Source organism: Glossina fuscipes, unplaced genomic scaffold (genome assembly GCF_014805625.2).
Source record: "Glossina fuscipes isolate IAEA_lab_2018 unplaced genomic scaffold, Yale_Gfus_2 2, whole genome shotgun sequence".
Classification (NCBI taxonomy): domain Eukaryota; kingdom Metazoa; phylum Arthropoda; class Insecta; order Diptera; family Glossinidae; genus Glossina; species Glossina fuscipes.
Window position 1 is genome coordinate 1,429,021 of NW_023998416.1, and position 120,089 is coordinate 1,549,109.

At 34.2% G+C, this 120,089-nt stretch overlaps 5 protein-coding genes across 5 annotated transcripts; 3 read left to right on the top strand and 2 right to left on the bottom strand.

The window, feature by feature from the left end:
• Window positions 1-18,294: 18,294 nt before the first annotated feature.
• On the top strand, window positions 18,295-19,409 carry LOC119634044. The gene is made up of 2 exons (XM_038027955.1): window positions 18,295-18,563; window positions 18,637-19,409. The coding sequence occupies exons 1-2, from the start codon at window positions 18,401-18,403 to the stop codon at window positions 19,239-19,241; spliced, it is 768 nt and encodes a 255-aa protein (XP_037883883.1). The 5' UTR covers window positions 18,295-18,400; the 3' UTR covers window positions 19,242-19,409.
• Window positions 19,410-24,166: 4,757 nt separating this feature from the next.
• Window positions 24,167-43,670, top strand: LOC119632875 (WD repeat and FYVE domain-containing protein 3). Its single transcript, XM_038026019.1, has 26 exons — window positions 24,167-24,198; window positions 29,617-29,997; window positions 30,194-30,439; window positions 31,425-31,767; window positions 31,838-32,024; window positions 32,086-33,474; window positions 33,546-34,558; window positions 34,623-34,777; window positions 34,838-35,262; window positions 35,317-36,515; window positions 36,580-37,808; window positions 37,874-38,265; window positions 38,323-39,295; window positions 39,391-39,540; window positions 39,608-39,826; window positions 39,882-40,161; window positions 40,223-40,353; window positions 40,414-40,517; window positions 40,599-40,899; window positions 40,958-41,569; window positions 41,639-41,828; window positions 41,896-42,102; window positions 42,182-42,289; window positions 42,358-42,492; window positions 43,168-43,282; window positions 43,374-43,670. Exons 2-26 carry the CDS (start codon window positions 29,746-29,748, stop codon window positions 43,537-43,539), a joined length of 10,521 nt encoding a protein of 3,506 aa, XP_037881947.1. The 5' UTR covers window positions 24,167-24,198; window positions 29,617-29,745; the 3' UTR covers window positions 43,540-43,670.
• Window positions 43,671-47,667: 3,997 nt separating this feature from the next.
• LOC119633816 (trimethyllysine dioxygenase, mitochondrial) lies at window positions 47,668-48,912 on the top strand. Its single transcript, XM_038027581.1, has 2 exons — window positions 47,668-47,863; window positions 47,921-48,912. Exons 1-2 carry the CDS (start codon window positions 47,668-47,670, stop codon window positions 48,817-48,819), a joined length of 1,095 nt encoding a protein of 364 aa, XP_037883509.1. The 3' UTR covers window positions 48,820-48,912.
• An 11,853-nt stretch (window positions 48,913-60,765) lies between these two features.
• LOC119632808 (photoreceptor-specific nuclear receptor) lies at window positions 60,766-99,885 on the bottom strand. The gene is made up of 6 exons (XM_038025923.1): window positions 99,831-99,885; window positions 93,316-93,396; window positions 90,815-90,976; window positions 64,190-64,696; window positions 63,360-64,093; window positions 60,766-61,284 (listed from the first exon to the last, which is right to left on the bottom strand). The coding sequence occupies exons 1-6, from the start codon at window positions 99,844-99,846 to the stop codon at window positions 60,766-60,768; spliced, it is 2,019 nt and encodes a 672-aa protein (XP_037881851.1). The 5' UTR covers window positions 99,847-99,885.
• Window positions 99,886-108,896: 9,011 nt separating this feature from the next.
• Window positions 108,897-117,324, bottom strand: LOC119634099 (collagen alpha-1(V) chain-like). Its single transcript, XM_038028040.1, has 10 exons — window positions 117,250-117,324; window positions 113,570-114,732; window positions 113,439-113,513; window positions 113,275-113,385; window positions 112,946-113,206; window positions 111,972-112,889; window positions 111,338-111,913; window positions 111,007-111,277; window positions 109,272-110,953; window positions 108,897-109,208 (listed from the first exon to the last, which is right to left on the bottom strand). The coding sequence occupies exons 1-10, from the start codon at window positions 117,317-117,319 to the stop codon at window positions 109,065-109,067; spliced, it is 5,271 nt and encodes a 1,756-aa protein (XP_037883968.1). The 5' UTR covers window positions 117,320-117,324; the 3' UTR covers window positions 108,897-109,064.
• Window positions 117,325-120,089: the final 2,765 nt, after the last annotated feature.

The following is a 120,089-nucleotide window of genomic DNA, read 5'->3' on the forward strand; positions in this document are numbered from 1 at the left end:
GAAATATTGCATACTTGCGAAGGTCAATAGCAGAGTGATGGTGAGGGCTGTCTAAAAACATTTTGTCACTAAAACTTATCAAAAGCTTATAGAGTAGCATGCTTTTGAACTTTGCAAATGATCCGACTAAGATTACACAGTATTCAGCATTTTTTTTTATGAGCCTTTTTAAGTATTCGTAAAAAATTCCTCTTTATAGATTGTTTTCCTTTTCTTTTAGTTTTCGAAGTTGAAAATAACTAAAGAAAAGTTATATTCAGTTCGTACGAAATTTTTGGTATTGACTAAGATACAACGATACCTACCTAAATGAATGTAAATAAATATGCTAAAGATAAAAAAAGAAGCTTAATTAATCGATATTGTGATTTATATATATTTGTTTTTTAATCAAAATCGTAAAGAACCTTGTGAATAATAATTTGAGTTACATTTGAGTTTTCTTCTTTTTTAAACTATGCCAACAAAATTTTATAGTGTGTTATAGAGTTTTGATTTAAAACCTTAATATTTCCTTAATTTAATCCTCTTATCAAGGTTGAAGATGAAAAAAAGTCCGAAAGCGTGCATATTGTTATCGAATAACTATAAGTTTTCCGAGTGTAAAACTCGTGTAAATTGCTGCAAATAGTATGAATATAAAATCTTAAGTACCTACGGAAAATAAGCGGTCGTACGTATATCTAGTTGGTGGTAAGCGTTAAAATATTCGATTTAAATAGAATTTAATATCTTTGTTATTATAAATTTCGAGGGTTCATGTATACGAACACTTTCTTCAATATGTGTAGCCTGACTTCATGTAAGGCTTTTGCATTTATGGACGATAAGAGAGTTTTATTTATACGTAATGTAAATATTTTCCATTGACTTCAAACCGAAATTGACTTCCAGGTGGATTATATCTCTCGTGGGATGCTCAAGAACGATGTAGAGGTGAGATGCACACACGCCATAACATTTCGATCCCTCAATATACATTTATACCAAGCTACAAAATAGTAGATGCTCCCAATATTGATTTTGGACTGTTAGGCTTTGGCTCAATTGTAAACTCATTTAGCTCCCGTATTATTTTCTTTCCTTGGAAAATTCTGTTTCCTAAATGCCAACAAAAAGGAAAATTTAGTGCGTTCAAAAACTTAATAATGCCTCCAACACAATACGCCTTAGCAATCTTCAGATCCACGACAATGCCAAATTTGAAAAATTATATAACTATTTACTCGGGTAATCAGATATACTTTACAGGCTACAAATTATAGGAAATTTTTCTAGACTTTTTGGTCTTGTAATTGCTCAATGTCCCTGTTCCTCGCAGTTTTTATGATATTATTCAAAAGGACGTAAGGACTTACTTAACTTCTTTTACTATAGTAGAGGTATCCGCAATAATTAGTTGTTGATTATTCGAGTCAGAGAAGTATGATCCAGGCCATTTCAGGTAAGGGTTATTAGAGCTTCTAGTTCTCGCCAGGACACCCTTCGCGCGCCAGGACACCCAATGCGATATTTTGTACTGACACGAACTCGTGCGTATCAGTCCTATGCCCATATTTTTTATGAACACTCATTATGTGAGTGGTCTACTTTATTTTGGTCCTTTTTTTCTTTATTTTGTTGTTAAATCTTTCGCAAATATTCTCATAATCGTACCAGCGACAATTAAATGACAGGGTGGCACAACATTTTCTTCAAAATTAAAACTAGGAGATTATTACGGGCTCTTCGTGTTTCTGTTATTAATAAGAGTAGTAACACTGTTAGTTCGCAGGAATTTGATAGCTTGCTCTTTTATTGCGAGGGCACAGAATCTTCTTGATGTATATACCGTAGCACATATCCACTTGAATTTTTAAACATTTTAGAGAAGGCGATATCGTATTAAGAAACCATTAACAGACTCCTTCCCAATAGAAACAACGATCATCAAGCACCAAGCTGTCAAATTAATAGCATTACTGTTTTTATTCATAACAGAAACACAAAACTCTGTAATAATCTCCTAATTTGAATTTTTCATTGCCTCTCTTACTACACTTTATTCGCTTGACATCTAGTAAGAGCCTTGCAGCCATAGCTCTTAGAAGCCTTAGTAATATGACTTCAAGATTACTTATGTTTTGCTGGAGATCCCAACAGTCGCAAAAATTGAAAGTTGAGACAGCAGAGTTGTACCCTTAGATTAAGTTAAAATGGATATTCGTACAAAAAGTAAAATATATCTCGTAATCAATAAGAAGCGGAGATGCATAACCAAAATTCATTTCAGTACGAACACAACCTCCATATATTAGTTTTCCGTTTTCTTTTTTGTACTTCCCTTGACACCGAATGCATTTAAAATATTTAATTATGCAAATTTGTCATTTCTTTCGTACTGTACACCAATTGTGTTGCAGGCTATATTAAGTCAGTGCAGATGCATGTAACCCCTAGGAAGGTTTAAGATAGATCAAGCTTTTATTATGCCGATCGATTCAGAATAATTTTCTAAATCAATCTAAGCCTGTCTGTCCGTCTGCCGTGTGTCCAACTGCAGATCGCAAACTTTTGAGATATTTTTAATATTTCTCGACAAAACTCGCTGGGTAATAGCATTTCGATGTTCTAAATTCGTATAAAAAATTTGGATCGGCTTGGGCAATTGTCTGAACTCATTCCCATACAACAGTTCATGCGAAAACTGAATCTTTATATGAAAAAATGTAAAATTTTCAATTCATTGCAAAAGTTGGCTCACAATAGTAAAATGACAAAAAAATTTACCTAAGCGAATTTGAACCACATAGGTATATTTTTTGGATACTATTGCATGTAAATGCTTAAAAGCCTTTTGGCCGAAATTTTAAGTTTTTTGTGATGAAAATTTGTTCATGATATTAATTAAATAAAAAAATTAAATAAACCTAATTTCAATCACATGGATCTACTTCTTGGCCCCACTTCATGTAAATTATCCTTAATGAGTAGTAAGTTCTTCGGAAAAATGCTTAATTGTTAATATTTTATAATAAAATTAAATCATAGTAGCGTTTCAGAGAAGATAATTATTAATGGCAGGGAGGTTAGATCACATAGGTCTTCTATATTGTTTATAGGCGCTATCATGAAACGCAAACTCTTATATAGAGAGCAAATCTAACCTTCCAATATAATGTGTACTCGTTGGTGCATTATTATCGAAACGAGTGAATAGGCGAAGCGGTGTAGGGTATGTAATACTCGTCGTTGCCCGACTATAATGTTCTTACTTGTTTTTACTTTATCAAATGTCTGCATAGAAGAGATTTAACTGCAAGAAAACGTCATGGCCTTCAACTAAAAAATTATTTAAATATTTATTAAGTGAATTAGGAACCAAAAAACAAAACTCACAAAAAATTGAATTCACTTAAGCTTCAAAAAAAAAAAAAAAAAAAGAACAATTTAAGCAATATATCTTCTCAACACTGATTTCCAAGGGAAAACCTTTTGTTACTTACATTATTATTACAACACTTTTTCTGCATACTGCGAGCTTAAAGACCTCAAACGTACGTATATGTGGGTACGATTCACTACATTAAGCCATCGTGCAATAACAACGTGCTTACTATGGCCGTCAATTAATAAGTGAATCTCATGTGGTGTTTAGTTTTTTGATCAAAGTAAGACTATTTCTGTCGAATACGCCTTTACTGAGTTGTTTTTATTAAAATCTAAAATAAAAATTTAAAGCATATTCCAGTATATACTATAGGTCAGCATCGCACAGCGAAAAACTATGAAACTTTTTATTATCCATTTTCACCAATAATGAAAAGAAGCGACCATATAATCGTGAATTTTGCCCAAAATAATTATTTGGACCATTTGAAAATTCCAAATGAGGGTCATCGCCATAAGCATATTATATATGTATATGAAAACAAAAAAAATTTATTTCCAAAACGATTTGCTCGAATACATTTTTTTTTTTCATATCGTTGCATATATTTACTGCGCAGAATGTTTTGTGGTCGTTCGTTTACGAGAAAACCTCTTTGCTCTGCACATGTTATTACCGCATTTTGTTTTCAGTATGACTGTCGGTGTGTCCATGATTTACGATTTTTTTCCGGCAAAATTTTTAGTTTGTTTGCGAGGGTGATTCTATTTACTTGTGATTACTTTTTGTATATTCTGTATGCGTATCACTTTTTATCACCATTAACAACCACAAACGTTGACATTATGAAAACATCAACATCATCGTCATCATCACCTCGAGCAGCAGTCATCACCACTGATTTGTTTTAACATCAAATAGCCAGCGTCATTTAGTTTAGTTGCTGTTGTAATAGCTTTTTCCTTTTTCTATTCGTTGTAAATTGCGGGCCCTCTAAACGCACACTCGCACACACCAACACACACAAAATATTGCTCTGAGACAACAGTCGGTCCAGCAATTGCAAGATGCGCATTTAAATGAGCAATTTTTTTAAAAAATAAGTGCACGAGGATTTTATTTAAATTCGGATCGGACAATGAAAATTTTGAATCGACAACTATATTTAGAAAGATTTTCAAGGGAAGACATAACTACTCTTATATGATTTTTGATAATGGTAAAATATTATCTGTATATATTGTTGTGTATGGTTTCACAGTCCACATAGGCTTGCGGGCATTACGTACGTCAAATTCCGTGCCAACTACATACCATTTATTACGTCAATGGGAACGCGAAAGTACTGGAAAGCGTTCTAAAATCATTGAATATGCAGAATTGGAGCCATTACTCGATAGTGACATGGATCGCTTGCTTTCTGCTATCCGTGAAGTATAAGGAAGCAACTAATTGCTAAGTTTTAAACGTAAGGCAAGTTATTCAAAAGGCGGGAACTAGACGATCGCACGACTTAAGGCAGAGACGCGTTAGCCAGTCTATTTTACGAAATTCTTCAATAACTAAATTGAACGGTTAGAGATATAGTCAAGTTTTTGCTCTGCGTTTAGTTTGATGAGGAGGACGTGAAATGCTTAAGGTTTCGTAGTCCTACAACTATGAGTAAAGAACGGCAGCCAACGAGTGGATAACGAATACAAACGACAGCTAATGAAGCAAATGCATAGAAACGCCTCGATGCGCTAACGGTTAGAAGCATTAAAAATATGCAGCTTCATCAGCCAGACATTGCTCCCTCCAATTACAACTTGTTTCGATCAATGATTCATAATATCCTTAAGAGGTATTTAATTTTTATGACAACAGCCTCAAAAAATGCTCTCTCGAAGAGAAACGCAGGAGGAAGCGTGGCGCACAACGAACAACGCTGTCAACATATTGCATACCTTTTATTTTATTTTAAGGTTTTTAGTGCTTCGGTTTCGAATTTGTTTTCATTTTTCCAACTCGTCTAGTGGGAATATATCAATTCTAATAGTTTGTCTATAAAGAGACGAGAGTACAGCCTTACGCTAAAGTAACAGAAGGGATGACAGGCAAATACAAAACAAAAACATTTTATAACAGCTGAACGATAACAAAGTCAGAATAGGACTGTGAATGTAGGTTTTACTACTTCTGAAATCCGTTTGTGAGTATTACAAAAGTAACAACGCATTTAACATAAATCAAGGATTGCGAAAAACGAGTTCAGTAAAAGCAAAAACCTTCCGTTCAAAGTTTTCTCTCCCCCCAATACATATCTTAATATATTTATTGACACATATATAAAATTCAGTTATGATAAAGCATCGGCTGAATTTAGTTAGCTTAAAATCATAGCTTTAACTATAACGTTATAGGTAAAGGTTAAAAAAAAATAAAAAATAAAAAAATTAAAAAAACTGTATATAAATGAATGAATCAGAGCCAAAATATATTAGGCATCTGGCCAAGGAATATACTCGCAAGTTGTATTGCACTGAGCTGAAAGTGTATCGCTAGAGTGACAAAAACATGTAAAAACTTGGCAACGGATCATAACAACAACATAATTTGGTACATAGAGGGAGATTGTAACGCGACTTTATTAATTAATACCTTTAGAAATCCGATAAAGAGATTACGTAATAAGCATCAATTAGATTTTTGCAAAGCGAATTAAATAATTCATAGTTGAATTTAGATAGGACAAGTTTTATGGAAAGAAAACTTTTGGAAAATTGGATGAGAACAATGGAGTACATGTCATTTGACAAATCCCCAGAGTCAACTATGCAAAGAAAGAAACACTTAAGAAAAATCAACGTTCTTCATGTCAAGATGTAAGCAATGGTCCGTTTTCATTGGTGACAATAAAACCAACTGTTCGCAAGGGCAGATTCCTCAACACAATAACCAAAAATTATTCGTAAACAAATTCGATTGATTCCTTCTTGGAAATGATAGTTTCTCACAATTCTTGAACGAGTACCCTGTAAAAATTTATTTTAAATCAAACTTGATAACGCTGAGGGAGAGAGTTAAGGAGGAGAACAGTTTTACAGAAGTCGCCTGAATATATCCCGTTACAGGTTGATTTAATCCGGGACGGAAGATCATTAACGTCTCGCACAGATTGGATAATAAAACTCGAAATCCCTAAAAGGCCCTGCCCTAAATTGAAGTGCAAGAGAATGCTATAAATGTTAACCATTGTTAGATTAATTCTGCAAAACAAAGCATGCTGTTACTCAATTAAAGTCAATTCTAGTTTGGTTCTAAGCGACTTAGTTCTCCCTCCATTCGCAACAATAAGCCAACATCATCCTGTATCAAGGAAACGCGTACTAAGAATTTATCATTTTTCCGAAATTATTCCCATCTGCGATACTCTACAAATAGTCCAGGGAACAATTTCCGAATAAAGAACGTGATCAATAAGTTCCGATCATTATCAATGCAAAAGAATGGCGATTATCAAGTATGTGTCCGCGAGTTCAAGTCTCAATGCGGTAGAATTTACCTTGATCGTGGCTATTCTATCGGCAAAGCCGTAACACCTACTGAACTACGGCCAGTTCCCTATCTTTTTCTCTTTCCTCACTTCTTCACGACCGTCACTGTATTACAGGAATTGCGGACATCCCATGAGTGATTGATTATGGAACAAATATTATTATGTACATTCTCTTCCCTTTGTAGAACTTATATTTAATTAGTACCGGAATATCATGCAGTGCAGAAGCCAGATCCAGTTTATTCAATTACACTAATGTTGCTGTCTGGGAGTAAGAAATCGAAAATGCATAAATACGGAAAATTTGATGAAAAGGTGGGAATCATCTACAGCAAGAAACACAGAGCCTTGTTATGGCAAAGTACAATCTGACAGCTAGAAACAGGGCAAGAAGCTAGGAATAGGGTCATGACAGACTTGCATACGAACTTGTAGGTGAAAACAAGGTTGCCACATAAAAGAAATCTTGCAACGAATTTATCATATGTTTTTTCAAACTTTCAAGCTAAGAGAGTGGCGATGGAAAAGTCGAATACGTTAGTAAAAATAATACCGATTAATAAATTTTATATGTACATACATTTAAGCGCGAGCGCGAGCATATTTCAATATTTAATTTATGTTTAGCTGTGGCTGTAAAAATCATGAAAAATAAAACCGATTTTTATTTCCATTATAAGAGGTTTCACTGTACTTATCTGCATATGTTTGCATACAAGCCCATCTGAATTTTTTTTGATAAATGTGATTAACGCTTTGACGCGTCCATCGCGCAGTCACTTTGTACAGCACCGCATTTCTCACTTTAGGCATCGCATGCCTATGTTGCTATGTGTGTATCGGTTATTGCAAATTTGTTTTCTTTTTGCATTTTGTAATTTGCAAATTTGCAAATACGAGATATCAACCAATTCAAACAGTTTTTCGATTATTAAGGACATACGACTAGATCGATTGAAACGATATTGAATATGAACAGTTAGTTGTTTTGATACAATTAACAAACAAACTTCACTCATCTACTGTTAACTATAATTCGAAAAGTTCTTGCTAAAAACGAAGATTTGATATCAAGAGAGTTTATGCAAGCAATTATTAGGCCTTTGTCGTTTGCAGGGTTCGTTTTCTTTATACAAAATTAACAAAAATATGAATTTGTTCGTTTCTTTCTAAAAGTATTTTAGTTCTGTAGGTGTCATGTGTCGTGTACGCATAATGACTCTTTTTCAAAATTGAAATTTGTAGTGGAATTAGTTAAAAAATATTCGATGCCAGGTCGCTAGCTAAACAACGATAGACAGAAATACTAATAGAGAACGGGATAGAAAGTCTTTAAAATATATTTAAATTAATAGCGCAACAGACTGATTTTTTCATGAGCTGTGGGGCAGGTAGCACTATATTGCTAAAAGCAAACAACATTCATGTTTATAGCATCAATGTCATATCAAAACAAATAAAGTTATTACAGTGGACCACGGGCCGTCATTAAATACCCTACACGACTTTGCTTAATCCAATTATTGATATAACGATTTTGCAAAATAAAGCGTTATACTGGAAGTGGCCGATCTGAATCATTTTCAATGGCGCTCGTCCTTGAGCCCAAATATTTCAAAATTTACGACCTATAGATTGAACACAAGAGTACAAGACGTACCGATATACAGGCGTACAGATAAGGTTCGATCGATTCAGAAAATGAGTGTGAATCACTTCTATATCACTAGAATATAAAAAGTCAATCAACAGCGATTGGCAAACCGTTCGTTCACTGCAACACTCTAGCCAATGGCATCTTCAAAAATATATGACCATCATCGGCCCATAACCCGCACCCAACCGTCGCTCGTTGTGAGCAGCGAAGTAATTCAACTAATTTTCTTGGCTCAGGTACGAAAATTTCCCCTTGTTTATATATCCAAAGAAAAATTTTATTTAAAATATCGCTCTCTTGCTTATGCTGATGTATCTGAAAATCTCGTTCCCCTTATTTATCAATGCGGCAATTGAATATTGGCAGTTCAAATATGTTACGTTATATAAGGAGACACATTTTCTTGAATGGCCCTGAACGAATCAGAAAACACAAATTTGAAGAAGCGAAGGGGTATAGGCAACCAATCGAACCTGGCGTAACCGATCAGGTTGAACAAACTTTTAGATGCAGCTTGTGTCACAAAAGAAATGACGAAACAAATGTACCCAATTTTTTTGACATTCCAAGTAATAATATTTTAATTATAGCTGAATTTGCTTTTTGCTTCTTCAAATAGCTACTTTAAGAAAACAAAAAAAAACAAAAGAAAAAAACTGATACTTTAAATACATAAATTAAAAGACATAATATTTAAAAATATAAAAAAAAAAACTTTCTTTTTTTAATAATTTCTATATACATATCGACTAAAGAGCGTCGCATAAGACATAAACACAAAGATATAAACAAAATCTCATCTACTGGAGCCGCAGCCTGAAGCAGTATACTGTCGCAAATGACTGACATATGTCATGGAAAGAGAGGTAAAACAAAAAGACACACGAATATTGAAACACTTTTCTTTGAATCCCTGCCACACATGTGTACATACATACACACACACACACACTGTGCGAGTGTATATCTTCAGAAGGTAAAACAACATAAGTTATTATACAATTTTATTTTAAATTATTAAAGGCGCCTTGAATGAATGTAAATTTTTTTTTTGTTTTTTGAAATAACATAGAAAGAAATAATAAATCTCAAGTTCAAATAAATTTATTTACAAGCCGCTAAACATAACACTCTGAGAAAGATATGTAATGTAATCAAAAGATTTCATTGAAATATCCGCAGGTGAAAAATAACTGTTAATATGCGATACCTATGTTACTTAGTAATATCAACTTGGAATTTATTCAGAATAAGTTGAAGGCGTAAGTAAGCATTTCTAGCGAATCCAAGTATGAAATTTATGAAACTTTGTCAAGAAACGTTCGTTTGCCTTTTCATTATAGAACCCTACAATATTCATAAAGATTTTCGTTTATAAGAAACTTGAAAACTTAGTTAATATGTGTTTTACAATACATCTGCATATATGTGTCGCTTATCTTGAAAGTAGAGCAATCCATACTTTTTTGAAACAAATAAACACAATGATAATTTTATGCTTATAGCTTATCCTTCAAGATCCTACATGATCCAAATTCTATAAGGTTAAATGCAATGTCAAATTAAAGTTAGGGGCTAATCTGCACTACGAAATATTCAAAGTTAGACCATTTTACCATATGAACGTTTGTTTACGTTTATCGTAAAAGCGTTTATAAAGGAAAGGATTCAAGAAATTACCGAATTCGATCTAAATTCGCATTGGTTTAGTAGGGTCAAATACTATTAACCAGCGATTATTGCCGAGAAAGTTTGAAAATTGCAATCTTTTTTCATATAACGAGTGTTTCAGGAAAGATGTTTAATGGGGAGTGGTCAGATGTCTTTGGTGGTTTAACGTGGGCACGCTACCTTGATGGTTTAACTTCACAATGTCCGATGACACCCCGGTTAACTTTGCGTTACCGGCGCCTACCAGAAAGTCAGACAACTCCTACAAGCTAGGGGCGTAAACGGCACTGGAGAAACCAGATGTGTGTGTGTGTGGCTCAATAAACCCACTCTGGGAAGTGTTGAGGCATATCATAACTTCTAATCATTTGCTTTAGGAATGATAGAAATCACAACCGCTACGATACCCCAGAAGGACCGTACCCAGCAGTCAGGACTCATACATTGGTTAACCGATGCGTTCAAAGTGGGGGCTGGACATACTAGCTTCCTCCGCGGTTTCCACAGGTATGGAAATATGCAGGTTTTCCTCTGCCCGCAGGTACTCGTGACATAGTGAGTGGGTTCCTGACCCCGTGGAGTTAAAAGTTAGACAAAATAGCCTATAGCCTTACTTTACGCGACATAGTCTCTCTTGACTTCGGATTAATCATACAATCCCGGCTAAGCAACACCAGACTACCTATCTTCTAGGTATATTAGCGTCGGATGCTATATCTGACGTGGCGGCCACCACCATTCTCTCGACTGTATCAACGCATTTTACGTAACCAGTTACCAGCTGGTTGGTTAGTATTTCCTTCGTAGTCATAGTCTATGAGAAAAGAGTGCTTCTTCCAGTGTACCCCTAAACAATCTTTCAAAAAACTTGTCGCCAAGTTATAGATATTACAAGGCTTAAACTTTTCTTCGCCGGTCAAGACCGTTTCCAGGGATTACCACGAGGAGGTTAGAGTTTCAGCACATCTATGCTCCCCAAAAGCATAGTTTATCTCACCAAAAACGATCCACTCAAATTAGTTATCAATAACGTACGTTGTGTTAAGAGTTTGCAATCTGGAGCTTCAGGCCAAAAATACGTAGGCAGACATCAAAAGGGGCAGACAGACAGACGGACATAATTGTTTTATTCGATTCAGAGAATCATATCGAATCGATCGATATAATGAAATGTGCGGCTTTTGCTTAAGAACCAACTGAACTGGTTTAAAATACATCCGAACTCACCTCGAACTCGAGCTAACGTCTCTATAGTTTTCTTACTAATTTTATTGTTATGTTTCATTAAATTGGAAAATATGAAACATTTATGAAAGTTTATCATTTACACATAAAAGTTTTGTATCAAAAATATTTTTATTACCACTGGAATAAAACAGGTAAGAACATTCTAAGCGAGCAAACCCGACTATTAGATACTCTACACCATTTCGCATAGTACAGTTATTCACCCATTTTGATAATAACACACCAAATGCAAAGGCACATTGGAACATGCGTAAAATATCACCCGGCGCTATCCAAATTTAGCAAACCTAATTTACTTCCCATACGTTTTATTATTTTTCAGTTTCTGTCACAAAAAATTACAAATTAGGCTATTGCTGTTTATAAGCGCTTGCCTTTCATCATCACTCGTATATTTGTTAAGGCCTAATCCAAATTCCCTACCGTTAATATTTTTAGTAAATTGGCTACTATAGATCAATTTTCCCCATAAAAGTAATTAGAAAGAATTAAACCTTTTCCTGAAGGCCTTACTATTCACGAGAAATCTTATAAGGAATGGGATCCAAGAAATAGACTTATGCGGTACAAATTTCGTCTACTTAATTTTTACGTCAAATTTCTATAATGAGCAAATGTTCATCGCAAAACTTTAATGCAAAAGTCTAGATTTCCTGAGAATCCTTATATGCGGTGCTATCCCAAAAACAAAACTACGCAGTCCAAATCCGGCAAAATTGACTTCTTTCCCATGAAATATTGATAATCATACCTTTCTATCATATAAAGATTCAGTTTTCGTATGAACTGCTATATGGAAGTGGGTTCAGAAAATTGCCCCAGCCGAATCAAATTTTTGATACTAATTTAGAACTTCGAAATGCTATTACACAGCGAGTTTTGTCGAAAAGTATTAAAAATTCCAATTTTTTTTTTAATATATCGACTTTTCAAAATAAGGCGTTGTACGGGGAGTAGTCGAAAAGGCGGACGCATTCGAACTATGTCCAGTAGCATTCGTCTTTGGGTCAAAACATTTTGATGCCAAATTTAATCAAAATATCTCATAAACTGCGATCTGTGTGATGAACACAAAAATACATGGAGAGACATCAGACGAACACGCGAACAGACGGACAGACACGCTTAGTGTGATCAGAAAATAATTTTAAAGCGATCCGTATAATAAAAGGAGGGGTCTACCTTTAGCTCTTCTGGGCGTTGTGTATGTCTGTGCATAATTAAAACACCCTACACCACCTATGGTGCGAGGTATAGTATATAGTAAAACATATTAAGAATTTTTTGCAAACATTCATTGCTTTCCTCGTAGAACTTTTGCTATAAATTAATAAAAATACTTCTCTAAGGTAAATGCGTCTGTAACAATTATTTGATTATTTTACTTTATTTTGTTGTTGCATATTTTCCTCTCAGTACACGCACATACGGTTTAACAACGAATTCCTGTATTCCTCAAGTAATGTAATTTTTTCAAAACCCACCACATTTTTATCTTAATAAAAATCTCAAAAAGAACAAATATTGATTCTCTACAGCATTGGGTGGGTAAGCAATTTTTTCTTCTAGAGCATTTTTGAAATCTTTTTTTTTTTTTGATGAGTAATCAGCGAAAAAAATGGAATTCGTTTGCTTTTGAAAACAGAAGTGTCCTAAGCTTTCGTTATGCTGCTGTTGTGCCATATTCCATGGCCGATTAAGCTTCTTTTCAATATCAAACGGCACGCAGGACCTTGCAATATTTTTTGCCAAATTTGAAGCCTGTATTTTCATTTTTTTGTTACCGGCACAATGACTATCGTAGGCAGACAAACAGAAGGACAGACGCACGAATGAGCTGCAAGGCCTGCCTGTCTTGATCCACAGCATTATCTTGAGCGGGAAGTATTTGCAATTAATGGAAGATCTAAGGTTCACTTTATGGCGTTACAAATATTTTGATAATATCAATATACCTCTCAACTTTCACTAGTGGGTACAAAAGTAGAGAGAATCCCCATCGCAAATAAACATCAACACTAGTTTGGTTTGCTTTACTAACAATAACAAAAACAATGAAAATGCAGTAGCATGGAAAGAGTTGAGTTAATTTGGAAACTCTTCAGAGCAAAATGAAAAATAAATAAAAGAATGACTTATTTCAAATGTAAGTGTGTGAATGTGTTTAGTTAAACGTACGTACATATACATAAATTACATTCCATCAAATAGTTTGTTTTCCACGAAATACACAGTCATATGTATCTGTTGTTTACAAAACAAAACAAAAAAATAAAAAAAAAAGACGCGATTACGGAGACAGCAAACAGTAGAGCATGAAAATAAAATACGCAATACCACCGCAAAAAAAAGTAATAGAAGAAAATTAAATTCACTTTAAAGCGAATATTAAGTTCTTAACACTTGGTTTTTTTTAATCGTCGGCTAGCTAAAGTAATTATTTTTTAAAAATTCACTCGTGTACGCTTGAAAAATGTCGATGTAAACTATAAGAAATGATTTCGGGTTTGCATTCCCACCCAGATCGAGAAGTCATGCGGGGGTAGTGTTCTATGTCCGTCCATCTTACCACTATTTTCATTTCATCGCTACTTCTCCGAGTATCTCTTGCATACACAGTAACTTAATGAGCGAAAAAATTTCGCGTCTCTGTAACTATGTTCGCCTAAACCTTTGCGATATATGTATATGTGAACTTATATATACATGGATAATATACATATGCATACATATAGATATGTATTGAAAAGAAATCAAAATGTTACGTATCACGTACATATATACACTTGGTCCTTATGTTCACACTCTCGAAATCTTTTCATATCGTATAGATACTCATCGGAAAACTTATGGCGTACGCCTTAACTTCATTGAAATAAACTTTCACATCTTCTTAGCAGTTTACGTCTAAAAGACGGCATTTTTGTCGCCTGAAAGGTTATAGAACTTGAAAGAGAAAACGGAAACTTGGTCCACACACATATTTTTGATTCACTTTTCCCGATTAAGATATCTAATCCTAAGCAAAATGCAAAATATCAAACCATTTAACCTACACTTAGGCAAAAGAGCAAGTGATCAATAATGTGCTCGACAATCAGAAATGCGCCAAAAAGTCATCAATACTAACATCTCAGAAGATGTCTGCCGAAATAATGAATTTCGCATAGACAGACAAACTTTTGGAACTCAGGTATGGCTTGGTTACCCCACATACAAAAAAGTAATTTTTTAAAAATAATTCAACCGATTTGTAGATCAGTAGGTAACTAGAAATGGAGCATGGATTTCCCACTGAAGTTGCGAAGTGAAACCTTACTCTAGATTAAGATAAGTGAAGCTTGGTTCATTAACTGTTAAGGTTATAGTCGTTGATTATCCAACAAAGATTAATGTAAAAGTTGGCGAATACTACGCTAACAGTCTGAGCGTATGGAGATGAAAACATATACTTATAAGAATAAGTTTCGCAGGACGAAAGATTTGCAAAATGAATTGCATTATGGTAAAGTTGGCCACCTAATGAGATATAAGCGAATAAATTACCTTTTATATATGTATATGTTAGCGGTGATATATACTATATACAGACTAAGAACTTTTCCAAGTCGATATATTATCACTTAGCTGGATCTGAAAAGTTGGTAAAATTCAATTTCGTCAACCGTACGAATTGTTCAATTTTTCTATTTGTTCATTAGGTGAACCTTTAATGCATCACAAACGTTATGAAAAATTTTACATAATTTCAACCTAAAGTAACTGAGTAAAAGGAAATCACAAGCAGAAAGTTAAGCCGCCGTTTCTGGAAATGAAACGGCAAGACTTTGGATATACATAAGTTATTGTATATATGCGTATGTAAATACGCGAATCAGTAGCTCGCAAAAATGTATGCAAATACGTGTACGAGTATACATGCGTTTATAAGTGAGTCTGCTTGTGCGGTTTACATTTGTCAGCGGAAGACACAGAATTATATGCATAAAGCCGTTTAAGGTTAAATTAAATTCTTTCTTCTTCATACACCGCATAAGTTTCGAATAAAAAAAAAAAAAAAAAAAAAAAAAGTTTGTTTTAAAAACCTTTAAAGTTTTGTAATAAAAATCAAGGAGACATACGTGTACGCATTCAACCACGAAGACTGAGGCGGAAAACTAACCTTTGAAAGAAAACATCAAAACTAGATAAAATCTTTAGACACTTCTTGCCGCACAAGTGAAAAATCTATTCATTCAGATATAGGGATGCTTCACTTGTCAAATCGATTAACTCCATTTTTGGAATTTTATTAATTTTTAATATCAAAGCACTTCATTAACTCCTAACTGTACATATTCCACTAAATGATAAGATCGTTTTGACGACTGAATAATAAATAATTTATTTATAATATTTTATCATTTTTCTCAACCTCTTGTTTTAGGGCAAGTCTTGTTTAGGGCAACTCTCTGAGATCTAAAAATGTCTAATCGTTGTATTCACCTTTCTATACAAATTGCAGTAAAGTATATTCACATATATTATTGTATATTAGCTCAATAGTATTGAAAATAATCAACGTAATTTATATGTTGTAACATAAGCAATTTCCCATCAGAGATATCTTGAACTGTGTGAACAGATGTTCATGATCAGCGCGAGATTCCACCTTAATTTCCTTATATGTAATTGAGGAGCTTTCAAAGTCACACAGAGGGAGACTTGACATCATTGTTCTTAACCTAATTCCTAATTTAAAAATTATGTTTATAAAATCCCCTCTAATAAGCAGAAAGCAAAAAAAAAAATAAATAAATAAAAGCATAAGGAAATCGCTGAACCGCAGTTAGGATGGCTCAAGATTTCGCTTTAAATAGCAGATATACAAAATTCTCGCGTTTGCAAAGCCCAGACGGATGCCTCAGAGAGCCCACAAAGTGCACACATGTCTCATCATTTTTAAATTCTGAATCTATTTAAGTATGTCCGTCTGTCCGTCTGTCCGTCTGTGCAATGTTTGTTGTAGACATTGTCCTAGTGGCAACAATGAAGCCACCGAGTTCAAATTCAGCAGAATTGCACGCAGGTTGTAATTAAAAAGGGCGCATATCGGTCAAAGCATACGACCATAGTACTATGTAAACTGAGAATACCTTTGTCTTTGGAAAGGAATAAAAAATTGATATCTTGCTCTTTACTCACAGACTACACCACTTAACCGTACAAAGACGGCATCGTATATTCGATTGGCGATGCAGTAGCACTTGTACAAAAATGAAACATTTGCCACGCCTACGCAATTTTATAGCGCATCAAAATTCAATCTTTTTTTTCAATTCCTTCATTATTCGCAGAAATAAGCTTCAAAAACTCCATAATGTATCTAAACACTTGGTCAGTTTCAAGTTCGAAATGCACATAAGTATGTCTGTCTGTCCGTCTGCCTAATTGTGTAGTATCTATGGTAAACATATTCCCTTTAAGGAAAATGAAGCTATAGCCTACAAATTTACAAAAGAATTTGGAAGATCTTCAAAGGATACGCCTACAAAGTCCACACGCGCCTTTGCGACAAAAACTTTTATTTTTAAAATTAAAAATAAATAAGCCGCGCCTACTCCATATTAGAGAGCATGAAAATTTAGTTCTCTTACTTTTTTTACCTTTGGTGGTGGGTATCAAAAGACCGGTCTTTGCGATAAACGGGCTTATTTATCATCGCGCCGCAGCAATTTATTGGTCAGGTTACGTTTCATCTCCGTGTACGTTATATATATAGCGACCCAACAGCTTAATTTGATCAACTTTGGCGAAGACAATAGACAAAAGACCGACTGTGACGTAAGTAGTGCAGATCGAAACAGAAGTAGAAATAGAAGCAGCAGAGGAAATACAAGTAGAAGTAGAGGTAGAAGTAAAAATAGAAGCAGCAGAGGAAATACAAGTGCAAGTAGAGGTAGACGTAGAGGTAGAAGTAGAAGTGGAAATAGAAGTAGAAGTAGAAATAGGAGTACAGATAAAAGTAAGTATAGAAATAGAAGCAGGAGAAGAAATATAAACCGAAATAGGAGTACAGATAGAAAAAGGATTGGAAACAGAAATAGGAGAAGAAATAGAAACAAAAATGGGAAAATATACGTTGCAGGGAGAAAAATGCTTCTGCAATGCCTGCCGAATTGCGACCGTTTATGCTGATATCGAATAGAAATGGCGTCCCATTCGGGTCTTCAGTTATTAGGTAACATGATTAGGATCAAATGAAGCACGAAGCAGGTCGAGTTCGAATGCGAAAAAACTACAGCGTCAGGTGTGACGTCTTCTGGTCAATATTTTGATTGAGTGTTTCAATCAATGATTTACAGTCTGTTCAAAGAAGACAAGAGAATTCATATTTTTGTGATTGACGAAAACGCTTTTTACAATTTTCTTAAACAAAATATTTTTTTTTTGCATAAAAAACAAAAAAAAGGAACGATAAAAATTATTTGCATACCTCAGATTACCGAATCTCTTGACTGTAAGTGACTTATGTGTATATTTCGAAAGTTTACTAAAATTTGCTGAAAAAAAAAATTCTAAAAAAGGAAAAATTGTGTTTATAAATTAATACAAATTAAATGTATTTTAAAGAAAGATTTATTTTTGTAATAATAAAAAGTAAGTAAGTGATTGCGAAAAATACTGCAAAAGTACAAGCAATGCTTTATTTACATCTTACGGCACATGACTTACGCTCAAAAATTCTTAAATAAATACATAAAACAATGTAAATACGGCAGCGCACAGATAACCCAAATTAAAAGACACTTAACTGCTATAAAAGGGCATGAAAGCCTTAACGTGGCCATCATTAGCAGATACAATCGTTACAAGCAATTTAAGTCAAATTTGAATTCACACCGAGCGAAAAAAAAAAGAAAGAAAAGAAACGGAAATGTTAAGTTTAATTACTTTGTTGGTTCTTATCTCTGCGGTGCGTATTCATGGCCAGAGAGAAACATCAAACCAGGAGGTAACTTATAAAATTAATTGGTTACCCGTGTGGGATGATATTGGAGGGAACGGTGGAGGCCTTGGCAGACATCATTCAGAGAAGGGTAATTTCTGGATTTCCTTCAAGTATAAGTAAATTTTGTTTTAAAATTTTTTTGAACTTTTTCTTCGACACAGATATATGCGCCTCATCCATAGACGGAGGTTTGAAAAAGCACATACAACAAGCTAAGGCTTTATTGCCTTTGGATAAAATCAAAGAATTAATCGATGGAGCAGCTAATGATCCTGAAATGATCGCCTTACAAAAACTACGTAAGTCGCCTGAGTTTCGTAACAAATTGCAAGCGTTACGATCCTCCCAGGAATATCAACGTATTAAGGATTACATCTGTCAAATCTTACATCTTGATTTGATTTATTACAAGCAATTTTTGTCAATATTCTTATTGCCTTCTGCTGCTAACGTGGTCAAAGCTGATGGAGAGCAATCCTCCAAAGGGGGTATATATGATGTCATCACGAAAATCTATAACATACTTCCACGTCAAGAGTTAATTGATTTATATCAGAGACTTTTGAAAACAGATCCCGAATTCGCTAAATCAATCGATAACATAAAATCTTCCGAATTCCTTCAATTAATAGAAAATCTAAAGATTAATGTTAAGGAGTATAAGGAATTGCGTCAGCAGTTAACGAACATCGGTGTACCAATAGACACAGTCCAAAGATTTATACGTACAATTTTGGGATGGGACCTGGACTCGATCATATTTTAAAGGCGAACAAGGAAAGAATTATAATAAATACGTATGTGAAAGTATTTGAAGGAAATTTTTTTATATGTTTTTCTACCCTCTGGCTTATGCAAAGTTATTATAAAAAATACGCTAAGTTACTTAGAGCTAAGACACTGGACATACAATAAAGAAGATACAAGCATTTAATTACATTGATCTATTCATTCAAATCTTTGTGCATCTGTCTGCATGATAAATACTTTTTTAATCCTTAAAAGCCAATTTGTTGCCAATAATTTGAATTTTAAATTTAAAACAAACAAGTGAGAACATTACAGTCGGGCAAGGCCGACTATTAAATACCCTAAACCATATTGTCTAACACAATTCTTATTTGTATTATAGAACACAAAAATTACATCTTGTTTCTATATAAAGGCACATTTTCCATGCGCGTATTAATGTAGAATAAGTTCAACCCTTACGTAGAATGGTATCCCAAAATGAAATCAATAGTGTGAGTCAATTTCCATCAAAGCATATTAAAACTTAAACTTTTCCCGCTCTACAAAGGACCAATTTTCGTGAAAATCCCTGTTCGAATAAGATCCAATTATACGTTTTTGTCGCACGATCTTCAGTTTTCGTTATTGAGAGGGGTTTCAAAAATTGCCCCTTCCTTCCCAAAGGACGGACAGGCTTAGATCAATTGAGATTATGATTCTGAATCGATTCATATAATAAAAACTGGTCCTATCTGAAACCCTCCTGCATGTTCCATACGACCGCACTAACTTAATATATCCCGTATCACAAGTCGTGTAGGGTATAAAAATGACAACAATATTCATTAAAGAATTTGAAAATTTCTTTCATAATTCTCCACATCGCCTGAAATCTGAAAAATAACTGACTCCCCCACCCTTCACGGAGTTAGGTTATCTGCAGCATATTTCTAAGTAAACAATGCTGATATACGTTCAATGTTAAAGTTGCATTGTATGTATTTGAAATAAAAACACGCCAAAGAGTAGCAATTTCATATGAACACATTTTTATCACTCATCATCCAAGACAAGTGGTATATTATAATAGTTACATCGTTTTACGCACAATAGCCAGAAACGGGTATAGTAGAGTCGGAAAAGTACACAAATGAAAATAGTTCGAAGCCAATAAAACCATGTCCGCTTAACTCATGTCTTTGCTTGCAGAGATCCTACATATGTCCATAGACCAAGAGAAACTTAAAATCTAAAATTAATCGAAATGGTTTTGAAAATTTGTTAACAAAAAATTCCTTCGATATTTAACGCAAGTAAAGTTAAGCATCTAACTTTCTTAGAGATTTAGTTACAAAGTGATTTACTGCCGACAACGGGTGGGGTGTGAAAAGTTTCGATTTAAGCCGCAAATAATTTCTCTTTTAATTCTTGTTAACGGAGAAAGACGAGCTGCGCCACGTGCTAACATTTTAAACTGTGTTTAAGTTTAAAGCTGTAATATTATCTTTCAGGGTTTATTTAAGCAAAAAAAAAAAAGTTATTTATAAATATCCGCTTTTACAAATATGCTCAGTTTTTTTTTTTTTTTTTTCTTTTTACAATATCCTTGTAATGTATGCAGCACAACCGTTCAATTGTATATAACATAATATGAAATAAGATATTTTTATAAGCTATAAATTCATAAAAGAAAAAACACAAAGCAACTTAACAGAGGAGAAAAAGAAAAAAAAAAAAAAAGAAATATGTTTCAGAGTTTTTAAACAAGTGAATCTATTCAAAGGCACGGAGATCGGAAGGATAAATACTAAAGTACTTAAACGTATGTAGCAACACACAGGTGTTTCATGCGGCATAAATGAATGACATGCGGTTAAAGGATTTCTTTTCTTACCTACACTACGAACTTCCGAACATCTGGATAACTACGAGCTCATCTTATTCCCCAACTGTATTGCAGAAGAAACTACTATTCCTCTTACCGTTGCTCTTTTAATTATATTTCATTTTTTTTTTCTTTTTTTTTTTTTTTTGCTTTTTCCATACACTTATTTTGCAACTGCTAACCCTTTGTTGATGTTGATTTGTTGATACTAAAAATCAACGCTTTTAACGCTAAGGTCAATAAAAAGCGATCAACTTAAAAATAATAATAAACTTTAAATGCTACTGGCAGGAAGTGTAAACACGTGTCCTTTATGCATATGGTTGGAAACTGCGAAACGCCGGCTGAATTTGCGAAAGTAAGTAAAATATGTTCACAATTTCATTAAAGTTTCCCCAAAACAGGTGATGGTACAAATTAAATCTTAAAACCACGAATTATATTTAAAACACGTAAACATTGAAAAATTATTGCAGTTAAAAGAAATGCTTTTATTTAAAATAATAAATTTCAAGAAAATTTTATAAATTTACATCATTGATGAAAAAGTTAAATTAACAATTTCAAGTCGAAAACGATTTTTATTTTTCCATTATGAGGTTTAAGCCTTTGCTTACATACATACATTATTGTAGCGTTGCAATAAACCTTTAGTTGTCTTATAGCAAAGACACAGAAATCTGCTTTATCTTTGTCGACATCCTTTTATTTCGATTCCATTGCATTATCAACATAAATGATATTTTCAGTAGGATAAGGTTTGAGGCAAATTGCATTTTGCATACACTATCAATCAATGACAATTTCAATCTATAAGCACATTAACGACTGCTTTGCCACTTTAACAGTGTTTGTTACCACTGCTTTCCCAATAACAGAGTTTGTTACGACTGCTTTGCCACTTTAACAGAGTTGTTTGAGTTCAGTTGTGTGGGCCTTAGTATAAATGCTTATATATTTTGATGACATGATTTAAAAAAGGGAAAGATTGCGACGTGAGTTGTTAGATTGTGAGAATGCAAAGAATGCTGTTATTCTTTACGCACAATCATATTGAGCTTTATATATTTAAAATATTTATTTTAATATCATATGTATATGCTATTGCATATTTTTATATACTATATATATTTTATCTGCAAGGTTATAAAATTCATAAAACTAATAATTTAATATTTCCCCCAGAGATCGAAACTTAGTCCCGCCGTCATTGTATCATCCCTTATATGCTATCCGCTGTTGGAAATCTCATGTCCGTAAAAATTGAAATTCTTTACTTCGTGCCCACAGATCCGCACCCAAAATTAACTTGATCATTCAATAAACAAGCCCGTAGAAACCTTAAATTGATGCTCGTATGTGCTTAGATATCGTAAAATGTAAGTCTGAGAATGCTTTCATTTCAAGAAAAAATTTTGCAAATTTTTATGTTGATTTAAGATAGTAACTATCAAAAAGTCAAAAGAAAGCAAATTTAAATTTCTTATTTGTTTTTCTATAATAAAAAAAAAGAATTTTGGGGAAAAACTTATTATCACCATAAGCATCATTGATAAATATAAAAATCTTTTTCAGTAGACTCCACAAAATGTACCTATTCCGAATTTCCGTAAGATTTCAAAGCGATTTAGAGCTTCCTAATTTCGCGCAAATCAATCTTAATTCAATGGACTACTTGAATTCGAATCTCCTATTCTACTTAATAAAAATATATATCACAAAATATCTTCATATTTGTAAAAATACATTCGGACTTTTCAAAACCAAACCAATCAACCGGCGGTTTTTTATAGCTACCGAGCAAAAAGAAATTTCGTTAACCAAGTTCTTGACATAGGAATGAAGAAAATGTATTTTTAAACAGATATTTGACGCTCCAATTAGTTTACTAGCGTTGTTCTGAGAACCTTCTCCTTACCTTTCAGCCTTTCGCGTAATTTTTCAGTGTATACATCTCAGAAATCTGTGTTTCATATGTACACACATATACATACAAAACAAAAATAGGAAAAAAATATGTTAATGAATTAATCATTTTCAGATAAAAGGTGTAGGCTATTTAACTCTTTAGACTCTGACCGACGATAACGATTTAATTTATTATTAATTATTTTTTATACTTTCAAACAATATTTGTTAACCAATATTTTGTTTTTTCTCAGCAAAAGCTTATTTAGTACGTCAGACATTACGCATCATTAACGGTTTACGTGTTTTATCACTTCACAAATTTTTAAATTAAATAAATGCTTTTTAGTATGTATAGAGAATATTACCGCCAAAATTTACAGTTTGAACGAATTGGCGACAAAAAGTGAGAAACTATAGAAATTCTTTCTTTTATTTCTCTCTTTTTTATCTAACAGCGGCTTTTGTTTTCATTCTTCGTTTATCGCAACCATAAATTTAATTATCTGCTCAAATAGAAAAATATATATTTTTTTAATTTAAGTTAAAAATGGCCGGACAGTGTAGCAGAAAAAATTTACATAAATCAATTTTATTTGTTTACTATATTTTAAATTAATATAAGTGAAATTTTCGTGCGAAAATAAACGTTTGCCCATGAAAATATTAAAAAGCCCACAATTCTAATTTCCAACTTGTAGTTAAACTTCAAAACTAAAATTTTGTTCCTATCTCAAAGTGAGAAATTCGAAGAGCAAAAATGTTAAAAGAGAATTTCTTTGTACAACAGTAATGCCAACTAACTAGCTAAGTAGCATATGATTAACTTAAAAAAAAGAAAGAAAAATAAATTGTGGTTTAAATATTGAATTAATAAAAAAAATAATGTTTTTCACTTTTATGCTTCAAGATAAACGTAAATTTTCGATTAAAAAAAATAATACATCTAAGTTAATATAAAGATGCGTTAAAATAAAGGCGATTTTTTTAAATCTCTAATTTATTTAAGAAAACACTAAATTGTTGTTACCTCGCAGAGGTCTAATAAAGAAAAAGAAAAATGCAGTCAGTGGAGAGAATTTATAAGGTATCAAGTAAAAATGTGAAAAATTAAGTGAAAATTAATTTTAGAAAGACAAATTATAAAAAAAAGATTGTGTGATTTAAATAATTAACACAATAAAGAAATTTAACACAAGTAAGTGTAAAATATGTTGAAATTATTAACGAAAAGTGAAATAAATGAAATTTTCTCTTTTAAAAAGAAAAAATTTTATGTGTATATAAAAAAAAGGGGGTGTATAGGTGCTACCTGGCAAATAATATAATATAAGTGCGTGTATTCCTGTATGAACCCTTTTGCGGTGTAAATTTTAAAGCTGTTATGAGTATTTTACCGTTTGTAAAAACAATATGTTTATATATATACTTATATACTTACATATATATATATATATATATATATATGCAATTTCCTCTACTAAACATTTTACAGAAGGGCAGGTTAACTAAGTTTATTGAAAACAGCAACAACTGCATGCATAAGTGTGTTTAAAACGCGAAAAATCAATACAAATTGTCACAGCAGTTAAAAATCAGTGTACAAACTAGTCAATCGTTGTTGTTGGAGCTGCTGCCAAAGATGTGCTTTAATAGGATACAAAATCCTTTGTAATTACAAGGAATAGAATATTCGTTCTTAATGGCTTTCAAGTGCAAATAAAATGAAACCAGAGAAAATTAAATTGCAATTGCAATAAATGACATATATATTATTGATAAAGTGTGCTACAACAACAGCAAATTTATACTTTTCCAACTTATTTCTTAAAAAAATTTTACTATGTAGATCGTAATCATCATCATCATAAACATCATCATTAATGCAAGAGATACTTTCTCTCCACCTCTCATTATTCTCATTTTGCAACGTAACATAATTATGTGATAGTATATTAAAAAACGACACAAATACATAATGCATCAACAAAAATCTGCTGGAACAGCACATCAGATAACAATTTAAACACCGGATTCAATTACAATATTACTTACGTGACATTTGAAAGGATTCTCTTTCACTGCGTTTGCCAAATAAAGGGAGGCAATAAACTGATGTATATAAAAAACGTAAAGCGCTATTGACCGACTTACTGGTGGCATCTGTTATTATCAACTTAATTGCAATTCAATTTGGATGATAATGAGCGAACGAACACATAAACACAAGTATAATGTAAAAATATGTGTACCATATCAAATATGCAAATTGAGACAACATCATTGGTTTATCTGAAATCTTGGGCATTCACAACGCTTGGTTCTTAAATACGTCTGCCTATAATCTTTAAATCATAGAATCATTCATTTACGGGAATTGGAAAAAGAAATGCATTTGCAAAATTTCAATTAAGTATATTTGCTGAGCTAAATTACTAAAGAAAACATTGAAATGTTAAAGCATTCGCCAAGTGATTTTTTGTGGGGAAAAGTATCACGCTATTATTATTACAAAATCATATTCTATATATTCTATATTTTATTCTGTTTTTTTATTCATTTATTTATTTATGCAAAAACCTAGAATTAAAGTTTAACTAAAAGTTATAATTAAAGTTAAAATTAAGATTAGTAATAAACCAGAAACAAAGCTAAGAGTGTCTTACATTCCACTATTTGGTTAGGATGTTAATTTAATATTACAAAGAATTACATTACTAAGTTTAAGGTTTAGACAATAACCCATGATCCGCACGAAAACTCTTTTAGCACAATACATCTCATAAGAACGAGGTACTAGTGCTTAACAAAAGTAATAATATTTCTACGAATTGCAAACGAGGTCATATCTCCATTTTAGTCATAATAAAAGAACAATTATAGTCAAATGAGTTTAAATCTGGTGTTTATGAATTATAATACTAAAAAAAAAAATGTTTTTTTTTGCCTTATTGCGTCGTGTGTTTTATAATCTGAGGGTATTATGAGGAAAATTCAACGACAGAGTTAGCATAGCCCTACTCTACGGATGCGTACATAAAAATATAGTGGAACAACTTGTAATATTAGTTACTTCAATAAAAGAATAAGACCTCTTTTTCAACTACCCCACTTAGGTTTTACGAGGTCTTAAACTTAAATAGCGAAACCATGTACCATTCCCTTCTTTTTCAAGTCAGATGAAACAATAAATTTTTAAAAATCTCTAAAGTCTAAACGCACTTTATACAGCATAGATTGCCTTTTCATAAAATTGAAAACCAATACTGCTGCAATAAACAAATAGTGATTGAAAAATTTCTCCAATATAAAAGCCAAACGCTATTTAACTCTTTTAATGATTGCTTTTCGTTTTGTTTGTTGCAAATTGTTCATCAAAACGAAGTCGGAAAAGAAAAAACTTACTCTTAAGTTTGTTTTGAGAATTGTTTAACTTCTCAGTAAACAAACAGTTCATTTTTATATTCATGTGTATGATGAAAATAGCGGAACCGTGCGATGTGCAATTAGCTTGAGTGCAAGCAACTGTGACGCTCGCTAACTGAATCTGCTAATTTCAAGAATGACAAGTGTTCATAGCGTGTTAGGTGCAAAGGTATGATTCTGTTGCATAGAAAAAATGCTATGAGTAAGAGAATGATTTTGTTATCCACAGAATCTGCATTTCTGCTTATAAAACGCAAAATATGTTTCAGATATCGCAGAAATCGTTAAATGGCAATAGTTACTTACAGCGCTTAATAGATATTGATCTGAAGTTTGTCTCACTTGTTTGCCTACTAACATTCTTAAATAAAATTTGATCCAAAATGAATAAGACTTTTCTCATTGCCCCAGATGTCCTTACCTTCATATTCACTGATGTTGATATATCGTTATAGTAGTCAAGGTCATATCGGGTACGCGCCAAAGAATTGTGCGAAGAATTTCTGAAATTCAGAGAGAACTCACGTAGCGGACATTTGCTTCTAGTATAACCAAACTTTAGCAATGGTACTGGGTAATAAATTAAAAAAATACTTTCAGCAATGCGCGCTTTATTAATTTAGTCATATAGCATGTAACTGCTTTAACATAATCAAAAAAAAATTCAAGCAGACAAAGGCGACTTTTAAATGCTCTACACTTTTTCCCCGTTTGTAAAATGGCGTTTGGAAAACGTGCTCGATTCAAACTAATTTTGTTAGCATTCATTGTTAAGCCAAAACATGTCAGGATACCGGATGTCTTTGAAATATCCCGAAAATTGTGATATGAAAGTTAAAATCCACATGCATGGACAAACATAAGACTCCCAAACGGACAAATAAGCGAAAATCGACCGAAAAAATTATCTATATTGATGGATCTAACAAATGATGGATCTATCTTAAATTGCTTTTAATGCTGTGCGCGCTCGCAAAAATCTTAATCTATTCTTACCACAAATGGTGTACGGCATGAAAAAGTGTATTTGTATATGCAAACATAAAACATGAGTTTATTAAAAGATCGCAATTGGTGTCAGGTGTCGCTTATATAGTAGTTGCACACAATTCATTTATAAAAACGCTAAGTGTGACTCATTAACTTTTTTATCATCTCAACATCAAAACTGATTTATATATGCACATATATCTAGACACAAAGCAAGCAAGCATTTAACCAATTGAAGAAACAATTGCCTTCAAAAACCGCATACATGTTAAGGCAATAAAGCACGCAATTTATTTATGCATATTAATATTTATAATAAGCAAACCAAACCAAACCAAACAAAGCTGCTGCCTATCTCCCATGAAAATTGTTAGTTCAACGGGAATATATTAGGTTTGTCAAATGCTTATAAGATTCCATAACATATTTGTTTATTTATTCAACATGATTGCTAGACTTAATCGGTTTATACTGTGATCATTATTGTATTGAATATACGCTTACGATATGAAAATTTTCTCTGAAACAACGAATCTTCCTTGGTTATGCATTTTTGCCATATTTCACGCTAGGCATACTATACATCGTATCGATCATTGTGCAAGCGCACTTTTTAGTAAGAATGCAAACACCATCGTGTGGTAGGTAAGATCAAATTCGCTTCATACCGAATATAGTTTTTTGTCGTTGTTAGATTGCAATTAAATGGGTGTTTAGCCACCGGAATTATTAGACGTTGACCCCATTGCACCGTTAATCGAACTGGCATATAAAAAACATTATTTTTTTCCTTTTATGAAATCATGAATTTGCCTAAGTTGTTAATCTGTAGACAAAGACAACTATCTCTCCACTTAATTAAAAGATTAACGCAACGATTAGTAACCGAATTTTCTTCTCAAGCTACTCACAAACGATTCATAATGTGGTTTAGCTCATAACAAGAACGTATATTTATATATAATATATGCATATATATATGTAGGTGCGATTCAGTTATACATACGTATATATATATATATATATATTCGTAACGGAGATTCGGCTGATATTGTCACAGTCCAATTTTGCAATACAAAAGAAAGCTTTTTCTTACATAGTCTGCTAAATTCGCGATGAACGTATTGTACACCTACACACACACACACACACACACCTGCACCTATATATATGCCTACATATATATATATATATCCTACCTATACATACATCTACTTATATATATCTACCTATAAATATACGCTATATGCATATACGCGATTACTTTTACATATATTTGAATACTTTTTGAACACAACGATTCCTATATTATCTAGAGCCTGAAAAACGCGCTTCAATTTCAAAATTCAGCAATTCTAACCTTAATTCATGCAATTTGTGACCGTAGGTAATACTGGGTACCCATTGGAAAAATAACTTTCGCACGCCTACATTTATCTATGAGATGAAAAGTGCCTGCATAATGTTGGCTAAAAGCATTTCCTATAACTAGTTATTGTCCGAAACTCATAGATACTCTAACGGCTCTCTAAATGTTGATCCGTTGCCAATGAAATTTGGGTGGAACCTAAATTAATGTTTAAGGACGCAATTTACATTGTCCGTAAGTAATTTAACGAAGATTGGAATCGCGGGACAAGTGACAAGTTCTTCTTCTCAATTTTTGTTTCAATGTCTACTAACTTGTGGTATCATCAATCAATTTGATTTTTAAGCTCTTAATCAGTTGTGACCACACAAACGAATTTCTCCCCTAGTTCCATTTCTTTTAAAAGAGTTTGCCTTTTTTCCTCTTAGATGGATGGATGGGAAAGCAGGCTTCACGTTTTCACTTAAGACTCGTCTTATTGAATATTCGAAGGGATTAGTTGCTTTTTGAGTTTAATTTCTTATTTTTAGTTATTTCTTAGTTTTCGCGGCACTCCTGACAATATGGACACACACACAATATGGATATAACAACGGTAAGAGTTATTTTGTTATAGAGCCATCTATGTATCTGTCCCGGGATTTAATGACCGATAAACCTATTCAGCACTTTACCTTAATTCTGAATTTAAAAACAATGTACAATTTTCTGTAGCCAGTAGCGCTCTTCTTGCAAATTAAATTAACACGTAATTTAAAAAAAAATATATATATATATTTATGGCGTGAGTTATTGATTTCTAAATCGAATTTTTTTTTAATATGTTTGTAGATTTCATAAATGGTAAATCAAAGCAACTATAGACGATTCTAGACAAAAAAGGAAGAAAAATTAAAAGCTTATCAAAGTCCGGAAGGGTTCAAATAACTGCTTGCTGCTAAATTATTCCCGAAGTGAAGAATGAATGTAATGCGTAAACTAAGAGGAACGACAGGAAGTAATGCTAGCAGTACTCAAACATCCATCGCCAACAATGCCGACAGTTTGGCCTCCACGACCGGCACTAATGAAGACGTTTCATTGGATGATCGGTTGCAGACAAGTTTGCATACCCTAAAAAAACTCTTCAGCGAGTATACACATCCGCGGGATCCTCTAACTGAACAGGAACGTGATATGAAACTCTATCAAATGTTGCCCATATTTTGCAGGGTACGTGTTTACCTACAATAACTTGCCATTATGTTTATTGCCATATTTAGAGCTTGAGACAAATTGGTCAATAATGTTTTGCAAGCCGTTGAAGAAGAGATAAATTTAATACGCAATTTTCAATATAGAAACCCTTGTATATATATATGTACGCATATATGTTTATTCATTTTTTATTTCTTTGTTTACATTTCAGGTTTTTAGTACTTGTCCTGCTGCTGATATGAGCGAAAAATTTTGGGATGTAGTCGCCTTCTGCCAACAGGTTTCACGTCTAATGGTTAACGAGATACGTAAACGAGCCAGCAATCAAAGCACCGAAGCTGCATCAATAGCTATCGTCAAATTCTTAGAAATAGAGACAACAGAGGAGACGAGCAGTGGCTGGATGCTTCTCTCTACTCTTAATTTATTAGCAAACAGCGATGTTTCTCTCATTCAGGTCAGCGAGTTTAACAAAATTAATGTTTAAGATAAATCCCTTACGTATTATAAGAAGAGCTCTCCTTTGAAAACCTTGAAGGAAGTCTGCCGCTATTTCTATCAGATGTGGAAAGTCTTCTTCTCTCAAAGTCGGTTCCTCTAGAGCGTCTTCCAAAACTTCCAGTATTTCGTTGACCGGAGATTCGTGAAATCATTGCTTTCAAACGTGCTTTATCACCAACACTATCGTGTTCGCGGTATTGAATGAGATTCAATTGGGCGGAGTCACGATACACTGATGGTCTGGCGCAGAATTCACGGAACCAGGAATATTTTCTTTCTAATAACTGATGAACCTCATGGGAAATGAAATATAATTGCAATGGCTGCGTAGCCTCGTAATTTTCATTATCTTCATCCGCGACCTCAGGTCCGTGCACCAAGACCATATCGAACGCAAAAAATGCATGTAGCATATAAATGAAACCGGCAATCAAAGCACAAACGCTTTGCTTCTTGCAACTGGCGAAGAATGGGTGCAATGGTTCCTCAAAGTCAGATAAATACATTAGATGATAATCCTTCTCCGCAAAATGCATTCCTAAAATGGATGCAATGAAATTCATGAGAGCTCCTGTCAAGCTCACATAACATTCGTTAAGCGAATTTGTGCCGCGATTAAAGAAGACCACCAGACACCCAAACCCTGATACTAACATAAATCCGAAGAATGTACCGCAGAAGATGATCACATGAGGCATTGGTTGCGTCTGATCCAAGCTTTGAATATGAATTACCAAACACAAAACACTCAAGCCAGCTTCGACTGCTTTAAATAAACACCAAACCAATTGCATAACGTTATGAACAAAAAAAAATAAAAATGTATATATATATATAAAGTATAAATTTTTTCGTGAAAAAATTTTTTAACGAACAATTACAGAAAATTAAGTTTTATTGTCTATTTCTTAAAATTTTCTTTTTTTATTTTTTATTTTTAGGTAATGACAGCTGCTGCTGTGCCTTCTACTTTGGTGAAATGTTTGTATTTATTCTTCGACTTGCCATCAGTAGAGACTGATCCATATATCGGGACCAGCGAGTTTAGTGCCTACGAAAGACGTACTTTATTGCAGAAGGTATTTGTACAGTTGCTCGTCAGGCTCTGTTCGTATCCATATCCTGCCGAAGAATTAGCTCGTATGGATGATTTGACTTTGCTATTCTCAGCGATAACGTCACCCTGTCCGAACCACAATATAGTTTGGCGAAAAAATGCTGCCGAAATTTTAACTACAATTTCCCGGCATGGGTTAACGGACGCTGTAGTCAGTTATATACATTGTAAGTAATCATATGAGTAACTTTAAAAAGCTTTTCTCATGTTTGTGTTTGTCTTTCTATATATATTTAGCAAAAGGTTGCATGGCCTTGTGCGTGGATAATATGCAACGTTTAACATTTGGAAATCCTTTAGAAATCGTAGAAATGTTCGTTACTGTCTTTTGTTTCCTCAAAGATTCTAGTCAAGTGTCCCAAATATTATTAGATGATTTCAAAGCCTCTCAAGGTTACATATTCTTAGGGGATTTTTTGCTTAAGTAAGTGTTAACGTCCAATACAATCCTATTACTGTTACTTAATATAATATTCGCATTCCAGATTCGATACATCACGTTCTCATTCCCTTGAAGTGCAGGCAGCGATACGGAACTTAGTCTTGATGATCTCCTCATTATGTATGTGCGGTTTCAATGAGTTGCGTCCCCCTCCGACGCAAATAAATGCTCTCTTTAAAATGCAAAATTTTCAAATGCCTCAAGCCTCATCTCGGGAAACATGTGTCCGCAACATTTACGCTTTCCAAGTGTTGCAAAGTGTGTTTCTTAAATCTACTTCTCCCATATTGTGCTGTACCATTTTGGACGCCATATCGCGTATCTATCACTCAGAAAATGCCAATTATTTCATATTGGAATCCGAGAATACTTTAAGTCAATTCACGGAACGTATTCACCTGAAAGGTTCTCAGATACAGGAGAAATTTTTCGATTTGTTGGAATTTATTGTTTTCCAGCTGAATTTTGTACCTTGCAAAGAATTGATATCGTTATCACTTTTGCTCAAAAATAATCACTCTCCGAGTTGTAGCATTTTGTGTCTTAAGACATTGCTTAACGTATTGAGGCACAATAATGTTTTCAAGGACGTTTACCGTGAAGTGGGTATATTGGAAGTGCTTGTGACCTGTTTAAATCGTTATGCCGACTACGTGTGCAAGATAACCAAAGATAATGAAAATGCGATCATCTGCGAGGACGGAGCGGAAAATTTGCCCGATATTTTGGGCAAACATGTTTTAGAAGCTTTGACTATTTTGCTGGCGGGCAATAACAATAATGCTAACGTTTTTCGGGACTGCGGTGGCGCTAAATGCGTACATGAATTGGTCAAGTTTAGGCACTGTCGCCCACAAGCTTTGGGCATAATAAGAGAATTAATTTTATCGGCAGGTGGTGACGATGATATGCTTTTCATATTATCGGTAATGCATTCAGTGTCTCCCCATCAAGTGGATTTTAAAATACAAATTCTCAATATGCTCTTGGGATGTCTAAAGGATTCTCATCGTACGCGTACCGTATTTCGTAAAGTAGGTGGATTCGTTTATTTAACCAGTATTTTTGTTTCACTGGACGGTAAATTGTGTGACGACTTAGCAGACAATAAGAAAGAGGAAGAAAAGAAAGATGGCGATCTAGAAGAAGAAGAAGAAGAAGAAGAAGAGAAAAAGGCTATACCACAGGATGATTTAATTCTTCTGCTGCAAATGGTGTCTCAAACATTGGCCACAGCCATGCGTTTCGAGCCGGCCAATGCAAAATTTTTCCATCAAGAGATTTGCGTAGCATCGTTGTGTGATACTTTACGTCTATTAGGATGTTTTGGCAATGAAATTGAATTGCCTCATTTTAAGGGTGTTTTCAAAACTGATACCTTGACTCAGAAATACTTTCACGAGATTTTTACTGGCGATATATTAAATTGCAGGTAAATGTTTGCAAAAAGATTGGAAAAGTTATAAAAAGTTTTATCTTTGTTCTTTTATTATTTATTTGCAGTTTCAACTCTAGCGTACCCCTTTCGCTATCGTACGTTAGCATAATATATCGTCTATTGTATAGCATTGCTCTAGACAATTTTGAAGCACCAAATCTTCATAATGTCATAACATTGTTCAACGATCAACATAACCGGTCGCCCACCAAAGAGCTATGCCTAGCTTCTCCACATCCTAATCAGTTAATGTTTTCTCAGCCATTACCAGAGCCACGCATTGTACATCCTGGGGTGGTGTTATGTATGCTACAGTTGCTCCCCAGCATTAGCCATCCACGACAAAGCACATTAGCCTTGAATTTGCAAGTTTATCAAAGTGAGATTATTAAGTCGCTGGTGCGCAGTGAGCGGAATCAACAAATTATGTGCGAATACGGTTTGGCCGGACTATTACTAAAAATCGCCCGTCGAGCACTCTCTGAAGAAATTAGCCCCTTGCATGTCCCCATGCAATACATATTGGAGCGTTTAGCAGCTCAAGCTTTGCAACCCACAGAATTAAGAGAATTTTTGCGGCTGGGGGAACCTTTATCATGTACTGACATTGATCTAAGGAAACCCTACCGTATAGGAAGCCCAGTTCCATTAACGCGCATTAAAACGTTGGTCTCAATGACTACACCTAGAGATTTTCGAGCTCATGGTTCCAACATTTTGCCGCCTTTTGTGGAAATGGATATGTCGGCTGAGGGATTTGGTTGTTTATATTTGCCAACGTTATCTCCGCAAACTACAACAACGACTGGTGGCACAATTGATGCAAATACTATAGGTGGCATAGGATCTGGAGATCGTATATTTCCTCCTCAAACGGGCTTAACTTACTCCACTTGGTTTTGTGTAGAAAAATTTTCTGATCCGAAAACCGATCCACATTGTGTACGCTTATTAACTTTAATCCGAACCATACATAATCCACGTGAAGAAAATTTGGTCTGCTTGTCTATATTATTGTCAGCTCGTGACAAAGCCATAGTGGTATCGACTCAAGAAACCTTAGTTGCACCTAGTAAAAGTAAGTTTCATTTCAGCATATAATTTCATTCGATCTTCTTAGTTTCTTCTTTTCTTCTTCTAAGGTCTTGGTGACTGGGAGCCAGAAGGCGCTGATGATAACAATGCGCGTATTTGGTGTCCCGATTTGCTTCATGAAGGCCAATGGCATAATTTAGTGGTAGTTCTAAATCGTGCTGTTCTAAAAAATTCTAGTCTCTCTCTCTATTTAGATGGAATGGTAACTAGAAAATATTCTGTTGTATTTATGTATATATATATATATATTTCATTTTTTTAGCCTATGCATACACAAAAGTTACATTATATATCCCAAAATGCTGGAGCAGGCTCAGCTAATGTGGTAATGACCAGCCAAGTATTCGGATATATAGGCACACCTCCTATTTGGCGTCGTTACTCGCGCCTGTGCTGGAAACAGGGAGTTTGTCACTTATTGGAGGATGTTCTAAATCAACAGACTGTTCACACCATCTACAACTTGGGCCCTCATTATATGGGATCATTACAAGCACCACAATTAGGAAAACAAAATGAACCTTTAAATCCGTTAGTAGCCGAAGAAAAAGTGTTGTTAGGACTTAATGCTAAAGCTGTTTCCCAGCTTACTTTAGTAAAAATCAGAAAAGTTTATAGCAGAGCTGATAATAAATCAATAGCTAAACAATTAGGCATGAATTCCCATGAAAATGCCACTCCCATTAAGTATGCAATAATATTAAATATAGCGGCTTTGTATCTAATCATGTTTTCTTTTAGAATTCTCCATAATTCTGCAGGTCACCTGGCAGGTGCTGGACGTTCATTGGGCGGTGTAGTAGTAGGTTATTTAGGTGTACGTGTCTTTAGTCCTCATCCTGTATCTGCAATGATTGATACCGTAGGCGGCTGCAATGTTTTATTAGGAATAATAGCGATGGCTCAGGATGTTGAATCTTTGTACGCCGGTGTTAAAGCTTTAACGTGTGTAGTGCGGAGCAATCGTGCTGCGCAAAGTGAGATGGACCGGAGACGTTGTTATCAAACCTTAGGAATGTTTTTCAAAAAGAAACGGAATCTTTTAAACTCGCACATCTTACATCTAACCTTTGGTTTAGTGGGCACAGTTAACAGTGGTCAAGACATGACCGCCATACCAAATATAACAGCTTTTCAAGATCTACTCTGTGATCTGGAAATATGGCATCACGCTCCCAACGGCCTGCTGCGTTCACTCTTGGAACATTTGCTGGAATTAGCCGTCGAGTCCAATGAAAAGAAACAGAACGTGAAAATTATGCGTGATTTGCAATTGTTGAATAAACTTTTGCTCATTATTGTAGACATACAAGACCATTCGACTCGAGAAATATTGTTCAATTTAGTAGAAGCCCTTCTGGGTGGTCAACCAAGGCACTCAGATCTTTTACTCTTCGGCCAATACTGCGCTTCTAAGCTACCAAAATCTGATCAAGTAGAAAGATCATTAATTCTGCCTTCAATGAAGCCTTCAGCCAATCCTTCAGCTGCAACTGCAGAACATGATAGCATAGCTCAAAATATCTACTTACGCAACCGTTGTTTGTCACTTCTACATGGCTTACTTTTCACCTCACGCAACACCGTCAATTACATTATATGCGATGATATATCAAAAACGCTGGGAATGGATTGGCTTTTATTATTTATGCAAACTCACGTACACTTTACCACAGTCATTATTGCAGTACGCATTTTGGTAGTGATATGCGCTAATGAAAGCTTTCTGGTACGTTTTCGCGATTCCACGCATAACGGTGGTTATTTACGCTTCACCGAAATGGTATCGCAGAAGAAAATTATCGGTATCGGAGCTAAACAGTTGAATGCCAGATCCAGCGGTAATCCAAGCACTGTGATAGTATCGACAGCTAACGTCTTACAACATTTGCCCACCCAAATAGCGGGAGAAGTAAGAACAGCTGCTTTAAACATACCAGGCACATAAAGAACGATTTTTTTTTTTTTTGTGCACGCAATACTGATTTTCTTCTTAACTTTTAGGTTTTCAAATGTTAGAATGGCTTCTCACTTATCATTTGGATGTACCGGAATTATATTTTCTCATCACCGCTCTTATTATGGGTCAACCGGTCAAATTGTTGGCTACCGAACATACCAAATTCGATTTGGATCGTGTATGGTCGTTTCTTTGGGGTGCACCCATCTCATCAACACCCAATGTATCTAAAATGAATATATGCCCTGAAGCGGTTTGCGTATTGCTTGGCATGGTGCGTGCGATAGTGCACGACATGAATTGTGCTAATTGGTTAAAAAGTCATCCAGAGACTATTATTCAACTGCTCTTTAGTCTCTACCAAAATTTGAATGACTTTATGCCGGTTATGATGTCCGGTGATGTTATCTCTTCATTGGTGGCTGTGTTATTTCCTAACAATGCTGAAGAAGCGGGTGATTCAGAGTCTAATAGCGGCACTTCCACACCCACTGAAGGGATGGATTGCTTTATATTAAATACAAGCGTAAATAGTATAGGAAATCCAAAGTCAAAATTAACTTCGCATACCGTTCGAAAATGTATCATTGATTTTCTGCGTGTTATAGTAGTGGATTCCTTGAGTCTAAGCATGCATGGAAAAACTACGCCGGTTATCGATTTAGTATTGGACGCTTCACCTGACAACGCAGAAGTTCTTTTACAAGTGGAATACCAAACTGAAATTATAACTGCCTTAATGGATCATTTATTGGCTGCCGATATTTTGGTGGGCGAGCAGGCGGCTTTATCCATAGTACCGTTATTACAAAGTCACACTCAGCATATAGCTCCAAACGTATTCTACTTTACCGCTCGCGTCGTGGATAAGATGTGGCAATGTTGCTTAACACGCAATCCCCATGAAATATTTGACTTTATAATAAAATTAATAAGTCAAGCGAAACGTCGAACGTGTTCATTAAGCTTAGAACAACTGCATCATTCTTTAAACCGTACAATTTTGTATTTATTATCACGACCTACTGAAACGATAGCCGAGCAAATGAGTGTTTTGGAAGCTCTTCATAAAATTATAAATGAACGTTTATTGATATTCGGAGCCGGGAATCATGAACTGGAATTCATCGGTTGCTTAACGTATTGTTTGCTGCAACTCACATCGAATATGAAGATCATTTTGGAACCGTCAACAGGACGCAATACCACCTGGCATGTAAATCCTCAAACGAATACTAATGAGCCGAAGGATGAAGATTTAAATCAGTTACAGGTGAAACGACGAAATGGCGAAATCTAAGAAATTTAAATTAATCTTAAGTACTTTTTTTCTATCAGGGGCGAAATCTGATTAAGGGGGCTGCAAATCGCGTTTGGGAAGAGCTGTATGTCTGCAAGAAACCTGCTATTGAAGAAGTTTTTAAAGTTAGTTTAACATCACCCCTAGCTAATTCCAAGGCTCCGGATTTGCAACTGTCAACCCGTGAACAAGTTATGGAATTGGCTTCGAAACTCTGGTTTAATTATGTAGAAAATGAACGGAAGGCGTCCTATCGTATACCTTGGGAGATACACAATCAAATACAGTCGAAAATTCAAAAAGTAACCGGTGGTCTTACACGCCTAGCCAGCCGCAGTAAAGTGAAAAAAGATGATTTTGTCCGCGTGCGCTCACCAATGAGCAAAGAGAATGCTTTCGAATGTACCGTTGTGCACGTACAATTAATTAAGTGAGTAAGAGATAAAACGATGACATCTTACTGTACTTAATCGATTTACATTTTCAGAGACCTATGGGATCTACGGTGCAAACAATATATGCAAATGTTACAGCACACCCAACGCTATGTCTATCAAGATTGGATACAATCGGAAACCGAACTGACACGTGAAAGAGGTCTTTGGGGCCCCGAAGGTAATTCAAGCTTAGATAAGTGGATTCTAGATACCACTGAAGGTCCTCATCGTATGCGAAAAAAGACCATGAGAAACGATATGTTTTATTTGCACTATCCGTATCGGCCTGAAATTGATTTAACCGATAATCGTCAATTAAAGTATAAAGTGGCTTCAAGTTTTGACAGCAAACTCTATTATATGCATGGTCAACAAACACCACGAATACTTTGTGAGCCGGAAACGCAACAATTCTTACAACACCAACACTCCATAGATACTAGTCAAAAGCATTTGATCCAGAATCAGCACCAGCAACATCCTCCTCTTCAGAATTCGAAAAGTGAACCAGGCGTACTCACGGTCACCCCTCCTCAATCACCGACGGAACAACGTGCTCGTCTGGGTCAAGAGTCCCTGGACAGCAGTAACCAAGACGACGGAGATGATGAGGATGACGATATGTCTATGATGTCGGATAACGAAACATTTCTGCGTTTATTGGAAGAACAAGAGAAAATCTCGTTTATGTTTCGCTGTGCGCGCATACAAGGTTTGGATACTTTTGAAGGCTTGCTACTCTTCGGCAAAGAGCATTGTTATATTGTTGATGGTTTTACTTTGCTGAAGAATCGTGAAATTCGAGATATCGATACGTTGCCAAGCGGAGCTTATGAGCCGATCATACCAAATTCAAGCAGTTCGACACGTTCACAAAAGATACGCCAATGTTCTAAATTCGCCTACGAAGAAATACGCGAAGTCCATAAAAGACGTTATTTATTGCAACCGATTGCTTTGGAGGTCTTTTCCGAAGATGGGCGTAATTATCTATTGAGTTTTCCTCGAAAAGTGCGCAATAAAGTAAGAAATCTCTCTCTCTCTCTCTCTCTCTCTCTCTCTCTCTACGCTTACGTGAATGGGAAAGATGTATTTATTTTTGCATTTTTCATTGCCAGGTTTACCAACGATTTATGACTCATGCAACGGCTATTAATGACAATGCTCAACAGTCGGTAGCTGGCCAAAAACGGACCGCCAGCGTTGAACAAACTTCCGGAATATTTAGCAGTCTTATTGGCGAGACTTCAGTGACGCAAAGATGGGTGGTAAGTTAGTGGTACGAATGGGAAAATGTGTTATCGTTTCCAATAAATCGTATTAATATTTTGATAGCGCGGCGAAATTTCAAATTTCCAGTATTTAATGCATTTAAATACTTTAGCTGGCCGATCTTATAATGATCTTATGCAATATCCAGTATTTCCTTGGATACTGGCCGATTATGATTCCGAAGAGTTAGATTTGACAAATTCAAAGACATTCCGCGACTTCTCCAAACCTATGGGCGCGCAATCTGACGAACGTTTAGAGCAGTTCCAGAAGCGTTTTAAGGTGAGTTTACTAGAAAAGCTTTGTTATATCCGCTGATTACTTTGTAATAATTTAGGAGTGGGATGATCCTCACGGCGAGACACCGCCCTATCATTACGGTACGCATTATAGCTCGGCAATGATTGTATGCTCGTATTTGGTGCGTTTAGAACCTTTTACACAACATTTTCTACGCTTGCAAGGCGGCCATTTTGATTTGGCTGACCGTATGTTTCACAGTATTAAAGAAGCCTGGCTTTCTGCTTCCAAATTTAACATGGCTGATGTTAAGGAATTAATACCGGAATTCTTCTATCTACCTGAGTTTATAACGAACGCAAATAATTTTGATTTAGGTATATTTGCAAAATTTATGATAACACGACAATTTTCAAAAAAAATTTGTTAACACTTTAGGTACGAAACAAAATGGCGAAACATTAAATCATGTAATTTTGCCACCTTGGGCTAAACAAGACCCAAGAGAGTTCATAAGAGTGCATCGGAGTGCCTTAGAGTGTGATTATGTTAGCCAAAATTTACATTTGGTGAGAGCTCTACGCACCGAAACTCTTCCGATTTAAAGCTAACTTCATTTATATTTTCAGTGGATCGATTTGATTTTTGGTTATAAACAGCAAGGTGTGGCTGCTATGGAAGCTGTTAATGTATTTCATCATTTATTCTATGAGGGCAACGTTGATATTTACAAGTAAGTTTTTTTAGCGCTTGTTGTTATAAAAAAGTTGCTTGGGAAATCAAAAAGAAAATTTTCCATATGTTTTCTTTAAAGCATTGATGATCCTTTAAAAAAGAACGCCACTATAGGTTTCATTAATAACTTTGGCCAAATACCCAAGCAGTTATTTAAAAAACCTCATCCTGCCAAGAAAATGTCCACATCTAGACATTCTACTTTAATAGATCCCAGTGCTTTAATTCAAGGCAATACTACAGTCTTGCAATCGGATCGATTGTTCTTCCATAATTTAGATAACTTAAAACCGAGCCTGCAGCCCATTAAAGAACTAAAGGGACCAGTAGGGCAAATATTGCAACCCGACAAGACAGTCTTCGCTGTGGAGCAGAATAAGGTAAGCTGTTAATTTACGATATATAAAATTGACAAAATTGAAAAGCAACCATTTTTAGGTAATGATGCCTCCTTCTTATACCAAATACATTGCTTGGGGCTTCGCTGACCATTCGTTGCGTGTGGGTCTTTACGATACTGATCGAGCCTCGTTTGTTTCTGAAGCGGCTGGTCAAAATTCCGGAGAAATTCTAGCATGCGCCTGTCCAAATTCAAAAACCATTATTACCGCTGGCACTAGTTCAGTGATAACCATTTGGAAATTTGACGCCAATCGGAAAAACTTAACCGTGCGTCATTCTTTACATGGGCATACTGATGCGGTCACATCTTTGACCGCTAGTGCGGCATATAACGTTATAGTCTCGGGATCACGCGATGGCACGGCTATAGTTTGGGATATGGCACGTTTCACTTTTGTTAGACAGCTGAGAGATCATGCCGGTGTGGTTGCGGCCGTAGCTATCAATGAATTAACTGGTGATGTGGCTACTTGCTCAGCAACTTGGCTGCATGTGTGGTCCATAAATGGTGACGCCTTGGCAACAGTCAACACTTCCGTGGGTAGTGCCGATCGCATGCAACAAATCTTATGTGTAGCTTTCTCGCAAATACGAGAATGGGATGGTCAAAACGTTATTTTAACAGGATCAACAGATGGTGTGGTTAGGGTAAATACTTTTGTACTTGTTTTGAAGCTGATGATGAAAGATTCGTAAATATCTTCACATATATTTTAGATGTGGTCTTTAGAATATGCTCAAGTCCCTGCAGAACGCAAATTAAAGCGAAGCCCTGAAGTTAAATCTCAAGAAAAATTCGATAGCAAAAGTTTCGATAAAGCCGAAGAAGAGCATGAATCGAATAAACTGGATGGTAAAAAAATTTGTAAACAAATGCCAACAAACATATCATCACCTCATGAAAGTGGTAAAAGCAAATTGTTCTAAATCCGTCGGTTTAGAAAGTCTTTAAGTGCTTTTTCTGCTCATCTTAGATATTCAGAAATCTGCTTCAGAAAGTAGCGTATCGGAAACTTCAAATCATACAAACACTTCTACCCAATCCGAAAAGCCTATAAAGGATAGCGAATACTTAATAACAAATTCGGAGAGACGAAAGAGTTCATTTTCCGGCGCCAAATCATTGCTTGAGATTAAATCTTCGACTGTTGAGGAAACAGCGCATATTAAGCCAAATGAAGGTTTGTCTTTGTTTTCAGATAATTTATAATGATAACAGAAAATGAATAATTCTTTCGATATGTTGATATACGGATATAGAAGAAGAGCGCGCTACTATACGTCCCAGTAAATCGGATACTAGCCTTACCGATAGCTTTGTCATGATTGAAAATGATAAAATCAAAAGCGATCACATGCTAAAAAAAGGTTTAATCCGCTTCTTGATTATTGATAATTATTGAAAAATATGAAAATATGAATCTGTTTTAATTTAGGTTTTAAATGGCAACGTCAGCTACTGTTTAGATCCAAGCTTACGATGCATACTGCTTACGATCGTAAAGATAATGCTGAGCCTGCTAGTATAACCGCTCTAACCGTATCGCGAGACCATAAGATACTATATGTCGGTAAGTATAAGACATATAATGTATTCAAGTGTGGCAGGCAAATAATGAAAGAAATTTTGTAATGAGAGCAGAGTGTTTTCAACAGATACTTATTGAAAGTGAATGGTCATTGTTAGTTGTATGTTTTTGCTGGTTTCCAGCTAGGTCATCCTGACGTAGCTTCTTTAAAGTCCCACCTCTTCACTTTTTCTTTTATACTACGCTTACTAAAGAAACGGGAGTTATTTCCTATCGATTGAATCGATTGAAGCAAAAGGAAGGAAAAAATTAACATACATAATAGAACAGAATATTCTATTACAAGATGATAAACCGATTTTTTTAAATGATTTTTTCGTTTTCTTATTTCCTTGGGGATGGTCAAAAACTCGATTTGGTTTAAAATCAAAATTTTCTGTAACTTGATTATTTGACTAATAATACTTGTATCATGTTAAGCTTTTTACATACTAAACCGTTACACTTTCTTATGACCGATTTGGCAAAGTTGACCTGATTGTCTGCATTCGATATTATCGGTAGCGTAATATAAAATCATAAATTCGATAAAAATTATGTATTGAAAATCTGCTGGCAATAATGAATTGAAATTTCGCGTAGTCTTATGCTATGCTATGCTATGTTAATTGCCACACCAAATATGTGCAAATGTGCTTAACATTGATTTACTGAAAGGTGATGCTCGTGGACGCATTTATTCTTGGTGTGTTACGGAACAGCCTGGTCGAGGTGTTGCCGATCATTGGCTTAAAGATGAAGGAGCCGACCAATGCGTTAAATGTCACGTCAAGTGAGTTAAATCTCTATTAAACTGGAATACAACTTTTTAAATTATTTTTTCCCTCTCATTGTCTTTCACTGTTTTTCAATTTCTTTTAAAGATTTAGCCTCTATGAACGTAAACATCATTGTCGTAACTGCGGTCAAGTGTTTTGCAATAAATGCAGTCGTTTCGAGTCAGAAATATCACGTTTACGTATTCTTAAACCTGTACGTGTATGTCAGGCTTGCTTCAGTCAATTGCGAGCAAAATCTTTGGACAATTAGTAAACTACCATAAATTTAGCAAAACAAATTAGCAAAAGTACCTTTAAATGCAAGCAAAACCAAAAAAATTTAAATGAAAAAGAAAAATTCTATACATAAGGAAAAGTCATTTATTAGCAACAAAAGGAACTCAAAAAAAAAACAAAAAAAAAAAACAATAATAATTCATAATTAATAGAAAAAATTAGAAAAAAACAGAAATTCTTTAAATATAGTTAAAAAAAAAATAAATGACAGAATTTTTAAAATAAGTTATGTATATTTCTTAAGAAATAACTAACAAAAGCAACTAAGACACAGTTGTATTCTACTTTCAATAATATTTATTTTGTATATTCTACTATCTTAGGAAAATCATTTAACTCCATCTCTATCCATTTCACTTTATATGTTTTAAATTTAAAAAAAAAAAAAAGAAAAAAGAAAGGAAATATGGCTGTCAAATTTATTTGCTACACATATATATTTAATTTATTTTATTTTTTATTAAATAATATTTAGTAAATTTTTTTTTAATTATCTACTCAAGTCAATATTATTACTTATATGAGTGACTTGGTTTGTTAGCTTTTAAGCTTTTTACATAAATTTTTTTAATTAAAATTTTTTATTATTATTATTATTATTGTTTCTATTTTTTTACTGTTTCTTGTTTAATCTAAACTGACTTAAAGTCTATTTAATATATAAAAATGTATTAATTTATACAATAATTATATATATATATATATACATATATATATATATATTCTCAGACAAATTATAAATATCTATATACATGGAGATATATACACCTACAATAACACATATACATAATTGTGAAATATTCATTGGTCAAAAAAAAAAAAAAAAAGAAAAAAAAGAAACTAAAGTCAAACGGAAAAGTTAAGCATGAGAAACAACAAAAAAACTTTAAATAAATTATGTATAAAGTGCAAAACAAAAACAACATTGTCTATAATTTACTCAGACTTGAAAAATAGAAATATAGACGAACGTGCATGTTAGCTTCGCAAAGTTCTTGCCATCCAGCCAAAGGCATGTTTAGTCAAATGATGCCAGAGAAATGAAGAAGAAAATCACGTAGAGTGAGACAGATTCGAGTCGTATTCGCTGCTTATTCATTTCATAGGTATATTAATTAGTCTCTCGAATAAGGTAAATAATGTTGTAAATGATGAAACGTTTATTAGCGTGGACAAGCGATTGTTATCAACCTCGCGACCTCTCTTTTCGAAAACCAATATATTCTGACAATATTTTCGAATGCTTAACGTATGCAATTCAATACATAATTGGATTTTCTATATAAGAATTATTGCAACAAGTATGCTTCAGCAATTAATGCAGAACGACAAGGGAATGGATGGATAACCCAAAATGATTAAACAGCTGAGAATGGAAATCTGATCAAAAGAAGATGTAGATATGTACTTATAATGTACAAGTTTGCAAGAATAACTTAAAATCTGATTAGAAGATGATTACATCAAAATTTCAAATATTTATACGTATGTATGGCAAAATATGTCACATTTGTAAGATCATTTTCGATTTTATTTCGCCTTGTTTCTCAATATACATCAGTATATATTTATAAAAGGAGTATGCACATCCACACGAAAGCAGATGCATCAGCCGCATATTAACTTTTAATAAAAGAAATTCGAATGCCGAAAATTCGACATTTCGAGTAAATGATTTCCGATACTTCTTTCGAAAAAAAGATTTTTTAAAATATATTTTGACAATATGCGTTCTCGTAAAATCCCAATTTAAGTTCTTATTATCAATTAAAAGTTAAGGAAAATGAAAAAAATGAAATCTCGTTTCTCTTTAACATTGGTTGGCCAATTTGTTCCATATCTGTGCAGTTATCCATAGCATGTAAATGGAAATTTTGGTTTTTCTATCTATTGTAGTTTACGAGTAGTAGTGCATAGAAACGCTAATGTGTGCGTTGCTAGTCAAAAAAGAATGTGTTCTCCGTTTATGTTGCTTTCCTGTTAAATTTCAAGCCTCACGGCATCTTCACTTTTGCAGCCAGGAGACACGGACGGTTTACACGGATCGACGAACGTGTTTAAACGAATTCAGACTTTAATGCTAATCAAAATTACATATATATAATATATATAATCTCTCTCTCTCTCTCTCTCTCTCTCTCTCTCTCTCTCTCTCTCTGATTTCTTTTGACTGGTGTAAAGATTTCCACAGAACGAACCCATCCTTATTCTTTACGGATTGGTATAAAAAGATTATTTATATATAGAATACTACAGAGATGCGCAAACAAACAGATGGACAAGTAAACAATTGCAACACCCAGACGGAAGCATCAAAGACACCGCAAAGTACATATATTCTTAATCCGCCTCAAATTCTAAATCGATTTAAGCATGTCTGTCTGTCCGTCTTTGTAATGTGTGTTTTAAACATTCTCTTGGCCGTCGTCAAATATTGCAGAAATATGCGAAATTCTTGCACGCAGGTTGATGTTGAAAATGAGCCACATCGGTCGAAGGATACGTTCACAGGACCACGTAAACTGCGAACACCTATGTTTTCCAAAAGGAATAAATAATTGATTTTTTGCTCATTACCCGTAAACAATAGCAGAGGAATGTATAAAAATCTAAACGCATATTCTATGTATTCTGTATTCTGTAACAACTGTGATTTTTTCTTTTTTAAGATAACGGTGATGGGTAAAAAAGAATCGGTCACCGAATCGAATATAATTTTCTTAAATGTTTAATTTTGACATACATTTTATGCTTTTTTTTTATTTCGCGATAAGGGAAAGACATTTTTAGCAAAGACATAACCCTTCAAAGATGTGGGCTATCCTGGTGGGCCATCATCTTCAGCTATTAGTTTGGGGAAAAAGAAATCCATTATTTTTATATGAACTTCAGGACTTTATTTAACATGCTTCGGACTGTCCGATTTGGGTCAAATATGCACCGTTTTGTTGTACGATTTGTTGCCATTTTAAAGGTAACTTCAAAATGCCTCTCTCATAGAAGTCCTGGTCTCTATTTGCAAAAAACTCTAGTAGTCGATTTTCACAATCCTCCCTAGATTCCAATTTTTTATCATTAAAGAAATTTTGCAATGCAAGAAAAAGATGATAATCGCTTGGTGCCAAGTCGGGACTGTACGGCGAATGCATTAAAAATTCCCAACCAAGCTCCCGAAGTTTCTGGCGAGTCACTGCAGGTGTGTGTGGCCTAGCGTTATCCTGGTGGAACACGACACCTCTCCTGTTGGCCAATTCTGGCGGTTTCTGGTCAATCGCTATCTTCAAACGGTCCAGTTGTTGACAGTAGAGATCAGAATTTAGCGTTTGGCCATATGGAGCTTCGATCATTTCTCCGATTTTCGACGACCGGCCTACCTGTGCGAGGTGCATCTTTAACATCAAAAATTCCTGAACGGAATCTACGAAACCAAAATTGCGCATAATTGGCTGTTACAGTATCGAAACCATAAACACCATTCACAATTTTAGCCGCCTGGCTTGCATTTTCGCCTTTGTCAAAGAAAAACTGTAAAATGTACCGAATTTTCTCTTTGTTCACTTCCATTTTTAACACGCTGTAACTCACAACTGAATGCACCAAACAAAAAACAGCAAAAGAATTTTTTTTACTGCGAAATGTCACCTTTCCAACGAGCATAAATCTGAAATTGTTTGATCGATACTTTACAAGAAATCTATCAGTGCAGCCATCTACCGAAAAAATAATGGATTACTTTTTCCCCAAACTAATATATTAGTAAACATTACTACTAAACTAGAAAGAAAAATATATATTTTTCATTGAGACTTATATGTACACATATGATAATTTTTCATTAAACAGAGAATTCTCTGTCTGTATTTATATTTGTGTTGTTATCAATAATGCAACTATAAATAAATTCATATACATACGCATAATGCATAAAGGAGAGAAAACAAGTACATGCGATAAGTTATTATTATATGATTCTTATCATAATATTAAGCGTTTGAGCCTATCTTGCCTGCCTTGTGGGACTGAAAGAGCAATAAAAGTCAGTTGTGTTTCTAAGATTGAGATTCGAACATATTACGGAAAATTTTTAAGAAAGAATATACAAATGTTGGAACTTAAATATGAATACACCGGCGAAAGATTAAAATTCAATCAATTTTGGTTAAGAGATCATTGCCGCTGCTCAGAATGCTATAACGAAGTGACAAAGCAAAGGAAATATAATTTATTAGACTTGCCAGATGATATTGCGGTTAAAGATTGGCATAGCACAGAAGATGGAAAATTACTAAAAGTGAAATGTAGAAAAAAAGAAAAGTTTAAGATAGATTTTATATTTTAATTCTATTCATTTTAAGGGAATGATGGCCATTGCTCAGAATACGAGCTAGATTTTCTATACAATTCGCAAGTGGATAAGATTGTATTGCTTAACGATTTAAGAACCCCTTGGAGATTATCGGAAATTTTAGCGAAAGAAAACGATTTGAAGTTTAAATTCACCCATGTCGTGTCTTCGGACGTTTGCGTTAAAAATTTAGTTAAAGTTTTGGTGCAATATGGCATTGTATTTATACAACAGGTGCCGGCCAATACCACTATGACTGAAATGGCTGTACGTCGTATATTTCCGATAATGAAAACCTTTTTTGGAGAAATGTTTACCTTTAGTGATGCTCCCGATCATTCAGATACCGCTTATTCAAAAGATTATTTAGGCTCTCATACAGATAATACTTATTTTTGTGATGCGGCCGGCTTACAAGTTTTGCATTGTCTGCAACATTTAAACGGTACGGGAGGAGAAAATTTCTTTGTTGACGGTTTGAATGCGGCTTACGAATTGAAACGTTCGCATCCTGGATATTTCGATATATTAACCAAAGTTCTTGTACCAGCTGAATATATAGAAGCGGGGCAACATCATAAGCACTCAGCTCCATTAATATGCACAGATCCTGTGAGGGGTGATATTGTTCAGTTACGTTTAAATGTTTACGATCGCGCTGTTTTCAATACTTTGCCACAACGCGAAATGCCAAAATTTTATGAGAGTTTTCGCAAATTTTTGCAAATTGTTCAAGATCCTGTAAATAAATGGTGTCTGAAACTTCAACCGGGCACTATAGTTATATTCGACAATTGGCGCATTTATCATGGAAGGCATTCTTACACCGGTCATCGTACCATGACTGGCTGTTACATACAAAGAACTGATTTCATGAGTAAGGCACGTGTTTTGGGAATAATTGATTAATTTTACATCAATAGCTGAAATGAAACAATTACCTTTCGTTCACTTATTCATTGTATTATATGCAAAAAAGCAAAAAAAAAGTAAAACAATTCAAGTCAATACAAGTAAAATATTAGTTAAATTCATGTAAAGATGGTATAGAGTTTAAAATGAGAATGCGCAAGAAGAAGAATCAGTTCAATGGAAGCTTTCATTTAACAAAGTTATCAGAAATACTTTCGTTGGCGTCAACAGATGGAAATCGAAGATTTATTGATGCAGACGTGTACAGCAGGTTAGGATGTGTACAGTACGTAAGTCCGGTCCCTTGAAATTGCGAGCCTCGTACAGCTCACACGATGCGTTTAATTTTTCCGAAATTTTGGTTATAAGTAATCGGGACATTGATGCTTACACGGTATAAATTTTACCTTTTTATAACCCGTCATTTAGTGTATCACTTACGACGTCCAAAGATGGATATCATTTGCGGCACGGAGTTTTTTTGAAATAACTTAAGCGGGATCTACGGAAATAATTAAGTTGGCTTGCCGTGAAAACGCAGTAAACTATCAAATAATTAGAAAGTGATTTGCGAGATTTCATGGGAGAAATTGTAGCCTTGAAAACGATGAAAATTCGCAGATGTCCGTCCGTCCACGTACAGCAAAAGCAATTTAAGAAGTCATCTTCATCTCTATCCGGAGTCATGTTACGATCGCATCGTATTCTCTGTGAGCGCGTTTCCTTCTCGTTAGCGATGATGTCGTATTTAGCAGTTCAATCAGCCTGCAAGGTTAAAGATTTGCGAATGTGGGTCGATGAGTATTTTGACTAGGAATCACGAAGTTCCCACCGAGCGGCTATTCACAAGCTATCTGCTTAGAGACAAAAGACCACCGATCACGATAGTGAATATATTGCTTACACAAAGTTACAAATGATTAAATTTTCTATTTTTCAGTTATTTGAGGTCTTATGTTTATTAACGATAAGGTCAATGTTCGAAACTATTTTGTTCGTTCCTTAAATGAAGATCGTGTTAATTCTGAAATAAATATGGTGAACACCACGGCATGGTAGATTAATTTTTTCTTAATAATGCCACTATTTTGTGGGTATAAAATAAGAGGACTTGGAGACAAGAAATTAGTTTTGATGGATGTTACGAGATGGTTAATAAGTTTTTTTATTTTAGTGAAAGATAATTTTTATTCCATTCACTTTTTCATAACTATACATAAAAGCATGAGCCGATAAAGATTTTAATGGCGGTGGTTATGCCGGATTCGGCACCAGTCGAATGTAACTTTGTTGCTTATTATATTTGTGCGTTAATCAAATCTTCCCTTCAATTTGGTTCACGATAGATTCCTCTTTTGAAGAATGAAAGAAAAACTAAACCGACGGTTAGCGATAGTTTAGACTAGGTTAGGAAAGAGTGTGCGAAAGCGGTTTATTATAAAATATTTATTCTTTTATTCCCTAAATCTCGTTTTGATTCGCGTATCCTATATCACAATATTGCATAAGATGTTTGGGCTTCTTTTGGTTCGGCGATCATCGATATATTTTCGTGGTTAAGCCCCACTAAAACACATTCTAAATTTCCTAGACATTTTATTGAAATTTTATATTTTGACTTCCTTTGTTTTGATTATACAAAATTCTTATCGCTACGCAGCTTTTCCCTAAGTATTGCTTTTCTTATCCTTCAATTTTCCTGTAATGTCTTGGTCCTGCACATGCATAGTCTTAAACTTAAACTTATGTTGGCTGATAAATTTATTTAAATTCTTGTGCAATTTCTTAATAACAGCTTTTGTAACAGATGAAGACGTCATTGGTGCAGTGCGGATAGCTTGATTTCTTTCCTTTTATTCCTTCTTCACCGTATTGTTGGTTGATCCCTACTAAAATGAATAAAAAAGTAACATACTTTTCGACCGAGTTATTGCGAATGATACTACGTTATGATTCTATTGAAACAAGAGTATTCTATTCGTTTATTGCTTTTAAGTAACAAGGCTAAACTTTCGCTTTCTATAATATAGCGCAGGCGTAGCTAATTTTTTCTACTTTTCTAGGATATAAATGGAAATTTCTATCGGGTGTATGCGGTGCGGTTTATGAGTAATAAGCAAAAAGCCCAGCAATCACAGGTGTACTTAGCTCATGTGTCACTATGGACGCGCCCTTTGACCGATCTGGCCTAGGTATTAACCTGGCTTGGAAGAATTGCTAATGTTTTCGCCAAATTTGAACTCGATATCCGAATTTTTGGGAACAGGAGCACCTTTATCACAAACATTGCATATTTGGACAGACGAACATATGGACTTGCTTCTGTCGGTTCAGAATTTGATGCTGGTGAAGAATATATGTACTTTGTAAAGACTTCGAAGATCTCTTTTCGCGGTGTTGTAAACGCTTTGCAAAACATATACACCCTCTTCTTTTGATGGTGAATATATTATTATTGTTATTATTAATTTAGCCTTAGAATAAATTCTAAAACCAAAGCTTTAAAGCATTATCATCTAAGGCTATCGGCTTTACTGAAAACTTCACCGCACCCGAGACTCTTTGCCTACACGCCCATTCGAACGCATAATAAAAAATTGTTTAGCGGTTAGATAAACATTCTATATCTTATTATACCCTACACTACTTGTGGTGGAAGAGGGTAGCAAGTTTGTGCGAACATGAGCATAACCTAGAAGAATTTGATTTATTAGTATACCGATCAGAATCAATTTCTACATCGACCTAAATTTGTCTGTCTGGCTTGTGCTTTTGCGCTCAAATTACAGGTCACAAAATTTGCGATAATTTTTGTGCAGAAGAGATTGAATCAAATGAAATCCTTAAGAAACCTATGCTTATATGAACTATTTAGAAACTTTGCATAACTTGAGTTTAACTTAAAAGTTGCGTAAAGCGCGCTTGTTGGGTATTTACTACAACTGCTTCCATTAACTAGGCAATGCAATACTTTTAAAATCGGAAATTATTGAACTGTTTTAAAATAAATCGTACAGAGGTTGTTGCTCTGTTAAAGTGAAAATAACTCTGGCAAGCATTTTGTTAACAATAAGACTAAAAAAATTCCTTCAGTATTTTTTTCATAAAAAATTTGCATATTTAAAACAAATAAATATAAAGTGTGTTTAAAACTTAAAAAATCCATAAGAAAAATATTAATCGCATATGTAAACATTTCAAAGTGGTGTATAGTGAAAAATTAAAGATTTTTCTTAGTAAAGACAAGCCAATATATATATATACACATATATATATATATGTACATATTCAGAGAAAATAAAATTACTGCAAAAAAAAAAATAAAAGAATACCATTCCATCAAATCGTACCCGGCTAACTGCGATGTCAAATGACAAAGATAGAAAGTAAAACCGCAGTTGCGTGTTTTAATGCATTTACAGTTAAGAGTGAAGCATGTACGTGTGCAATAACATTACTTTGTTACATGAAAAACTGTGAAACTGTGTAGTAGTATTGGAGAGAAGGTGGCGTGCATGCTAAAATTCTACTGGTCTCACTAGCCATTATTCGCGCTGGCCAAAGACATCAAATTTAATCATGCATCCGATGTTACACGTTAATACCTTCATGTGATCGAGACCACGTGTTCACACAGAAATCTACTTACATTCAAACGCATACACGCACAACGATCCAAAAAAACCTCTTATCCTTACCATTACTGAGTCAGTCAGTCAGCCATCAAGCAGCCAGCCAAACGGTTATACATTCGCGTCTGAACAAAGTCGTCGCTGTTGATGTAGTCATAAAAATTCTTTCACTTACATTACATCTGATTTCGTGGTATTGCGTTTATTCTTGTTGTTATAAAGTTAGGGTTCAAATGATTAATGCTGGCCATAGATAGATTCTTCAACCCTCTGAATTTGTAACGTGAGCCGCTTTACAGTCGCATGATAAAATGGTTTAAAGCAAAATTTAATTGCACAAAATGAACATTTTTTCGAAAAATTTAAAATTAAATCATTTAATGAGTAGACAATTTTTAAACAATCTTTATGCTTGACATTCTTGCTTGAAATTCGGCAAATTCAACAAGTATTATTAAAATATTTCATTTTGCTTAAGGGAAATTGTAGAAACCCGCCATGCCTATCCTTGCTTCATTTCATAGCCTTCAATACTATTTAAATTAAAATTTATTGAGGTAATTTTGCTTACCAGCTCACTGCTAATTGGGAATATCCGTTTAATTGGTAGCTGGTAGTTTCCTGAAAAATTCACTCTAAGCTTAATTTTAGGTTCATATCTAATATTTTGAAAAAAAGAGTAAACAAAGCAAAATTTTATTTTTTTGATTTGCTGCCGTAGTACTACTCCGGATAGTGGCCGCAGCGAATTGTTACGGACCATATTTCTACTACCGAAAACTGATATTTATACCTCACAGCACTTGTAGTATAGTAAAGTATATTAACACCCATAGACCTTATATTATGCCGATCGATTCGGAATCGCTTTCTGAATCGATCTAAGTTTGTCTGTCCATCTGTCCGCCTGATGTGTATGCTTGTATATGTGTGTTCCACCTAAACGTCGCCATTTTTGAGAAATTTTTATGAAATTTGATACACTGATGCCCTTTCGCCGAAGGACAAACGCCCTTGAAAACGGCTCGAATCGGTTGACTTTTTCGATTACTGCCCATACAAGGATTTCTCCAAATTTTTCGACAAAACTCTTCAAGTAGCAGTATTTCGACATTGTAAATTGGAATGAAAATTTATATTCGACTAGGGCAATTTCTTGATCCCGATCTTCTATAACTGTTCCGACAAAATCTGAATCTTTATATAGCAAAAAGGCCTAATCTTCAGTATTTCAAAGCGAAAATTGGTTCGTAATAGTAAATTGATAAAGAAATCAACCTTACTGAATTTGGATCACGTAGCTCTTTACCTCGCGTACCAGCGCGTATGAGGGCTCTCAGGAAAGGTAAACCTTTATACGCTAATATTTAATGATGAAAATTTCTTCACGATAGTAATTTACCATAAAAATTAAATGGACCTAATTTGAACCACGTGAGTATGAACGATAAGGCCTTCAGCAAAAGGTTTCATTTTTAATATATTATGATGAAAATTGATCCTTAGCAGCCATTTAGAAGAAACAATAACGGAAACTGACATATAATAAAATTGTTGGGAAGTAAATTAGGTTTACTAAATTTGAGGCATGCGCTAATATGCAAGCATGTCTTTGCATGAAAATCACGTGTAATTTTTGGCAAACGAGTGAATAACTGTAATAGGCGAAGCGTAAAGTATGTTGCCCAACCATATTCTTTCCTGCTTTTTTTTTTGCGAAGACAGAAATATTGCAACTTCTTTATTATATCCACCACTTAAGGATGAGGGGTATATTCATTTTGTCAAAACGTTTGCAATACCCAAAAGGAATCTTCAGAGACTATATAGACTATAGAGAAAGTATATAAGTATATTCTTGATCAGCCTGAAAGCCAAAGACTTCAACGTTGCTGAGTAAGCGAGATTCGGCCGCAGCCTAATATAACTTTCCTATTTGTTTTTTATTTTATTTTATATAAAAAAAAGAATGGTACTTTAACGCCTTAAAAACCTAAAATTGCTTAAAAGGCAATGTTAGATTTTCTACTTTACTAAGTCTTCCAGGGGCATGGGTATAGACTTGCAATATAGGTACGTATTATATATATATGTATGTTGAATGCATAAAAACTTCCTAGCCGCGCTTCCAAATTTTCGCGAATCGTTAAAGAACTGGCATTGTTAGGCTAACAAGCACCGCCTAGGCTATCCATTGAGTCTGGCTGGCAGCTTTAATTGTGTGAGCGTCTGAGAGTAAGAAGTGTATTCAGTCAGGTTAGGGCAATCCACATTGCCACCAAACACAAAGCCATCCAACGTAAAATGCGGCTCTTGTCACCGTTTTTGCAGCTGTGCCCTTCTTAAGTCATGACCTTGTTGGCCATGCGCGACGCTCTTCTGCTCTTCCTTTATAGATCTTTGCAAAAAAGTTTCATTTCATTTCACTGTTAATTCGCGTGATACACAAACATCGATTATTACATCGAGTCCAACGATAGGTTGCCTGGAGCGCGGTGTATCTTCAATGCCAAAATTTTTGAAGCAGATTAGAAGAAACCGTTTGCATGCTGCCGATATTGACACAGCATACAAAGATGGTACAGGAAATTTCGTTCAAATTGTCGCAATGACTGATGAGATTATTTTTATTATTTTAATTATCTACGCATCGATATCGATTACATATGCTATAACATGATATGATAGGCTTAGTTCTACCAAAGTTAGCTTGCTGTAAATCCATCTGACCACAAACGGCTTTCCTTGACTCAGCATATTCTCCTCTTAAGGTAGTGAAGATGTAGAAATTATTTGAATACAGTAATTAAATCTTTAGCTCTCCAATTGTAAAAAAAAAGAAAAAAATAACAATAAATGTTAAAATTATTTTACAGACTTAGTCTACTTATTATCCTTAAATGAAGTAAATACTAATGCAAAGGAAAAGATATTATTATGATAAGGCGATAATAACATTTGTTTTCATTCGGTTTTCACTATAAAAATTTCTATTGTAACGTATTGTACAAATGCTTAAGACGTTGGCCAAGGGCCGTTTCCATTTACATCTCTGAATGCATGTATGTGTGTAATATACTTGTATGTGTAGAATTTTATTTTATCTTAAACACAAAGAAAAATGTACAAAACATCTTTAATTTGCTAAAAAGAATACGTACATACAAGTGCGAGTACATATAATACATAAATATCTGGTTATATTAAATATTCGAAGACGTAGTGTGATTCTGTCATTTTAAAATAGTTAAATCTAACTTTCTCATCGAAATCTTCTCAGATTTGTCTCCAGATCAATTCGTTGCAATAAATTAATTTTTTTTCTCTATTCACTCGTATTTTAATTTTCTTTACTTTGACTCCTAGACACCTGTAGTCTTAATATCTAAATATTAATTAAAGAATTCGTAGCAAAATCTATCAAAATTTGTAGAGCAAATGCAAATGTCTTCTTGTTCTAATTTCGCCAGAACTATTCAAAAGATGATAATAAAGAATTCGTCTTAAATCGTTTATAAGTTTTGCTTTGTTAACAATTTTCATAAGGTATTCTATTAGTTTGCCAAAGGTATTCTTGTGTATATAGTAAAATATGAATGTCAATCATGTCTATATTATATGAAGATATCTATTCTAAAATTATTTCCTTTCCTTCAATACATTTGAAATTATAGTACAGTATAGCAGGATATGATATCAAATATTGTTCAGCAAGCAATCCTTTCTACACATTTGATATTCATCTCATGTGTTTATGGTAAGTAAAACATGATTTTATTTCTTTTTTTTTTGCTTCTTATTTTAGCATCTTGAACAAAAATATGGTTATCTTAGTTACAATTTTCTTGATTTGTCAAAAAGGATTCCGTTTATTAAAAGATATTCTTCGTCCGTTATTTGTATTTTTTTTTTTTTTTCATTTTTTTTTTTTTTTTGGTTTAAGTCGTACAAGTAACCATATGTCCATTTTGTATTTGGTTCACATGATTTGCGGCATGGTTACAGAATAACCTCAATACATAGAAATAAATCCTTTAAATATTAAATCATTACTAGACGAAAGGATATAAAACACAATGCAGATATGAATTTATGTCTAAAATAAGAGAATGAAAAATGTTTATATTTTTCGCTTTCAAATTGAAAATAAAAATTAATGACTCGCTTACAGTCAAATGAAGACAATAAATATATGGATATAGTTTTTTGTAAAAAGGAATCAAACAAGAACCTTAAGAACCTTAATAGTATGACCCTTCCAGCGGAGGAGATCAATAAATACTAGCTACGATCACCAAGCGACTCGGATTTCAACTCTCTCAAAACTTAGATGCTTCAGATGAAAGTGTTATTAATACAAATTCTCATTGCTTTCTATTCCGCTCCTTCAGCTAACCATTTGCCGAAGGTAAAGTGAACCACATTAATTGCATCACCGTGGAGCATGAAATCTTGTAACGAATACTTACCCTGGTCAATAGCATTTTTGTCACGGAGGGTAGCAACAGCTTTTTTAGATAAGTAGTGGCTACGAAATTGAAGACTGAAATCAGTTTCTGCCTATTGGGCTTAAGTTCCTTATGAAAAACGGGCCTTTATTGCAAACACTTCACACACAGTAATTTACCTGCTATGGCTTAAATCAATTGTTCGGCAGAAGTAATTGTTGAGAAACCATTGAAATATTTACAACTGCAGTGCAGAGCCCTACACTAGGATATGGTGTTTTGGCAATAATGTCAACAATTCATTCTCGATCAAATGGCTTCCCATCGTCCCATCTTTCTGCCAGTTGTCTTTTTAATATCGAAAATTCCGAGTGAGTGGAAAATGACTTGTGCTGCCAATACTAATTTGTTTATGTATTTATTTATTGATTTTTAAAAACATTGTTAAATAGTTACACAACATTTTAATTAGAATTATAAATATTACGTGGAAAAATTACTTCATTATAGAAGAGTACGCATTAAATTCTTTTCCCCTTCAAGCTAACGCATTACATATTAAAACAACATTCATTTAGTGTAATTGTTCTTAAGTTTGGGCTATGGATTTAATAGTTTTTTTATTACATTGTAGAAATCCGAAAAACGAGTAAGATGTAGTTCTCGTTTACCATTTACCACATAAGACTCGAACTGGATTATACTAAAGAGATTTATAGATAATTTGCATATCTCAAAGTAACTAAGAACGCTAGACGGAATATTCAAAGAAGAGTGATCCAACACAACCGGATCAGAAATATAAGTCTTCATAAGTTTAGCCATAAATACCATGTCCAACATTTCTCTCTCTGAAACTACGTTAAAGCATGGAGGCGCAACCTGTTTTCGTAAGCGGACAGCGCGACCAAAAGTAGACATTGCCGTTGAATCGACTCAATAAGATCTACATATTCTCCACATCTTGGCTCCCACCCCACAGCTGTATATTCAAGAATTGCTCTAAGCCCGGACGTATATAGGCCTTTCGCGAGATAAGGATCGTCGAACTCCTTAAGCCAGCTTTAATCCAGAAGAGATTTAGCTTTATTGATCGAAGTCTTAATATGAATGTTAAACCTGGGTTTATAGTTAAGGATGATTCTTAAGTCGTTAACTCTCGAAACTTGTAGAACTAGAATATGACTATCCGCCTGAGTGGCCGAGTAGGCAAGAGTCTCGACTAGTAACTCAATGGTCGTGGGTTCAAATCTCAAGTGCGGTAGAGTTTTTAATAAAAGCCGAAAGCCTTAGATGCTAGTGCCTTAAGACTTTAGTCTTAGAATTTATTTTCTGACTAAATTTATAATAATAATAATAATAGTAATAGAATATAACTATTAAGTATATACAAAGTGGGCGGCAAGTTTACGTCAATGTCTGTTTAACAGTGACATCGATAATATTCAAGCATTGAGAAAAGTAAATTTAACGGTATATAAGGAATAAATTGGAATTCTACTGATGACTCTAACTAGTTCGAATACTTCACGATTCCTATTTGCCAAGAATATTATTTATTAGCCATAAGAAATGCTTTGTCTATTGCGCAGCGACGAAGGATTAAAACACATCACCAAACAAATTAAAAATATTGTTTAAAAAAAAATTATTTTCTTTTCCTTTTTCTTGTTGTTATCATTATCTCCTATCAATTTTTCTCTAATTCTTTAAGCAAAAGAGAATGAAATTTCAATAAAAAAATAATCTGTGGATGATTTGGCTGAAAAGAAAAGACGACCAATTAGAACAATATTTTCGCATAATACTTAAAAAACGTATGGAGAGAGAAACATTATTAAGTTTTCTTGCGAAATTTCTATACTTCCTCCATTATTAATCAATCCAATTACATATATATGAAAAAGGGTAACTGATGACTTCCAAGTTTTGGGTTTTATATCTTAAATGTTAACTTTGGACATAGTAATATATTACTTAGGTATAAGAGGACCGCTTGTCGTATAAAATATATTAAGTAAGCAACACCCGAAAGAATTTGAGATTAACTTACCTTTTATTATATTCATCTATTCAGAATCACTTTCTGAATTTATTCAATTCGGTCTGTCCGTCTGATATCTATCCATGAATTTTTACTGTCAGTTTAAAGTTCGCCACCTTTTAAGATATATTGACGAAAGGTGATAAGCTGATGTGCTTAGGCCAAGACTATTTTTACATTCATCCCCCATAGAGTATCCAAAGCGATTGCATGAAAAAGGCCTTTCAAGAATATTCTTATTGCGCACTAGATGACTATGCGGAATTTGTATGGGATAAAACCACTATTTAAGCCCCCTTCTTTTACAAACAAAAAAACCTCGTACGGAAAAAAGTTTCCATTTTTAAGATTTTCTAAAGTCGACTTATAAGGTGATTGTCCAAAATTTGGATCACATAGACATATTTTTTGGAGCGTACCCCAGAAGCAAAACACCATTTCCTTGTCAACAATGTTTAATTTTTGGTATTTTAAAGTAAAGATAAATCAAGGATTCCAATTAGTCAACATGGCCCAATGGTCCTCGCCTGGCTCGACTACAACGTTTTAAGTTCTCTTTGTTTAAATTTAATTATAATAAGCAAGGTTAAGTTCCATCGATAATTCGCGCAAATGTTCTTGATTCCAAAAGAGGTTTTCCTTGGATATGATATTTCGAATAAAATATTTGTAAACAAAAGCTATAGTATAAACCTGTAAGTAATGGTAGCAGATATCAATCCAAAATAAAAATAAAATCCTTTTTATCGTATTCACCTCAACGATAAGTATTCAAAGTCCTTCTAAGGTGAATGTAGAATTTATATTGCTTATGTCGCGTATAGGCATAAAGCATAGCATTTGAGTTAATTAAAAAGTCGAATGTGCAACTTTACTAAATATGATTATTTTTTATTAATTATGCTACAGATTTAACAGATTTTATTTATGTGTTGCTTGTTTTTCTTTCATTTTTCTTTTATTTTTTTTTTTTTTTTTTTGTTCTGTCTGTTTTATGTTTATAATGATGAGATCTATTTGAGTTATTGATTGATTGATTAATTGCGCCGAAGCTCCTTTATAACTTTTTGATAAATATTAATAAAATATATGTTATTTTTTAATATATAATGCTTATTAAATGCTTTTATTTTAACAATTTCCATTTCTCAAAAAAAAAAGTATTTTTCGTGATTTCTTTCTTTCTTTTTTAATCATTCATATATATATACATATATATATATATATATATATATGTGCAATTGTGTTGAAAGAATGATGCTGGAAGCAAAGTTATTTTTTCATTATTTCTAAACATAGTCTTTTAAAAAAAAAAAAGGAAAAAAAAAAATACATAAAGAAAAAATTCACGTAAAACGCTACAAAAATAAAACTCGATTGAATATATGTTAAGGTAGAAAATAAAAATTGCGCGGTTGAAAAAAATTGATTTAAACGCCCCATGTGAACGACATGAGAGCTAAACGCATATACGCGTATGACATATACGCGTTCAGTTAAATACGTGAGCAGACATAAAAAAGATTGAGCACAAATAGCCACAAGGATAACATTGACTGGCTGCAGCTCTGGTAATTTCGCGTGAAAACGTTGAACGTTTTTGAAATTTAAAAAAAAAATATGAAAAAAATTAAAAACTTTTACGAAAAGCTAAACGTTATGCCATCGCATAATAAAAAGAAGAAATTCTTAAAATAACAGTCAAATCTATTTTAAGTGAACTTATGCAAAAATTAAAAATAAACAATCAAACAAAAATGCGAACAGTAAAGTTTTTAAAGCTTTCTATTTGTGTTATCAGGATTCAATTAATAAATTTCTATTTCTCTGCTTGCTGTGCCGTTTGACCGGTCGCTACAGTTGCAGTTGCTGGTTCCATGATATACATATCTTTCAATAAACGAGAGATGGGCACATTGCCAATCGTCTCTTTGAAAAACAAACTCTCTATAGTACTGGTGCGTATTGAACGTAACGTCGGCAATAACCACAACAATCGGCCATATCTGGTGGCCTGTTGTCTAGGATAACGTAAGCGTACATGATCCGAAAGTATGCATTGTGCCTGATCTTGTAACATTTCCACCGGTTGGATATCGCTAAGACCTTGTATATCTGGCGTAAAGAGAACAATTGCTTTCATGCAGCCAACTTCACTGCCGTCCGGTATTAGCTGACGAAAACGTAGTAATATCTCCTGTATTGTCTTTATTTCATTATCAGTAGTGCCATCCTGAGGTAAACGTTCCTTAATTAAAGTTGAATCGAAAATCGGTGTTAAGTCCAAAGGCGTAATCCATTGAGCTAAATTTAGCAGAAATAGTTCCTTCCAAGAACCCTGAGAATTAAAAAAAGAGACAAGACACTATTATTAGAAATAGATTTGAAATATTCTTATTCCCTCTAACCGTGCTAAGTTTTATCAGAAATTAAAATAACGATAGTAGAGAGGTTAGGAAAACAAGCGTCTCCGAGAAGTATCAATGGATATCGTTTAGGATTTTCATATTTATTCTCGTACTGCTTTTGAACCTATCAGGCATCATAGAAATATGCCTGTACATGCACGATGTGTGTACAGACTTTATTAATTTCTAACCGGAATTTGATTTGTCCATCTATCCGCTAATAGAAGACTAAAGCCCTTCCAACTAAGCACGCAAGTGCTTCCGCTCCTTCCCGCTCTTAGAAGTGCAAGTAAATTGACGAAAAAATAAAAGGAACTAAAATAGGCCCAACTTTCATTATCCCGATCAATTCAATATCATATTGTCATTATATTGTCTAGCCATCAGCTCGCCTGCTCATCTAATTTCCATCTATGTATTTTTGTGCTCCAGCTATATGCAATCATCATAACGGATTGAATTAGCTCATTTTTACGATCACTCGCCGCATAACATATATGGGGGATCAATATGATTCCTTTTGGTAGAAATAGATATATACAAAATCTCATTTTTCTAATCTTAGGAAGGCCGACAGGCAAGCAGACACACATATCGAAATCGGTTCTAATGTAATCCTCATGCCATTGTAATTTATAAATATAACTTACGAGTTCTACGATTTCATTGCATTTTCGAAATGTATTATACAACATATATATATTGAAAATTGATTAATATACGATGTAACAAACGCGATTACATAAAACAAGTAAAAAAATTATATTCGGTCGTGAGCCAATCTTTTATATCCGTCACCGTCACCCTAAAGAGATTAATAATAAGGAAAAGAACTAAATTTTCATATTCTATAATATTGGATCGGCATGGCTGATTTTTTCTATTTTCAGTATAAAAATGGAGAAATTTATACGATATACATGATGTACGTTATGATTAATAAGCAAAAAACGTGAACAGCAAAAGTTTTCACAGTCTCTGCTGTGTACGCGTATCCTGTGACCGGCTTAGGCTTTTTTTGCACGTTTGCAGACGTTACTTTCAATTTTGCAAACGGGAGAATGTTTACCACAGATATATACACGGTTGGTTAGGTGGGCAAATAGACAGACGCACAGGCGCTCAGGTGCATTTCGCATTTGAAACTGGGCAAGAATTTTTATACTTTACGGGGTTTTTTAAGCTTGTTTCTGGGTATAAAGGTAATGAAAAAAAAATTTAAATATTGATACACTATTATATTCGGTAGGTGTGGTCAATTTTTCGCATTTCTGTGGAGGCACTGAAGCCACGTCCACAGAAATACGTTCAAATTTTCATAAATTTATCTGCTATAGTTTATGAGTAATGAACAAAAAATCGAACCTTTGTTCCTTTTGAAAAGCAGATGTGTTCTTAGTTTGCGTGGCACTGGTGGCGCTTGAGCCCTTTGACTAACTTAGCTTTCAATATTAAACTGCTTGCAGGAACTTCCAATGTTTTTGCCGCATTTAAAACCGAAAGCTTTATTTTTGCGGCCAATCGAATATTTGTAACAGACATTATAGAGACGGACAGACGGACATTCTTAAATCGATTTAGATTTTCATGTTTCGTGGAGTCTTTGAAACTTCCTTCTGGCAGTTGCCAATGTTTTGACGACGTGAATGTACCGCTCATTCTTCACTGATGAGCGCAATGAAATAAATAAGAAATTTACTCAAATTCTTGCGGATATGTTAGTGTCTGAAATTAAATGATCACAAAATTTTGTTATAAAACAAAGTCAATAAAAAGGACCGATCAACTAATAAATAACCGCGTTATTCTAAGTTGGGCAGTCCAAAAATATTGAGTCCCTATCGTTCACTAGATTTCACCTCTCTATCCGACTTAAAATGCATATAAATTTTCATTTATTCAAATACGTTTACTTAGATACTTATTGTATATATATATATATATATATTTTTTTTTTTTATATAGAATAAGAACTTTTTTTAATGTTCAAGAATTTCGAACCTACCTGCAGTAGAAGAACTTGATCGTTGCGAGACAAAGTTTGAAAAGGCATTAGGCATTTAACCCAACGAACCGCCATGAATAAGAGTCGAGCGGTTGTTTCTTGCAACATTTCCCACGATATTAAACGTGAATCCAAACCAATAAGTTGTTGCGGTAGCGGTGGAAACATTATTGAATTGTGCATCTGATACTGTAAGATTTCCTGGCATTTGTCGGGACTTAAAAGCAACTCGATAAAGCCGTTTTGTCGAGCAGCGTACAAAGCACCAGCAGCAGCGGCCGCTTGAGCTGATGATGGCGTAAACGATGTAGTAGTTGTTGGTGAAGACGAAGTGTGTGTTGTTAAATTGGTAGCCGTGACCGAAGATGTAACGGGCGCTTGATTCGATGATGCATTTGACGCTAAAGAAAATGCTGACAGATGCATGCCTGGAGTAGTAGGTGATATGGAAACTGGTGGCGTAGGAGAAGAGGAGGAAGTATTTATAGAACTTTTTACACTAAAATTGCGATTTAAAAGACTTTTATCATTATTATTTGGCGACTCTGAGTCGTTGGTGTCAGTAGGCGATAAAGGTTCTTGTGCTAAAGGCGAGCTAACGGGTGTGAAAGGAGGCGAAGGCGTTTCAGTTTCTACATTTAAACGTGGTGACTCGCAACCCCGCGACGAACGTCCTCCTACCGACGAAATCGACTGTATCGAATCAGACGGGGAAGGTGAAGAATAGTTGTGCGGTAAAGTGGATTTATTATAAAATTCTAAACTGGTAGTGCTTCCAGCCCCCGAAGAACTATCGCCACGACTAGTAGTTAAATCATAAGTTGGCAAATTGGTGCTTGATATAGGATGTGCAGGTGCTGCGTTCCCCACCATAGTAGCAGCTGTCGTAGCAGTAGCCGCAGCCGCTATAACAGGCAATTTGCTTGTGGCTTCAGCTATAAGATTATGATGCATTTGAGGAAGCAAATGAGGCGGAAAAGATAAATGCGCTGTGCTATGGGGTACACCACCTGGTACACCATTATTCACATGGCCGGGATGATGGAAGGCAGTTGGATGAGGAGGACCATGAAAACCAGCTGCTGCTGCGGCCGCCGCCGCCGCATGATGCGTTGAAATATGTGAAGTATAATTAAAAGAAGCGGAGACATTCGTTACCAAAGAAACTGGTAAGTGGGCAGCATGATGATGATGATAAGCCGCCGGATGACCAGATAAACCATTCACATGATGTCCCGCATGATGATGATGATGATGATGATGGGCTTGATGATGATGATGTTGATGTAACTGCGGATGAATTTTCGGCTTACGAGGGCCACGTTCATGTTGTACAGCTGAAATAGCAAACAAAAAAGAGAAAAGTTTCCATTTCTTTTAAAATGATTTTGTCACAATTCTTTTCTAACAACAATAAAAACTGCCACGAAAGCAAATCAGATTAACGCAATTATCCACTTGAATAGATTTGTTATACTTAAGCGTCATTAAGACATTTAAACTGAAACTTTACCAGCGGGGAATAAAAGCATCATATAAAAGTCTTTTAAAGAAAACCATAAAATGGCGCTGAGGTTTGAGATTTTGATTTTCATTCTTTCTGTGCGTGCGTATGTATGTTTATATATGCGAACGAATGTTTACACTTGAGAGGTTAAAGTTGAACATATAAGAACATTTGCATACGGGTTTCTTTTCAAGCAAAAAGAAACTTTTTGGTTTTCCCAAGTTATGATGAAAAGTTTTCCAAATTCTTTTTAGGCAGACAGAATTCGTTAAGATACTTAGATATAAAAGATAGAGTGAAATTGTTTACTGTTTAAGAAATATATAATTTTTATTATTCCTTTAATAATAAAGAGAGGAATATTACAGAGCAGTACTTTCCACTGCGGACTATTGTTCGTAAATTTTTTCTAATAAGGGTTTCATTAAGTAGAACGCCCACTTTATTTTTATATCCGCCTAAAACGAATTGCTGAAAGAAAAATATATACATGTTTTTTTTTTTTTTTTTTGAACGAGGTAGGACCATAAATGTTCAAAAGCATTGAATAGAATTCTGTGCCGTTTCTGTCAGATCCTTCATGCAACATTGTTCAGCGTGAATTTCTTAATCGATTATCCTGTGATATATTATTAGAACTTTTATCTTTGCATGAATTGAAGCAGGGTTAGAACGTTACAGCTTGGCACATAATACTGTGATTAACTTTTTCTATTTAAATCATGCTATGATAATTAACCAAAGTCAAATAAGCATCAGTTTAGATTTATGTTCAATTCATGCGCATTTTCTGATTTGAGTTTTTCTTTGCAATCGAGTCACAGGTTTGAGGTTTTCCAAATTTCGAAAATGGTCAGAAGAATGAGGAAATTATGTAAGGCAAATTGGATGGTTTGGTAAAGTAAAAGGAAAAGATGACTGACTATATTTACTTCGAATAGCTTCAAAGTAATGATGAAGGACTCTGTCTTTTTACCGATTTAACCCAGCGAAGAGAATTCCAAATGTACGACGCGAACTACATATGATTTGCTGCTTCAAGATGGCAGTGATGAGAAACCAAGCTGAACAGTAGACGTGATTTGTTAGCAAACACTTATTCAATTTAAGAAGGAAAGGTAAGCAAATTTTCATTGGTTTACGGCGAAATATTTCAACAGACGCCTAAGTCAAATTTGCTAAAAGTATCCTTAAATCTTTAAAGATTCATTGTTGAATTGCCCTGAACGATCATTTAACACGCGGATGATTGGTAGTTAATTTTGCCATTAATATAACTAGTAGCCATAACTTGAACAATATGTATATACATATATATATATACTACTTGTTTATTTTAAAGGAAACAATGTTTTTTTGTTTTAAATTTTTGATATAATTAAAATCCAGTATCGGCAAAGATGGATGAATACTGAGAAGAGATTCATTAAAGATAATGAAGTTTATCCTGCTTTACTTCTATTATATGTCGTAATTTAATTTAAAAATTCTCTCTCCCTCTTCCTGTTAAATAGAATTTTAATCTCTATTTACATTAGAGCATTATGTTAAAATGTTAAAATGCCATCAAATGTATTTGTGTTTATTTTGACTAAATTTAGGGAGCACTCTTTCTTCATATGCTCCGTGTAGTATACATTAAGGCTTGTCATTTATTCATTAAACATTAAGTAAATTTTTTGGCCTAAAAACAAAATATTCAAGTAATTCCAAAAGAACTTATATTGAAATAAGCCCAAAAGCAAGATTTTGTGGTCTTTGGTGTCAGATTAACAACAAATTGTGGGAAAACATAATTTTTCTCTTTTTTTAAGCAAAGTGCAAATAAAGAAGTGATTGATGACTACCAGATGCTAATAAGTAAATGTGTAAAATTTATATTACTTTGTGAAATTTCCACAGTTAATTAATGTTATTTTATTCTATTAATTTCTACAGAATTTTTTTGGTTTTAATGAACTTTCATTTCGTTTTGCTTTTCCTGGATTTAACAACCAACGAGGGCGATGGCTTTTTGCTATCGCCTTTCCTAAGCCATTTCAAGATTTTTTTTCTGGAATTTCTTTCCGCATAAAAGAGAGTGTGCTTAAGAAAAATAATTAAAAAGTTCTTCTTTATTTTAACACTTTCGGTAGATCACATCTTTCTTTTGTTTTCAATGAGAAGAAGAAGAAAAAAATTTCTTCAGCCTTTTTCATAGTATTTCTTACACAAAGTATTTCGAGACATCATTCTTTATGCTATTCTTTACATTCTACGTCATCACTTGTGGCACAAGAGTACATTGAATTTGTGAAAGTGTATGCAATATCCGGAATGGACTTGAGATAAATCCATTTATTATATCGATCGATTCAGAATCACTTTATGAGCCAATCCAAACTTGTCCGTCCCTCTGTCCATTTTACTTTTTTGTGCTCAACCTGCAGGCCACAATTTCCGAGATAATTTGATGAAATTTGGTGTGCGGACATGTTTTGGCCCAAAGACGAACGCTGTTGTAAATTGTCTGGACCATTTTTTGGACCACTTGCCATATACTGTCTCACTTTGGAAAGTCATTATATGAATAATGCCAGGGTGGTGTAGGTGAGACATGGCTCTCTATGGTGTTTTACCCGCTTTGTCTCAATGCGATTTAAAAAGAAAAACTTTTAAAAGAATCTTAAAGGATTACCTTACAAATTTAGGACCTTAAACGGAAGCGAAAAGGTTTTAAACCTATTCTTTTACCAAAACTCATATGAAAGTCACTTTTCCGCTTCTATGCCTTCCTCTCAATACGCAGGTGGCGAAAATATTCATATTGCACTATCACCTTCTTTTTGAGCTTTATTTTCATTTGTAAGACTTGGAAGACTTGTAAGCCTAGCGGTAAAGAAAAGTGCTAAATATTTTCGACCTTGCCCTCTCAATTTGTAGGTTAATATTGTTTTAGCCAAGAGCAACACTTTTTCGAATCTCTTTCCATAATCTGGGCTCTTGTTTTTGTTGGATTTGATCACAACAGCACTTTGCGAAAACTACAGTTTAAGTGAATCTATCTTAGACGGCTTTGTATCTATAATTACGAAGTATACAATTAAAATTTGTTACATTGCTTTTAAAGCAGTTTGTTAAGCACTTTTCTTAAATCACTTTCGCTGCCTATAGCAGTCTTTGTTGATTTTCTGCTAAAGTGTTTTTACACTTTTTCTTACTTTATTTGGTTTTATGGTTTTCGCCTTTTTATCACGCTTTTTAAGCAACTTTTTCTCGCCTGTCAGGCACTTTGATATTAAACATTTTTTATACGAGTCAACATTTTCCTATAAATTTTTAATTTTTCCTTCTCAACTCGTAATCAACTTTTATTTCTTATTGGATTTTTTGTTGCTTCTCGGTTAATTGAAATGTTTGATCTCTTTAGAAAGGCTTTGGGGCTTTTTAAAGTACTTATAAGGAACACAGCTCATTTACTTGTTCTTTGAATGCTGTGGTTTTCTTCTACTTTAGCCAAAAAGAAGTTGAGTGTAATTCAGAGAGTTGTGCGAAATCAAAAATTAAACTTTTAAACTTTTTGATTACTTAAAACAAAAAGAACTGAACACAGTCGAGTATATTGCAGCTGAACGTTGCTACTGTTCGTGCCATTAATTCAATTCAATGATAAGATTTTACCTTGAGCTTAATTTGTGCATTACTTTTAACCTCTGCCCCTTACATGAAATGTATAAACAAATAAAAATCATACCCACAGCTCTGCGCTATAGCATTTATCACGCGTGTCAATAAGTGGAGGCGTCAGCTATTAATAAGGTCATAAAGCGATTTTCAGTTTTATTATAAAAGTCTTTACGCGATACCATAGGATCCATGGACTTAAAATACGTGTCAAGGGTGATGAGCTTCCTTGTTCCGTACGGATGAACATATATATACATATATATGAATAATATTTTTGAATTCTTCTGATGCACATTTCTGAGTACTACCAAGAAAGTGAAGTGTTGATATACCTTTAGAAAAGTAGATTTTTATTTGGCAAAAAAGAATAATTTTATTCATCATTATATTATTATCTCTTCGAAGGTAACATTGCAACTTTTTATGACAATCAAATAGTTTTAGTATATAAGAAACGTTATAGATGAGCAGGTCCGACCATCAAGTAATTTATATAAATAATAAAAAGCGGCTTCTCCTCCTCAAACCCAGACATTGCATATTCTGGCACCGGTGTGAAACTAAACATTAACCGAAACGTAGTAGCGAACCATTCGCATAAGGCTGGACGCAAAAGAAAGCTCGATATTGCAATTGGTCAAAGCGTTCGCTCTCTTTTTTTTTTAGATGAAAAGAAATTTTAATAATTTCTACTGTGCGGTGTGTACTGTGTGTCTTCGCTTTTTTCTTTGTTGAAATATTAACGCAAATTACGTCAATGTTAAATAACGGTTCTTGGAACAATATCTCTCTCAGATGAATCCAATAAAGTAATTAATAATAACTATTTTATTTTTGTTCACTTTAATTTACTTGGATCATTGGAAGACTTCCTAATTTTGCCGTAACATTCACTTATTACCTTTTTGAATACATTGATGAAAATGATATATATAATATATTGGTCTGTGTGCCCGAGTAGGCAAATAGTCTCGGCCAACAACGCAATGATCCGGGATTCAGATCTTAATGGTAGAGCTTTCAATAAAGCCGATAGCTTTCGATGTTAGCGCCTTAAGGCTTTAGTCTTAGAATTTGTTCTCCGGCTAAATTAATAACAACAATAATAAAAATATAATATGCAAATAATAAATATATAATATACATGAGCAATAATGATTCTTGTGTGATTTGATCACATATCTAAATATTTTTTCGCTAAACAAAGGTTCAATACTTTAAGACAAATTATTACTAAGCGTTCATTTAAATTAGCTTAAATATAATTATATAGGTAGAAACATTCTAAAATTATGTAAACGATGCTAACAAGTACGTCGACACTCTGACAAAAAATAATAATAAGCAGCGATTTTTATACGGAATATCGATATATCGAGGCTTCGTATCCTAATAAAAGGCCTTCATGAAAACTATATTATGATCATTATTATCATAACAACAAAAGGTGTGAATAACGTCAAGTGTTTGTTGTTTTGTTATTTATTTGCTATCAATTTCTCATTCCCCTTCTATCATCCTTTCAAACTAAAGCCTTTACTTCAGTCATTTACTCATAAAAAATAAATAACATCGAAAAACCCTTCAACACAATCATTGCATATTCACTTTTCACAAGTGTGCATATAAGAGGGCATATACATACACACAGAAAATGGATGGATAATTTTTTATGTGTATATGCGAATGTGTGCTTTAGCTTGCTCCACTGTCTACATATGCGATTAGTGTTGGATTAAAATGTCACCCTTTCAATTTTCGTTTACTCATGTTCAGCGAACTTCACCTTTAACCTAAGCAAGTCCTAGAGAGAGAAAGAACGAGAGAGCTAGTGAGAGGTAGTGAGAGAGGGAAAAGAAGAATTTGGAGTTACAATCTCTTTGTAATTACGCACAAATAAAAGTCACGGCATCTCTATTCGATCAATGTGTGTATCATTTCTCACATGTTTATTTATTTTTTGAATGCTTTCGCTTTAATCATATGCATGCATATGTGTGGGTTGAATATTGCTTACTAACTATAAAATACCATGTGTTGCAATTCTCAGAATTTTAGCTCTACAAAAAAAAAAAAAACATTAAATGCAAAAAAGCTCTTCTTAAGAAACTATGCATTATGAAAATCCTTATTTCATACACGCATACATTGTATAAGCTCTCAAAGCAATTATTATTATTATATGTGTGTGTGTGGAGTAATTAAAGTTATAAGCTAAAAAGAAAACCTAAATAAAATTTTTTTTATTCTTTTTATTGCTTCAAGAAAATCTTTATTAAAGCAGTAGTGATAATATCTCTGAAAAACTTTTCCAGTAATTAGACAACAAGTAGTAGAGGATAAGTCAGTTCAATATTATTTGATATTTTCATAAGCAAAGCTATTTTTATTATTAAATCTCTTATATATTCATAATTAAACTAAACGAAGAAACGAAGAACATTCAACTATGGCATCAAAATTGATGTGCAAATGTTATTTTCTGTCGAAATAGCTTATGCTTTGACTCAGTAGTCTTTTGAATACGAAAACTACAAATATAGGTATTTAACGTTGAAGTTTTAATGAAATTTTTGAAAAAAATGTTAAACTTTAGGAGGTTTCAATGGCTTCTAATTATAAGAAAAGACCTTAAAAAATTTAAATCAAAGTCGATTTAGTTTTTACCTGATTTATTTGTCACATAACGATGAAAGAAAATTTTTTTTTTTCAAAATGCGATTTCGTTTATCTACCTGTTATCATCCTTAAAGAGTATTACTAGCAATCCAATAATTCTTTAACATTTCAATACGTTTTTATAGAAAGATCTCAGTCTCCGCAATAACACTGTCATTACATCTTTTTATGCAACTATACCGTTGCAGTCATCGCATTGTCAAGCCGTGTTTCCTTGCATGCAATGCCCATTGAGCAAATGCTCTTTTATATGTAAAGTGTCGTGCAATATAATGAATAAACTGCCTTTGGATATCTTTAGAATGTTATATTTAGCTGGGGTCGACAGCGGCATATATATCACGACTAAAATCTTTAACGCCTCATGATTTTATTTAAGGTCGTAAGAGGCGATTGGGACAAAATTTATGTTTCACCTTTCAGTTCACTAAAAGGAAAATCCATCTTGTCGCGACATCCACCGTAAAAAGTTAACACACATAGCTTGTCGCATTCTACTCTCCAAGTCCTTTTATTTGATAGATATGGTTATTAGTATTATAAAAAAAAAAAAAAAAACATTGTGTGGGCGTGGACGATTTGTGCAGGGAATTTTAGCCTTCGATCGTTCATAATTTGTGAGTAATGAGCAAAAACCCATCAATTTTTACTTAGAAAAACGGAGTTGCTTTCAGTTTTCGCTTACTTGCGGACATGTGCTCCGACCAATTTGGCCCATTTTCAATGCAAACCTGCGTGCAAAAACTTCCAGTGTCTCTTCATTTCTGCGATCAGGATAGTGTCAACAATAGACGCACCGACTGACAGATATGACTTCAACGATTGTATATATTTTATAGCATCGCTGAAGCTCCCCTTTGCGTGTGGCAAACCTTAAAACAAAATGAGTGTACTCCCATTCTGCTGTGGTGGCCGTAAAGTTCAACTGTCCTCTTCTTGTAAAATAGATGTCTAATAACACTTAATTATCATTAACCAACAGAAAATGAAGGGAATAACAGTAAAATTGATCTCTTCGCGCAAAGACAAGACATTGTGGTAATTTCTACCATCTGCCTTCCCTTGCAACAGCGCTTCATTCATTTTAATCGTATTTGGGTGTATGAGCACAATCGTGAAGGATATCTTAAAGTTAAAAAAAACAATTTTATCTGGCGAATTTAGCAATAAATGCATAAAATATTGACAATGCACTGACTAATTACCTTATATACAATATGCTTGCCAGTCTAAACTAATTGAAAATCTCTCACCCTCTCTTATCGGCAATCTCCTTGAACTACATACACATTATCGTGCAAACATTTTCCGCTAGAAAAGGAACAAACGAACACAACGCAACCACAACGAATCACTACAAGTGTTTTTATAATTTCACGCTATTATAATTATAAATTCTTTCCCTCTTTTCTTTCATTTCAATATTTTTTTTTTTTTATTTTAATTTGATAAATAATCTTCTTTACAGCGTATACAGAAGTGAAGGACAGACAAACTTTCAATTTAATACAAAATAATTTTCTATTTACAACATAAAGAGATATGTAATCAATTTTTATAATTATCCATCAACGTTTAAGAAAGTAAGGGAGATAAAAAAAAAAAAAAAAAAAAAATTATTACAGCTACACATATAAAGGTGAGACACGCACATTATTCTACATTCACTTATCACTCTTGCACAGCCTGAGTGTATCTACCAATTTTATCATACTCTTCGCTATGCTTGTGAATCTCCTGTTGCGGAGATTTATTATGTTAAAGACTCAAGGCCTATCTATTTATCTTCTCGTTTATTACATTCACAATTTTGATAAATATCATCCTTCGTGTCTCAAAACTTCATACAGATACTGATTTTCATTGCATTCAGATTTAGAAATTATGAAAAAGAAAATATTTTAGGTCTTTTCATGAGCTTTAAAGACTTACATTTCTAGCCTGCAACGGCCACTAGCTTGTAGGCTTAGTGGCTCTATTTACGAACCAATCTGGAAGATTTCTCATTCTTTATAGAGTTTCGAGAAGCATTTCCATTTTAGAGTCTTACTATGATCAAAATCTATTTACCAGTTAAGGTCTGCAAAATTTCACCGTTCGTACCAGTTTTCAGATATAGATCAGATAGATTGTTATGGAGAAGTTGTATGGATATATATATATATATATATACGACATTCAGCAAAGAACACATATATAGACAATGACTGAGACTTAGTACTTGATTGCTTGATTAAATGTTTTTCTTTTATTGCTTTTCAACTGGAAGTGGGAATCTTCGAAAGATAGTATTAGCCAGCACCCTGCGCCATTTACGACATTCAACTGTAATGTTGTGCGGCTGTGCGTCTAGTCGCCTACTGTACTGGTTTGTGTACCAAGGGATAGCCCTACTCCTATCTACGCAGGTGCTTATCCACATTTTTACCTGTCCTACCTAAACTACTACACAAGGACCCTATATTTAACTCGGAAGTGTAACAAAAGTTCGCCATAAGCTTGCTTTTTTTTTTTTTTTTTTTTTTTTTTTTTTGAAAAGCAAAAGCAACGAGTTAACGGTGTGAAATTGTCAGCTGTGTATTGGCCACTTTTTCGTGTGTGGGTTGCTTTTGTGGCTATACTGACAGACAATAAGGATGGCCTTCCCCGAAACCACATTTAGTTTATCTAGCTGTTAAACATTAATTTTAGTGCTTTTTCATCTACTTTTTGCAACCATTTTATTCATTGCTCACCTTTTGTGTATGAATGTTTTTGTGGCCTTCTGATGTTTACTTTTTTCTTTCTTTCTTTCTTTCCTTTTTTTTTTATGCGTATGTTTCATTTATAATATAATTTTTGTTTTCGGCAAGCGAAGCAGAGAATTGCGTGTTTTGTATTATTAACAACGTTCGGGATAACAGCTTCTGGCTTCTTGTATATGCGTGTGTATGTGTACATGCTTGAACGGTTAATTAATTGATTAGCTTTACTAAATCGTTTTATGTGTATAGAAAAATTTCATTTATATTAGTTCTCTTTTTGCTCTGTGCCCTCGTCAAACAGAACAAGAAGAAGAAGAAGAAGAAGAAGAATTTGTTAATGAACTGCTAATTAGTTTTAATGAATATTTTTTCTTGTTCTTTATTTTTGTAAAATATGTAAGTGATGCAAAGTAAAGTAAAGATTTTTTTGTTTTTTTTATTTTTTTTTTAAATCCACAATCAAAGACATTAACTTGAGATAAATAGTCATTAGTTAAAAATAACAATAACAAATCAACACATTACGAATGTATAAATAATTTGATAAACCAGAAATACCGTTAAAATAAGCCGCGAAAAGCTCAAGAGCAATACGAGAACATTTCGTATATACATACATGCTATATATATATATATACTCGCATCTATACATAGTAATGAAACCGAAGTGAATGAAATGAATGGAGACTTACTTAACTAAGCGATAGTCTCGTTGCTTGGCAAAAAGATAAGTGAAAAAGAGATGGAGAGAAGAAGGGAAAACGTTTATGGGGCTGTGCCATGAAAACTGAACTGAACATTAATAGCTTGGGTATGCGTGGTTGTGCGTTCTGGATGTTAAAAAATGGCGTATAAACCGCATGATGATGTCGTTGCGCTTTGTATTTCCTTACACTTTATATAATATTGGCTTGCGTTGACATGTAAAGCAAATAAGTTATTATGGGAATTTGTGACAAGATGAACATATTTTTTCTCGAGTTCTTCTTTCATTCATTCTTTCGCTGTTTGTTGTGTTTGCTTGATTCACTTAATACACTTTATACAAATTTTAAATCATATTCTTTTGAGCTTTTGATAAATGATAAACATTCAAGAATTTTGTATGCGTTTGGTATTCAAGTGGTTTTTCTTTTCATGCTAATGATGGTAAATAATATAAAGAGAAAGGCAAACAGCAAATTTGTTACAATGACTAAATTAACATTGAATAATATTAAGATTTGACATTTTACTTATGACAACGAACGCTACAGCCACGATATGATAAGAAAATTTATTTAATAAGTTTCTAACCTCTTCTAGAAGAAGAGGTTTTAAAAAGAATTGTCATTTACTTAACACATATATATCTGTTTACACATTTGTAGATTACATTCAATAAGTGCGAACGATTGTTTATTTATCCTGTCTCCTGTATCTAATTAAGCCTTGAAAGAGAGTATTTTTATACACCACATTATTTGTTGTTTGCCGGTAGGGCTATATTAAGTTTGTAAAGATATATGATTCGTGATAGATCCTTCTGTCTGTCCATGCATTCTTATCTGATCTGACAAGCATTCGACACAGTGACATGTTTTAGCTCAATCGCGGACACGATCTAAAATGGATTTTCCCGGATCTTATTTAGGGTCATTCATCTTACGAAGCACTACTTTAAATGAAATCGTTACTCAAAGAAAGTTTTCGTTTTTTTGATATTCAACCGAAACTCTTCAAACTAATATTTTCATTTAGTAAATGAATTTTATACAACTTGAATATGATACGACCATGTTTTGAATTCTTTTCAATATAAGCGTCCTTGCAAATATTAATTTTTCGTATTTTATTATGGCAATTAATATGAATAAGTTACTTGGTATGTAGTTTTATTGTGATAATTCTATATAACTCCTATGCTGCATAGGAGTTCGGAATTTTCTTTATATGAAGGGCCTTATGAAACCCTTATATATTCAATATAAGGTTTTATATGATCGGAACCACTTTTAAATGCGTTTATTGTGGAACTAAAACAGATCGCTATATTAAATTTATCGAAAAGTTTCGGTCTCTGCGACTGAACCCAAGAAAACGAGAGTAGTAGAGGGTCAGAGAAGCTCGGACTGATTTAGAAAGTGATTTTGAAACGCTCGGCGTAACACGAGATGGGCCTGCCCTCAAGTCGCCCTGGATATTCTAGATACATCCGCACAAACTTAACACGCCCTTTTATTGCAAACGTGGTAGAACTAATAAATGGTGCCTGTTGGGTTGTATGTAGAAATCGATTTTTTTTTAAATTTGCTAATGTATATTGATAACGAACGACGTCTCAAATATAATGGCCCCAGTAATAGATACAAAAAATATCCCAATTTGTTAAAAAAAAAATTTATTTTATCATAGAAAGTCGCCTCTGTCGCTTTACATTTGCTCAAGGTGTGATCTTTAGCGTCCTCATGTCTCTATCATTTCCTTTTTAAACGTGATTTCAAACGCATCTTTAGCGAAGTCCTCGGATGTAAAAATATCTTTCCCGGATAACTTTTACTGATCGATCATAAAGCAAGAAAACCTTTTGCAAGGAGCATCACAATGATGACTGGTTTATTAAACGCGCATAAATGTTTAAGTAAACTATTAAACTGCTACCGTCATCACGGTCTTGATTGGGCAACTTAATGCCGCCAAATGTTAATTATCTTTTCAATATGACGACAAGAAAGATTTAATTTTGATGCATCTTGCAAAGCGAAATACCATCTTTCACACAAAATTAAGAGCCTTGTAAAAAAAGACAGCGGTGTATAAAACTGTAAGCTTGTGGAAAGAAATTGTGAATTCGAGAGCTTTCACAATTTCGGTCGGACAGCCATTATTGAGGTTTATCAAATCAAAGTTCTAATCAGTTCCAACCATTCTGTTAGTTGCTGATATTACTAAGGATTAATTAACAAATTATATTCAAATACCTTAAAGATTCATTTTCTCTATGTCCATATGAAGCAATAATTTTTTTACTTATTCCATAACGCATTGGGGCTTTACAGGATATTACTTTACGAATGGTGAACTAAAGGATAAAGGGTCAAAAAATTTATATTGAGTATTAAATTATCAAACGCGATAACATGCATATCCAATCAGAATTGATCAGAGTTGGCTTTTGTTTATATATATTTTGTTGTTGTTAAGTGTGAAGAAGAGGAAGTACATGAATTTCAGCAAAAGTGGACGTTTTCAATAGAATTCGCATCTCTCCGCATTAGCGTAAATTTCCTACCACGATGCTGACCGCTGCAGGCTCTGTTACACGTTAAATGATAAATCCATTGCTACCATCCGAAAATATACGCATTATGTCGCAATGAAACGCACATGTTTGTTAAGTTGTTGAGTTGATATTTAATCCGCTTTTAATGTTGACATACACTTGTAGGCCTTATTTAATTGACACAAATGTTAATTTTCTCGTTTCCTCAACCCATCGCCATAGAAAGGGAATGCATTGCATTTGTCATTGTTTCCATGTAAATCTAGAAATACGCATAATACTCTTAATTTTTTTATGTATTTGTTTTTTCACCGACACATAAGTTAAGATATAAAGTTGAAATTTTGTATTCTACACAATTCTGGATGTAACTGCTTCACTGCTCTGATTAATTGAAAAGTTGTTCACATATTCCATGTCCTCGTGATGTGAAAGCGCGGTTTCGTACTAACTAACTAAAATGCACGAATGCCAAATATAAAACACCAAAGAAAATTATAGTCAGGTATGGGTGATTATTTTATGCCCATCATCTTCATATCAAAAAATCGAACAAATTGAATAATAGAATAATTTCCATTGGGCTCGTCTCATTCCTATATTGGCACTACGGGAACTTCTTTAGGAGACATATCCAAGTTGTCGCTGTCGTTTTGTCGAAATTTATACGAAAAGAACAAAAAAATTCAACATTTTCTTTTTTGAATGTGGGGGAGCTCTCTGTTTATGCGAGTATACCGTTTGACCGATTTATACCATTTTCAATATCAATCATTTTTTTTGCTGAATTTGAAGCCGATATCTTAATTTTTTCGCCTGGTAGAATAACATTTATTATATTGCATAGACGACAAGACGGACGGACGAGACGATGAAAAAAACGGGTATACGGGCATGCCAAGGAAGATTCAGAATATGGTATGAATGAATTCTTCATAATGATTGGTCCATGCTATATGGTACTGACCGCTGTCAGATTTTTTCCAGAAGCTTACTTGGCTTTTATGTAAAATTCAAAGGGCAACTTAAGCTTGCTTGTGTTCAGAGCTGTTAGACAATATCAACCTAATAACAAATCAGATGTAATGCCATCTAAATTAAAGAGGAAGGAGCTACAAAGGTTAAAAGACGACTACGAACATTAAAGTACCCTAACGTATAAAGAATATACAAGATTTAAGAAAATCTGTGCATTCTATTCATCAGGGACCTGCGAAACAGTATAAATATTCAAGCGGACTTTGGCACAAATATTAGGAATAGAAACACAAATCTTACGATCATGTACCAAAATTATCATCAGTGGAATAAAATAAGAATGGAGTCAACAAACTATATATGAGTATTTTAACCACTTAAGGGGCTTCAGAGCTAAACAGAGACTCTTGCAAACTTGCTACACTTTCGTGAATGCCGTAAGGGTGGCTGTAAGTTAAGGTTCGTTGCTTAGTAGTTCTAATTTCCTACTTATAGTACAGTAGAACGAAACCGTTATTCTTTTCGCATTAAAGGAACTTCTATCGGGACCTCTTACAATAACTTTTCCTTATCGTGAAATTCTTGATAAACTCAACATTCTTCCATGAATCAGTTCTGTGCGAACATCATTTTCAATTTTATTCATCCAATTTTAGAAAATTGTTTGCGTACTGACATTACATTGCATTAATGACTATTTCTCCATGTTTGGGCATCTATTTAACTGATTTGATCAAAATCTATCGAGAATTTTTAAAATTCCCAAAAAGTATTGAGTCAGTCTTGCATAATTGGACTTTAGTTTTATAACTTATGGAAATGGTGTCCCCAATGGGACAAATAATCTTTAGTAAGCAGTGTTCTGTGCTCAGGCTGGAATTATTCCGTGACGGCCTCTCTCGGAAATAGAGAGTAGACGAATGTCATACCATCCGTGTTTTTATAGAAAAGTAATGAATGTGTGTCGATAAAGGCTAATGGAAATTTCAATGCTTGCGTTACAAATGTTACCATCTTTCGTGTTATGCTCAAAACGTAGATAAAAATTGCTTGGTATGAGTTGCCCCCTGTTTCCTCAGTGACCTTTTTAACCGTAATTAATTTATTGTATAATTTTTGTACTTTTTACTTTGTCATGAGCTTCACATCATTTTCCATGTCTTCTCATTCATCTTAAAATTTTTGTAGTATCACAAACTCACGATTATAACGTGGCATTATCGGCAATAGCTTCTTTAAAGATCATTAATAGTTCGCTATAAAGATATTGAAGTTTCGGTTAATGTCTCATTCAATACAAGCCAATCAATCACGTACTCCTATATTAATGAGTGCTTTACTAAACTACACAAACATTATGCACTCATTATACAAGACAGAAGGATCATAAATTTAAAAAGTCGTTTCTTTTGGTCAAACCAGGAGATATATATACAAATATATATGTAGATTGTAGTTTGAGAAATTATATTGCATTATATTTGTTGTAAAAGGAATAGAATTTAACAGAGGGCAACAATGAGTGCAAATTAGTGCCGTCTCGTAACTCACATCTTCTCTTCAGACAACTAGATCGCAAGCAGGCTCCATCTCTTTCCCTTTCTTCACTTCATTCTGACCGTCACCGTGTTACACGTATAGGATACATCTTTTGAGTGATCGTTCATATTAAAAAAGAATAAAAAATAAAAAAAAAAATTCTTATTCATATCTCCTACCACTCTGCTTTCGTTCAATAATTAAATTTTATTTAAAAGCTTTTGTTCTTGTTCGACTTTGCGCCTTGCAATAATATTCGATGGTAAGAACCATTCATCTAATAAGGATCCTCCAAATAAAGACAATTCCTACTCAACTTTTCAACACATATGTTGGATATCCTTGAAATCTCAAATATTACATAGTAAGTTATGAGTCCACTGGTCCAATAAACGGCATGCTCGAAAATAAGCTTCACCCTTCAACCCTTAAATGCAGCAACAAATAATTTAAGATATAGAGCGATAGTATAGCATATAACTAATATATAGATATAAAACAAATACAATGTTTTGTATAAAAGACTTTCAACCTTTGAGCTTGCGTGATAATTAAAAGAAAATGGCTTTGTCTGATACGTTCGCGTAATGTGGTCGACGAGCTTAACCGTTCAATTTTACCAGACCAAGCTTTAACAATTTTAATATGTTGATTAAACGCATTACTTTAGCGATTGCTTTCCTTAAACTGCATCTCCTAACCTGCGCTTAAATAGAAGGAACGTGCAAAACGTATGTTGAAGTGAAAGCTTTTCTTCAAAAAAAAAGTGCACGGAGTATATTTGATTTTTTTGCCATTGTGACCCGCTAATGGTAAAATTTATCTAATTCTTGAACTTTATGAGCAAGTTTCAGTAAGAAAAGTTCTTAGCTACAAATTCTACTTTCCCAAGCACTTAAAAAAATCATCATTCAATCGTTTGAATGAAAATAGCTTTGATACGAATGTCATATATATATATATATATATATATATATATATACTTTTCTTTTTATTTTTATGGCATGGATTTTTTAGTCATTTTTGAAAATTTGAAAAAAAGAAATATAAAAAATATGTATTAGAAATGTATTAACTGCGCCTACGGTGGAAGTCTATGATGGATGCAAACGAATGGTCATGAGTATGCGGTCAATGTTGCTTCGAAGGTCCAATTTTATGTTCGCAATGGAGGAGAATTGCGGGAATGTTGGCGCAGAACTTAACGAATCGTAGAGTCCAACAAAGTTGAACAACCCATATCAGTTCAACCTACCATAGCTCGTCTTTTTGCTAAGCAATACAGGTAAAGATTATCTCTCCTCTTCTCGGTCGTCGAACAGCTCGTCTTCTTTTCTTGTAAACGCAATCTTCGACTACGCAAAGATGACGATAACCAGTCAAATACGAGTTTGTTGTTTGCAATGCGTAGCGCTCCATGCACACCCGAAACTAATGACGCAAATCCACATTGTTCGAATTCTCAAGACAAAAATGAAGAAGAAGTAGAAATAGCATCCGATAGCAACGAGGGTAATCAGAAAATAACTATCTTCTTACCGCCAATGCATCGCAATATCAAAGAAACAAAAACGCTTATCAACAAACAAAACGACGAACTATTCTCCGAAGGTTAATGAAAATTCTTCTGACGATAATGATAACCGCCTTACATGCCCAGTAGGTTTTGTTATGTGGAAAATGTAAGGAGAACATCGATTAGCTTCGGCAAAATGTGGTCATATTTTCGGTGATTCACGTTGAGGAAGATGGATGAAGGCGAGCGCTGGATTGGCTGGCATAAGTATATGTACACAGCGAAAGACGAAAGTTTACCCTAGAGAGACTCGTTTTATATACACCAAAAGAGTGCCCGTTGCTGTACGCGAAAAACTGAACGTGGGACGTAGTCGCACACAAAGCCTGGAGTCTGAGTTCAGCACACTTAAAATATCACACGCTCATGCTGCACAAAAATTAAGATGTCTTGGGGCTGAATCCGGACACAAGAAATTTTTGCTTCAACATCGAGTTAGTAATAAAGCGTGTATAGCTCTCTCCTTTAAGTCCTTATGAATGTGTAAATTATTTTTCGAAGGTAAGGCTGCTACCCGAGTAATGACCTATGCCAATTTACAGACTAAAACGATTGTGTCGCATAGCATTTGTTCAAGCCGTGCGATGTGATTTATCGACGCCTTGACCTTTAAACGGTCAACGTTCCTGCATATCTCTGATGAAATAATATGCGATATCAGTTTACCCGGCAACAACAATTATTGGCACTTGCAAGTGTGGGTATGTATGCCAAGGTATTTGACTTACGTAACTGACAAGCCTCATCAAAGTTATCAGCTGAATACACGTCTATGATTCCGCTCACTTGGCAGCAATCAGGAATATTTCCTTTATTTGTGGTAAGCAACGTGGAGCCACTTCGCATATGGCGTGCGTTTCCCAGACCCGACAGGAAATAAAGTCAAAACCAATGGTGTCTCCAGCCACAGTAGCTACTAGTAGCCAATTTCCCCTTGATAGTTTTCTTGTGTGTAAGCCCACTTCACTTTAGTTTTATGAATATTCATCATCGTTAAAAAGAACGAAAGCTGTCCGCCTCAAAGTGCCTAACTACTGTTGCTCGGAGACTTCTCTAGTAAAGATGCGAAACTGGCTGCGTAGTCATCACGAGCTTCATTTTAGAGGAAATGCAGAAGGCCTATTGCATTGCCATCTTCAGCATTGACATTACACTTTTTTATTCAAAGTTCAACAATGTCATAAACACGCTCCTCACAGGCTGCGGTCCAATCTAATACATTAATGCTGCTTACTTACAGGATACGAAAATGCTCACTTTATTTGATGTTAAACAAAAACAACGCCTGTAATCTTTGCCTGTTCAGGAACTTGTCTACGATCCTATCTGCATAAAGGACCGAATATATATGGGAGCATTGACCGGCTCCAAATATTGCATATAGCTAACGTTCGCCACCTAATGAAAATAACGGACAAGGTTGACGTCGCTGGCCTACAAATGTTAAAATGCAGTGTGATTTCTTGATACGTAGCTGAAGAAGAACAAATGATTTAAATTTACTTAAATTTAAATTTTATTTAAGCTTTGTCAGAAACGTAAATGTGCTACTCCATCGTTTCCGTAGGTATTTGGCGGAAATTAATACTATTTTTAATTACCGGATTTTTATTTGTTATTATTGCCTTTGAATAAATACGAAAAAAAAATGTATATATATATGTATGAAATTTTAAGGCAGAATAATTTCGGCCGTTGAAGAAAACAAAAATAGAATGAAAATTATGAATCGATATAAAAGATTTCTTTCTTCTTTCTCTCCAGGGTTTCTCGTAAGAAATCTTTGCTTATGTTATATTTAGAAGTTCCTACCTTTTCGTTTCTTCACTATAAAATGTGTTTATTTTAGGCTAGTATATCAGCAAGATGATGACCTGTAAAATATATGACCAGCAAGAGGAAGACCGGTACAAAATACTCATGAGCAGCAAGATGGTAACCTGTAAAATATATGACCAGCAATTTTCACAGCAAGATGAGTTAAGGGTTGTAACGGTTCAAGCTCGCAGTCCAGTTGAGCACGTTTATTGAATAGCTTGACTTTCTGAGCTGTGATTACAAAGAATATTCTCTTTCCATATATATTCACAGAAATGGTTTGGTTGAAATGTAATATATATTCTTTTTTATATAAATGTATCAAAAATATAAATTCATCTCCCCTTGTACGTCTCCTGAATAGTTTTATACAATTTTTATAGGCGTGGCATTCGATTTTATCCTATTTTCAAAAAAAAAAGAATATTCTCTTTCCATTCGTCCTTCCACGTGCTAACACCGTAGGCACTGCAAGACCTCTTGCTGATGTGCATACAATATCACTGCCTGCCCATTTCCACTTTTACCTTTCCTTAACTTCATAAAATTTAACCTGAGTATTGAAGTCGTTGTTAATATGAAAACCGTACATTGGCAAAGACACTATTTCGATACCCTCTCACCTACAACAATACATTGTCCATCATGAACTTAACGCCATACATATGCGTTTACCTATTTCAACAGTAATTGATAAAATGTACGACAGTGTGAAGCTTATAATGCGATGGTGTTGGTTGGGGCGGTGTACAACTGAAATGTGAATTGAGTCTATATGTCACAATATTATGTTGACACAAAATATCCTGCAGCAACATTAATAAATCATTCGCAAATGCACTTTCAGACTTTCAACAACATGACCAAATATAGAAAACTAAAATTGAACGAATGTGTGAACGATGAAGTGTGTAAGAGGCAAAGAAAGAAAAACAAGGCTTTTAAAATGACAATAAATATGTGTACATACAAGTGTTATAAAAAGGAAAATGGATAATGATGTACAACTTATTGTATGTGAAACAATAAAAAAAAAAAATTTGAAATTTTATCCATATTAAATATAGTTCTCCGTCGAAGAGTTCACATAAGCAAAGTTAAAAATCAGCTTAAAATAGAATACACTGATCAAATACATTGCTTAAACAAGAAATATGGGAGTCGTTTATAAATTGTATCTTCAAATCAATTTCAATCGTTGGAAAAATCAATATTCCATATGGAATTATTTATGGTTCCATGTACGAGAACACTGTGTCCTTCCGCGTGGACGAATAATGTTCCGTCATATTACACCTGTGATACCTATAACACAATTGAGTTACCAAAATATATTTTCTTCTTTTTCTTCTTCGATGACTCAGCAAATCAAGACCAGATGATTTACTGAGCTATCTAAAAAACGAAACAAACATACTTTGCTTAACCGTAAAAAAATTTCGTACTACCAGCAAACAATTTTCAACCTTTCAAAGCCCAATTCATTCTTGAGGAACTGACTTAGTTTATCACCATTTCAAAAGTGAACTGTTTACATAAATTTTCGATTGTTAAGTATATTGCAACACCCTTTTCCAGAAATTAATCTAAAAATCCTATATCAAAAGCTAACCCTTATTGTTCTACAAAGCTTCGCCTTTCACGGCAGTGTCTATATGGCAAAGTGTTAGCAAGAGAAACCTATATGGTCTGAACTTAGTATTGTAAATTTAGATGGCAATTCCCTATTTTGAACCAGTTATCATCGCAATGTACTGCAAGATTGACCTTTATGCCATAGAGGTCCGTATTTAGTAAAATAACTTTATATGTCACATCAGTATTTTGAACTATTCCATTTTTTGAGAAGATTAACATTTTTTGTGGAGGCATTTATATGGAAAGGGTCTCCCAAAATCGTCCCAAAGCATGCATAGATTTCGCACTTACTCTGTATGTCAAAATGCTAGCAATTTTCATCAACAAATATTAAAAAATGCCAGTTGTTTTCCTTTTATATCTCTTTCAGAATCCGAATACAGAGTTGTATGTGTGGCAGTGGCGAAAGTGTTTCGATTCCAGTCATTCCATTGATTATTTAGTCCAAAAGTTGTTATTGCTCGTATGACACGGCAATTCTATAGCACGGACTTACTCTAACATAGGTCGGGAATTAAGCAAAGTCCTAGTGATATATGAAATGTAATGAAAACTATTAAAAGCAGTCGCGATTGCTAAGCCTATGGCAGCGGAAGGCTTAGGCGATATGACTGCAACAAATATGCAAGAATTACTGGTAGAAGAAGAAATTGATGAAGTAAGTTAGGTAGAAATGATATTTGTAGTTCATGATATCTGAGAGGATGATAGCATAGGGCAAAGTTGGAAAGTGGATTTCACAAGTGCTTAGGATCTTATAAGGAAATTTATAAACATCATTTAACTAGAAACAAACAATCTGAAATAACAGATAGATATTCAGAGGACGAGAATATCTTACCAAGCAGAGAATATCCGTGGTTAATATCGCTCCTTGATGACGAAGAAGACATTCATTAATTCATATTAGCTTGCATTACTTCTTCAGAAATTTTTAATCAGGATATTATTAAAATATAATAGCATCGTTTTCAGTTTTTGAAACCTGACCCCCCTTTTTCGTACTAGATCTTTGTTTCATATAACAAACATTCGCAAAACATGTTAATTTTTTGTAACGCAATCCGCGCGTTGGACTCTTGTTATCTGCATACCCAATTTACCTGTCGATTGAACAGAAGCCAACATGGACAGACTTTAAATAAATTCACTGCTTACTATATCCTATATCATACCCTTTGCAAACTATAGAAATAAATAAATTACTTTTTACTTCACCTTATATGATTTTTTTAATTTTCATAAATTTTTTACAATCAACGGTAAATGAATATTATATTATCATCAATACCCAAAATAAATGTATAAATTTTTCATTTTACATAAATTTTATAGACTTTTGCTTTAAAAAAGCATATCTAAAAGTATACAATATATATAATAAGTAGGGATTTTTATCATGGCATGTTACCTTCTCGATTTGAGGAAACGTGTCTTTTAGTAAATTTATGGCTTTACTTCGAAAACACTTCAACACTGTCATAGCGTTGAGTTGCAAATTCTTATTGCGGATTATATCAAGGAATTTTATTCCTAAATAAATTCTATTCGTAACACTCATACGTATCCGTTATTAGTGCTTTGTCCATAGGAAAATATGTTTAGCGTAAAATTTATCCCAGTCGGCAGGGCGTCTTCTAACTATCAAAATACTAGAAAGCCAAAAGAAATAACAAACAAAAACAAAGGGAAATAAAAATTTAGCACCCAAAAGAAACCAAAAGTATAGCTACACAAACAACCAGTTAACGATACAACATTGTTTTCTTGTACTTTTGTCAGCAATACTCATACGATAATGTTGTTTCTGGTAAAGTTTTCCCTTTTTATCCCTTAAGAATAACAAATACTTATATATATGTATATGCATATATGTGAATATTACACATGTATATGCAACGCAACTTGTCCTACTTGTATATGAAAACCGAAGTTCTATTCGACTTATGGGGCAGACCACAACCTAAAAAAAAGGTTTTTCAAAAATTCGTTTTTTGCTAGCACCATAATAATAATATTTGAGGTGGCTATTAAGCATACCATTAAGTACTTAAAAATTTTGTTTGCATATATAATAGAAAATGGCAACATCGCAGACTTTCTGTGCAGATATGTTCAGCTCAAGGAGTTCTGCGGCAAACGATATAACTGATCCGAATTTACAAAACAATTTAATTAATTGAATTTGAAAATATTGGTTGATGCGTAATTGACGAGGATTTGAGTGAAAAAGGGCAATTTTCGACCAAAAAACTTTAACTCTTTTGATAATAAAAATTACTTAAATTAATTTATCGAAAAATTTCATTTGCGTCACTAAAGAATGCTGTTTTGAAGGTTTGAAGTAAGAAATGAAAATTGAGTTCGTTTGAGTTATGCTGCTTGCTATGTTCGAAAAATCTAATTTTGTGACTATTAAAAATTTTTCCATGTCGACATGTGTCTTTTTATGCCATTCTTAAATATTTAAGCCTATAAAAAAAGGAGTTTTTAAAAAATTTGCAATGGCCTGCCCTTTAAGCGAATCAATGGCATTTCATTTTTTCCTTTAGCAACGTTATTATGGGCTTTAGCGTAATATGAAGAAAAACGGTTTCGTATGCATTTACTCTTTAACTTGTTTCTAAAATTTGCAACGAAACTTTGTGAAAAGGAAAAAAAGTGACCTTGAGAGCAGAATTCTTTATATAAATCTCGTATTCAATGATGTTGCGATTTTGCAACACTTTCTAGATATAATATTTGTAAAAAATTATTTTTCTAACAAAAAGACGAAAAAGTCATACGAACGAAAACATTGCCCGACAAGGCCTACAGGGGCTAGTAAATTATAAGTCTAAGTGTTCTTTTGCTTTGAATGAGAAACAATTACACTTTTGTGAAATTTAATTAGCAAGCAAGGTTGGGTTCAGTTTAAGCCAATTTTTTTGGCATCCACCATTATTTGGTACACAATATTAAATCGCAAGATATGATAAGAGTTCCTCGGTGCCGGTGTATCGTATTAGGCATAAACAGGTGTATTCTCGTGTTGTGATTACTTTTTAGTCATACAACAAAAATAACGTCGTTTTTTCCATAGTTTTTGCGACTTTGTATTAAATTAGTTATTCTAAAACTATAATCAGAACATAACATTCCAATATGAATTTTGTTACAGACCAATATCGTTAATTCACGAAAACTGCAAAGAAAAAAATTGCTTCTGAGTTACGACATCTCTAAAATTGCTCACAACATGGCTGGTAGATCTTTTTGTATATTTCAAATCCAATTTTTATACGATTGAGAAAGTAATTATCGTTTCAATGCGCGTATAGGCGTCGAAAAGACAGATAGACTGACAAATGGGAGCAGCTAGCTAGATCACGCTATCCCTGCTGATCGTAAACGTTATATTGCAATCAGACAAGATAATAGGTTTAGCAATGGCACCCGCAACCGAAGCATGATGAATATTTTTTTTTTTTGGTCACCTCAAGGTGATTATAAAAGGGGTTGTCAAATGATCTTTGATGAATTATCTACGAAGGAAACAGAACCAATCAAATCGAAAGCTTTAGATAATAGGATGAGGTAGAGAATCGAGCTTTATGTTAGCGTCGCTAAAACTTTTGCTATTATTGTTGCAAGCGAAAACTTCATTAGAGTATAAGCTAGATTTCTTCTGATATTGGTCGAACAGAAACTGTTTTATTGTAGCACATCTTGAGAAAGAAGAATCGAGAAAACTCTTCATTGATCGCTTTTTAATCGATACTAAATTGATAGTTTTGGCCTTTTGGGAAGTTCTTGTCAAAAACCAACAATCTGTAACTACACTAAATACAATCTGTATTTCTAGGGCTTCTTTCGCAAAATACGTTCCCTAAATTTTAAAATGAATATTTTAAATTTTTAAAAAATTAATAAAAATAGAAAAATCCGTTGCCCTTTAAAGGTCGCTATTAATACGAACAGTGACATTAATTTATCTACGGATGGCTCCGAAACAAAATACCTAATATTCTCCCGCCGTATAAAAAAAGCTTTGACTCTCTTTAGGTTCAATTCGTGAATTTAATAAAATCAGCTTAACAGTTTTTTAATTAGTTTTCTAAAGAAAGTAGAAAATGAAAGACATTTATGTTGTTTTATTTTATTTAGAGGATTTTGGTTTTTGTTTGTCGATCGTGTCCGTGATTATGTATACTCTAAAGAAGATTCCCTTGCTTAGATTTGATTAAACGTATACGCCCCGATTCTTCCATCTTTCTTTTTTCGTTTACACTCCTCACAAATAACGCGTTATATTTCACAATTTATAACCACTTATTATATATGTTTCGAAGGAGTAAGGATATATTACGTCTATGCGGATGGATGTATTCACCACTCAGCTTAGCTTTGTACAGATATGCCCTTTACTATGCCAATTGCCGATTAAAACTCGTTATATATCAGAGTTACCTGTATGTGTATGTGTGAGGTGTGTCCATGTATTTTCCGTGTCAATCCGAAAGTTGTATTTTCGAGTTATTTTCATGAAAGAGCAGATAATGACATGTTTTAATCCAACGAGGAATGCTATTGAAAATAGGTTGAATTGGATCACTTTTACGACCGCTTCCCATCTGAATTCCCACAATAAATTATTGAAACAAAATTGTTGAATAGAAATACTTTGGACAAGCTAAATGAACGCAGAATTTCATAGCTGTTCCTTTCCATATAGAGGCTGGTACGAATTGAAAGACATCAAGGTTTGATTTTGCATTCGTGTAGGGTATTTGAAGGTTAACCCTGAACGATTGTAAAGCTGTAAAACGCCTTCGTTTAACTTCTCTTATAAGGTTAGCAGGCGTATTAATAAATAAAGACGATTTAGCGTCTTATTTATCCTCGGAACCTCTCTTTTCGTCTCATCATCACCATCATCATCTTTGTATTATAATTGAAAAAGGAAAACATCTTAAAAGAACATATTCTCTCCCGTTACCTTTTTGCTCTTTGCATTGAATTATAAACTAGAATTCACAATCATCCCCGAAACCGTTCAAACATTTAAAAAATAATCAAAAGAGAGAACAATTTTTTAACATGCATTATACCAAAGGCTAACTTTAAAGCTTTTAAGCCAATATTAAATGTAGCATAAAGACACAAAAGCGATTAGGTTCAATTCATTACAACAACAACAACAACAACAACAAAAACAACAGCAATGGCAGCAATAATATCCTTTTACGTTAAAAACAAAAACGAAAATAATAAAAGCGAATAAACAGCAAATAATAGTCGATAAAATATACACAAAGCCAAGGCATATCATAGAAAGAAAATATATGTGCAAACAGATGTTCGAAACATACGAAACGTAAGATCAGGCACAAGAGGAAGTGCATTTATTTAATACTGTCAGAAACGTGAGAAACTCAACACATTTACAAATGTCATGAAAAAATTGTAACAATTTTTCTTCGCTTTTTTTTCCAAAGAGAACCAAATTTGGATGAAGACTGGAGAGGGATGTGTATCGCATGTGATAAAGCGCAGCAAACTTTCTAACACTAATCGAGGATTACATACATTATCCGTTTACTACTGTGAAGTACTGCCATGCAACCGGGAAATTGCTTTTTATATGGACAATGATAACAATTTGTAAATAACGCCGTAAAAGGTTACCGAAGTTGGACTTTCTCGCTCTCTCGTCTATATATATTAAATATAAAATATATTAAAATTAAAATCTTTATTTAAAACGATAGATTAGTCAAAAATCAAATATACTTTTGAAAGCAATTAAAAATCGTTTGCATATACCAGGTAAAGAATATTTTTTAATTATTCTTATCTTTTCACCTCAAGCTAACTTAAGAGGCGTTGTCCAAAAACTGTTTAACATCCCACTGCAATTTTTGTAAATGTAACGTAAATTACTCGTTAAAACGACTGTTTATTTCTATAATTAATTCACTATAAATGTGGTTTTTCCAACTTCATCCCAAATTAGAATAAACAAATTTAATACATAATCTACTCATTTAGGCTATTTTCTACACTTACCATCTTTATTCATAGCCGACTGAAAACATTTTGCCAAACGACACGCTCTACATTGGTTGCGATGAGTTTTATCAACGGGACAGCGACCTTTTAAATCGCCTGTGGCTTTACAGGTATATATACGATTACGATGTATACTCCGTTTAAAGAAACCCGAGCATCCTTTTTGAAGTCATAGCACATCACACCGAGAAAAAGACAAAGGTGATATAAAAAGAGTTAGAAAAAAAATAAATAAGTAAAATATGAAAACTGTTTTAATATGCAAAACTTGTTATCAGCGATACTTTTAATTAATTCGATAATTAACAAGAATGACTAACAGGGGCAGAAAGTTTTACCGCCCATCTTATTGGCGTGCTTAATAAGGGGAAAATGCATTCAATACATGAAGTGTGCATGTTTCGAATCAATATATTCTACAACACTTGTGGTATAGTGTACGAATTTGTGCTGGGATGTATGGCAAGCGAAAGGACTTGAAATAGGCACACGTTTCATTCTATTGATCGATTCAAAGAGATTTCCTTAAATCTAATCGAACCGAGAAGGACCGAGCGAATCGTATCATGAGAAGGCTTCTGGTCAGAAAGAAATGTGCTCGCCGAATACTCTCTACAAAGGAAGAACATAAATTGTACGCTGTTAACATCTTAAGATGCATTGAATTTTCCCCAGTAACGGAACTGCATCTTGCCATTGCGCCTTTTCACTAAACGAAAAATCTGGCCGTCTAGCCAAGGAAGCAATCGATGGTGGAGAGCTCTTTCAGTATCGGTTGCCGAAAACTCTTTTCATGAGGAATGGGATAATGAAGTCAAAATTATAACCAGAGCGAAAGATGATCGCGCTGTATATCAACTCTTTCCAAAAGCAGTCTCTGATTCATGGATTTCTAAGAAAGTGTTCAATTCCTGTGCAGTCCTAAATTGTCTTCTAACAGGTTAGACGTAAGACGAAGTATTTATCGATATGATTGGAGCTACAATTTCGACAAAAATCGCTGAGTAATAATAACTTGAAATTATTAAACCCCTTCTTATAGTTTCCGAATAGTAAGCGTTTATCTGGCAAATTCCTAATCTGGAATAGTGACTCGGAATCCTAAATCGGGAAACCTGCATCCTCAATTCTTCCGAACGCGGATTCAAATTCAAGTCTCGAATCCTGAAGCCCATATTCTACAATCCAAGTCCTGTATTCCAGAATCTCAACTCGAAGTTTGATCGCCGAGTTCTTTACTCGAATACCAAAGAGCACATGCTGACACCCAAATACGAATTTCGAATGCAAACCCTGCATCCCAACTCTCTAACCCACATCTATGTATATCGCCAAAAAATATTTCTAAATGTCCCTCGGCAGTCACCTTTGATGGACCAGTTACATGATTTCTGTTTGATGTTTACTCAATCTTTAGGCGGTTCTAAACACCTGCTTTCTTAATGTTTTCACATGGACTGTCGTCATTCATTTTGATCACAATAATATTTATTTTGTATTCCCAGCGCCATAAAAATGACCTTTGATGTTGAAACATCCTCTTTCTTGACGATTATTCGCACGAAAATGCATCGTTTGTTGCTTCTGTGAAAGAGAAAACCGCCATGTGGCCGAATGATTAGAAAGCGACAAAAAAATATATAATTCTGTAGCCAAATTCATAACAAATTCCTAATTGTTCATCCAAAATCTTTTATATCTTGGTGGAAGCAATGCTTGCAATCTTTGGAAACGGTCCCAGCAAAGATTGTCTTGATCAAACCATACATAAAACTAATATATACATATAAACATAAATACTTTCCCTTAGAGCTTTACAGGAAGTAAAAACCGATAGGCAAGACATTGAGCTACAACTTCCTAGCAAACATTTATTTGACATAGATGTTCTTGTTGTAGTGCTCGGGAAAGACCTCGAAATTATCAAGCAACAAATTTTTTGCTGGTAATGAATTTGTTTCCGGTATCAATAATAAAAAAAATATTTTTTTTCTGAAAAAGCTTCGAGCGGACACGCATATACAATGTTTGAGAATATATTTTGCAATTTCGCAACCACGATATTATATAATTATTTCTTGATCCTATTTTCATTTACGTGTTTTAATGATCGTAGAGTCACTCTTATAGTAGCTTTCCAGGTAGCGCTTCTTATTTTTTTAAAAAAAGAAATAAGATCCATGTATACACAAAATTTTATAGTTCTGCAGGAAGAAAAATTTAAGGAACTCTTTGAGCACTTTATTTGACTTTTTGATTCAACTTGACGTGAGTGATCAGTGCAGAGAGAGATGGCAGTCATAAATTTAAAACAGTTGCGAACAAGACTACATAATGTCGATCGGGTTTTCATAACCAAAATAACTACGTTGATACGTTGATTACTCTTTAGTTACAATACACAAATCTAAAGATCCTTGTCATGTATACAATTATGAAAAATGAATTAAAATTTAGAAAAAAAATATTTTTTTCTCTCTCGTTTTATTTGAACTTACCATCACAACTGTAGATGCCATAATGTTTACCGGAACTACGATCTCCGCATACTTTACATGGTATGTCCAGCAGGCGATCACCTTGAAGATTAATATATTAAACGAACTTAATGAAAAGATAGTCGTTAAGACACTCTAACAATGCTTGCACTTTAAATAGAGTTTAATGGCATTTAATCTCTGTTGTTATAAAATCACTTAAAAGAGTGTAAAATCCTTAATAAATACAATACCGACAACTGCTCTGGCCCTTGTCAAAATAAAAACATAATCTGCGCTATAGCAAAGATATGCAATAAAAACAAGTACGAGAAAATATACGAGAATGTCCGCAAATAGATATTTTCTGATAATTGACATATTGTTTTTCTGACTGATCCTTTGACCTCCAGTGTCTACTTAAAGCATAACGCATGGCGTGTGCCTTTCATTCGGTAACCCTCTTAACACTTTAGCTCACAAGTACGGTTGGCTGTGTGTATATATTTAATTATCTACAAAAGTGTTGTTGATATTTATTAAGGTCGATGGTAATGGCATCAGTCATGGTGGTGGTTGGCTGGTTTTCCTTTCTTTTGCTTTTCATTTTTTTTTTTTTTTTTTTTTTTGTCACATCAGTACGTGCCATTTTCCCCTTTAACTCGGTTTAACTGGTTAGTTAACCCAAACAAAAAATGTGAAAAGTACAATGAAAGGTAGCTTGTCGTCATTATTCCTTCTCGTCATCGAGCTTATTGTCAAGCTTGTTATTATTTGTATAAGAGTTTCAAGTATAAGAATAACTTTTAGTTTGTTGTTATTCTTAGGTTGTTTTTGTGCTTTTTTTTTTATGTTTAAATAAATTTGAAAATAAATTTGGAAATTTTAATGTACTCGTATGCGTTGATACAAACTCAAAGATCATTTTCTGTGATTTTTTGATGATAAAATAATATTTGGTTTTTAAAAATTTTGATTTTTTCAATATTTAAATGTTTTCATTACGTCGTATGGCATAGTGCAATCCCACAAGTTGTACTTAAAAATACGAAAAATTTCCTGTGAGAAATTTTTGAAAATCACATTTCGATTTAAAATGGTTAGGGGAAAGAAACGATGAAATTTTTAAAATGAATTTTTTTTTAATTATAAACTACGTCATGAGCGTAAGATGTAATTGGCGGGGCCGCTTACGCTAACAACAGATACATAGGAAAATTGTGAACTACATAAGACCGCGTCCGGGACCGTGTCGTGACGTTCGCGGACGTCAATGCTACAGCATTCAAATTTTATGTCGAATTGTTTTTTATTTAATTTTATAAAGTTTTTAATTCTAATAATTATTATTATTAATGTCAATTTGGCCAAATACAAAATAAATTTTAAGACTAAGATCTTAAAGCACCAAATTCTAAGGCTATCGGCTTTATTGAAAACCCTACCGCACTTCAGATTTGAACCCGCGGCAATTGAGTTGTTAGTCGATATACTTTGCCTACACTTGGGCGAATTGGGATTGATTATTATTATTTTTATTGATTATTACATTATTATTGTTATTGATTATTATTTTTTAGAATTAAAGTATATTTTTTACCTTAACTTTTCCCACCGTATGTAGACTTTATTAGCGTACTGCACATTTCAAAGTAATGACCCACTGATTGATTATTTTCTATTATTTATTTTATTTCCTTTCTGTGTGTTTAAGACTTTTTAATTAAAATTTTACTTAATAAATGATATGGAAAGTCGAAGTGTCGAAAGTCGAACGGGCCAAATGTGGAGATAATCACCCTACACCCGTTCGATTCAAAAGGTGCTATTCGATATCATAATGTTCTAACGTGGAATTCTTATAACATTTATAAGAAGATAAGAGATTCAGATACGGGCTCTCTTGGCTTTAGAGACAATCTAATATCAATTATTTTTTTTGTTTTTAATTCCCGCCTGAGCAGTCGAGTAAGCAAAGGATCTTGACAAACAAATCAAAGATCATGGGTTCAAATCTCAGGTACGGTAGGATTGTCAATAAAGCCTTTTAGGCTTTAGATGCCAGTGCTTTAAGACCTTAGCCTTAGAATTTACTTCGCTGCCTAAATCAATTATGGGACTCAGTAAAGTCCATTAAAGCAACATTGCTTAATGCGCGTAATTTACCTATGTCGTAGCTAGCTTTTAACCTCAAAAAGTCACGATGGGTCGCAAATTATTTGTTGTTAAATATTATCGGTTGCCAAGCTTATACATGTTTGCGATGGCTTAGGGGTTCATTTGCAATTTGGTCCTGTACCGATTATGGGTGTGGCTCTAGTTGTTTATATACTTTTTTCTTTTGTTTTTCTTTTTTTTCCTTCTTATTATACTTATACTAAGTTTTAATATTAATTAATTTAAGATTTGCTTTCAGAGTCAATTGAACTCGACTGCTAATTTGTTTAAGTTGAATTTTCTTGTATAAGTAGAATACATAAATAAATAACAATAATAATAATAAGGTTTTTAAAAAGAATTCAATGAAAATGAAGTCTATCAAGAAAAAATGCCGTCGCCTTGAAATAGTCCGCGCAAAACCTATTCCCTACTATAAGCAGGAAATAATCGAATGCACATCATACCGATATCAGGACATTACAAGCCTCCATGATATCCCGCGTAGTGTCTCTGAAAATAGCATTTACCTCTTGCGCATAACAAGAACTCCGTTTCTCCCGATATGGAGTCTTAAAAACAATATCTTTTTAATTTTTGTAATTATTGACTAATGAAGATCTAGTTTTGATTAAAGCATGCAGTAAAACTATAAACAATTCTATTTTTGAATGCAATAGAATTCACGACATCTCAAGTCAAAATTTTGCTCTATACTATCCATGAATGTTATACCATTCATTGTAATTGGTGAACAAAATGTAATATTTTGGCTACGATTATAAAATATGTCTAGTCAGATATCAGATATCACAACTAGTTTTAAACAAAAGTCGGCTGGATTAAGCAAAAGGTAATGAAGGTTTCAAAAGGGAGGAGCACTAGCTTAGTCATTGATAAACATGGTAACATTTTTGGTCTTCATTGTCCTTGAGCATTGGACCTGGAAAAATGAGAAAGAGCGAGCAGAGTTAAGCCGTCATAAAGGAACGATTTTCAATTATATTTGCTGCTAAAGAATAAAAATTACTACCGATTGTCCCTAAAAAAAAAAAAAGAAGAAAACCTTCGCAGTTGAAACTTTCTTGTTTAGCAATTAGCAATTCTAGTTGTCATAGATAGGTTAACGAAATTTCCCGAATTTGAAAAAAAACCGGCTGCAAGTACTGATTAATATAGAGTTTAATCCTTGAGAAAAAAAAAAAAAAACAAATAGTAACGTAACTGTGAATGTGCAGATCGATATCTTTGAAGACATCCAAAAACCCCACCCCAAATGCCGATAGGCATTAGAAAAATTTGTTGCTGCTGTTACCATTTTAAAGCTATGGGACATAAGATGTGTTGACTTTTACTGTTTCATATTTTTATGGCAACTTCTTTAGACTTGAATATGTGCGCAAGATCTAGAGAAGAGTGCATTTAAATATGCACAGCCTTCTGAATTTACAATTTTCTCATTTTTTTGCGCATATTTCAAGAGGCCTCCTATGCCTCGGATAATATATCGTGCTATACCTTCAAAACTTTTCTTAAATGAAGAAAATCTCTAGCAATCATTTGATCGTTTTTAGCACATTTTTCGAATACTTGCTTTAATTTACTTTATTAAATAAAAAAAAAACAAGTATCACCAAACATTTTAATTGTGGCGGGTACACGAAATTCGGCCCCAAACGAATATAGTTTTCTTATATGTTTAATGCATACATATATGCTTAATAACCTTCTTAAATATTCCTATCCTTCCATTCTGAAAAAATCATGTCAAAAGGCCCATTGTCAAAGGCCCGTTGCCAGAGAGGTCACTCTTCACATCAAAAAATATTTAACTATTTACAATCGAAGCTAAAAACGTAAAAAATCAATTAATTATTTGGCAATGACAAGCATATACTCGTTACGATGGACGCCGTGTTCACTCCATCGTTTTGTACGATCTCGATAAACATTTATGCAAAAGTTCAAATAGGTATCCGACAAGAATATATGTAGAAATTTTCAGTATTCTTTTGAGGATTCGCTTACATTATCAGTTATCCCTATCTACGTGCTCTGTACAATTTAGTTAAATACTTTAGAAATTAGTCAATATTCGCGCAACTAGATATGCCTTCACATGTTTCCACAAAGACCCTGTCATTTGAATCAAATCATTTTCGAAGAGCATCGGTTTGGGATTGCAAACAGACAATGGCCGTTGAAAGAGCAGGCGAATATGCTGAAAGAGGAAACAATTCAAACTTTAGTTCATGCAATTTTGCTGTTGAACTAACCTGTCATACCATGCTTGTGATCAACTATGAATAGACAATCCAATTCAAAAAAACGAATATCTCTAGAATATCAACTATCGCTTGCAACATCAGTTTTCAATTTTTTTATGTTCTGATATGTAACCGTCTATTTCGAACGTCTACTACGTTCAGCATCGTCCGACATTTAATCAACGCAAAAAATTTGGTTTTCTCATTGCTCTTAAAAGAACAAAAGTAATGTAACCAAGACCATTGCAACTATTAAACAAATGATCAAAGAGAAATGAAATTTTGAGACGATCCATTTGATGGTTGACGCCTTCTAAAAATGATGCAGGTTTTTTATTAGAGCCTTCATCTATGAGCCAATCTCGAGAATAATTGACTGATGCGTACGTAGTATATCAAATTTCAATAATTTATTTTCATATTACTACGATGTGTGTATGGAGAAGTTCAATTGAAGTTTAAGAACAACATGTTTCACAATTTAGTTCGATTTTAGTGTCGTTCGTTAGTTATTTAATCACTTTAGTGAGTCTTTTTGTTCCTGTTTAGAAAAGTCGTTCTATTAAAGACAGTCCGTCACGATTCATTCACCGGCTTTTTTAAATTATACCCCAGGGATAAGTTCATGAGGATGTTTGCGACACTCAGAAGTCTTTGAGCAAACTTTTTTTATACCAATCGATTTACGATTTAGTCAAGTCTGTCGCCGCAACATTTTAACGTTTACTCCGCATGAAACCTCTTACGTTGAAGCAATACGTAGTAAGCAAAAATTTTCATTGTTTAACATTCCTCGAGAAAATTCGAAAAATCTTCCAATAAAATTCTCTCCACCGCACCCTCCCACGATTTTATAAAGATTCACCTAAAAAGTAATGCTTTATAAAGCAAGATAATGTAATTCTTTTGCGAATATACGTAAAGGATAGTGAAGGCTGTATGACTAATGGATGGAATTTAGTAATCGTCAACAATAACTTTTGTTTTCACTGGGGTTTGACTTCCGTGACAAGCAAATATGTTTGTAATGTTAATCTATACGCATTTTTTTTGAACCATAAACGTATCAAGGATACTATTCCAAAAATCGAATAAACCTTTTTTCGAAATGTAGAAACCTTTAAACTCTCAATAGAGCACATATAGACAGATCGCTCGTGCAATATTTCGAATTCGCCATAGAATCATCAAAGCAATTAAACTAAAGCTGAGAACAGTTGACGCGCTTACTATAGAGTAGGCTAAGAAAATTGTATTCCTTTGTAATTAAATCTTTTACACCAATCATCTTAATCTTAGAATAGAAACGGCAAATTGTTATTGTAATTTACGAGTAATGAGCAAAAACCTTTCCTTTTTTAAAGTAGAATTCTTCGAAGTTTGCGTTGAATAGCGGGTACATACTTTGGCCCATTTTTGATGCCAACCGGCATTCAAAAACCTCCAATGCTTTTGCCGCACTTGTCGGCAAATCTCCTCCGTGATCGATGGACGGACAGACGGATATACTTAAATCGTTTCTGAATTCAATGTATAATTTGTAAGCCGTGTGAAGATTCTTCCTTGATGTGATAAGCTTTTTGACAAACTGAATGCTATGAAAACATGACGCCATTGTTTTAAAGCACTTAGATACGTCTTTACAGACTCTACGTAAATTGTTCCCTATTTTTGCCAGGGCCGGTTTTATTTTCACTTAGAAACAAAATTCTATAAGTAGCAGTGCAAGTATCCGGCGTTTCACACATCAACACAAACTATAGTAAATTTCGACTTGAGATAAAAATTGGGTCAAGAGACGTTTAATTTCGCTTTTTCATCAGAAACGTCATATTCGTGGAGAAAATGATGCTAATAAAATCATTAACCCAGTCTTAAGTAACCAGAATTCTTTGTCGTATTGCATATCCAATGCTCGCCTCAGCAACATATAGGAACATTGACTTTTTAGGCTACATTCTCTTTTAAAAAAGGAAACTATATAAACCGTGGGCTATTTTATTCAATTTTTAATATCCGTTCAATTCTCTTTAAAGTCGATCATTTTGTAGAGCCGTCGGTATTGTTTCATTTCATTGAAAATTAAAAACATTTTAAAAATGCTATACACACCACTGCTTGTTCCCATCTTGCGTTGATGGAAATATTTAAAAGTTATGGTATCCAGGATGCTTTAAATTTTTTCTTTCAATATATGTCGACAATTATTCACTACTTTTACAAATTTATCAATTTTTCAATATTTAGTTTTTTTATTTTTTTATTTTGTATGTTATAGTCTTTTTAATATAATATATGCAACTTTTTAACTCATTCTAAAGTTAATTCTATAATTCTTTAATAATTTTCTATTTCTATTCATTTTATTTGCACGTTCACTACTAACCGGATGCAAGCGAAAATTTGTAATGCTAGTATTACGGTTTTTGATTAACTGTTAAGCGGAAAAGACTATTATCAAATGTATGTGAAAGCTCGAGTATCCTTTTGCTTACTACTTGCTTACTAGTTGTACGTACGTGGCAATAAACTGCAAATGTATATATACATATATATATATATATATATATATAGGAAACGTCAAACGACTATTTGACAGCAGGGTACAACAACAAAAACAAAGCAAATCACAAAAGAAAAAAAAAAAAAGGAAAAAAATATATATAAGTAAAAATGAAAACCTAAAGCCAAACCCACACTCTAAACAATTAAAAACACAGATGGACGTCAAGGCATCTTCTTCTGTATACTCCCGTATATTCGTTTCTTTTAGCTGCATAACTCACCACTGCAACCCTAATTGGGGTATGTAGCGAGAAGTTACCAATAATACTTTGAACACATTGCAGCAAATCGGAAAAACAAAAATAAACAAAAAAGTCGACAACTGCGAAAAAGCCACAAAAATGTTGCCTTATGTTTTACAGGCCGTATGAATGTGTGCATCGGTATGAATCCATGTGTATATGTGTATGTGTTTGACACAGCCATACATATATACATGTCTATGTTCATGTAAGCTTCCAAGAAGAGTGAAGTTCACTGTGTTATTACCACCATTTAACAAAGGACTGCTTCTCTTTCTAAAATGCCTTTCATTGCCAAGTAACTAAAACGAATTTTTTTTTTTTTTTTTTTTTTAGACGTATATATGCATGGGCCAACCAACCAACCGGAAAACGCCCCGTATTTTTCTTCTCTACAATGCATTACAACATTCACTGGCGTAAAATCTATGATGATTACAACAAATGTAACTTCCCATGGTTCATACACTGTAACTGACATATATATATATATCATAAGTTATGTGGGACACTGAATTCAACACAACTCATACGCCACCAGAAATTCACCACAAAGAATGTCAAGAATGATAAAAGGCTATAAGTTTAACGTTGATATATGTGCACGTATTTGTATGCTTATGAACATATGTATGTAAATATATATATATATGTATGCGTATAGGAAAATGATTTACTGTTTTTTGGTAAATAAGCCAAAGACTTTTAATTTTGCATTTTTTTTTTTTTTTATCACGAGTCATCAGTATTTTGCTGCTTGCAAGCAAGCTGGATTACCAGCTGCAAAGTCAATAGACAGGAGCGGGTTGCGAAAAAAAAAACAAAATATTATAATAATAATAATTATGTAAAAATATGTAGAAAAGAAGTTATTTTTTTTTTTTATTAAAATTTTTGAAGAAAATCTCTCTACATACATACCTACATATAAAAATATAAAAAAATTTTCCAGAAAAGTTTTGAAAATATGTAAACTGTTTTCAAGATGAAATATATAGAATTCTTTTAATTCATGCAATTAGTGCGCACAATGCTTTAGGAACCTCTTTAAAAGACGTAGACCTAAAGAACCATAATTTTCTCTCTTTTCTTCGTTGGATGAAAAATAAAAAATAATATTCGAGAACGTTAGTAAGCGTACTAAAAAATTGAATTAATTTTTATATGTACTACGGAATGGCATCACCAAGGTCATTCTCATAAGGCTTCTTTAAGAAAAAATTTTTCTCCTTTGAGGGACAGTACACACTGTCGCTATGGAATATGGATATTTGTGCGAGACATTTTATTTTTTCATTTATTAAGGATGGCCGAGTAGTGCAAACTTATATTAGCTGGCGATCAGTATGTAGAAATACGAATAGGAGTGCGTTGCAAGGGCCATACCGGAAGGCTTGTCTTTATATAAAATAATAATAAGAAGTTTCACGAAAATGTCTTCGTAGGCGTTTCACTTAACAGACTTGAAGGGAATTACTGTGTTTGTAGAAATATACATACAATAAAAAGTCTAAAAATTTTTGTTTTCGGATCAATAAGAAATTACTTTGTTTATCGAAATCCAAACATTTCAAAATGGTTTTGCCTATTTTGTTAATATCTATTCCAAATGTATGAATAAACAATACAAAGAACAAGTATATAGAATAGCATGAACATATATATAGGGAAGATCAATCGGGCGACAGATCGATAAACGAACAAGTGATTTGAAGAACAAATGAATGGACTAACTGATATTTAAATGATTGAAATAGGGGCTAACGAGTAAAAAGGAACGCTATCACCGATAGGCAATGAAAAGAGTAGACAGGTAAATGACGTACAGATGACCGAAGGGACTGGCAGCAGATGAACGGCCTTCCATTTGTGGCGATGGATGAATGATCGAAGGACAATGCACTAAGAAACGAATGAAAAAATTTACGGGGATTGATCAACGTTTAAACAAGCAGATGAATACATTGATAAACAGAAAGATGTTCGGGCGAATGCGTCGATGTGACGAAAAACGATTGAACAATGAATATGAACAGAAGGATGACAGAGGTACGAATGGATCGACGGCTATGACTATGAAATGAAATAAGGGACAAATGGACATGTCAGTAAATGAAAGCACGGATGTATAAGCAGAGGAGGTGACCTAGAATCGCATGTTGATCAAGCAAATTTATTTATGAAAACTAGCCGATATTTTCGTACTAAGCCCCCTTAACAACATAAGAGTTTAAAAAAAAAAAACATTAATTATCCTTACAACACCACTGTAGAGGCGTGTTTCAATTAACTTACCGTGCCACAGGTTTTCTGCTAAAAAAAGTAAAGAAACATATACATGCACGCAAAGTCAAAATAACACAGGATTATAATAAATCTATGTATTTACCTCTGCATATAAACGTTTTATATACAAGTACATAAAGGTACATATATGTATCAGGTGGTGAATTCTCGACGTTTATAAGGGTTGATTTATTGGCTAGTGTTTGCTGAAGCGCAAACGAAATGACTTTACGTGTCTCACATTTAATGTATTGGTTAAGCAGTTTACCCTCGTACAGAGTCTTTTTACAAAAATTTCTTCTTTCAGAAATGTACGAAGTTCGTTTTAATACTTAAAAATGTGCGAGGTCCCGTTCAAAATTCTTAAAAGGTCAACAAAATGAAGTCGGACATCAAATAAAAACAATGACGTACTATTCAAAAGCTAGAGAATTTTTCATTCAAACTTTTTTAACAGTGCGGTATATAGTATGTATAAGAAAGATACGCTTGTTTAGGCTCATCTGAGACAAGCGTGACGATCAATTATTTTTAATTTGTCGATCAAACCAGGATGATTTGAATATATAGCTAAGATAACTTTAAAACTCTTTGCATTCATTCAATTTACAAAGAGAAGTGAACAGGCGCACATATCTTCCAAGCTTATATATCTTACAATGAAAATAATCTCATACCTATACACTATGATCTAACATGATTAAAATCAGATAATTTGTATTGATCAATAATTTTTTCTTTTGTTAATATTAACTGCCCCTTTATAACATGAATCGAAACTAGGAAAAAATCTTTTTCGTGGCGTGCAAGGCATATCTAACTTAGTGAAACTATTTTTACACATGTAAGGAATCACCTAAGTACCAGTATGTTATTACGTTCAACACCCCAAAAAGACAACCCACTCAATCGTATATATATTCTCATCTGTACTCATATTCAAGAATGTCTTCTAACGTTGATGCTATAAAACATTGTAGCTGTGGTTATATTAACCAGTAAGGATGCACAAAGTCATATTACCAGTTATTCGCATACATACACAACGATAACGTTAACAAAAAGCCAACTTTTTCTCCTGTTGGTGTTAACTCAACCTTCTCATTAAATAACTCTTCGCAGACTGCTCTCACAATACATAAAGTTAAGCGAATTTGTGCCATCAAAAAGTCGCTTTTTTTATTATGGTTCTTAATGTTGTGTATAAACCTCTTTGCTCCGCAGAAAAACACTCGTGTCGGTATATAGACATTTATTTACCAATTCATAGACAATTTAGATTTCGTAACTCCACCTACTACTGAGAGAACTCTTAAATTGCAAACACCCTTAAACTTAATGTAAATGAATCTGACATGCGCGATAACATGTGGTGAATTTATCACACTCTCCCTCTGTTTCTCTCTTTCTCTCTCTCACGCTATTATTTGCGCATTTTACTTCGTCTCTGAAAGTCATTGAAGAAATCAGCTGTTTTTTAACTTTATGATTTTTTGGTATGTCCTTATGTGATTGACTTTTACATACATATACATACATATGTATATTTATACATATATATATATAAAAATTTATATGCATTAAACCAATGTATAAGCATGTGTGCTTAAAATTTGTACACAATTTGCAAAGTGAGAATATACGTCCACACAAACTATAGATATATAAAATAATGACAATACTTAAATACAACGACAGTGAACAACTTAACCTAGAACAATTATAACGTAATCTGAAATCAACTATAATTTTTCTGGATACCAAGTTTAATTTACACTCGACATCTCGCTAATTATGAATATTTTAAATCATGCGTAATCATCAGTTTAAATGTCAATGGGCGTAGATTTGCCCCACCCTTTATTCGCGCATCTTCGCGGCCTAAGAAAATTAAAAAGACAAAATTTCGTAGACAATATGTGAATTCTTCGAAACAAATTTAATGATAATCATGATCTACCCAAGATTCTCCCAGGGACCAGCTAAACAAGCAAATCAGGATAAAAAGAAAGAAATTTGTAGCATTTTTTTATCAATAACTACTATTCACCATAAATAATTATATTTATTATATCGGTCATATATTTATAAAAAAACAGAGGTAGTAGCACTTGAGCCTAAAACGAGTTATTCTACCTAGTCTAAATGATTTGCGACACTGGATACACTAAATCCTGTAACTGCTTAAGTGGATTCAGACCCACTTGTTTAATAGGTTTATGCACGTCTATTGATCTATGGAACCCACTCGTCGAAATTTTTGAGCAAGATTGACGAAATTAAAAAAGGATTGCATGGGAGCGCTCTATATACAACGTTATATATATGGAAAAAAAATGGAAATTCCAAAAATTTCTCAACAAAAATCATCGAGTAACGGTAATCCGGCACGAGTAAGCTTTCATGTGGCAAAGAAATCAAATTCTTAATATTATGTTTACCTCATAACTCAACCTCATTTCAGGTAAGGCTTCTTAAAAAAAGAGAAACTTTATATGACAAAAATTGATCAAGAACGATGAGGTTTCTTGACTAGAAAGTCAATTTTGCTAAATTGAAATCATGTCAGTTCGTTGTACAGTCTGCCATATACAGCTTCAATAAAAGGTATGGGTTTTCATGGAAACGAGATAAAATTTTTGGTATTCTATAAACGAAAATGTATGAAGAATTCTATTAGACAGAGCGGTGTAGCATATTAATTCCGCACTTTTGTCCGAATATAATATTTTTCCGGGTTTTTTATTATCAACATGCAAGTTCCATAGTTCTTTAAAAAGAAAGTTATTTAAAAACACGAAGAAAATTTTTTCTGTAAGGGACGGAAAGATACGATTATAATAATTTTCGTTATCCGTTTTTAAAAACTAAAAACTACATACTAGAGGCATAAAGAATTACGCGTCGCAGATCCCATTAAGAGTAACTTAGTATAAATTTTTTCATGTCTAAGAAACGTTTTAGTCAAGTTATCAAAGCCGCAAAAAATATCCCAATCGTAAAAATTAATATTGAACGCTGCGTTTTGGCCAGCAACGTCACCGCTAGAGTGACTAGAGTGTGCAACTGTTGTCCATGCAATCGCGTCCACAGTAACGAAGAAGTTGTTATAACCTCGAGGGTTGTAACGAAAGAAAAAATCTCAAAGTAGCCAAACCTGGCTAAAACCTGGTGAAACTGTTACTTCTGAATAAATGATCAATTTGAACGACGCATTGAAAGAAAAAGATGGAGAGATCTCTTATGAGTAATAATGTAATCTTCCTTCAAGGTAATGGACAACACAAAAATTAAAGCCCATTATGATTACATTGAAAAAACACGGTGGGGATGTTGCTTCTTCGCACAGAAATCACACACACTTTCTGATCAAGGCTGCAGCGATTGTGAATAGAATTAAAAGTAACTAAACGAATAAATTGCTCCCAGTTGTGAAAACAGAAAATAACTAGCGATGGATGACCTCTTTAATAAAAAATGTTTTTCCAATACGTTGAAATAAGCGTCTTGTATAAAACAATGTTTCTTTAAGGCGTAGCAGACGCATACAAATTTAATGCAGCCAAGCAACCTTAGAAGAACATGTCGAAGGGATCCCCCAAATTAAAATGTCGTTAATCGTAAGCAAACCTAAAACTTAACTAATCTGTAAACGAACTTAATTTGATTTTACTAGACTATTAACCTAAATTTAGAAATTGATATTGACTTTGCTATCAATATTTACACGAACAAGCGTATCATAGTAAGCAGCCCACTCAATGCCGCTGGTTGAAAATATTTACACGTTAGGCATACGATTAGAAAATTTAAGAGCCGATAGCATGTGTTGCCAGTGCTCAATGTCTTTTTTTAGTCTAAGAATTGATTTCATTAGTCTAAAATTAAAATAATAATAAATAATAATAAAAAATTTAATCCATTGAAATAATAGTGCACCCAACAGAAGGTGACACATGCAGAGACGAAGTACACACATGACATTTACCACTCGACTAATAGCATGTGCGCGTATAAGTAGCCCCAGGCCATCAAGGAATACATCTTTATGTTTCTGATTTATATTATCTTCGCGCTTCATTTGACCACAATAGAAGGTAAAATTTGTAAACCACGTTGAATTTTTTAAATAAACGTTTTGAATTCCTACTTACAATTTCAAGAAGCAGACAATCAGTCGTATCTTACAAAAAAATTTTTTTTCTAACAAAAATGATGAGATATTTGACACACGTTCAGTGTTTACAGTATTGGAAACTAATGATTTTTCAAGCCCGTGCAAACAAAATTTCTTCGGAACACGCTAATATGCAAATTGTCACTCGATGTTTTTAAATCTGCTGTCCTAATACTTGATCCAAAATTTGAACATGACTTTCAAGTCTGCTTATAACGTTGCAGTTGCTTTTTTCCACAGGAAACGTACAATCTAACATTGCTCCAAAATTTTGCGCAAAAAGCTCTGCTTTTCTCCTATCCATCAAGTTAAAAATTGGACGTTGAGGATCTAAAATAAATATTTTTAGGGCAATAAAAGCAAATTCAAGAAGTAAGCTAAAGGTCCTAATCAATTTTTCTGCGAAAAAAAAGACCGAAAAAAATATTTTTTTTGAAATTTTTTTCTAAATGGTTTTTAAAAAAAATGTTTTTTTTCAAATTTTTTTCTAAATGGTTTTTAAAGAAAGAAAATTGTTTTTTTCCTTAACATATCTCAGTATTTCTTCTTATACAGAATGTATACAACCTCCGGGTAAAAAGCATAAATAAGGATATATTTGAAAATTTCTTTCCATTGTTAATCCCTACTAAGAAGAAACTTATTAAGCGACGTAAAAAAAATGCATTTAAATTAAGAGACGTTAAAAAAAGTCTGCTATTTTTTTTACCAACGGCACGCTTTCATAAACTGTATATTAATTCAGAGAGTGGCTTAAAAATAGCGAACAAAGGGACACAAATTGTAAGAAAAAAAAAAAAAGAAATGTTTACAAAGCATTTGTAATGGATTTATAATGTTTTATATTCTAATTATGCCAGGCATGCACAGTCACATAAATACAGATAGAATTTATGCATAAAAACGTGAATTTTAATGCATTAAAAATAACAATTTAGAATTTTTTATACCTACTGGTAAAGCACAAGGGTTTACTAGCTTAGTCATTCAGTTTGTAATAATCGATAATAAAAATTCAAATTTTTGAAGAATATACTAGAACTTGTCTGTTTCTAGACACAACATATGATATGATATTGAATGCTTTTACAATTAAATTTGCATTTAAAAAAAAAGGGATGTATATATTTATACATCTTTATTTACTTCAACAGGTATTTGGTGACTAAGAGGAGAATACGCTGACCTCTTTTCCCTTATGTAATTTAAAAAAGAAAAAAAAATTTTTTTCTGCTTTCCACATTTCTAAAACGTCCATGATTGGTCATAAATTAAAGTGATTTAAAAATATGAAATAAATCATATTCAGATGAAGTCGAATATTTTATCACTTAGCAGTGGCTCGTTTAAAAATAAATGCGTGGAACTGCAAATATAATATGTTAGGAAAGTAATCATCTCAGTTTATAGCTTGAGCTTTACAGATTTTCAAGGATAATAAAAACGTAAGAATAACCTGCTGGACGTACAACATATTGAAGGTTATTTATGTAAGAAGATAGAGGAAAAAGTTTATTAATTAAACGAGGATAAAGGAGAAGTGTCAATGGACTTAAGCTAACTTGTTAGATTAACCGGATGAAGAGAAATGAAAAAAAACTAAATTTCTTCATTTTATGTTCTTCATACTTGTCAAGGAATATTGTTAATAGCATTTCCTAACCACACTTCAAACATATCACAAACTTTATATACACTTTTACGATGAATGTAAAGATGTACAAAGCAATAGAAAGAAAACAATGGCGAAAACAAATCTCTGACAATAGCAAATGTAAAGAAATATGTATTTTTTTTTAATAATTGTTTAGTTTAAAACTTTAAAAGAAATAAATTATTTAGTTTTTCACAAAAAAAAAAGAAACTTCTCGATATATTTGATAAATTGCGTATCCTTTCATATTAAATAAATACGTTTTTACATAAAATATAAATGCTTGTAAATTTCTACACTATTCCTAACTATTTTTCACTTAAAATTTCTGGCAGTCAAATAGAAAATCTAATTATAGCTTAAAGCTAGAAATTGTCTAACTAAAAATGGTATACAAAGAGTCTAGCAGAACTAGTGTCAGATTATATAAAACACACAGGCCCAACTTTATAGCCGAAAGCTTGGTCGTCATTGCCATAATCCTTGGGGAAAAAATCGATAATAGGTAAGTAATTTAAGCGTTTAGTTTTGAACTCAAGCTGTGTGATTCCACTAGCAAATGCCAACTGTAATGAAGAAATGTTCATACATTTGTTAATGAAAACACTTGGAATTTTTTTTATACTTACCTCACAATCATCCTTAACAATTTCCTTTTGAACTTCTAAGCTGTTATGTGTTATTTCCATTTCATTATCGGCCATAAATTTCAACGACTTTTCATAATTATCACGTGAACGATCATGCCAAGCTATTACGTTTTGACAATAAAACGTAAAATTTTGATAAGCTCTCTCTGACATTATGCGTAAGAATGTCAATTGCACTGTGCCTACAGCGTCGTAAGTGATTTGAGAGCCCCCCTGCAGTTTGGAAAACCATCGTTTTTCGCCGACGTTCCGCCAAGGCACAAGTGGAAGTTCGGCTGTCTGCGTGTCTGGAGAAATGCAAGTCTCCCCTTTGGCCGTCATATTACAAAAAACGTAAATAGCATCATCCGACATACCACCATTCGGGTCAATCCAATACCAATCATCTTTAAATTGAGGATGAGCAAAAAACAAGTCCCTGCATGTTCGCGCAGGATTATCTTGTACTCCAGAAGGCTTGCGCATTTTATCCATCTCCTTACTTATACGGTAAATGATTTTATATACATTCGCAATTTTGGAATTCGAATCATTACCGTTGAACTTTCTTCTTCTTTTTTTTTTGCCTCTCTTCTTTTCCGTGGAAACGACAGGCTCTGGAGGGGGCAGTGCCCCCATCAATTCATTTACATCTTCGTCTTCGTCTATCGATATTGATGCGTCGACGTCTCGCCTACGTCTAATTTGGGATTTAGTTGACGAATATTGTTGCATTTGGAACAATAACTCAGGTGGTATGAGAGGAGCTTCAACTGGTGCTCCAGGGGGTCCAGGCGGCCCAATAGGTCCCATTTCTCCTTTATTTCCTGTGTTCCCTTCCGTTCCCTTTGGACCAGGTGGTCCATTTGGCCCCGCTAATCCTGTAGGTCCTTCATTTCCCTTAGGTCCTTCCATACCCATAGGTCCGGGATCGCCTTTAGGTCCCTCGCTTCCCTGTACTCCTCTTAGGCCGCGGTCACCTTTCTCTCCTTGTTCTCCCTTAAGGCCTACAATACCAAGTTCTCCACGATGACCTTTTTGCCCTCTACGTCCACGGTCACCTTTTGGACCAGCAATGCCTGGCAAACCGACCTGCCCTTCTCTGCCTTCAACACCCATTAGACCTGGAAGCCCAGTTTCCCCGACGGGTCCCGGTTTGCCACTTACACCTTGAGGACCAGTTAAGCCTGGCGGACCTTGCGGTCCACTCAGTCCATCTGGACCAGTTGGTCCTACATCTCCTTTGTCACCTTTTTCACCATTTGATCCTATGGAACCTTGGGGTCCTGGCGGTCCTTCAGGTCCCTGTTTCCCCGGTGAACCAGGCTCACCTACTGTGCCCTGTGGACCTGGTTCACCTGGTTGTCCCGCCTGACCCGGCTTTCCTTCTTCTCCCTCCAAACCGTCTTCTCCTTTAGGACCCATTAAGCCATAGTCGCCTTTCGAGCCGGGAAACCCTCTTGGACCAATGTCTCCTTTAGGACCTTCAGGGCCTTGTACGCCTTGTTTTCCTGGCGATCCTTCAGGGCCGGACTTTCCTTCTTCACCTTTAGGTCCCAGAGGCCCTTTCTCACCCTGCATACCAGGAGGACCAATTGGACCTTGAGCTCCTTGTGGCCCATCAATTCCAGGTAAACCAGGAGAACCGCGTGGACCCGGCTTTCCAGGTAAACCGGCAGATCCTAAAAACCAAACAATTAGCATTATTTTTCACAGCATTTCGCCGTCTCCTTACCCTTTGTTCCTCTTCGCCCTTGTTCACCTGGTGGGCCTAATGGACCTACAGGTCCCATCATTCCTTCATCACCTCGTTCACCTTTTATGCCTGCTGGACCAGGAAGGCCTTGCAATCCAAGTTTTCCTGCCGAGCCGGTCATGCCAGGAACACCGTCTTCACCCTTAATACCTCTATGACCCTGTTCACCAGGCGGGCCTCTTTCTCCTGGTCCTCCTGGGGGACCAGCTTCCCCTCTGGGGCCTTGTGAACCAGGGGAACCCAAGGGTCCCTTTGTTGTAAATTTTTATTATAATCTTAGTCCCATTAAAGCATTTACAAAAACTCTTACCATATCACCTTGATTGCCTTTTAAGCCTTTCTCACCCGGCAGTCCTGCATCTCCTTTATCGCCATCTTCACCAGGAGTGCCAATTGGTCCTGGTGGACCTGGCAAACCTCTTACTCCTGCAACCCCATCTCTGCCAGCAGGTCCTATTAACCCTCTCTCACCTGTTTCGCCCTTAGCTCCTGATGCTCCTGCATTTCCTGGAGGGCCTGTTCCACCTTGCACGCCCTGAAGACCTGGGGAGCCAGGCTCTCCTATTGCACCTTTATCCCCTGGTGGACCAGAAGCGCCGGTCAAACCTTGCTCACCCTTAAAACCTGGCAAGCCCGGTTGACCTTGATGGCCGCGTTCGCCGGGAAATCCTGGTAACCCCGTAGGACCTTGAGAACCAGTACCACCCATTGGTCCCGGAGGACCTGGTAGGCCTTCCTTCCCAGCCTCGCCCGGTATTCCAGCTTCTCCCGGCTGTCCGGGCAATCCAGGAATTCCAGGCTCACCTATGGGACCCATTTCTCCTGGAGCTCCGCGAGGTCCAATCACTCCTGGCTCGCCAGGTGGTCCCGGTTTTCCTGATTCGCCCTAAATTAATAATTGGTTATTCACGTTTGTAGTTCTTATAAAGAGTTCTTAAAGATACCGGTTGTCCTCTTTCTCCAGAAGGTCCTTGAACTCCTGATTTCCCATCAACTCCTGGTGCACCTGGCATGCCAATAAAACCCCTAGGACCCTCCGCACCCTGAGGACCCCTTTCACCTTGTGGTCCCGATGGTCCTGGTTGGCCAGTATCTCCCTTTGGACCAGGGTTACCATCACTACCTCTTTTACCACGCGAACCTCTAAATCCTCTAGGGCCAATTTCGCCTCTTTCACCAGTGGTTCCCTGCGGTCCACGTTCACCTTTTACTCCGACTGGACCAGTAGCGCCTGCATCTCCCTTATCACCTTTATCACCTGAAGGCCCCGGATAACCTTGGAATCCTTGAAGACCTTGTTTTCCTTTTTCACCAGGAGATCCTGGAGGACCCATTTCTCCCCGTGGACCCTCAAATCCTTTTGGCCCCTCAGGCCCCTCTATCCCTGGCGGTCCCGGGACACCTGCTGGGCCGCGTTCCCCTGGAGAACCCCTATCGCCTTTATCACCGTCTACTCCACGCTCTCCCGTATCGCCTTTATCTCCTAATAAACCACGAGGACCATCATCCCCCTTTGCTCCACGAGAACCAGGAAAGCCAACCGACCCTTGCACACCTTGCAAACCCTGGTCACCTTTGGGTCCCATTGCGCCCGGTGAACCAGGCATACCAGGGGAACCATCTGCTCCTGGCAAGCCAGGCAAACCGGACTTTCCACTTGGCCCCGGTATACCGGGAAATCCAGATTTTCCTTGAGGTCCTGGAGAACCTATAGCTCCTGGAGGCCCTGTTTGTCCAGGCTGACCCGTCTGTCCAACAGGCCCGGAATTACCTTTTGCTCCTGGCTGACCTTCAGTACCTTGCGGTCCAGGAGCTCCAGCAGACCCTGGAAAGCCTCGCGGACCAGGAAAACCCCGTGGACCCTGCAAAAAAAAAATATTTTTAAACATGCTTCCAACAGGGCTTTTAATAATTGTACCAATTCACCAGAGAGACCGGGTAGACCAGCAGGACCTTCCTCACCTGGTTGACCTTCTACTCCTTGCTGTCCTTTCTCACCTCTTTGGCCCGGAGCTCCGCGATGACCTTTTTCGCCGGGTATACCAATGGGACCCATTAGTCCCACCTCACCTTTAGGCCCTTGTGGGCCCTGAGCACCACGTTCTCCATCCCGACCAGAACGACCGCGACGACCCTCGCGTCCTTGCGGTCCAGCTTGACCTCTTAATCCCCGCAACCCCTGAAGCAAGTAAATATTCTGATGGGTTAGATGAATAATTTGACTTTTAATAGACCACAATTACTTACTGGCTCGCCAGCATCACCTGGCTCACCTTTTTCTCCTTGTGGACCGGTAAGACCGACTGGACCGGAAGGACCAGTCAGACCCATGGGACCTTCAGATCCGCGTAAGGCCATCTAAAACATAATCATTACACATTGTTTAAACTAAAGCAACAAGTTGACTCTACCATGTGTTGAGATATCATTTGACGCAAGGCCTCTGCCTGCGTGTCAGGACCTTTCTCATTTCCAGCGTGAGATGTCTAGTAAAAATAATGAGTTGAAAAGAGCTTTCTACAGGACATTAAGTACAAATTACCGGCACCACAAAAACGTGACCTGGTGATCCTTGAATGCCAGGCATTCCAGGTAAACCATCCCTACCAGAGTCACCCTTTGGACCGCGATCACCCTGCGATCCTGGAAGACCAGTATAACCACGGGGTCCAGGATAACAGGGGGAGCTACTACTAATGCCAATGTCAACAGGATCGCCCAAAAATGAGTCATTACCCACAGATTCTTCTGTCACAGAGCCAGGTATGATATCTTCATAATCCCAAGCCGATGTCACTAATTCCACAGAAGTTAATTCCGAAGAAACTGTCCTACCGTCCCCACCAACACGTGTGGTTTCAGTTTCACCAGTAAAATTTTTATCGTCGCTTTCAGTTAAATATCTTTTTTCATCAGGAAAATATCCAACTACGCTAAAATCGTATGGTTCCGAATGATAATTGCTAATATTGACTTGATGACGCTGGTAAGGAGGTATCCCTATGAGGGATGAATTAGCAGTTTCTCTGCCTAAAGCAAGATTGGATGGTGTAGGAAATTTGGTAGTTGTCTCAGAAGATTCCAAACATTCGGGTACGTACTTAGTGCAAACTTCAAAACCAGCCTCGGGTGTGTTTACAATGGCCATCATTTGGATATCACCAGTAAAAAAACCATCATCACTGCTCATCTGTACACCAGTCAATATAAGCCCGTTGGTTGCTATCGAACTTCCAAAAGAACGTTGCACTCGTCTTGTTATTTGCTTTGTACAATCTAAGTTTAAAGTGGTCGTTGTACCTTTAACACTAACACCAAGACGATGCCAACTATGATCATTGATACCAATTCCGAAATTTATATTATTACGTTGTTTAAAATTGGCATCAATTTGTTCATAACTTAAAGTGATTTCAGTACCCACTGCCAATGACAAAATTTCCTCACTTTCATCTGAATAAATAGTAAAAACTGGAGCTTTTAACTGATTAGTGCGATTACTGCGTAAAGCTAAAACTATAGAAAAGTCTGTAGGGAAACCATAGGGGAAAACTTCGGCCGTTTGCACGGTTAAAATGGCATCTTTTGTTATTCGATAGGCTGGTGGATAATTATACATTCCGGTGTCACAAATACCTGGTACGGCTGCTACGCCGGGTGGTAATTCCGGTAAACCAAATTCCTTTATTAAATCGGTTACATAAACTGAAAAAACAAAAAAATAAATTGAAGCAAAGATAAAAATAATCGGTAACTATTTAGAAATCACCGCTAGTTATTCACATAGTTACATATGATTATTATTATGCTTACGTGTTCGTTGCATAAAGACATAGTTTTAAAGAGAGAAAAGAAGCTAAAGAAATTAATTTAAATTAGTGTCAAGTTCTAACAAACAATTGTTTTCCATTAATAATGCGGTTATGTTTGACGAGCCCAAGCGAACAAGTGCGTATGACCAACTAAATCAATCAGTTGTCCTCGATTTATATTAAGAATCGAAATTGCGTAAAAAAGGGAAATCTTGAAATCTTGAAACGGAAACTTGGCATTTATTTAAAGAAATTGTTTTACTTATATACGCATTTTTCTTATTTATTTTTTTTTTTTTCTTATCGAAGATTGTTAAATGATTTATGTTTGTTCATCATTTATGAATTTTATATAGCCTTTAAGTCTCTATCTATCGTTTCGTCTATCGATAACATCTGGTTGTTGTTGTTGTAGTTGAAACTTATTTTTTTCTTTCTTGCATTCAACGCCATTTGACTTAATTTTAATAAATTTTCCTATAAACATTTATCAATGAAATTATTTAACACCAAGTAGTACTCGCTGAATATTGTTAATGTTGCATTTATATAGGACGTGCACTCTATCAGTTTACCAAAAAAAAAATTTCAAAATAAATTTCTGCCATTAAATGAACATACTAAAACACCAAACGGTTTAAACAAATATATAGATGTCGTCTTTGATTCATTGAGAACTATACCAAATATACCGTTATAAATCAAGCAGTAAAAGTGACCACATCATCGTCAATGATGATTGCTACCAACAACGTGTTCGCAAAATCGTCGCCGCATCCGTAATAGCACGAAATAACGAAGCAATTCAATTGTATAGACATAAAGCCCCCAGAACGTAGCCTTTCATCACTGACTTCTCTTTCAATGATTTTTTATACAGATATCTCAATCTTTCTCTCTCACTTCCCCCCTCTCTCTCTCTCTCTCTCTCTCTCTCTCTCTCTCTCTCTCTCTCTCTCTCTCTCGCTTTCTTTATCTATTTCTATTTATATTTCTTCGTCTCACCACTTCCTCTGTTCAGTAATTTATCCACTTTCTAGAAGAGAAAGTAAACTAAAATGCAGGACGCTCAGGTCGGTGACTGGTTCACCTTGAGAAAGAAACAACTGTCTTGCACCGGCAACCATACAGTACCTAAAAAAGAAACTAACGGAATGCATTGTACTGAAACATTTACTTTTGATTTATGCCATGAAATTATTGTGATATTACTTTAACATTAGATAAAGGGAACTGTTCTTAAAAGCATAACATATCTTAAAAAATGAGAAAAGAATTATGCGAAGCCGTTGAAAGTTTCTGTATACTTTGATATAAACTAAAGTTACCAACGAAATTATTTGAAAACACTCTGAATCTGAGCTATGCCTTAATAAGAGTGGTCCCATTGGAAACTTATTTGTGAACATTTAGGTTTGGAACCATTTTCAAATCTCAAAACGATTATAGTCAATTTAAATAATAATAAATGAATTGCGTTAATAAAGTTTTGTTTTTATACATATTTGAAATTTGTACAATCATTTTTCTTCCGCAAAGCAAGAGAAAGACTTATTTACAAATTGCCAAGTCAACCTCGTCAAACGAACTTAAACATGCTCTTGTATGTTTTGATAATTAAGTTCAGTTCAAGCATTCAATAGCATATGCATAAGCTTGCTTGTTCAGTTTTTTTTTTACTTTTTATAGTTTTACATCTTCTTTATTATATGCACCATCGAAGAAAAGAGGAATGTTGTATTCCTCATATAATTTGGTGCGCGATAACTCCACTCTTCATATTCTTAGTTGAGAGCCAACCATTGAGTTCGATTGGTTGATATGATTCCCACTAGATTAGACTGACAATAGGCAAACGATGTCATCTTCATATTACTTATTAACGGAAGACCCAAGATTAATATTCTTAACGATCTGTCTGTCCTTCCTGGTTCATACTATAGCTCTGCATAACTGTCTGTCTATGTCTATTACAAAAATCAATACTTCGTTTTTCTATTTCTTTACTTAACTGAAATAAAAGGTGTGGGGTCAGTTTAAGAAAGCAAATGATCCGTTTACATAGACGTCTACAGATATCAGATATGGATTTGAAATTTATTAGAAAAGACTTAAAATGGAGAGAACTTTTTACGCGCGTTAAAAATGATGGGCAATTAGGCTTCGTATAAAGACGTTTGTCACTTTCTTAGTTATGCTACGATCGATTCATATGCGAACCCATTGAAACGATTTGTTAATGACTCTGCTGACACAATTATAGACAGTTTTATGAGCACAATAAATACTTATAAAATAAATTTCTTTGAAAAATAAATACTCTTTATTATATGGCACAATTTTTTTTTTTTTTTGATTTATTTATTTATTTTATTGATATCGAATTATTAATTAATATTTTCATGCTTACCTTCATTACTCTCGTCAGCCGTTGAAAATTTTAGAAACATTAATATACAAATTCCATAAAAAGGCAACATTTCAAAAAAACGCCAATAGAAATTTTTATTTGAGAAATTTAAGAATAGCGGCCATTTAATTAACATTTCGTTAGAAGTACGAAATGTTTTTTACTTTTTTTGTAATGTTTACAATACACACATACTTTTAGAAACTAAAATTAAAGTAAGAAAAAAAATTATGTTCGCATGAGACTAAGATTTAATTGATGCCCGCCCGCTTAAACTAATGCATGTACGGAGGATAATTTTGGGTGTCTTTGGACAAATTATTTACAAATTAATATCTGCTATGAACGTTGCAAGCAATAACTTTTTGGTTGCACGTCGTCTTACTGATGGATATTCATCTCTAAACTGGATGTGTACAAAAGTTAGCGATCGTATGCGTACATTTTAAACGTACATTGGTACGTTTAAAATCTTACGAATTTCATAGTCTTTCAGAGACTCTGATAAACATTCCTTGAGTACCCAGCCAATGTTCGCTAGTTCAAATCCAAGTGCCTTTGAGCGCACTTGGTCGTAAGTACAGTGAATACTCAATAGGCAAAAAGTATATATAGCATTTCCCGATTGGGCACATATACCCATTGAACTACAGCCAATTTCCTGCCCTTTTCTCTTTCCGCATTTTTCCGAGCGTTACCCTGTTATGCTAAAAAGAAACTTCCCCTGAGTGACTACACCATATTAAAAAAAAAAAATAGATAAATAAAATCTATTATTCTCCTATCCTGCCATGAAAGTCGAAAATGGTGAAGATTTTATTAGGAAGAAAACATTGATTCATTTTTATCGCAGGAATCTGACGTCAACATTGTCGCCTATTCAAATTTCAGTTCCTTAGATTTTGATTACATACCAAAAAAAGGTTTTAAAGAAAAAACTTTCATAAAAATTTTTTTAAAGATACAGATAACCCTTTGAACCTTTCTTCTATTTTCATAAAGAAATCAAAGCCAAAAAAAGCCTCATTTAACACTGAAGTGTTTAAAACGAAAAAAGCATTAAATACTTTCCCAATTCCAATTATTTTTATAAATAAGAAAAATACTTTTAGATATAAAATTAATTTAAAAATTTCAAACAATTGGCATTAAATAAAAAAAAGAGGAAAACTAATACAATATTAGTGATTCCTTCTTCCCCTTAATCTGCAGTCATTCCAATTTAAATCTTGCTTTCGTATGAATTTCAAAAGTGGTTAGATTTAGAATCTTGTACCGATCAAAGAAATGTACACTTTATGCCATCTATAATATGTTTTTTTTCTGACAAGGTCATTATCTGTCTATCCTTCAGTGCAGAACATTATAGAAAATTATTCCTATTTTCAAAAACTTTCCTTTCCAACTGAATTTCAATTTTTTTTATTTACTTTTTTTTATATTTTATTTCATTTTTTGTAAAAAATAATTTTTTTTTATTTACATAATATTTTTACACTTTATTAACGTTTTTCCAGGCTCCTCATTGTATTTATTGGATAATGTATTAATAAATTTACCCTTTGGTTATTTTTCTTATTTCCATTAAAAAAAAATATTCACTTGCTTATTATTAGTACTATGTCCCATTTATAGAACCGTCACATTGGTATACCGAATTCAAACTGATTTTTAATATTCTATTCTACGATCGTTAGTGTCGCAGCCGCACTTGATAAACGCAGCATAACTTGCTATATTCTTCTCTTCTTTCATTTCATTAATGGAGAGTATATAAATTAAAACAAAAAAACTCTAAGAGGAAAATAATCTTGTTCCCTCACGTAACAGGTGTTGTAAGGAGCGAGAGCAACTGTAAGCAATTAAGCGCCGTATGCAGCTTACATAGAATTTGCCAGATATCGTCAATTTCTAGTCAATCGTGCATGGCATAGGAAATATTAATTGTTTCTCGATCACTGTACTATACTTTTCTGTAATTAACAGAATTTTCATAAATTTTGCTGTTGTTGTATTTTCCTTGCTTAATTTACGTAACAATTTAACCCTACATTAGAGACATTGTTTCACTTTAGATTGGCATATAAATATGAAACCGAAATTTGCCTTTAGATGGCCCTAACGAGACGTGCAGATGACATACATCTCTGAAATTGTGTTTTTTACACCTTAGTCACCCTATCCACACATATGACAATGCAAAATTACTGATTCCCACACCGAAGATCGAGTTTTATGACAAATAAAGAGCGATGTCGGATAGCATATATTCTTTGACCGATTGATACACAATTGCATCGTATTCTAACCGAGGATGAAATGTGGATCTATTTCAACTATTTTAGGCATCGGTTGCGGAATTAAGTGGCTTAGGCAGGAAGACAATATTCTGCGTTTGCTGGAACAAGAGAGGTGTTGTCTGTTTTAAAATCAGCTAAAATGATTTATACCAAGCGCTCCCAATAACAATGAATGAATTTCAATCAACGAGCGAAATATTATTCGTCCATCCATCCATACAGCGAAACCCGTTCGCGATGTGTTGAAAGGACTTAAGTGAGAAATGCTAACAACCAAATGGTATACAAAAATAGTCACACAACGACAGCGGAGTAGGTAAGACCAGTGACTAACAAGTCAGTATTTTGGGCACTTACCGATTGGGCGCGCAAACACACTAGGCTGCGTCTGCGGTCATACTCGATACCTTTCCTTTTGTTCACTTCTTCTCTTTTTTTGTTATACGAATGTAGAACACCGCCTGAGTGAACTAAAAAAAGGGCAAAAAATTGGAAAAAATAGATAACCAGCGATGAGAAATAATTTGAGTAGAATATACT

Bases quoted from the DNA above. Each gene is read 5' to 3' on its own strand.
- LOC119634044 (XM_038027955.1), top strand. From the start codon at position 18,401: ATGTTAAGTTTAATTACTTTGTTGGTTCTTATCTCTGCGGTGCGTATT. The intron at 18,564-18,636 runs GTAATTTCTGGA...TCTTCGACACAG, and splicing joins CAGACATCATTCAGAGAAGG to ATATATGCGCCTCATCCATA.
- LOC119632875 (XM_038026019.1), top strand. From the start codon at position 29,746: ATGAATGTAATGCGTAAACTAAGAGGAACGACAGGAAGTAATGCTAGC. The intron at 36,516-36,579 runs GCACATAAAGAA...CTTAACTTTTAG, and splicing joins AGCTGCTTTAAACATACCAG to GTTTTCAAATGTTAGAATGG. The intron at 40,518-40,598 runs GTAAGTTTTTTT...TTTTCTTTAAAG, and splicing joins GGCAACGTTGATATTTACAA to CATTGATGATCCTTTAAAAA.
- LOC119633816 (XM_038027581.1), top strand. From the start codon at position 47,668: ATGTTGGAACTTAAATATGAATACACCGGCGAAAGATTAAAATTCAAT. The intron at 47,864-47,920 runs GTAGAAAAAAAG...ATTCATTTTAAG, and splicing joins AAAATTACTAAAAGTGAAAT to GGAATGATGGCCATTGCTCA.
- LOC119632808 (XM_038025923.1), bottom strand. The intron at 64,697-90,814 runs GTAAGTGTAGAA...TTGCTATTTCAG, and splicing joins GTCGGCTATGAATAAAGATG to CTGTACAACATGAACGTGGC. The intron at 64,094-64,189 runs ATTTGCCAACTT...AATCCACTTTAC, and splicing joins ACATCCTATATCAAGCACCA to CGCACAACTATTCTTCACCT.
- LOC119634099 (XM_038028040.1), bottom strand. From the start codon at position 117,319: ATGTTGCCTTTTTATGGAATTTGTATATTAATGTTTCTAAAATTTTCA. The intron at 110,954-111,006 runs GTAAGGAGACGG...TTTGGTTTTTAG, and splicing joins AGGGCGAAGAGGAACAAAGG to GATCTGCCGGTTTACCTGGA. The intron at 109,209-109,271 runs GTAAGTATAAAA...TCTTCATTACAG, and splicing joins TTGTTAAGGATGATTGTGAG to TTGGCATTTGCTAGTGGAAT.